This window comes from Balaenoptera ricei, chromosome 19 (genome assembly GCF_028023285.1).
Source record: "Balaenoptera ricei isolate mBalRic1 chromosome 19, mBalRic1.hap2, whole genome shotgun sequence".
In the NCBI taxonomy this organism is placed as follows: Eukaryota; Metazoa; Chordata; class Mammalia; order Artiodactyla; family Balaenopteridae; genus Balaenoptera; species Balaenoptera ricei.
In genome coordinates this window covers 3,512,757-3,650,269 of record NC_082657.1, presented here as the reverse complement: position 1 = coordinate 3,650,269, position 137,513 = coordinate 3,512,757, and the positions used below count along the sequence as shown (strand labels likewise).

General features: G+C 44.5%; 5 protein-coding genes across 6 annotated transcripts; 4 read left to right on the top strand and 1 right to left on the bottom strand.

Moving 5' to 3' along the window:
- The first annotated feature begins 48,581 nt into the window (after positions 1 to 48,581).
- LAIR1 (leukocyte associated immunoglobulin like receptor 1) lies at positions 48,582 to 56,080 on the top strand. Its single transcript, XM_059905779.1, has 8 exons — positions 48,582 to 48,663; positions 49,101 to 49,136; positions 51,063 to 51,359; positions 54,194 to 54,313; positions 54,409 to 54,451; positions 54,535 to 54,572; positions 54,776 to 54,828; positions 55,376 to 56,080. Exons 1-8 carry the CDS (start codon positions 48,630 to 48,632, stop codon positions 55,520 to 55,522), a joined length of 768 nt encoding a protein of 255 aa, XP_059761762.1. The 5' UTR covers positions 48,582 to 48,629; the 3' UTR covers positions 55,523 to 56,080.
- Positions 56,081 to 66,858: 10,778 nt separating this feature from the next.
- LOC132354097 (leukocyte immunoglobulin-like receptor subfamily A member 6) lies at positions 66,859 to 69,984 on the top strand. 2 transcript variants are annotated; one of them, XM_059905732.1, is made up of 8 exons: positions 66,859 to 66,915; positions 67,074 to 67,109; positions 67,294 to 67,578; positions 67,726 to 68,028; positions 68,256 to 68,552; positions 68,812 to 69,114; positions 69,656 to 69,706; positions 69,848 to 69,984. In XM_059905732.1, exons 1-8 carry the CDS (start codon positions 66,882 to 66,884, stop codon positions 69,982 to 69,984), a joined length of 1,446 nt encoding a protein of 481 aa, XP_059761715.1. In that variant the 5' UTR covers positions 66,859 to 66,881. The 2 variants fall into 2 exon arrangements, with proteins under 2 accessions (XP_059761715.1, XP_059761716.1); XM_059905733.1 differs by lacking the exon at positions 69,656 to 69,706.
- A 9,111-nt stretch (positions 69,985 to 79,095) lies between these two features.
- Positions 79,096 to 92,338, top strand: LOC132353905 (immunoglobulin alpha Fc receptor-like). Its single transcript, XM_059905397.1, is given in 9 exon segments — positions 79,096 to 79,108; positions 79,217 to 79,285; positions 79,288 to 79,456; positions 79,458 to 79,498; positions 81,822 to 81,890; positions 82,492 to 82,527; positions 86,624 to 86,908; positions 89,101 to 89,388; positions 92,109 to 92,338. Coding segments are annotated over 9 exon segments (1,200 nt in total).
- Positions 92,339 to 95,300: 2,962 nt separating this feature from the next.
- On the bottom strand, positions 95,301 to 137,309 carry NLRP7 (NLR family pyrin domain containing 7). Its single transcript, XM_059905680.1, has 7 exons — positions 135,865 to 137,309; positions 134,468 to 134,638; positions 127,370 to 127,540; positions 124,150 to 124,320; positions 123,673 to 123,843; positions 121,917 to 122,084; positions 95,301 to 95,397 (listed from the first exon to the last, which is right to left on the bottom strand). The coding sequence occupies exons 1-7, from the start codon at positions 137,307 to 137,309 to the stop codon at positions 95,301 to 95,303; spliced, it is 2,394 nt and encodes a 797-aa protein (XP_059761663.1).
- Positions 98,679 to 103,945, top strand: LOC132354110 (natural cytotoxicity triggering receptor 1-like). Its single transcript, XM_059905774.1, is given in 8 exon segments — positions 98,679 to 98,712; positions 98,795 to 98,881; positions 99,007 to 99,291; positions 101,387 to 101,665; positions 101,931 to 101,978; positions 103,496 to 103,543; positions 103,671 to 103,843; positions 103,846 to 103,945. Coding segments are annotated over 8 exon segments (996 nt in total). The 3' UTR covers positions 103,888 to 103,945.
- Positions 137,310 to 137,513: the final 204 nt, after the last annotated feature.

The window sequence follows — 137,513 nt, the reverse complement described above, 5'->3', positions numbered from 1 at the left end:
ATATGTATATGTGTGTGTGTGTATATATATATATATATATATATAGTTATATCTATATATCTATATGTATACACACACAACATACATATATACCTTTCCATGTACCTGTTTGCCATCTGAATATCTTCTTCGGAAACTTGTCTGTTCAGGTCCTTTGACCATTTTATAATTAGATTATTTGTTTTTTTTCACTGTAACATTCTTTCAACTTTTTTGTCTGTTTGAAATTTTTCATACTAAAATGTTGAGAAAAAAAAGAGACAGGCCTATAATTAGAGCAACACGATAAAGTAGTATTGGATTATAACCCAAATAAGAAATAAATGGGTGGGAATGTAAATTGATACAGCCACTATGGAGAACAGTACGGAAGTTCCTTAAAAAACTAAAAATAGAACTACCATATGACCCAGCAGTTGTACTGCTGGGCATATACCCTGAGAAAACCATAATTCAAAAAGAGACCTGTACCACAATGTTCATTGCAGCACTATTTACAATAGCCAGGACATGGAAGCAACCTAAGTGTCCATTGACAGATGAATGGATAAAGAGATGTGGCACATATATACAATGGAATATTACTCAGCCATAAAAAGGAATGAAATTGAGTTATTTGTTGTGAGGTGGATGGACATAGAGTCTGTCATACAGAGTGAAGTAAGTCAGAAAGAGAAAAACAAATACCATATGCTAACACATATATATGGAATCTAAAAAAAAAAAATGGTTCTGAAGAACCTAGGGACAGGACAGGAATAAAGATGCAGATGTAGAGAATGGACTTGAGGACACGGGGAGGGGGAAGGGTAAGCTGGGACGAAGTGAGAGAGTGGCATTGACATATATACACTACCAAATGTAAAATAGATAGGTAGTGGGAAGCAGCCGCATAGCACAGGGAGATGGGCTAGGTGCTTTGTGACCACCTAGAGGGGTGGGATAGGGAGGGTGGGAGGGAGACGCAAGAGGGAGGGGATATGGTGGTATATGTATACGTATAGCTGATTCACTTTGTTATACAGCAGAAACTAATACAACATTGTAAAGCAATTATACTCCAATAAAGATGTTAAAAAAAAAAGAAATGACCATGAGTCCAGAATGATATGAATAATTGAGTGAATAAAGTAAGAGATGGAAGAGAAGAGACAAATTTCCCATGCAGAAGGATTCCAGATAATTTATGTAGCTACTCTACCCTCAAGGGTAGAGCATAACTCCCTACTCCCTAAGTGTGGGCTGAGCACAATGACATCCTTCTAAAGGGAACAGCACAAAAACGAGGGAAAAAGAGTAACTTTGTAGTCAAGAAACCCGACAAGCCCTGCCTCAGCCAGGAGTTCAAGGTCAGCATCAAAGTCATGTTGCTAGTCTGTACCCTTGATGTGATGTGAGGAAAATGATATTTTACTTCTGTGGTTTGCTTCCCCTAAACCCAGGACCTCAGTCTAATCATGAGAAAAATATCAGTCAAACCCCAAGGTAGGCACATTCTACAAAATACCTGACCAGTCCTCTTCAACACTGCCAGGTTCATCCAAAACAAGGAAAGGCTGAGAAACCATCAGAGCCAAGGCTAGCCTCAGGAGCTTAAATGTCCTGTGGTCTCCCGGATGGGGTCCTGGAACAGAAGAAGGACACAGGTAAAAACCAAGGAGCTCCAAATAAAATATGGGCTGTAGTTAACAACAGGGCATCAATCTAGGTTCATTAGTTGTGACGAAGGCACCAGAGCAATCTAAGATGTTAGCAGCAGGGGAAATGGGGCCAAGGGTGTATAGGAACTCTCTGTACCATCCTTGCAACTTTTCTGTAAATGTGAAACTATTCTAAAATAAAAATTTTATTTAGAAAAAAGCAATCCATTTTTTTTAAATGATAAAGAGTAAAAAAAAAAAAAAATCTAGGCTCACGGGTGCGAACAGGAGACAGCTTCATTCTTTCTCACCCTGCCTTCACACTCCATCTGTCTGAGCCCCCTTTCCCTCCTCCGTGGCTATATCAGGAGCAGATCTTCTAGATTTTCTTGCCATCTGGGGGTTTTCCAACTGTCCCAATTTCAGGGGGTCAACAGTCCAGCCTAACTTAATATCAAAACATCCATCTGACATCCAGCGCAGTCACTCCCCGTTTCCAGGCGGAGGCTTGACCTAAGACCCCACAGACCAAGGGAGGGGGTGACCCATGGTTGGCTTGCCCGCTCACCTTGCTCTCTTTGGCCAGTCTCTGAGATAGACACTCCTTTCTTTCTTCTCCTTCCCAAGCTGTGCCAGTCTGATGGCTCTTTGTCTCATGGGAATCCTTGGGAAGCCGCCCCCCCTTCCTCCTTCCCTCAAGTCCACCAAGAATTCCTGCTTCCCTTCTTCAGCAGCAAATTACTGTGATACCCAAGACCGCCAGGAACATACCTGCAGTTGAACAAGCTGGGTTTAGTACTCATCACAGTGGGAGAGAACACACATCCTGGGGTGAGAGGTAACACAGACCAAGCAACGGGGTGCTACGGGCTGCACTTGGGTCCCCCTAAATTCATATGTTGAAATTCCTACCCCCCGTGGCTCAGATGTGACTATGTTTGGAGATGGGGCCTTTGACAAGGTTATTAAGTTAACATGAGGTTATTAGGAAGAGTCCCAATCAAATATGACTGCTGCCCTCATAAGAAAAGGAGATCAGACATGACAGAAGGACAACCACGTGAGGACACAGCAAGAAAGCAACCATCTACAGGCCAAGGAGAGAAGTTTCAGAAGAAACCAAACCTGCCGACACCTTGATCTCGGACTTCCAGCCTCCAGGACTGCAAGAAAATAAATTTCTGTTGTTGACACCCCCCAGTCTGTGGTGCTTTGTCATGGCAGCCTGAGAAAGTGACACAGAGGGTGTTAGAAAGATGCTATAATTGGCTTTAGATTCATTGGGTCATTTTGAGCAGGGTCAAAGGAAGAGAGCTTGCTCTGGATTTGGGTGCTGTCAGGGAGCAGGGGCAACTCTGTGGTTGGGTGTCTCAAGAAGTCTTACCTACAAACAGCTCATACAACTCAATATATTAAAAAAAAAAACAATCAAAAAATGGGCAAAAGAACTAAATAGACATTCCTCCAAAGAAGACATACGGATGGCCAACAGGTGCATGAAAAGATGCTCAACATCGCTAATTATTAGAGAATGCAAATCAAAACCACAACGAGGTTTCACCTCACACCAGTTAGAATGGCCATCATCAAAAAGTCTACAAATAATAAATGCTGGAGAGGGTGTGGAGAAAAGAGAACCCTCCTACACTCTTAGTGGGAATGTAAATTGGTGCAGCCACTATGGAAAACAGTATGGAAGTTCCTCAAAAAACTAAAACTAGAGTTGCCGTATGATCCGGCAATCCCACTCCTGGGCATATATCCAGAAAAGATGAAAACTCTAATTCAAAAATATACCTGCACTCCAGTGTTCATAGCAGCACTATTTACAATAGCCAAGATGTGGAAATAACCCAAGTGCCCATCAACAGAGGATTGGTTTAAGAAGATGTGGTATATACATATAACAGAATATTACTCAGTCATAAACAAATAATGAAATAATGCCATTTGCAGCAACATGGATGGACCTAGAGATTATCATACTAAGTGAAGTAGTCGGACAGAGAAATATTACATGATATCACTTATATGTGGAATCTAAAAAATAATACAAATGAATCTATATACAAGACAGAGACAGACTCACAGTCATAGAAAACAACCTTATGGTGACCAAAGTAGAAAGAGAGGGGCAGGGAGGGCTAAGTTAGGACTATGGGATTAACAGATACAAACTACTATACATAAAATAGATAAGCAACAAGGATTTACTGTATAGCGCAGGGAACTATAGTCATTATCTTATAATAACCTATAATGGAAAATAATCTCAATAAATATATATAACTTAATCACTTTGCTGTACACCTGAAACTAACACAATATTGTAAATCAACTATACTTCAATTTTTAAAAATTGACATTAAGAAAAAAAGAAGGGCTTCCCTGGTGGCGCAGTGGTTGAGAATCTGCCTGCCAATGCAGGGGACACGGGTTCGAGCCCTGGTCTGGGAAGATCTCACATGCCGCGGAGCAACTAGGCCCGTGAGCCACAATTACTGAGCCTGCGCGTCTGGAGCCTGTGCTCCGCAACAGGAGAGGCCGCGATAGTGAGAGGCCCGCGCACCGCGATGAAGAGTGGCCCCCACTTGCCACAACTGGAGAAAGCCCTCGCACAGAAACGAAGACCCAACACAGCCATAAATAAATAAATAAATAAAATTTAAAAAATAATAATAATAATAATTTTTAAAAAAAAGAATGCAAATCTTCTCCACAGATTAAAAAAAAACAACAACAACAAGAAATCTTTTCTACAGGAGGGCGCATGAAAGCGAGGATAAAGGGGTACCAGGCAAAGAAACAAGTCATCATCTATGGCAAGAGTGGGTGTTTTGCGGTTGCGCAGTGATATTGACAGAAGCGGATGTTACGTAAGATTGTTTGCATCCTGCGGCGGACCGTCCTGACGTGGGGTGAGCATTACATCCATTCCGCGTGTCCTTTCCCACCAGGTACTGGCATTTATCTCCCTGGTGGGCATGATTGCTTCTGGCCGTTGCAGTATTTACAGAGATGACGGGCATCCCTTATTTCCAGGCGTGGCCTGTCTCTCCCACCGCCCCCCGACCCACCCCGCAGCAGGGTCCTGCGTAGGATGGAGGGTCCGCCCGTCCAGGAACGCCTGCAGCAGATCTTAACATGAGGGGAAAGTAGCTTGGATCACGCCAGACTCTGCAGTGGGAGTTTACCTATCATGGTACCACCCGAAGTCATCCCCCGCTCTGTGCTGCACTCGCTCAGCCCTTGTCCTACCGTGACCCTCCTGGCCCCTGCTCTTCTTCACGATACACGCGCCCCACCCCCCGGGGCCTTCCCCCCCTCCGGCAGTCCTCTGGGGTGGTCTCAGTGCCAGGCAAACCTGCTTCTGCTGTGTGTGCTGGGTGTGCCAGCGGCGGAGGTTCCCCCCAGCTGCTCAGCTTCACCTCCCCACACCCCAGCCCCATAGCCCCAAATTCAGGGGATCCTGTCCCGTTCCACCATGCTCCAGCTCTGTCCCATGGAGGTTCTGAGATGTCTTAAAATAATAGACTTCATTATTATTCAAGCACGGTGAGGCCAAAGGATCGGGAGGCTACTGTCTCAGCAAGATGGTTTGCCATACTCACAGGTTCCAAGGGCAGGGGGCACTGTCTCTTCCTGGCTTGCAGTTGACCGCCCTTCTAGCTATGTCCTCACATGGGAGACAGCGAGGGAGACAGAGAGTCAGAGACACAGACACAGGGTGGGGGGCACTCTGGTGTGCTTTCCTCTTCCTGCCAGGTCACTAATCCCCACCATGATGGCCCCACCCTCATGACTTAATCACCTCCCAAAGTCCCCACCTCCTAATACAATGGTATATTGGGAGTTGGGGCTTCAACATGTGATTTTGGGGTTGGGGAGTGGGAGCATATTCAGTCCACAGCACCCTACAAGAAGGGAATGCCCACTCTATTCTGCAAAGTACGTCTGCAAGGACCCCACCTTCTTATGAGTCCCTTACCTAAAGATGGGTGATGGGGTAATTGTGCCACTCTGGACCTCTGCATGTCTGAAGCTTCTCTTTAGAACAGGCAGACATTTATCACCTATGCACTTTCCCACTGGGACCTCAATCAAAGGGCAGAGATGGGGGAAATTCCCTTTAAAAAAAACAACCCAGCTTTATTGAGGTATAAGTGATATACACAGAACTGCACATATTTAATGTATACTATTTGATGACTTTGGACAAATACAAACACTGTGATACCATCACCACAATCAAGGAAACTGATGTTTTCAACACCTCCCAGGCTTTTCTTATTCCCGCTTTTAACATCCTTTTATGCTCTCCTTTGAGAAGGTTCTTTTTTTTTTTTTTTAGAAATTCACGTTCTTTTATTTATTTATTTATTTATTTATGACTGTGTTGAGTCTTCGTTTCTGTGCGAGGGCCCTCTCCAGTTGCGGCAAGTGGGGACCACTCTTCATCGCGGTGCGCGGGCCTCTCACCATCGCGGCCTCTCTTGTTGCGGAGCACAGGCTCCAGACGCGCAGGCTCAGTAATTGTGGCTCACGGGCCCAGTTGCTCCGCGGCATGCGGGATCCTCCCAGACCAGGGCCCGAACCCGTGTCCCCTGCATTGGCAGGCAGACTCTCAACCACTGCGCCACCAGGGAAGCCCCCCTTTTTTTTTTTTTAATTTTAAAAATTATTTATTTATTTTTGGCCAAACCGCGAGGCATGCGGGATCTTAGTTCCCTGACCAGGGATCGAACCCAGGCCCCCTGCAGTGGAAGCACAGAGTCTTAACCACTGGACCGCCAGGGAAGTCCCAAGAAGGTTTGTGCACCTTCACAAAAAACAACTCTCCAGCTCTCCGTAACTTTACAAGTAGATTGGGTTTTTGCTTGTTTTTAAAAACATTTTTAGTTAAAAAATGTAAAATTACGGTAAAAGACGCAACATACGACTTACCATCTCAGCTCTCATTAAATGTACAGTTCAGTGGTGTTAAGTACATTTGCAGTGTTGTGCAACCATCACCACCATCCATCTCCAGAACTATTTCATCTTCTAGAACTGAAACTCTATGCCCATTAAATGATAACTCAATAACTCCCCATTCCCAAACCCCAGCCCCTGGTAAGCACCATTCTACTCCCTGTGTCTGTGAATTTGGTTACTCTAGATAACTGAATACAAGTGAAATCATACGGTATTCGTCTTTTTGTGTCTGGGTCATTTCACTAAGTATAGTGTCTTCAAAGCTTCATCCATGTTGTAGCGTGTGTCAATTTCCTTCCTTTTTCAGGCTGAGTAGTATTCCATTGTATGTATATACCTCATTTTGCTTATCTATTCATCCTTTGATGGGCATTTATGTTGCTTACACCTCTCGGCTATTGTGAATAATGCTGCTATAAACATGCGTAGACAAATTCTGTTTGAGACTCTGCCTTCAATTCTTTTGGGCTGTTGAAAAACAAAGTTCAGCTGAGTAAAATTTAAAGATCTTATTGGCTTATGCAACAATTCATGAGTCGGGCAGCAGCCAGTGTAAGCAGAGAGAAAGGAGCTCTGAGAAGCTGTACAAAATGCGAGTCATTTATAGGCAGAAGGGAGCAGCAGTGAGGAAGTTACACTGGGCAAAAAAGTGGGTTGGTTACCACCAGGTTGCTTTCCTTTAGGGGATGGCAGGGTCTATCAGGCAGGTTACCTAATCAGGGCTGATAAGGTGATTCCTGATTGACTGGTTTAAGATTCCATTTCTGGGAGAGCAGAAACTGTAATGAAGTCTTTTTTTTTTTTTAATAAATGTATTTATTTATTTATTTTTGGCTGCATTGGGTCTTCGTTGCGGTGCACGGGCTTCTCATTGCGGTGGCTTCTCCTGTTGCAGAGCACAGGGTCTAGGTGCGCGGGCTTCAGCAGTTGTGGCGCACAGGCTTACTTTGCTCCGTGGTATGTGGGATCTTCCCCAACCAGGGATCGAACCCGTGTCCCCTGCATTGGCAGGCGGATTCTTAACCACTGCGCCACCAGGGAAGTCCCTGTAATGAAGTCTTATTGGGTGACACGGGGCTTAGCCTAAGTGACTTCATTTTGAGCCTGTTTTGTTTTTAACAGAGTATATACTCAGAAGTAGAGTTGCTGATGCTTGTCTGTTTTTGTTTCTACTTTCTACTTTTTAATTTTACACTGCGGGGTTTTTTTTTTCTTTTTTTGGCTGCAATGAGCAGCTTGCAGGATCTTAGCTCCCCCACCAGGGATTGAACCCGCACCCTCGGCAGTGAAAGTGCGGAGTCCTAACCACTGGACCGCCAGAGGACTCCCTACACTGTTATTTTGAAATAACTTTAGATTTACAGAAGAGTTGTAAAGATGGTACAAAGATGGTACCTATACCCTTCACTTAAGTTCCCTGATGTTAACATCTTATATAAGCAGGGTACATTGGTCAAAACTAAGAGATCCACATTCACACGTTAGAATTAAATAAACTACTGACTGTATTCTAATTTCCCGTTTTTCCACTAATGTTTCTCCAATCCAGGATCCCACATGACATTGAGTCTCCTCCTGTCTGTGACAGTTCTTCCCTCTTTCCTGGATTTTTATGACCTTGACAGTTTTGAGGAGCCCTGGTCAGGGATTTTGTCCAACCTCCCCAAGTCTGATTTTGTCTGATTTCTTTTTCGGGATGGGACTGAGATTGTGGATTTGGGGGGAGGAATACCAGAGAGGTGAGGTGCCCTTCTTGTCAAGCAGGCTGTTTTCCTTGGATGCACTTTTAGTTTCTGGTGGTGACTCTGGGGACCCCAATGTATAGTACAATCTATATGATGACAAATTGTGAACAGAGATGTGACAGAAAAGGCCTAGCAGCTATGAGTGGGTACAACAAGAGACCTACTTTATTTGGTATGATGGGGAGGTATTCTGGAGGTAGTGATAGAAGATGGTACGTGAAGGATGAGAAGAAGCTGCGGGGAGAGAGTTTCAGGCGGAAGTAACAGCCTGTGCAAAGGCCCTAAGGCAGGGACAAGCTTAGCATTGGAGGAACAGAGAGAAAACCAATTCGTGTGTGTGTGTGTGTTGGGGGGGCTGGTGTGAGCAAGGGAGGGGGTGTTCTAGAGGATGAGGCCAGGGAGGTGGGCAGGGCCAGCTTGTGCAGGGTCTGAAGTCTAAGAGGGATTTTAGAGCTTATTTTCAGGCAGCGGAAGCCACTGGTGGGGGCAAGGGGGTGCTGGTTTAAGCAAACCTGGGCATGGCACTGTGGCTGTGAATGGAGTTTGGCAGGAAATGGTACGTGGGCCCAGATGCTGGAGGTGCGTTTAGCTCTAGCAGGTGTGACAAAAATTAAACCATTTTATTTATAGCCATGACAGCCACACAGCGATTGGCCACCAGCTAAGAAAAAGGCAGCGTAAGCTACAGGCTCCTGGAATCCCCTCTGAGCCACGCTGGCAGGAAAAGGAGCGTTCAGGGATTTTCGAACTTCTTTTTTCTCTCTTTCCTCTTTTTTCTTTCTTTTGCTCTCACTATTTCACTCACAGTCTCTTGGGGGGATAGGGGGGCAGGGAGTGCAACTCAATTCATGCTTAACAGGAAACCGTGCTCAGAAGCCGAAGCAGAGAGAAATGAAAGCAGAGCTGACTTGGTGGAGGAAGGGATAGGAACCTCGATCCCCACAACATGGTCCTTCTCTTTGCCCCGAAGGATGATTTTTAAAAGGAAGTGCTCTGGTGCCAGATGGACATATCACAGATCTGCCGTTTGCCGGCTTTGTGACCCCGTGGCTTGGAATATCCCTCTCCAAAAAAAATGGAGCAAGACATCCTTACCCCATATGGTGCTGCCAATTCATAAATTAATACCTGTCCAAGGGCTTACGTGGTGTGTGGCGCACAGCAAATGCTCAATGGCTGTTATTTCTTTATCGAGAGGAAATTCACATCAAATTAACCATTTAAAAATGCTGGAGAGGGTGTGGAGAAAAGGGAACCCTCCTACACTGTTGGTGGGAATGTAAGTTGGTGCAGCCACTATGGAGAACAGTATGGAGAATTCCTTAAAAAGCTAAAAATAGAATTACCATATGATCCAGCAATCCCACTCTTGGGCATATATCCAGAAAAGATGAAAACTCGAATTTGAAAAGATACATGCACCCCAGTGTTCATAGCAGCACTATTTATAATAGCCAAGACATGGAAGCAACCTAGGCATCCTTTGACAGATGAATGGATAAAGAAGACGTGGTACGTACACGCACACGCACGCGTGCAATGGAATACTCCTCGGCCATAGAAAAGAACGAAATAATGCCATTGGCAGCAACATGGATGGACCTAGAGATTATCATACTAAGTGAAGTAAGCCAGAGAAAGACAAATATTTTATCACTTATATGTGGAATCTAAGAAATAGTACAAATGAACTCATTTACAAAACAGAAACAGACTCACAGACATAGAAAACAAACTTCTGGTTACCAAAGGGGAAAGGGGAGGGGGAGGGATAAATTAGGAGTTTGAGGTGAACAGAAATACACTACTATATATCAAATAGATCAACAAGGACCTACTGTATAGCACAGGAAACTATATTTTATATCCCGTAATAAACCATAATGGAAAATAATCTGAAAAAGTATATATATGGATGTATATATAATGTCACTTTGCTGTACACCTGAAACTAATAAAACATTGTAAGTCAACTAAACGTCAATAAAAAGTTTTGAAAAAAATAAATTAAAAAGTAATTTAAAAATTAATGATTTTAAAGCATGCAATTCAATGACATTTAGCACATTCACAAAGCAGTGCAAGCATCACTCTATCTAGTTCCAGAACATCTGCTTTCTGTCTCTTTGGATTTGCCTGTTCTGGACATTTCCTAGAAATGGAATCATACGGTGGGTGACCTTCTATGTGTGGCTCTTTCACTCAGAGTCACATTTCGAGGTTCATCCACAGCGTGGAATGTATCGGCTCTTCTTCGCTTTACGGCTGAGTAAGAATCTGGTGAGTGGATGGAACTCATTTTGTTTATCATTTTTCCTTTTACTATTACAACCGCCACTACTTCTGCTATTTTTATTACAACTGCTGGGAATGTTTGCACAAGAGGATGGAAAACTGCCTGGAGAAGGAAAATGGATGAACTCAGAGGGACACACATGTGGGTTCAAATCCCAAATCCCTCACTGTGTAGGTCTGCAGTCCCATGGAACTCACACCCCTGATCTGGCCTCAGTTTTCTTAGCTGCAAAATGAAGTTAATGATCCCCACTTAAGGTTGTTTTTATTCAATTTTAATTTTTCATTTTAAAAATGTGGTAAAATGTACATAACATTAAATTTTCATTTTAGCCATTTTTAAGTGTGCGGTTAAGTGTCACCAAACACATTCACAGTGTTGTACAACCATCGCCACCTTCCACAGAACTTTTTCAACTTCTAAAACTGAGACTCTGTTCCTACTAAACACCAATTCCCCATCCCCCCCAGCCCCCAGCCCCTGCACCCACCATTTTTCAGGAACAATGACTGTATTTTACATCTTGATAGTGGTTTGGGTATCTAACTGTCAAAACACAGCTCCTAGTACATTTAAATGTGTCCATTTCATTTCACTGAATGCACATTTTAACACACAACAAAAAAGAAGGAACATGAAGTTTGAACTCTAGGTAATGATGCACTTGCTGAAATATTCAGGGGGAAGCATACTGAAGTCTGCAACTGACTTTATTTATTTTACTTGTTTTATTTATTTTATTTTATTTTTTGGCTGTGTTGGGTCTTCGTTGCTGCGCGTGGGCTTTCTCTAGTTGCCGCGAGCGGGGGCTCCTCTTCGTTGTGGTGCACGGGCTTCTCATTGCGGTGGCTTCTCTTGTTGCAGAGCACTGGCTCTAGAGTGCAGGCTCAGTAGTTGTGGCTCGCGGGCTCTAGAGCGCAGGCTCAGTAGTTGTGGCGCATGGGCTTAGCTGCTCCGTGGCATGTGGGATCCTCCTAGACCAGGGCTCGAACCCGTGTCCCCTGCATTGGCAGACAGATTCTTAACCACGGTGCCACCAGGGAAGTCCCTGCAACTTACTTTTAAAGGCACCCCAGGGGCTTCCCTGGTGGCGCTGTGTTTGAGAATCCGCCTGCCAATGCAGGGGACACGGGTTTGATCCCTGGTACGGGAGGATCCCACATGCCACGGAGCAGCTAAGCCCGTGCGCCACAACTACTAAGCCTCCGCTCTAGAGCCCACGTGCCACAACTACTGAGCCCGTGTGTCACAACTACTGAAGCCCACGCGCCACAACTACTGAAGCCCGCGCGCCTAGAGCCCGTGCTCCGCAACAAAAGAAGCCACCGCAATGAGAACCCCGCGCCCGGCAACGAAGAGTAGCCCCCGCTCGCCGCAACTAGAGAAAGCCCGCGCTTAGCAATGAAGACCCAATGCAGCCGAAAATTTAAAAAATAAAATAATTAAAAAAAATAATAAAGGCACCCACCCCAAACATCCCAAGTGGGTTGATGGATAGCTACGTGATAAAACAGAGTAGAATGTCAATGGCTGAACCCAGGTAGTGTGTATGTGGGCAGTCACTGTGACATTCTGTCAACTTCTCTGTGTGTCTGAAACATTTTCATAATAAACTGTTGGAGGAAAAACTCAGCCTGTAACAATCATCTCACCCTCAGTCTTGTTAGTCTCTTCAGTTAATAAAAAAACCCTCCGGGCACGTGGCAAAACGTGCGTGGGAAGAGAGGTTTTATTTAAGGAGTCACCAGGATCGGTAGCCACAGCGCTGCAGAGCGCGTGTGTCACTGTCGGATCTCTGAGCTGGGACCCTTCTCTTCTTTGGAAAGAAGCTCCCAGCGGTCCCAGCCTTAGTGGGAAGTCTATTCGGCCTTCCTCTGTGGCAGCTGTCTCCACCGTTTGAGGTAGTATGTTTCTGACACCCATTCCCACATGTGTTTCTTCCCATACCACCAAGCAATTCTCCGGACACCAGCTGGGTGCCTTACCGTTCACTCAATGGAAAAGATGCAAAGTATTTACATGGGAAGGGGCTCAGAGCTTTCATACTCTCTTCTCTGAGTGGCACCACCCTCCCCAAATCTCTACGTGTTCACCAGCCTGGAAGCTCTCCGTTTAAACCCCTTCCGTTTGGGGTTTTATGGAGGCTTCAATACATAGGCAAGATTGATTAAATCACGGCCATTGGTGATTGATTCAACCTCCAGCCCCTCTCCCCTCCCTGGAGGTCGGGGTTGGGGGGAGGGTGGTAAGACTGAAAGTTCCAACCCTCTAATCACATGGTTGGTTCCCCTGGCAACCAGCCCCACCCTCAGGTGCTTCCAAAAGTCGCTTCATTAACAAATTCAGGGGAGATTGAAAGGGATTTGTTAGGAATATCAAGACACCTTTATCACTCCTATCACTTAGGAAATTCCAAGGGTTTTAGGAGTTCTGTGACAGAAACAGGGAAAAAGACCAAATTACATTTCTTACTATAAACCACAATATCACAGGTAGACAGTGAGCAGGGGTCCTGGGCTCAATCTATCATATGGTCCCACGGGTGGGACTTTTCCTCTTGAGTTAAGGCAAAGATGCTTTGCCTCCTTTGTTTCCTGCCCATGCTCACAGCTTGATTTCTCTAGTCTTCCCTTCCATTCCAAAAGCTACCCAGTATCTTGGTAATAAATTCCTTCTTGGCCAAAACTAACCAGTTATTTTCTGTTGCTTGCAAACTGAGACTCTGGATTGATACACTACGAATAAGAGTACAATCACTGCTACTTTTACTAACTAACCTTACTCAAGGGTTCAGTATGTATAAAATGTTTTCAGGCATTGATCAACATCTTACTCTGCTCTGGCTGCTGTAACAAAGAAGAGGCCAGGTGGCTTATGAGCAACATTTATTTCTCACAGTTCTGGAGGCTGTCCAAGACCAAGGTGCTGCTAGAATTCCATGTCTGGTGAGGGACCATTTTCTCTCTCCACCATGTGAGGAAACCAGGACCCTCATCAGAATTCAACCACGCTGTCACCCAGATCTCAGACTTCCCAGCCTCCAAAACTGTGAGCAATAAATGTTTGTTATTGCACTCTCTATATAGCATTCTGTTAGAGCCGCCTGAACAGACTAAAACAGGACAGATGGCTCTTTGCTGTGGGGCTGTCCTGCACTGTCCTGCACATTGCAGGACACCTGGAAGCAACCCTGGCCTCCATTCACTAGATGCCATGGCGTCACTCTCCAGTTGTGACAATCAAAAACATCTCCAGCATTTCCTGATGTCTTTACTTGGGACCCTTCTCTTATTACTGTAGATTCCATGAGTCTGTGGTAATTATCCAGCAGATTCCAGGGACTCTAATTACCCAGCTGGTTCTAGGAGCTCCTGGTGCAATTACCCAGCTGGTGGTTCCTAAGACTATACCATGATCCCCTAGGTGCTTCTAGCTACTCTACATACTTCAGTGACTGTACATAATTATGGGCCAATTCCTAGAACCCTGCTATAATTAGCTGGCCTAATCCAATCATAATTACCCAGACAATTTATTTTATTTACTAAGTAGAGTGCCATTGAAGCTTCTAGTATTTAAGCCCCTCTTCTGGGTACCAGGGACATAGATGGAACTCTGAATCTATACTGTGTATTGTCTGTCTCCCTCTGCAAGAATACAATATCCTCAAGGGCAGGGATTTTTGTTTTGTTTACTGATGGACCTCAAGAACCTCAAACAGTGTCTGGCACACAGTAGAGGAACAGCAAATGCTTACTGAATGAAGAAATGAATTTGTAGGATAAAAAAACATTTTTCCGGGACTTTCCTGGTGGCACAGTGGTTAAGGATCCGCCTGCCAATTCAGGGGACAGGGGTTTGATCCTTGGTCCGAGAAGATCCCACATGTCGTGGAGCAACTAAGCCCGAGCGCCACAACTACTGAGCCTGCGCTCTAGAGCCCGTGACCTACAACTACTGAGCCCACGTGCCACAACTACTGAAGCCCGTGCACCTAGAGCCCGTGCTCCGCAACAAGAGAAGCCACGGCAAGGAGAAGCCCCCACACCGCAACGAAGAGTAGCCCCCACTCACTGCAACTAGAGAAAGCCCCCGCGCAGCAACGAAGACCCAACGCAGCCTAAATAAACATTTTTCCTTCAACCTGGAAGGGGATTTCTCCACTGCGGCCACAAGAGGGAGCCCAAGATACAAGTTAATTCTTTGCAGCCCCGGGTGGGCGGTCTCTGCCCCTCAGCCTCCAGGACCAGGGCCAGGTGACCGCCCTCCCCGCCCCCCAGCTCTCCCCAACCCCTCCCCACATCCTTTCTCCTTGGGGAGCCTCCACCTCCCCATGTGTACTGGGAGATGAAAATGCCTGGAATGAGCTGGCATTTTGAAGAGCAGAACGGACAGAAAATGCATGAACTTGAAGGAGCTTTAAAACCATTACTACCTGGGTCGAAACTCATCAAATAATATACATTAAACATGTGCAGGTTTCTAAAAATATATATCAATTACACCTCAATAAATCGGTTAATAAAGAAATAAAATTTAAAATTACACCGAACTATGTCGGGGAAGGGGAAATTTTCCCTGTACCCCTGTTGACTTATTGTATCTGGACTAATAATAAAGTAGACACAAGGCAGATTAACAGGAGAAAAACAAATTTTAATTAGTCCGCACAGAGGACTCATAGAAATAGGACCTAAGAAAGTGGCTAAAGCCGGCAGCTTCTACACTTTTTAGACAAAGAATAAATTGGTGAGGAATTGACAGTACAAAGAAACTTAGGCTTTGGATGTTCAGTTGGTGAAGAATCTAAAGAGTTGGGGCTTGGCTAGTAAATTAGTAAAGCAGCAAGGTTTGTTTCTACAGGCTTTTTGGCTCCAAATTCCCTGTCTCTGAGGATAAGGGTGTCCTTCTACCTCCAGATGCAGGAAGCGTACCTCTCGTATAAGAGACGCTTTCAGGGAGACACAGGTCAGAGTGTCCTTCTCACATCAGCTGCTCCTCAAGCAACTTCAACACAAAATAAACAACATGTCTATGGTGGCATATTTTGGGGTGGCCCGCCCTAGCCTCAACAGCAACAATGCAAATCCAACAGCAGTGCAAATCGATGAGGCTAGCACAAGAAACGTGAACATCCCAATACAATCAACAAAATACGAATAATCAAAGGAACCGACAATAATGCCATCTCCCAAGGCAGTAACGTGCTTTAGAAAAAACTCACCGGGCTTCCCTGGTGCCGCAGTGGTTAACAATCCGCCTGCCAACGCAGGGGACACGGGTTCGAGTCCTGGTCCGGGAAGATCCCACATGCCGCGGAGCAACTAAGCCCGCGCGCCACAACTACTGAGCCTGCGCTCTAGCGCCCGTGAGCCACAGCTACTGAGCCCGCATGCTGCAACTATTGAAGCCTGAGCACCTATAGCCCGTGCTCTGCAACAAGAGAAGCCACCGCAATGAGAAGCCCATGCACCGCAACGAAGAGTAGCCCCCACTCGCCACAACTAGAGAAAGCCCGCACGCAGCAACAAAGACCCAACGCAGCCAAAAATAAAAAATAAATAAATTTATTAAAAAAACACAACTTACCGACCATATACTTCCTTGTTCGTAGAGAAGAAAACATGCTCATAAAGGTTATCATGCAGCAGCGTCATTGTGTCCGAATATCAGTGAATATGAAAGCAGGATGAGTTCCACTAAAAATCAAAGCAGAAATAGGAGATGACTACAGTTAACTAACGTCATAAGGATGGGGCCCTGATCCAACAGGACTTGTATCCTTACAAGAGGAGGAAGAGACACCAGATACCTATCTTTCTCCGTGTGCGGGCACAGAGGGAAGACCACATGAAGACACAGGTAGAAGACAGCTGGCTGTCTGCAAGCCAAGGAGAGAAGCCTCGGGAGAAAGCAATCTTGCCCACACCTTGATTTCAGGCTCCAGGACTATACGACAATAGATTTCTTTTGTTTAAGCCACCCAATCTGCAGCGGTCCTAGCAGACTAATATAGGACGTAAAGATCAAAGATCAGTGCAAATGCCAGCTCTGCTTTCAGCTCTCAGGGTTGTAGTAATTTCCTATGGTTGTTGTAACAAATGACCACAGCCTTTGTGGCTCAGAAAAACACAAATGTATTAACTTACAGCTCTTGAGGCAAGAAGTCTAACATGGGTCTCACTGGGCAGGCCTTCACTCCTTCTGGAGGCTCCTGCGGAGAATCTGTTCCCGTGCCTTTTCCAGCCTCTAGAGACGCCTGTATTCCTTGGCTCGTGGCCCCGTCCTTCACCTTCAAGTCTCCCCCTGACTCTCCTGCCTCCTTCTTTTAATAAGTATCCTCGTGATTACCTGGAACCCACCTTGGTTAATCTAGGCTCACCTCCCCACCTCAGGATCAGCTGAGTAGCAACCTTGATTCTACCTGCAACTTTAATAGCCTCTTGCACGTAATGGAACATATTTACAAGCTCTGGGACTTTGGAAGTGGACATCTTTTGTGGGGGGAGCATTTTTCCGTGTACCACAATCTGTAAGAGGTCCCATCACCTGCAACAGCTGCTGTGTGACCTTGTGAAGGTGACATCTCCCATCTGGGCTCTCATTTCTTCCTCCGACCTGGACAATAATCCTTTCCGTTGTGTCAGGCGATTCTGAGCAATTGATGGGAGTAAAACATGTCACGGACCTAGTGCAGACCTGGAAATCGCTTAACAAATGCTAACTATCCTCGTTATCATTCATGCTAAATATATAAATCGGACACTTGATTACGTTTCCATCACCCTACTTGCAAACGCCCCCACTCCTGCCCAGCATCCGCCAGCCCAAAGCCTCGAGGCCCAGCTTCCTTCACTCCTCAACCATGTGAGCAGTGAAAGACCCAGCTGGCCTGAGTCTGCATGGAATTCCACTCCCCCCTCTCCCACTTGAACTGAACTGAAATGGGATCTCGGAGAAAGGTCTGAGCGGCATGAAATAATGATGTTCACGAAAGGAACCTGGTCCATCTCCTGGATTCTAGCAACTCTCTGAAACACGGGAGACACAAACTCCCAATGTGCCCACCTCCCTGTGCCTGGTGGGGATCCCGCTACAGGAGTAACCTGGAAGAGAGGCAGAGCCCAACCCCTAGCCCACCCCCCAACCATCCCACCACTTGGAGCCCATCTAAAGGCTGCAGGATGAGTTCAGGAGGGGAGGACTCTTACCCAGGATTTTGATATTTTAAAACAGCCTTTAATGCTGGATAAAAACCACCTCACACTCATTAGGATGGCTACTATAAAAGAAAACCAGAAAATAACGAGTGTTGGATGATTCCACTTAGGTGAGGTTCTTAGAATAGTCAGATTCATAGAAATAGAAGGTAGAACGGTGATCGACAGGGGATGGAGAGAGGGGGTTGGGGGTTGGTTGTTTAATGTACAGAGTTTCAGTTTTGCAGGATGAAAATAGTTCTAGAGATGGATGGTGGTGATGGTTGTACAACAATGTAAATGTCCTTAATTCTACTGAACTGGACACTTATAAACGGTTATGATGGTACCTTTTATGTTATGTGTATTTTACCACAATAAGAAAATTGAAAAAAAAAGTGGATAAAAGGAGGCAAAGTCCAGTGGTTCTCTCTGGTGTATAACTGACGGGTAATGCTTGTTCTGTGTGCTGTTCTGTATTTTTTGAATATTCCACAACAGTCATGAGTTTTTCTGGAAATTTTTTTTTGGCCAAATAGAAAACCACAAATGCTGGCTGATTTATTCACTTAAGACACTTAGCAATCACTTTCCTGGGCCTATGTTGCGTTCTGGGGACAGAGAAGAAGCAGCCCTGGAGCTGCTTGTGAATTAGGGTAGGGGACAGATGTGGGAAATGTCCATCATTATCTAGGCATTCTGCGATGTGGGATCTGACAGGAGGCAGCAGAGGGCGCTGTGGAGGAACAAAAAGGAAACTCCTACTTGAGTGAAAGGTTTGGGGTTGTGTTTGGGAAGGTGATGGGAATGGACACCAGTCTTAGAAGGGATCTTGGTACCTTATCTGTTCTCATTAAGCCTGTGCCCTCAGCGCCTTACAGGTGGCAATTACTTATGTGTTTATTTTTGATTATCAGAGCATCACATACCAGTGGAGAAAAGAAGCACTTTCATGAATGAAATTAAGACCATTAACTGTCCCAATATCCTGGGATAAACCACAATGGAAAAGAATATGAAAAAGAATGTATATACATGTATAACTGAATCACTTTGTTGTACAGAAGAAATTAACACAACATTATAAATCAACTCTACTTCAATAAAATAAATTTAAAAATAATAAAAGTACCTGATTGTACAATTTTCAAAATAAATCACAAGGAGAAACCTAGCTATTCCTTCAACAAATGTCTGACATCGAGCAGGTTCTCAATAAAGATCTATTGATTAGATGCAAAAAAAAAAGGTAGCATTAATTGTCCATTTGGAAAAATAAAACAATTAGATTCCTAATTTACACCATATGCAAAAATTAACTCCAGCTGGATTGAGAAACTAAATGTGGAAAAGAATCTAGGAAACTCCTCCTCGGTCCTGGATGTTATAAAGTTATTCTTCTATAGTATGTTCTACTTATTTAAACAACACAAAACACTTTTTAAAAAAAATTTATTTATTTATTCATTTTTGGATGCGTTGTGTCTTCGTTGCTGCGTGCGGGGACTTTTTCTAGTTGCAGCGGTGCACGGGCTTCTTATTGTGGTGGCTTCTCTTGTTGAGGAGCCTGGGCTCTAGGCACGTGGGCTTCAGTAGTTGCAGTGCATGGGCTCAGCAGTTGTGGCTCATGGGCTCTAGAGCGCAGGCTCAGTAGTTGTGGCGCACGGGCTTAGTTGCTCTGCGGCATGTGGGATCTTCCTGGACCAGGGCTCGAACCCGTGTCTCCTGCATTGGCAGGCAGATTCTTAACCACTGCGGCACCAGGGAAGTCCCATAAATACTGTCTTGACCTTGATTTGATACCTGACAATACACTCTGGGATCTCTCCTTACTGGTACGTAGGTTATTTTCAAATACATTTCTCCATCATCTTCTAATTTCCACAGTGGTCGATGAGAAGTCTGATGTGATTCTGAGCTAGGAACAATTACTTTAAAAAATTTACAGAGGAAGAAGCAGAAGCACAAAGAGATTGATTAACTTGCTCAAAGTACAGAACTTATAACTAGCAGAGCCCAGAGTCATATATAGAAATCTAGTCTCTGGAACTGTATTCGATGATAACGCACTATATGCTTCCTTATACTTCCCATATTCTGTATGTATCTATTCATCCATCAGCATTCAAAAACATTTACTGAATATCTACTACGTGCCGGTTACTGTTCTAGATGCAAGGACACAGTGGGAAACACTACCAAAAAAAAAAAACCTCTAGAGATTAGAATAGCAATACATTCTAGAGGGAGACAGACAGTAAAGAATATTAGTAAGAAAATACATAACAAGGCTAGTGATACATGCTGAAGGAAAAAAAAACCCAGCAAAAGATAAATATACAATCTGGAGGTGGTGTAGCAGTTTTAGAAAGGATGGTGGTCTGAGAAGGTCTAAATGAGAAGGAAACATTGGAGCAGGACTAGAGAACAGGATGGGGTGAGGAGCCACGTGCATCTCTGGCAGAAGGACATTCCAGGCAGAGAAAATGGCATGTGCAAAGGTCCTGAGGCAGAAGCATGCTTGGTGTGTTCTAGGCATAGCAAAGATACCCATGTGGCTGAAGCAGAGCCGGTGAGGAGATACAATGACAGAAGATGCAGAGCCCTGTAAATCTGACTGAGATGGCAAGCCCTGGAATGATTCTGAGCAGAGTGATACAACGTGCCTAGTTTTGGTTGCATTTTATTGCCAAATTGTATTTTATTATCTGCATGCTTTATTCCATGGAATCTGGCTTGTATTTTGGAGAAAGATCCCATTGTTTTTTTTTAATTTTTATTATTATTTATTTATTTATTTATTTTCTTTTTGGCCGTGCCACGCAGCATGTGGGATCCTAGTTCCCCCACCAGGGATCAAACCCGTGCCCCTACGGTGGAAGCACAGAGTCTTAACTACTGGACAGCCAGGGAAGTTCCCCCCCACCTTTTTTTTAATTGAGATATAACTGCCATATAATATTGTGTAAGTATGAGGTGAACCACATACTGATTTGATACGTTTATATGGAAGTATGATTGCCATTGTAGCATTAGCTAACACCTCTGTTGTGTCACATAATTATAATTTCTTCTTGCGGTGGGAACATTCAAGATCTAGTGTCTTAGCAGGTTTAATGTTCAGAATACAGTTTTATTGTCCATAATCACTATACTATGCATTAGATCTCCAGGACTTATCTACTAGTTGCAAGTTTGTATCCTTAAACAACATCTCCCTGTTTCCTCCACCCCTGGTCACCACCATTCCACTCTCTGTTACTATTTCACTTTTTTTAGATTCCACATATAAGTGATATCATACAGTATTTGTCTTTCTCAGTCTTACTCATCTCACCTAATATAATGCCCTCAAGATCCAAGCATCGTGTTATGGCAAATAGTAGGACTTCATTTTTTCTGGTAGCTGAGTAGTATTCATATATACACCACATCTTTTTTTTTTAATAAGTGATTTTATTTAATTTTAGTCGAACCACATGGCTTGCAGGATCTTAGTTCCCCGACTAGGGATTGAACCCGGGCCCTCAGCAGTGAAAGTGCAGAGTCCTAACCACTGGACCGCCAGGGAAGTCCCACACCACATCTTCTTTACCCATTCATCCATTGATGGACACTTAGGTTGTTTCCATATCTTGTGCATATTGTGAATAATGCTGCAATGAACACAGGAGTGCAGATAACTCTTCGACATCAGGTTTTCGTTTCCTTTGGATAAATACCCAGAGGTGGGATTGCTGGATCACATGGTAGTTCTATTTTTAGTTTTTGGAGGAACAAGAGATTTGGTTTTCATGAATACATATTGGTGTATTATAGATATGGAAACAGTGCCAACCATTTCAGGAGAGCTGCCTTCGGTCCTCTCGTGGACATCCCGGTGTGGACACCCAGACATCATTCTTGCACCTCCATCCTGAGGGCTGGTAATTGGGAACTGGTGACGTACACCTCAGACCTTCCCTCTCAAAGGAGACAGACCAGGGTCTTACTTGACAGCCTCCTCCCGGCTCTGGAGACTGGGGGTGGACAGGAGAATCTCTTCCTGTGCAGACCTCCACTGTTGCTGTTCTCAGCAAGGCCTCCGCCCAAAGCCAAAGTCCTATTTTATCCCATAATTTCCCAGGAATAATACAACGTTCCATAGGAATCAGCTTTTGGCTAGCTTTTCTCGGCTGCCTCGTCATCGTTTTTGTTAAGATCCACCTTCTTCCTTCAACAGATTTTTACTCTCAAGGAAATGACTTCCTAGAATGACAGCCATAATGTTGGCTAGTCATTTTCTCTCATCTAGATCTGCCCAAACTCCAGAACCAAGCTTGGCTGGCATCCCTAGTGCTTCGGCAGCCATGGCTGTGTCCACCCTCCCCTATCTGCCAGGCTTGGCCCCAATTCTGGGAGGGAATTGTTATGTTTAACAGGGTGACACTGCTGCTTGGTTGAGATTAGACCAAAGGGGGGAGGTTAAAAATGAGCAGGGGGAGAAAGACAAATACCATATGATATCACTTATATGTGGAATCTAAAATATGCCACAAATGCACCTATCTAAGAAACAGAAACAGACTCACACACATAGAGAACAGACTTGTGGTTGCCAAGGGGGAGGGGGTGTGGGGGAGACATGGATTGAGAGTTTGGGATTAGCAGATGCAAACTATTGCATATAGAATGGATAAACAAGGTCCTACTGTATAGCCCAGGGAACTATATTCAATATTTTGGGATAAACCATAATGGAAAAGAATATAAAAAAGAATGTTAAAAACCCAAACCAAACCAAACAATAACGAGTCAGCAGGGGCGGTTAGGGGGCTCTTGCAATAATCCAGGTGACAGCTGACGTGGTTCAGACCAGGGTTGTGTTAGCAGAAGTGGTGAGATGAGATTGCAATTCTGCAATTCTCTCTCTCTCTCTTCCTTCTCTCCATCCCTCCCTCTGTCTCTCTCTTCCCCTTAATGGGACTCCAGTTACACGTATGTTGGACCTTTTTAGCATGTCCCATACTTGTCTCATGCCCTTTATTTTATTAATTGAGGTAACTCATGCCCTCTTTTGAATATTTATTCTTCAGTCTCTCTGTACCTCTGTCTGGATATGTCTCTTGACCTATGTCTCAGGTCACTCTTTCTCTCGTCAGCTGAGTCCAATTTGCTGTTAACCCCATAGTTGAGTTCACAGTTTCAGTAACTACATTTTTCAATTCTAGAGTTTGTATTTATCTGTTTTCATATTTTCTAGTTCTTTGTTGAAATTCCCCATCTTGCCATTTATTTGTACATAGTGGTTACAGTAATTTGAAGTCCAATGTGGTCTATTTCTATTACATACTTTTTTCCCCCCCCTCTGGGTTCTTTGGGCTAATCTTAACCACATGATGCCTTACTGCTTTTGATTATGCGCAAATAATTGCATGTGATGTTTTCGGGGACACTTTGCCACTCTGCATGGTTGTTCTCCTCCAGAGAGGATATATTTTTGCTTCTGGAAGGCAGGTGGACTAGGGACCAGTCCTTTTCACTTTTTAAAACCGGGTTTCTCCCCTTCTGAGGTCTTGCTAATGCCCAGATCACCTTCATCCCAGGATGTGGCCCTTCAGGGATGTTTATGGGGTACTTCCCCCTGATGGACCCTTCTGCCTGATGCCCCCAATTTGAAAATATTGTTTAATGAGACGGCCAAAAGTTCCATCCAGCTTTTCAGTCTCTTCTCTGCTGCTTTTACTTTTAGTATCAGCAAACTGTCAATGGAAAACTATCCCCAAGTGATAAATTCCCCTCTCTTGGTTTCCTTCCCCTTTTGCAACTTGGAACCATAAATTCTGTCTGCCTTGGAAGCTCTCCAAGGCTGACAAACAGATGTTCTTTATGCTTTTTCCCTGTTTTTGTTTGTTTTGTTTTATTTTTTGCAGTGGGAAGTGTAATCTAAAACAACGTAGTCAGACATTTCTGGGAACCAAACTTCCATCAGCATTTCTTTTCAGCCTAGTTTCCATTCTTGAAACCATGCGTTTTTAAAAAATCCTGACAGATATCATCCTACCCCAAGCAACTCAACTCTTCCCCGGAGGGCAAGAGCTCCTTAACTGGTCTATACACACAGTTTTTGTTTTCTTTAATAAATATAAAATGTACATTTATATTATATATTATTGCTAAATATAGTATCACAATAATAGGTGAGAACATAGGGTCTTCCCAGGTTGAAATCCAGCTCCAACACTTATTTGATGCACAGCACTAATCAAATTAGTTGCCCCTCTGAGCCTCATTGTCATCTATAAAACAGATCTACTTCTTTACTGAGGAGTAGATCAGTAAATTCCTCTACTGAGTCTTGTGAGAATTAAGCAAACTATCCATATGAAGGACTCAAAACAGTGACCGGCATATAACAGGTGCTCAGAAAATGTGAGCTCTTATTTTTATTGCCTCCTCCGATTCTGTCTCCATGAAGTGGCCGCACAGACCTATCTTAGACAAAAATCTGACGATGCCAGGCTTACGTTTAAAACCTTTCCCGCTATCCTAAAGATCAAATCCCAGATCTTTACATAGCCTTTTACAAAGCCCTGCACGTTCAATCCCTATTGAAGCATCTCCTCAATGTCTTCCGATTTCCAGTGCTTTGGGAACTGTGTCAACTTCCTAGAACTCGCAAAATTATTTCCTGACTCAGGGCGAGAGTCAGGATCCTGCCTAGATTCTCCTCAACTCTCAGCGCTGTTGACAGTTCATCCGTCCTCACACTCCTACTTAAGCTCAGCATCATCGGGGGGGGGGGGCTCCCCCGAGGTCTGCACTCAAGGTCAAGTCCCCTTTTTACGCAGAGTCATAGCCACTTTTTCCCTTGGAGCGCCTATGGCGTGAGCAGCTATGGCTTACTGTGCACCAAACTTTCATGGCTTCTCATATATTGTGTTATCACTGCCCCACAAGACACTGTATTACCAGACTTTCTTACACCCAGCTGTGGACTCGTGATGAATTCTCATCCATGGAATGAGAGCAGAGGTGATACCTGCCACTTCAGGATTTTTTTAAAAAAGAAATGGATGTGAGACTTCCCTGGTGGCGCAGCGGTTAAGAATCCGCCTGCCAATGCAGGGGACATGGGTTCGAGCCCTGGTCTGGGAGGATCCCACATGCCGCGGAGCAACTAAGCCCGCGCGCCACAACTACTGAGCCCGCATGCCACAACTACTGAAGCCCACGTACCTAGAGCCCGTGCTTCACAACAAGAGAAGCCACCGCAATGAGAAGCCCGCGCACCACAAGAGTAGCCCCCACTGGCCACAGCTAGAGAAGGCCCGCGCACAGCAACGAAGACCCAACGCAGCCAAAAACAAATTAATTAATTTAAAAAAAAAAGAAAGAAAGAAAGAAAGAAATGGATGCATCATTTTCACTCTCTCATTCTCCTTCCCCTCTCTGGTAGCAGAGTACTCCAAGATCTTAGCGGGTGCTGGGGCCAAAAGTTGGAAGAATCCTGGGAACATGGGTCACCCCATGGAGGAACTCCAACTGCCGACCTGGGGGCACCCGTACTGAAGAGTTACATGAGCGAGAAATAGACATTCCACTGAGACAAACTGCTGAGCTTTTGAGGTTGATGTGTGGGGAAAAAGAAATCTAGTGTTACTAGAGGTTACATATCACCCCTGCAATCACATGATTTTTGGAGAACTTTGACGTGTGTCTTCCTCATTAGACTGGGAGCTCCATTAATTTGCATATTTCAAATGTTTGGCACAGACTCAGGTCCCTAAGAGACACCCAATAAATATGTATTTGTTGAAACAACAAAGAAGGAAAGCCACCGAGTCGCACCTCCCTAGGAAGGTGACTTGCTTAAGGCCCCATGTTCTACGTGAGACAGAGCTGGCATTACAGCACCATTTATGTCTAACCCCTGTCGGTGCTCAGAATCTCTCTCCACACCCTAGGGCCAGCCTTGCCCATCTGGATTTGGTGTTTGGATGGGAGATTCAAGTAGGATATGAGTGTGGTTGGAACAGTCCTCCTCTCCCAGACCCCCAGTCAAGGGAAGGAGGAACTAGGTCATGTGGATGAACTTTCTGTTAAAACACTTAGTAAGAAAACTGCGAGATGGTTGGGACTGAGTCTCTGAGCACCACAGCCCGTACATCTGTCCGTTGGCAAGGCTGAGTCTTGGGCAGGCAGCATCGTGCCTGCCATGTTTACTTTTTGGTTTTCCATTGGTGAGTTCTGACACGGCAGGAGGGGACCTCTGGGCTGGGGGACCAGAATGCTGAAACTCCAGGGCCTTCCCTAGACCACAGTCCCGCCTGGATCGATGCTATGGGACCTCAGTGATTCAAGGGGGAGCAGAGACTATGGAAAGACGGTACTGTCTACCCAAGCATCAGGCTTCCCTGCCCCGGCCTTGAACCAGGAGCTTAGGGGCTTAATCAAGTACGGATTCTGAGTGAAAAATGGAGCATTTTAAACCTGGATTTCTCTACTAGGGCTGGGTCTGGGCCACAAGATTTGGATACGAGAGAGTAAGTCTCTGTCCTAAAGTGCTAAGGTCTATCCTGGATCAATGCAGTCGACTCTCACCAGCAGAGCCGGAACTGGATAAGAAAAGGCTGGGATGGTGAGCTTATTTGGGGAGTGCTTTTGGAGTCTAAACTCTTAAGTGCTTGGACTCCGTGAGACTCTAGGTTTTTTTTTTTTGGCTGCACCACACGGCATGTGGGATCCTAGTTCCCTGACCAGGGCTCGAACCCGCGCCCCCTGCATTGGAAGCGTGCAGTCTTAACCACTGGGCCACCAGGGGAGTCCCGTGAGGCTCTAGATTTGATCCCCTTCTAGAAAGCTACTCTAGAGTCATCGTCCTGGATAAGCCAGACTCGCTGTTGGACCAGAAGAATTTCGTGACTCTCTGGGGCTGGGAGCTATCCAGGTCTGATGGGTTCTGTCTGCATAGAGATGGAAATCTTGAGCTCCGGGATAAAGATTTCACCAGAGTTCAGGAACATGTCCAAATTACCCAACTACCCGTGGTACATGGTAGCAGACAATTCAGGCCTTCGCCACCGTCACTATGGCAGCCAAAGCCACGGCTGGCGATTTCAGGTTGGACGCCTATCCAGAGGTTGCCCAGTCTCAGGTCCCGCCCGTCGTGTTCGGATCAAGGGGGAAATGAATGGGCCACGTGGAGCCCTTCACAGAGACAAGAACAGAGGGTGAGGGAGGTGAGGAACCAACCCCCCTTCCCACGGCCACCTCCCTTTCTTCTGGTTGCTCCTGACAACTACCTTCAGCTTAGCTAGCACTTGGTGGGTTTCTGGAGAGAACGTGGAAATGCATGCCTTTAATGTTCCTCAGAACTCCAGTTTAGCTGGTGCCTTCTAGTACGGAGGCATCCATCAGCTCAGATGGTGCGTCAGTTGGAGGGGTCATAATGACATGCTCCTTTGCTATCCATACTCTTGGGAGGTGGCTTTCCACAAGGGAGTCTGGTCTCCCTTGCATCTGCTTGTGACTGTAGTAAGTAATTATCGCCAAGAAAGTTGGGCAGAAATAATGTGTATTGGGCTTCCCTGGTGGTGCAGTGCTTAAGAGTCCGCCTGCCAATGCAGGGGACACGGGTTCGAGCCCTGGTCCGGGAGGATCCCACATGCCACGGAGCAACTAGGCCCGTGTGCCACAACTGCTGAGCCTGTGCTCTGGAGCCCGCAAGCCACAACTACTGAAGCCCCCGTACCACAACTACTGAAGCCTGCGTGCCCGGAGCCTGTGCTCCACAACAGGAGAGGCCACCGCGATGGGAAGCCCGTGTACCGCAATGAAGAGTAGCCCCAGCTCGACGCAACTAAAGAAAGCCCACGCTCAGCAATGAAGATCCAACGCAGCCAAAAATAAATAAATAAATTTATAAAAAAAAATAATAATAATGTGTATCACTTCCAGGCCAGCGACTTACAGGGGGACCTACCCTTTCTGCTTTCTCTTTCTCTTTCTCTTTCCTTTGGTTGGAAGCAGAGGACACTGCTGCCCACAAGGATGGTGGGGCCACAGATGGAAGAGGCTGATGTTCCTGAGACCTCCTAAGACAGGAAATTCAAACGCTTCCCAGGAAGACCCACATCGGTTGTGAGTAAGAAACAAACTCCCTTTGTGTTAACACACTGGTATTTTAGGGTTGATCTGTTACAGTGGTGAGTGTTACCCCTTTTTCATATCACAGTGGTAGTTAAATAATTGATGAGTAGCTAAGTAACTGATTCTAACCCCTCATTGGATGGAAGCTCTGCTTAGCGCAGGGACCGTATCTGTTTTGTTCACTCCTGTACCCCAGACACCAAGCGCATGACAGGCAATGACTAAGTATTGGTCAACTGGCTTCTGAAGAAAGGGAACTCACAAAACTCACATTTATGAAAGTTTATGGGGAAAGGGACTTGTCCAAGGTTATTGTAGGAGACAGGATCAGAGGAAGATCTCATTCCGTCTGACTTCTCAGCCCACGCTCCGCACTTCTTTCAATATCTTAACAACCAAGTTTCCACCACACACCTACTCAGAGTGGCCAAAATCCAAAACACTGACACCAAAGGCTGGGAGGATGTGGAGCTACAGAAACTCTCATTCACTGCTGGTGGGAAATGCAAAATGGTACATTTTGACCATTTGGCAGTTTCTTTTTTTTTTTTAAAAGCATTATTCATTTTAATTAATTAATTTATTTATTTTTGGCTGTGTTGGGTCTTCGTTTCTGTGCGAGGGCTTTCTCTAGTTATGGCAAGCGGGGGCCACTCTTCATCGCGGTGCGCGGGCCTCTCAGTATCGCGGCCTCTCCTGTTGCGGAGCACAGGCTCCAGACGCGCAGGCTCAGTAGTTGTGGCTCACGGGCCCAGCTGCTCCGCGGCATGCGGGATCCTCCCAGAACCAGGGCTCGAACCCGTGTCCCCTGCATTGGCAGGCAGATTCTCTCAACCACTGCGCCACCAGGGAAGCCCCCATTTGGCAGTTTCTTACAAAACTAAACCTGCTCACTACCATATGATCCAGCAACTGTGCTCCCTGGTATTTACCTAAATGAATTGAAAAGTTACGTCCACACAAAGCCCTGCACACAGATGTTTACAGCAGCTGCTTTTTCATAACTGCCAAAACTTGGAAGCAACCAAGATGCTGTTCAGCGGGTGAACAGGTAAATAAACCGTGGTCCATCCACAATGGAATATTATTCAGTGCTAAAAAGATATGAGCTATCAAGCCATGAAAAAACATGGAGGGACTTTAAATGCTTATTACCCAGTGGAAGAAGTCAATCTGAAAAGGCTACATGCCCTATGATTCCAACACTATGACATTCTGGAAAAGGAAGAACTATGGATACAGTAAAAAGATCAGTTGTTGCCAGGGGTTAGGAAGGAGGGAAGGATAAACAGGTGGAGCAGAGAGGAATTTTAGGGCGGGGAAACTACTCTGTATGATACTGCAGTGGTGGACGCGTGGCATCATACATTTGCCCGAACACATAAACTGTACAACGGCAAGAGTGAGCCCTCTTACACTAATATGTATAAAATAGATAACTAATAAGAACCTGCTGTATTAAAAAAAAAACAATTCAGAAAAAAAGAAAAAGAGTGAGCCCTCATGTAAACTATGGGCTTTGGGTGGTTATGATGAGTCAATGTGAGTTCATCAGTTGTCACACGTGTACCACTCTGGTGCCAGCGTGTTCATAATGCGGGAGGCTGTGCATGTCTGGGGGCAGGGGGTGTATGGGAAACCTTGGTATCTTCTGCTCAATTTTTTTTTTCTTTTTTGGCCGCACTGCACAGCTTGTGGGATCTTAGTTCCCTGACCAGGGATTGAACCTGGGCCCTCGGCAGTGAGAGCACAGAGTTCTAACCACTGGACCGTCAGGGAATTTCTCTTCTGCTCAATATTTATTTAGTTACCTATCTATCTATCTATCTATTTATTGCGGCACTGGGTCTTCGTTGATGCGCGCGGGCTTTCTCTAGTTGTGGCGAGCGGGGGCTACTCTTTGTTGCGGCGTGCATGCTTCTCATTGCGGTGGCTTCTCTTGTTGTGGAGCACGGGCTCTAGGTGTGCAGGCTTCAGTAGTTGTGGCTCACAGCCTCAGTAGTTGCGGCTCACGGGCTTAGTTGCTCCGCGGCATGTGGGATCTTCCCGGACCAGGGCTCGAACCCGTGTCCCCTGCATTGGCAGGCGGATTCTTAACCACTGTGCCACCAGGGAAGGCCCCCCTTCTGCCCAATTTTGCTGTGAACCTAAAACTAGTCTAAGAAATAAAATTCTTTTGCGAAAAGAACCAAATTACCCATCTGAACTTGATGGTGGGCCGTGGATGGTGTTCCAGATAAGCGAGCAGCGGTTTGCTTGCAAAGCTGGTGAAACATCAGTTATGCTATGAAGCACCCCTCACTGCTGACGCGGGTGGTGGTGAAAGAACAAAGCTCAAGGAAAGCAGTTACTTCCCTTTTTGTGAGAAAATCAACAGGAAAACCGAAACATACTTGGGGTTAAGCTTCTGCACCTCATACCCCGCACGTCTGTCTGTCGAGTTGGGTTGTTTCAGTTCCTCTGTTTGCACATGCTGGCCATGGATGGGACAGCACCTGCCTGCCTTGCCCTCTCCCCTGATCCTCCTTGGAGAGCTTCCCATGGTGATGAGCTTCCCTGGGCTGTTTTCTCCCCAGGCTCTGTGATTCTGCCCTTGCAAGGACGTTCAGATGCTACTGAAGGATGGTGAACATCAAACCTCTTATGAATGATGGGCTCCCACTGATACCCCGAGGCTTGTGATCACCTGTGAGCATGCCCAGCTAGCCCCAGTCCTCTATGGGGCTCAGACGGGCTGTTTTAAGCTTTTTACCCAGGTAGTGACATGTATGGGAGGTCCACCTTAGGTTCTTGGGGACAGAGAAAGGTTCTTGGTGACACAGAGAGGCCCTCCAGACTCAATGGGACGGAAGGACACTGACAGAGACAGAGAGAGAGAGAAAAAAAAAGGAGAGACAGAGAATTTGCATAAAGTCAGACTAAGCGAGACAGAAGAGAGGAAGAGCCAGAGACAGAGACAGATGTACTGACTGAAGGAGACCTCTGCTTACTTCAGGTACCAAGGGTGTGTTTAGAGATGCTCCATCAAGCGTGGTGGCCGCTACCCACAGGTGTCTGTTGATCAATCTACACAAAGCCAGTCTCAGCCGGGATGTGCTTCAATTATAAAACACACCCTGGACCTGGAAGACATAGTAAAAAGAAAGAGTGTGAGCTATGTCGTTGGTCATTTTTTACACTGAAAAGATAACATTTTAAAACAGATTGGGTTAAATGAAACATAATTACTTATGTATAATTACTTTCCACCAGTTTCTTTTTGCTTTTTTAGTGTGGACATTTAAAAACGCACACGTGGCTAGTATTTGCGGTTGATACTGTATTTTCATTGGACAGCGCTGGTTCACGGAGCTGGCTCGCCACCTGAACACCCCACACTCTTTGCAAAGGAGACTCAAAGGAAAATGGGCATCTTCCCTGAAGGAGATGCTCAGACAGTCTCCGGAGAGCATATGACCAAGAGGCATTACTCAGAGACCTGGGATGACTTATTCTTTCTGTCCTAAGAGAGATGAGCTAACATTCCAGGTCTTGCTTATTAGCAGACCATGGCTTTTCTGGCTTCCCTTGAATTTTGTGACTTCAGTCACTGAAGACATCTCCAGTCACAATGGCTTTTCTGACAACGACCTCTCGTGTCATTGGATCCTAATGATTTTTGGACCCTGACTTCATGGTCATGGGGGGCCGGAACAGTGCAGAAGACAAAAACAATAAACTGGACATAAGGTAAATCTATCCAGATTGAAGTACTCAGAAAAGAAAATGGAAACCCAAAGGAAAATTCTAAGAGACTTGTGGAGCACAGGAAAAAGTTTCTACGTATGATTAATTGGAGCCCTAGGAGCGAAGAAGAGAGAGAATGAAGAAAAAGCAATATTTGAGGAGATAATGACCTAGAAATTATCCAGTTTTATCTAATTTTAATTTTATCCAACTTTTAATTATCCAAAGTGATCCATTTTGGGAACCTTCCTGGTGGTCCAGTGGTTAAGACTCAGTGCTCCCAATGCAGGGGGCACGGGTTCAATCCCTGGTCAGGGAACCCAATCCTGCATGCTGCATGGCACGGCCAAAAAACAAACAAACAAAAACCAAAACAAAACAAAACAAAACAAAAAACCAAAGTGATCCATTTTTGTTTCCCAAATTGGATCAGCCATCAAGCCACTGCTTCCAGAACCTCAGAGAAACCCAAGTACATATAAAACACTGTTTAGTACTTCAAAGTGAATTCATCCAAACTTTAAAGGAAAAATAACACCAATCTTATAAAAAACATTTCAGTGAGAAAAAAGAGAGAATATACCTTATATCCCATGAATTTATTTGTCTGTTTATTTATATTGAGACATAATTACATATAACATTGTTTAAGTTTAAGGTGTACAGTATATTGATTTGATACATTTAAATATTGCAACTTGATTACCACTGTAGCATTAGCTAACACATCCATCCCATCACATAGTTGCCATTTCTCTTTTTCTTTGTGCTGAGAACAAGATCTAGTCTCTTAGCAACTTTGAAGTCTAGAGTACAGTATTGTTGTCTATACCATGCTATATATTAGATCCCCAGAACTTCGTCTTACAACTGCAAGCTGGTACCCTTTGGCCAGCATCTCCCCATTTTCCCCACCCCAGCCCTTAAAAAACAATCATTCTACCCTTTATTTCTATGAGTTTGGCTTTTTTAGATGCCCTATAGAAGTGAGATCATACAGCATTTGTCTTTCTCTGTCTGATTTATTTCATTCAGCATGATGCCCTCAGGGTCCATCTTTACTTTTGCAAATGGTAGGATTTCCTTCTTTCTCATGGCTGAATAATATTCCACTTATAAATATACCACATCTTCTTTAACCATTCATCTGTTGATTGACACTTAGGTTGCTTCCATATCTTGGCTATTATGAATAACGCTGCAATGAACATGGGAATTCAGAAATCTCTTAGAGATTCTGTTTTCATTTCCTTTAGATATATACTCAGAAGTGGGATTGCTGGGTCATATGGTAGTTCTATTTTTAATTTTTTGAGGAAGATCTATACTGTTTTCTATATCCCATTTTGGAATTCAAGCAAAGCCTTGATTTCAAAACCCAACTAAGGATATTACGTGATAAAATATTACAAGCTAATCTTGTTCAAGAATCCTTAATAAAAATGAGCAAATAATATAGTTATATAATAACAATACTATTTTATAACCAAGTGGGATTTATATCTTGTATGCAGAATGACTTAACATTTAAAAATACATCAGTAGGGGCTTCCCTGATGGGCAGTGATTAAGAATCCGCCTGCCAATGCAGGGAACACGGGTTCAAGCCCTGGTCCAGGAAGATCCCACATGCCGCGGAGCATCTAAGCCTGTGCGCCACAACTACTGAGCCTGCGCTCTAGAGCCTGCGAACCACAACTACCGAACCCGTGAGCCACAACTACTGAAGCCTGCGCACCTAGAGCCCGTGCTCCACAACAAGAGAAGCCACCGCAAGAAGCAGCCTGCACACTGCAACAGAGTAGGCCCCGCTCACCGCAACTAGAGAAAGCCCACGTGCAGCGATGAAGACCCAACGCAGCCAAAAAAAACCAAAAAACAAAAAAAAACACATCACTATAACTTTCCTCATTAACAGAGGAAAAAAGAGACAAATTATATGCAGAACATATGACAGATGCAGAACACATTTAAGAAAATTAAATGGCCATTCACGGTAAAGGAAACAAAACAGAACAAAAAAATACACACTACAGTAAAATAGGAAATTTCTTAATCTGGTAAAGAAGATGGAAGTAGCCCTACAAAAAGCATCATATTAAACGGTGAAATCTTGATGTCATCATTTATATTCATTAGCGATTCTAGCCAGTACAAAAAAGCAAGAAAAAGGGATGAAAGCCATAAGCATTGGAAACAAAGTAATACAAACTGTCACTGAAAATAGAATATACTGTTGTGTACATAAAAAATCCAAGAGACTATACAAACTACCAAAATTAATAAATGAATTTTGCAAGGCCATTACATAGAAGGTCCACAAAAACCCAACCATGTTTCTTCATAACAGCAAAAAAAAAAAAAGGGGGGGGGTAGAAATAAAATTTTTAAAAACCAATGACATACACAATAATCTAAAAACATATAATAAAAGCAATAAATCTAAGAAAGGATCTGTAAGACCACCACATTGAACTACAAAACATATTGAGAGAAACTCTGAAGTCTTAAATTTTAAATAGAGAGTAGAAAGACTCAATATTGTAAAGATGTTGATAGTCCCAAAAGGAATCTGTGGATTTGATGAAATTTCAATCAAAACCCAGGGAAAAACTAACATAGAGTTACCATATGATCCATCAATCCCACTCCTGGGCATATATCTGGAAAAGATGAAAACTCTAATTCGAAAAGATACATGCACCCCTGTGTTCATTGCAGCACTATTCACAACAGCCAAGACATGGAAGCAACCTAAATGTCCATCGACAGATGAACGGATAAAGAAGATGTGGTACATATATACAATGGAATATTACTCAGCCATAAAAAAGAATGAAATAATGCCATCTGCAGCAACATGGATGGACCTAGAGATTGTCATACTAAATGAAGTTAAGTCAGACATAGAAAGACAAATATCATATGATACCACTTACATGTAGAATCTAAAAAATGATACAAACGAACTTATTTACAAAACAGAAACAGACTCACACACAAAAACAAACTTCTGGTTACCAAAGGGGAAAGGGTGGGGAGAGGGACAAATTAGGAGTTTGATATTAGCAGATACGAACTGCTATATATATATAAAACCCAGGGAGTTTTTTTTTTTCTTAGACATACTGAGGGCCAAACTTATTCAATGATATCTTGAAAAAGAAAAACAAAGCTGGAAGACTCACACTCGTAGGTGTCATGAAGCTAGAGTGTCTGGATCCATGTGATATGGGCGCACAGACACACAAACTAAACATTAGAACAGATGGAAAGGCTGGTAACAGATGGGTTCAGTCTCCTGCGATATGACACAGGATACCCAGGAGCTCAATGAGGACAGGGTGGTCCTTCCAATAAACTGTGCTGTATCAATCGGATCTCCACATGCAAAATGTATGTGGACTCTTAGCACGCAACACGCACACACACACCATTATTTCCCAAGAACTGACGACATAAATCTAAAAAGTACATATATAGTTCTGGGAGGAATACACAGGAAGCTTCTTCACATTTTGCAGCAGCACTAAATATAAAATAAAAATTAGATAAATGGGACTATAATAAGATTCAGAAATTCTATTCTTCAAAATGCCCCAATAAGAAAGTGAACCCCAGCTAGACTAGGAATAGATAATCACAATGAACATGTCTGATAAAGGACTCACATGCATAACAAGAAAAAGAGAAAGCTTCCTATTGTTTAGTAAAAAAAGTTAGTCAACCCAATTTTCTGAAATGAGAAAATGACTCAAACAGACATTTCACAAAAATAAAATGAATACTCAAATGACCAAAAACCATAGGAAAATGTTCCCAAGTGCATCAGTCATTAGAGAAATGCAAAGTAAAACCACAAAGGTACCACCACCCATCACAGCGTGGCTAAAATAAAAAGATGCAAAATTGGAGGGCTTGGTGAGGATGTGGAATAACCAGAACACTCAGATTAATTAATTAATCCGTATTAATTAATACAGTCACTTTGAAAAATGTTCAGAAGTACCTACTAAAGTTGAATAAATGTGTGTTTAGCACAACACACAGCAGTTACACTCGTAGGTTTATTCCAACAAAAATGCACATATATGTTCATCACTTCACATGTGTTAAGAAATTCAAAGCAGCACTATCCATCACTAACCTAAACTAGAAGCTAAGCAAATGCCTATTTACACTAGGATGGATATACTCATTGTGGTGATTCACGCAATAGAATTCTCCAGAGCAACCAGAGCTGAAGGTCTACAGCTTCCTGCATTATTATGGACAAATCTTACAAACATTTGGATGAACAGAAGCCACACACACACACAAAGAGAGTGAAGAGAATTTTCATGTTGACCTAAAGAACCAAAACAAGCACATTTAACCCATGCTGTTAGAAGTTAGTGTAGGCATTACCTTTGGAGAGAAGTTACTGGAACACATAAGCGTGCTCAATTTGTGAAAATTCATCAAGCTGTGCATTTGATACGTGCACTTTTTTTTTTTTTTTTTTTTGGGTCACGCCGCACGGCATGTGGGATCTTAATTCCCCCACCGGGGATCTGCATTCGGGATCTTAGTTCCCCAGCCAGGGATCAAACCCACGCCCCCTGCAGTGGAAGTGCAGTGTCTTAACCACTAGACCACCAGGACATCCCTGATATGTGCACTTTTAATCTAGTACACGTCAACACACACCCTGAGATACATCAGAGGAAAACTGCTGAACCCCAAGGACAAAATCTTAAAAGCACTGAAAGAAAAAGGATACATTACTTTCAAAGGAGCATCAAGAAGAGTTGCAGTTCATTTGCAACAAAAATGATTAATGCCATATTTAAGTGCTAAAAAAAAAAACCTGCCAACCTAGAACTCTACAACAAGAGAAAACTTCAATATTGGCAGTGAAATAAAGACATTTCGGCAATGAAAAATCGTATTCTTCACCAACAGATGGGCACCAAAAGAATGAAAGTTTCAGGCAAAAGGAGAATAATCCCAGTAGAAACAGATATGCAGGAGGGAAGGAAGAAAAATGGAAAGGGTAAATAGTTGAGTAAAGATAGGAATTTCGAATGATGATTCCATCGTTAATGAATTAATAGAACATTAGCACACATTTACTCTGTATTTGATTTCAAAAATCATTTTGAAAACTATATTTTGTTATAAAGTTAAAAATGACAATGAACATATGTACCTATATGAACACTGATATATATGTGTGTGGTCACATTATATTTACAAAAATGCAAGGGAAGTTTGAACACATGATTTCAGAAGTTGGTTACTTTAGGTGAGGAAGGAATGGAGTAGGTGGGGGGATACCACGGACATAGACAGGATTTTATCAGTTTTCTGGTTTTCCTGTAGGATGTTGATTTCACAGAGTTTTTCTTTCCATGCTCTGTTTAATTTTCTTTAAAGTGGCCTTTGGAAATTGCCCAGCAGTGTGATTGCAAATGCTTAACAGCTCTCTGAAAGAAAATAACTGATTTGTAGTATCTGTCAATTTCTGGGGTGTAAATACTCACAGCGTGGCTGAATTCAAGCTCTAAAACTGACATCACTGAACCCGCAACCGGGGAGGGATGTTCACAGCCAGGTGTCAGGAACTGGCTTGAGCTGGTTGCTCCACATGCCACTGAGGGCAGCAGTCAGTGAAGTGAAATTGAATTAATCCAAGGGTGTAGGCTATAGGGCTGCCTTTCAGAAAATAAAGTTTAGAAAGGGGGAGGAGGAAGAGTGAGCAAACAAGAGGGCAGGGGGGAGAGAGGGAGAGACAGACAGAGATAGAGGGAGATAGAGAGACACAGGGAGACACAGAGAGACAGAGAGATGGAGATAGAGACACAGAGAGGGAGAGAGATGGAGAGACAGAGAGGGAAAGAGAAAGACAAAGAGACAGGGAGACGGAGACAGAGACAGAGACAGAGGGAGAGGGAGGAATTTTATTTGGTCAACAAATAAGAGGAGAGACCTTCAAGATGGCGGAGGAGTAAATTCCTCCCCACAGATACATCAGAAATACATCTACATGTGGAACAACTCCTACAGGACACCTACTGAACGCTGGCAGAAGACCTCAGACCTCCCAAAAGGCAGGAAACTCCCCCCGTACTTGGGTAGGGCAAAAGAAGAAAGAAATAACAGAGACAAAAGAATAGGGACGGCACCTGCACCAGTGGGAGGGAGCCGTGAAGGAGGAAAGGTGTCCACACACTAGGAGCCCCTTCGCGGGCGGAGACTGCGGGGGGCGGAGGGGGGAGCTTCGGAGCCACGGAGGAGAGCGCAGCCACAGGGGTGCGGAGGGCAAAGCGGAGAGATTCCCGCACGGAGGCTCGGCGCCGAGCAGCACTCACCAGCCCGAGAGGCTTGTCTGCTCCCCCGCCGGGGCGGGCGGGGCTGGGAGCTGAGGCTCGGGCTGCGGTCGGATCGCAGGGAGAGGACTGGGGTTGGCAGCGTGAACACAGCCTGAAGGGGCTAGTGCGCCACGGCGAGCCGGGAGGGAGACCGGGGAAAAGTCTGCAGCTGCCGAAGAGGCAAGAGACTTTTTCTTGCCTCTTTGTTTCACGGTGCGCGAGGAGAGGGGATTCAGAGCGCCGCCTAAACGAGCTCCAGAGACGGGCGCGAGCCGCGGCCATCAGCGCGGACCCCAGAGACGGGCCTGAGACGCTAAGGCTGCTGCTGCCGCCACCAAGAAGCCTGTGTGCGAGCCCAGGTCACTCTCCACACCGCCCCTCCCGGGAGTGTGTGCAGCCCGCCACTGCCAGGGTCCCGTGATCCAGGGACAACTTCCCCGGGAGAACGCACGGTGCGCCTCGGGCTGGTGCAACGTCACGACGCCTCTGCCACCGCAGGCTCGCCCCGCCTCCTCCGTACAGCGCCCTCCCCCGGCCTGAGTGAGCCAGCGCCCCCGAAGCAGCTGCTCCTTTAACCCCGTCCTGTCTGAGCGAAGAAGAGACGCCCTCAGGCGACCTACACGCAGAGGCGGGTCCAAATCCAAAGCTGAACCCCCGCAGCTGTGTGAACAAAGAAGAGAAAGGGAAATTTCTCCCAGCAGCCTCAGAAGCAGCGGATTAAATCTCCACAAACAACTTGATGTACCTGCATCTGTGGAATACCTGACTAGATAACGAATCATCCCAAAATTGAGGGAGTGGACTTTGGGAGCAATTGTAGACTTGAGGTTTGCTTTCTGCGTTTAATTTGTTTCTGGTTTTATGTTTATCTTAGTTTAGTATTTAGAGTTTATTATCATTGGTAGATTTGTTTATTGATTTGGTTGCTCTCTTCCTTTTTTTAAATATATAGATTTTTTTTTCCTTTTTCTTTTTGTGAGTGTGTACGTGTATGCTTCTTTGTGATTTTGTCTGTATAGCTTTGCTTTTACCATTTGTCCTAGGGTTCTGTTTGTCTTTTTTTTTTTTTTAAGTATAGTTTTTAGCACTTGTTATCACTGGTGGATTTGTTTTTTGGTTTGGTTGCTCTCTTCTTTCTTACTTTTTTTTTCTTTTTTTTATTACTTCTTAATTTTTAAAATGTTTAATATTTAAAAAATTTTTTATTTAAATAACTTTATTTTATTTCCTTCTTTCTTTCTCTCTCTCTCTCTTGCTCCCCCTTTCTTTCTCCCTCCCTCCCTCCATCTCTCTCTCTCTCTCTCTTTCTCTCTTTCTTTCTCCCTTTTCTTCTGAGCTGTGTGGCTGACAGGGTCTTGGTGCTCCAGCCGGGTGTCAGGCCTGTGCCTCTCAGGTGGGAGAGCCGAGTTCAGGACACTGGTCCACCAGAGACCTCCCAGCTCCATATAATATCAAACAGCGAAAGCTCTCCCAGAGATCTCCATCTCAATGATAAGACCCAGCTCCACTCAACGACCAGCAAGCTACACCGCTGGACACCCCATGCCAAACAACTAGCAAGACAGGAACACAACCCCACGCATTAGCAGAGAGGCTGCCTAAAATCATAATAAGGTCACAGACACCCCAAAACACACCACCGGACACGGTCCTGCCCACCAGAAAGACAAGATCCAGCCTCATCCACCAGAACACAGGCACTAGTCCCCTCCACCAGGAAGCCTACACAACCCACTGAACCAACCTTAGCCACTGGGGTCAGACACCAAAAACAATGGGAACTATGAACCTGCAGCCTGCGAAAAGGAGACCCCAAACACAGTAAGTTAAGCAAAATGAGAAGACAGAGAAACACACAGCAGATGAAGGAGCAACGTAAAAACCCACCAGACCAAACAAATGAAGAGGAAATAGGCAGTCTACCTGAAAAAGAATTCAGAGTAATGATAGTAAAGATGATCCAAAATCTTGGAAACAGAATGGAGAAAATACAAGAAACGTTTAACAAGGACCTAGAAGAAGTAAAGAGCAAACAAACAATAATGAAAAACACAATAAATGAAATTAAAAATTCTCTAGAAGGAATCAATAGCAGAATATCTGAGGCAGAAGAACGGATAAGTGAGCTGGAAGATAAAACAGTGGAAATAACTACTGCAGAGCAGAATAAAGAAAAAAGAACAAAAAGAATTCATGACAGTCTCAGAGACCTCTGGGACAACATTAAATGCACCAACATTCGAATTATAGGGGTCCCAGAAGAAGAAGAGAAAAAGAAAGGGACTGAGAAAATATTTGAAGAGATTATAGTCGAAAACTTCCCTAATATGGGAAAGGAAATAGTCAATCAAATCCAGGAAGCGCAGAGAGTCCCATACAGGATAAATCCAAGGAGAAACACGCCAAGACACATATTATTCAAACTACCAAAAATTAAATACAAAGAAAAAATATTAAAAGCAGCGAGGGAAAAACACCAAATAACATACAAGGGAACTCCCATAAGGTTAACAGCTGATCTTTCAGCAGAAACTCTGCAAGCCAGAAGGGAGTGGCAGGACATATTTAAAGTGATGAAAGGGAAAAACTTACAACCAAGATTACTCTATCCAGCAAGGATCTCACTCAGATTCGACGGAGAAATTAAAACCTTTACAGACAAGCAAAAGCTAAGAGAATTCAGTATCAGCAAACCAGCTTTACAACAAATGCTAAAGGAACTTCTCTAGGCAGGAAACACAAGAGAAGGAAAAGACCTATAATAACAAACCCAAAACAATTAAGAAAATGGTCATAGGAACATACATATCGATAAGTACCTTAAACGTAAATGGATTAAATGCTCCGACCAAAAGACGTAGACTGGCTGAATGGATACAAAAACAAGACCCATGTATATGTTGTCTACAAGAGACCCACTTCAGACCTAGGGACACATACAGATGAAAGTGAGGGGATGGAAAAAGATATTCCATGCAAATGGAAATCAGAAGAAAGCTGGAGTAGCAATTCTCATATCAGACAAAATAGACTTTAAAATAAAGACTATTACAAGAGACAAAGAAGGACACTACATAATGATCAAGGGATCAATCCAAGAAGAAGATACAACAATTGTAAATATTTATGCACCCAACATAGGAGCACCTCAATACATAAGGCAAATGCTAACAGCCATAAAAGGGGAAATTGACAGTAACACAATCATAGTAGGGGACTTTAACACCCCACTTTCACCAAAGGACAGATCATCCAAAATGAAAATAAATAAGGAAACACAAGCTTTAAATAATACATTAAACAAGATGGACTTAATTGATATTTATAGGACATTCCATCCAAAAACAACAGAATACACTTTCTTCTCAAGTGCTCATGGAACATTCTCCAGGATAGATCGTATCTTGGGTCACAAATCAAGCCTTGGTCAATTTAAGAAAATTGAAATCGTATCAAGTATCTTTTCTGACCACAACGCTATGAGACTAGATATCAATAACAGGAAAAAAATCTGTAAAAAATACAAACACATGGAGGCTAAACAATACACTACTAAATAACCAAGAGATCACTGAAGAAATCAAAGAGGAAATAAAAAAATACCTAGAAAAAAATGACAATGAAAACATGACGACCCAAAACCTATGGGATGCAGCAAAAGCAGTTCTAAGAGGAAAGTTTATAGCAATACAATCCTACCTCAAGAAACAAGAAACATCTCAAATAAACAACCTAACCTTACACCTAAAGCAATTAGAGAAAGAAGAACAAAATAACCCCAAAGTTAGCAGAAGGAAAGAAATCATAAAGATCATATCAGAAATAAATGAAAAAGAAATGAAGGAAACAATAGCAAAGATCAATAAAACTAAAAGCTGGTTCTTTGAGAAGATAAACAAAATTGATAAACCATTAGCCAGACTCATCAAGAAAAAGAGGAAGAAGACTCAAATCAGTAGAATTAGAAATGAAAAAGAAGTAGCAACTGACACTGCAGAAATACAAAGGATCATGAGAGATTACTAGAAGCAACTATATGCCAATAAAATGGACAACCTGGAAGAAATGGACAAATTCTTAGAAAAGCACAACCTTCCGAGACTGAACCAGGAAGAAATAGAAAATGTAAGCAGACCAATCACAAGCACTGAAACTGAAACCGTGATTAAAAATCTTCTAACAAACAACAGCCCAGGACCAGATGGCTTCACAGGCAAATTCTATCAAACATTTAGAGAAGAGTTAACACCCATCCTTCTCAAACTCTTCAAAATATAGCAGAGGGAGGAACACTCCCAAACTCATTCTATGAGGCCACCATCACCCTGATACCAAAACCAGACAAAGATGTTACAAAAAAAGAAAACTACAGGCCAAAATCACTGATGAACATAGATGCAAAAATCTTCAACAAAATACTAGCAAACAGAATCCAACAGCACATTAAAAGGATCATACACCATGATCAAGTGGGGTTTATCCCAGGAATGCAAGGATTCTTCAATATATGCAAATCAATCAATGTGATAAACCATATTAACAAATTGAAGGAGAAAAACCACATGATCATCTCAGTAGATGCAGAAAAAGCTTTTGACAAAATTCAACACCTATTTATGATAAAAACCCTCCAGAAAGTAGGCATAGAGGGAACTTACTTCAACATAGTAAATGCCATATAAGACAAACCCACAGCCAACATCATTCTCAATGGTGAAAAACTGAAACCATTTCCTCTAAGATCAGGAAGAAGACAAGGTTGTTGACTCTCACCACTATTATTCAACATAGTTTTGGAACTTTTAGCCACAGGAATCAGAGAAGAAAAAGAAATAAAAGGAATCCAAATCAGAAAAGAAGAAGTAAAACTGTCACTGTTTGCAGATGACATGATACTATACATAGAGAATCCTAAAGATGCTACCAGAAAACTACTAGAGCTAATCAATGAATTTGGTAAAGTAGCAGGATACAAAATTAATGCACAGAAATCTCTTGCATTCCTATACACTAATGATGAAAAATCTGAAAGAGAAATTAAGGAAACACTCCCATTTACCACTGCAACAAAAAGAATAAAATGCCTAGGAATAAACCCACCTAAGGAGACAAAAGACCTGCATGCAGAAAACTGTAAGACACTGATGAAAGAAATTAAAGATGATACAAACAGATGGAGAGATATACCATGTTCTTGGATTAGAAGAATCAACATTGTGAAAATGACTATACTACCCAAAGCAATCTACAGATTCAATGCAATCCCTGTCAAACTACCACTGGCATTCTTCAAAGAACTAGAACAAAAAATTTCACAATTTGTATGGAAACACAAAATACCCCAAATAGCCAAAGCAGTCTTGAGAAAGAAAAACGGAGCTGGAGGAATCAGGCCCCCTGACTTCAGACTATACTACAAAGCTACAGTAATCAAGACAGTATGGTGCTGGCACAAAAACAGAAATACAGATGAATGGAACAGGATAGAAAGCCCAGAGATAAACCCATGGACATATGGTCACCTTATCTTTGATAAAGGAGGCAAGAATATACAATGGAGAAAAGACAGTCTCTTCAATAAGTGGTGCTGGGAAAACTGGACAGCTACATGTAAAAGTACGAAATTAGAACACTCCCTAACACCATACACAAAAATAAACTCAAAATGGATTAAAGACCTAAATGTAAGGCCAGACACTATAAAACTCTTAGAGGAAAACATAGGCAGAAGACTCTATAACATAAATTACAGCAAGATCCTTTTTGACCCACTCCTAGAGAAACGGAAATAAAAACAAAAATAAACAAATGGGACCTAATGAAACTTAAAAGCTTTTGCACAGCAAAGGAAACCATAAACAAGACGAAAAGACAACCCTCAGAATGGGAGAAAATATTTGCAAATGAAGCAACTGACAAAGGACTAATCTCCAAAATTTACAAGCAGCTCATGCAGCTGAATATCAAAAAAACAAACAACCCAACCCAAAAATGGGCAGAAGACCTAAATAGACATTTCTCCAAAGAAGATATACAGGTTGCCAACAAACACATGAAAGGATGCTCAACATCACTAATCAGTAGAGAAATGCAAATCAAAACTACAATGACATATCACCTCACACCGGTCAGAATGGCCATCATCGAAAAAAATCTACAAACAATAAATGCTGGAGAGGGTATGGAGAAAAGGGAAACCTCTTGCACTGTTGGTGGGAATGTAAATTGATACAGCCACTATGGAGGACAGTATGGAGGTTCTTTATAAAACTAAAAATAGAACTACCATACGACCCAGCAATCCTACCACTGGGCATATACCCTGAGAAAACCATAATTCAAAAAGTCATGTACCACAATGTTCATCGCAGCTCTATTTACAATAGCCAGGACATGGAAGCAACCTAAGTGTCCATCGATAGATGAATGGATAAAGAAGATGTGGCACATATATACAATGGAATATTACTCAGCCATAAAAAGAAACGAAATTGAGTTATTTGTAGTGAGGTGGACGGACCTAGAGTCTGTCATACAGAGTGAAGTCAGTCAGAAAGAGAAAAACAAATACCCTATGCTAACACACATATATGGAATCTAAAAAAAAAGGTTCTAACGAACCTAGGGGCAGGACAGGAATAAAGACATAGACGTAGAGAATGGACTTGAGGACACGGGGAGGGGGAAGGGTAAGCTGGGACGAAGTGAGAGAGTGGCATGGACATAATATACACTACCAAATGTGAAATAGATAGCTAGTGGGAAGCAGCTGCATAGCACAGGGAAATCAGCTCGGTGCTTTGTGACCACCTAGAGGGGTGGGATAGGGAGGGTGGGAGGGAGACACAAGAGGGAGGAGATATGGGGATATACGTATACATATAGCTGATTCACTTTGTTATACAGCAGAAACTAACACAATATTGTAATGTAATTATACTCCAGTAAAGATGTTAAAAAAAAAAGAAAGAAAGAAAGAAAAAAAAGAATAGCTATCATCAAAAAATCTATGAATAATAAATGCTGGAGAGAGTGTGAAGAAAAGGGAACCCTCCTACACTGTTGGTGGGAATGTGAATTGGTGCAGTCACTATGGAGAACAGTATGGAGGTTACTTAAAAAACTAAAATAGAGTTACCATATGATCCAGCAATCCCACCCCTGGGCATATATCTAGAAGAGATGAAAACTCTAATTTGAAAAGATACATGCACCTCAATGTTCATTGCAGCACTATTCCCAATAGCCAAGATAGGGAAGTAACCTAAGAGTCCATGACAGATGAATAGATAAAGAAGATGTGGTACATATATGCAATGGAATATTACCCAGTCATAAAAAAGAATGAAATAATGCCATTTGCAGCAACTTAGATGGATCTAGAGATTATCATACTTAATGAAGTCAGACAGAAAAAGACAAATATTATATGATGTCACTTACATGTGGAATCTAAAAAATAGTACAAATGAACTTATTTACAAAACAGAAACAGATTCACAGACATAGAAAACAAACTTATGATTACCAAAGGCGAAAGGAGGGGAGGGATAAATTAGAAGTATGGGATTAACAGATACACACTACCATATATTAAATAGATAAACAGGGATTTGCTGTATAGCACAGGGAAGTCTAGTAATAACCTATAGTGGAAAAGAATTGAAAAAAAGAATACGTAAGTTACACACACGTATTCTTTTTTCATATATATATATATATATATAACCAAATTACTTTGCTGTATGCCTGAAACTAACACAATATTGTAAATCAACTATACGTCAATAAAAAAATAACTTAGCAGATACATATTTTCTAAAAAGAAAAGATCAATGGTGTTGACTGAAATAAAAATGCACAAAATGCACAGTGAGAGTTGTGAGTTTCAGTTTTATTTGGGGACATACTGAGGACTGTGGCCCACGAGACAGCCTCTCAGAGAGCTCTGAGGAACTGCTCCGATATCAGCATCTATGTGATTTTGGAGAAGGGGTACATGCCGTCAAGCACACATCTCTGTAGAAAGTTGCTGCTACTCACGAGGAATAGATACCTTAGTTAATGACTTTAGTGCTTTTCTAAGTACGAGAAGATGCAAGAAATTGGGTTCATAAAATCTTCTCCTGAAAATATGTAACTCTCTGAAGGCCTGTTCTGCCAGTTTTCCCAGAGCACAGAGTGCCTCCTTCCTGATCCCTGCCTGGAACACCCTTCAGGGTGTGTCGAAGGTGAGGAACTCCAGTGGCTAATGACTCAGTCCTTGTAGAGCCAGATAGAAAGTGACATTCTTTGGTTGGCAGTGATCACCTGGGACCAAAGAGTATCAACCTTAAAAATAAAATAGCCAGTTACCTTAGCAGCAAAATGGTTTATTCGGGAATAGCAGAAAATTGCTATTTGGGACAGGCCAGCTATGGTGGATCACAGGCAAGTCTAAAGAGATAAAGGGGAGGTCACCTCTTATCGGGTTTTAGGAGGAAATGGGGAAGGATTATTTTGAACAGAAATTCACTGAAGAACAAGAGTTAGAGGTTTGACATTTTCTCATTGGCTGGAAGCAGTGGTTAGAGCATTGTTGCTGGGGCACGGAAGGATCTTCCTTCTTTTTCTTAAAGCAGGGGATGAAATTCCCATGTAATTAATGTCCTCCCTTGTCTAAATAATTCTCGTCTTCCTTCTCCCTACTGGGAATGGAGGCTGCACCAAGTGCCACATGCCTGAGAGTTCCCCTTTCAGGGCTTCCCGACCCCATTTGAAATGAGGTTACTTTGCTTATTTTCACAAAGGGAACATGGAATCTTGGTGGTGATGGAAATCTTGACTATGATGGTGGTTTCACAACTACCAGAGCTCATTGAATTGCACATATTTCATGGATGCAGTTGGTTGTCTGCAAATTATCCCTCAATAAACCTGATAAAAGCCACTAATGAAGATGAGAGAGAGAGACAGAGAGAGAGAGACCAGAAAGACACAGATACGTGGGGCTGGTGGTGTTAGTCAACGAGGGTGACCCCTGGACTTTATCCTTTAGCCTCTACCATCTGCAAGGCCATGAAAATAAAACTTAATGCATCACTGTCAAGGTGAGAGCCATGTTCAGCATTCAACTTGACTCTGGGGAATCCTGTCTTCCTTTAATTTTTGACTACATAGCCTCCACTTAGTGTTCATTTCTTTGAGGCATTTAAAAAGACCTTTAAAATAGTCTATTAAGCAATTTTAGTTTTTAAAATAATTATTATTTTAAAATGGAGTGTGGTCCACAGATTTAGTCTGAAATTTTGACAGAAAATCTAGTACATTTATTGTTTACTTATTAACAATTCCAGGGATAGGCAGTCCCAGGGCTGGTTCAGCACTTGGGGACCTTCTATAAACCCTGGATCTTGTATTCTTTCCCCTCAGTTTGTTCAGTATTTCTGCTATTGTAGTCAAGCTTGTTGCCTCATGGTTGCAAGATGGCTGTTGCAGCTCCAGATATCACATCATCATGATATAGCTCCCCATGGACAGGAGAAAAGGAGGTAAAAGTCTTATGAGACCCTCTGTTATTAAGAGAGAAATATAATTCCCAGAAACCCTGATATATCCTGCTTTAAGTATCATTGGCCATACATGGTCATGTGCCCCCTCTGGACCAATCACTGCAAATGGGATTGCTGGATTGCCTTAATCCAAATTTTATCCTCTGCACTCCCCCTATCCCCCAGCCCCAGGGTTGGAACATGGCCACTCAAACAGAACTAGGTTTCTGTTAATAAGGAAAAAGTGAGCATCGGCTGCTGTGTAGACCACCATCAATGTCTGGCGCAGCTACCCCTGGGGGAAGCAGCTCTTCCCTGGCCTCAGGGGCGGTGGACATGAGATTCCGTGATGGGGCTCCTGTCCTGCTGGGCTCCGTGTGCACAAACGCCCTCCCCATCCCTGGCCCTGCTCCCAAGGTCTGTCTCCTGATTATCCCATCCCTTTAGGATTTTGCATGTGCTGACGGACCAGCCTCCCCTTCCCTGGTTCCCATGCCACTTCGGGAAGATAGGCAGAGAACCCATGTTAGTGAGAGATTTTTAATGAGCTCAGTACCTTGCTGGGAATGTAACATATATTGTAATATTAAATACTTGGAGGGGGATCTGGGGCTTCCCATTTTAAACACGAGGAAACGTTGGCATAAAGTGGTGTAATTCTTTGTCCAAGAACAGATGGTTGTCGTGTGGAGCTGGGACCAACAGTCAAGTCAGTTTGCCGCACAAATCCGTGTACTGCTTGCCCCACAGATTGAGAATGAAGCTCCCCCCTCAGGCGGCGCCTCCGGAGATGAGTTCAGCCTCATCGGTGCACAGCGGGAACAAACATCTTTTGGAAGCCAGGCCCCGCCTCTGTCTCGTTAGTGGGAAGCGTGGATGGGAGGGGAGAGAGAGCTCTTCCCCTTTGTGTGAGGCCGTTGTTGTCGAAACCCCAGAAAGGGCCCCTAGCCACCACATCCTCTTCTCTCGTGTCGCCTACAGGCTCTGTCCTTCACTCACAAACTCCAGGACGGTGCCGGGGGCCGGGGCTGGGCCATGTTGCCCCGTCCCACCACCCTCCTGGGCCTGGGTGAGTCTTGGAATGGAGGGGTAGGAATCCAGGGGCAGAGGGGCTCTGCTTCCCAGCTCCGTCCCGACTCCAGCCCAGAAGACGCTGGGGCCCTAGGGGGGCAAAGTGGTCCCCCTCAGCTCTGGCCAAGACCTAAGTCTTACCACGGAAGGTTCAGTGCTGGAAATGGTGCCTGGGTATGGGGTCGAGTGCAGACTGAGAAGGGCTGGGGGGCCGGGGAGGAACACCTGCTTGGAAGACGGGTTGGGGGTTTGTCTTGAGACTATTTCAGAGCAAGGAGAGGGCGCGTACTCAGATGCAATGTTGACGGGGGTGTCGGGAAACTACGGGACGATGACCACCCCCTACCCCGCTGGCCCCTCAAGGCCCCCCCTTGACTGCAGCCCCATGAGGAAACCGTATAGCGGGCGTCTCTCTCACTAGAACTTCTCTTCCAGTGCTCTGTCTGGGCCACACGATCCACACGCAGGCGGGTGAGTCTTCTCCCCAATCCCCTCTGCACCCCGCAGGCAGATGTAGGTGAGAGTGGAGCCGATCCTGGGGGCCCTGACGTACACCTCGAATTGCAAACAACCCCAAACGTATAACCCTCGCCCAGGTCTCTCCCGCGTTCTCCACCTCTGCTCTTGATGGCCCACAGGGACGATTCAGGTCATAAGGACCAGGCTGAGCCCACGAGCTCTCCCCACACGAGCCCAGATCTCCCTCAGCAGCCCCTGGGCAGAGAACGGGACCTCGCCAAGGGCAGACGCTGAGAATCACCCTCAGTCCCACCGTCTCCATCCTCCCGTACAGACTATATCACACAGTGATGTGGTTTTAAATGATGATTTTAAAGTTTTACTTAAAAACTTTAAATATATATATAGTATATAATTTATCTTCAGGAAAACCTTAATCTTCCTTAGAGTCCTCTCACAGTTTACCTTCAGACAGACTGAGACCCACACACCTCTCTTTGGTCTGGATCTGGCTGTCCCCACGCTGTCTGGCTCACTTATCTCAGTTACCTTGGTTTTCTTTCCCTTTCTAAATGCCATCTTCCCACTCAGCTCCGGACCTCCTCACCACCCTGAATGCCCGGTGTCCCCCTGGTCCCTCGGCCTGGGTAATTCATCCCTGACCTCAGATCTCAGCTCAGATACCTCTTCCCTTGGACCTCCCAGAGGACGGCAGCTCTGCCTCCCGTCTGCCCCCCGAGATTCCCCCACTCACCCCGAGGGCACGTGTCACCGTTTGTACCTGGGGATTTGCACAATTATTGGTCAACGTCTATCCTCTCTCTAGACTTTCAGCCCCAAGAGGGCAGGCATCCTGGGTGTTTCTCATATTTGTGGAACCAGTGGTACATGGAGGCATCAGTAAACAGATAGATGGGAACTAAGATGTGGTCAGAAGAAAGAAAGAGTGAATGAGCGACCTCTGCCAGCCCTCTGCCTCTATGGGATTTTGCTGAATGTGAGGCCAACTTCCTGTTTCAGGGCTACAAACCCGCTCTGCCCCCTGCTCGCAGGCTAGTTGAGACAGATGGGGTTTCCAGAGCCTCAGTAACAGGGAAATGGAAATAAGCTGAGACGAAGGTAAAAATACAGAGAAAACCCAGGGATGAAAGCACAGAAGACTCGCATTGGACACAGAGACACTCGCCTGCTGAGGAATGTGGGATCAGATCTGTGCTCCAGCTCCTGCACACACACACACACACACACACACACACACACACACTTCCGCTGCCGCTCTGCAGACTGCGCCCCTCACCCCACCCAATCCCACCTGGCACTGGCAGCTGCCCTTCAGACCCAGCCCAGATCATTCCTACCGACTGAGACCCCTGCTTTCCTTGTCCCAGGAATGACCCGGTCATTCCCATCCTGTGCCACCCTCCCAGCCCTCTCTGTCCCCCTAGAGTGGCCATGGTCAGGGAGGGAGCCGCCCCCTGCAGCAGACATGCCCGGGGGCCCCCAGTCTGTTCTGACACCTCCCATGTCATGCTGAGCAAGATGTGACCAAGTCTCAGGGTCCTTAAGTCAAGTGGGGAAAATAAGTCCGCAGTAATGAGAATTTAGAGGCTCACAGAATGGGCATGGGGGGGTCTTTTGGCAGAGGATGATGGAAATGTTCTAAAATTGGATTGCGGGACTTCCCTGGTGGTCCAGTGGTTAAGACTGCATGCTTCCAATGCAGGGGGTGCGGGTCTGATCCCTGGTTGGGGAACTAAGATCCCACATGCAGTGCAGCCAAAAAAAAAAAAAAAAATTGTATTGTGGTGATGGTTGCACAACTTTGCAAGTTTCAAAAAAAAAAAAAAAGTACTGAACTGAGCAACAAAAATGGGTGAATTATGTGATGTGATGATTTTCACGTAACGGATGCTGAGATTCTGCTCTTACCCATCCTAGGGACCCTGCCCAGACGCTCCACCAGGGCTGAGCCAGACTCTGTGAGCCCCCAGGGGTGGCCTGTGACCATTGTGTGCAGGGGCCCTGCTGGGGCTGAGGAATTCCGTCTGGAGAGGAAGGAAAATAGGAGTGACTTCAAGGATGAGAATACTGTGTCTCAACTTGGTCCACACCAGACGGAGGCCAGATTCAGCATCACCGCTGTGCGTGGCGACACTGCCCAGCTTTATCAGTGCCTCTACCGGACAGGTAGTCACTGGTCTGAGCCCAGGGATGCCCTGGAGCTGGTGGTGACAGGTGAGGAGCTCTCTGCCCTGCCCTCAGGTTTGCCCCAGGTCCCTGGACCCTGTCCCCAGCTGTGTCCTCCGTGCACAGGCTCGCCTGCCCCCTCCTGACCCCCAAGCCCTCTGGCTCCCTCTTCCCTCTGCACACACGTCTGCCTTCACACCTGGCTCAGGTCTTTAGAGCCTGGTCTCACCTGAACACCACAGTGGCCTGGACGCTCAGCCCCAGCATCAGGGTGGGCACAGAGCTGGCCCTGCTGGGCTGGCGGGGAGTGGGCTTCCAGAGATGGGGTGGGGACAGACCCCTTCAAGGGAACCTGTGTCTTTTCCCTCAGGATGGTGTTGACTGTCTTTTCCACTGGGTGAGAATCTGTGGGGCCCCTAGGCTATGTGTCCCACCCTCCATCGGGCACGTCACATGGTCCTGGACCCCTGACCAGGGCTGGATGGTGCTTTGGGGGACCTCTGGGATGAGGCCATCCCTGTCCCTGTGGGTGGTCAGCCCCGAGATGTCCTGGAGTCAGCGTCCACTGGGGACACTTTGACCCCCTCCACACCCTCCTGGGGCACCGACCCCGCCGTGCTGCTTTGGGGACACAGGAGTTCACTTACACAGGACACCCGCTTAAATGTGCTGCCAAATGGGACAACCTGGAGAAGTGCTAATCTTATTAATACCGAGGAAATATTTTCTTCTCACCTCGTGTGCACCGGACACCCTCCTGCCGTGGGACTGATGCACATGGTGAATGAGGAGAAAGGGTCCCTGGCCTCCCAAACTTTAGCGGGAGAATTCATTAGAATGAATAATAGAGACGTATGTAAGTATATACGGGCATATATAAATATAAACATATAACTTACAATGTAAAATTTCAGATCTATAATTTAAGTATATTAGAATATAGTTACACTATTAAATATAAGTAATACAATATAATATACATTACTATATTGTTACATGAGTAATGTGTGTTATATATTATGTTATCATGTATTATGTATTACTATAATTTGTATATGTAAATATTAAAATGTGTACCATAATATATATTAAATATGTATAATTGATATAATTTTTATGTATAGCATAATTATGTATAATTTAAATTATTCATATAAATTAAATTATACATATGTAAGTTAAAAACACATAATTTAAAATATATTTATATTTATTATTTAAGCATTAAGCATATTTATATAACATGTAATATACATTATAGATGTAAATATATTGCTATATATTTGTACGTGTATAACATATATGCTATTTTATTTTATTTTATTTTTTTAGAGAATGGCAGAACAAATCTTCATTTATTATTTACAATGTGTCAGATATAGAGATACACAGACCTTGCCTGTGGGTAGTTTAGCTTTTAATTTATTAATAATATTTTTGATTGTTTTATGTATTTGTTCCCCCATCTCCATTAATTTCACTGACTTAATTATCTTCTGAAGATAATTATCTTATCTTTAGAAGATAATTATCTTAATTATCTTTTTTTTTTTAATCAGTCATCAATTTTATACACATCAGTGTATACATGTCATTCCCAATCGCCCAATTCAGCACACCACCATCCCCACCCTATATGCTATTTTAAATCGTAGTAAACGTCATCAGGGGAAGCTCAGGCAGCAACGGCGTTAAAACGCAGGATGGGGTCGTGGAGCCTGGACCAAGGACACAGTGTTGAGGAAACGATGCTCCAAGAAATGAAATTTTCTATTTTAAAGGATGTTGAGGACTCCACCTCTGGAGCAGTGGGAGGGAGGGGGCGCTGACCACAAGAGGGGATGAAGGGCTCCGACCTTGCGGGTGTACCAGCCCCCAAGACCTCAGCTGGACCACGTGTAAAAGGAGCAAGGCCGAGCACAGCACTTAGGGGATGTAAAGGAGGTGAGGGACCGAAGGCGCACGCGTGGAGTCCAGCTCATGGCTGGCGCACCGTCCTCTCACCTGCTAAAGGCTGGGCTTCAGGCAGCTCGAGGACATCGGGTCCTGGCTTCTCCACTCACAGAAGAGCAGTTCCGCCCCATCAGGGATTGCTGTGAAAAGCAGAAAGAGATCAGAGATGGGGGTTCTTGTGCTTGGGGTGGGAACCCAGAAGGAGGTGAGCAGGCCGAGGTGCCCGCTCCCGATTCCTACTGGGTTTCCGTCTCCGTAAAGGTGCACAAAGCGTGGAGAGCACCGCTGTCCCCCACAGTCTCCTGCAGGAAGGAGATGCTGTGTATCTGCGTCATCCCGGAGGGTGTCATTGGCCAGGGGTAGCGCAGTGGCTAGTGCAGCTGGCGATCTGACTTTTAACTTTAGTTAACCTAAATTTCAATGAAAATTGTCCCGCGTGACTACCGTGGTGGTAACCATCCTCACAGAAAGGTCCATGGGGCTGTTCTAGAGGGAGCAGGTCGGGGTCCGGGGAGGAGACCCCTTGGAGGTGGGGATAGGGGACTCAGGGGCCTCTCTGTCCAGATCAGGCCTCTGACCCAGACCCTCCTCACTCCTCGGAGACACAGACGCACCCGCAGGACGGTAACCGTCCTGATGGGCGAGGGCGACGCAGAAGCAGGAACCCGGTGCGCGCTCTTTGGGGAAAGGGGGAAAGAAGGGGCTTTGGTGCTGGTCATATTCCAGCTCGACCAACGCCGTGTGGACAGAGGACTTGAGCGCTCAGACTCGGTTCTGTAAAGTGGGGATAATGAGTCCCATGTCACAGGACTACTGGGCATGAGAGATCGATATGTAAGTGGGAACACGACAAGCCCCCAGCGCGTGGTGGGTGTGCTGCAGGTGCGCGATAAATGCATGCTGCTGGTAATCGGATTCCATCCTCCCAGCTCCCACAGGCCTGTCGACAGAGCATGTTTATATTCTCATCGGGGTCCCTGTGGCCTTTCTCCTTTGTCTCCTCCTCCTGGGCCTTTTCCTCCTCCATCGTCAGCATGAGAGAAAACGGGGTAGGTCTCAGGGACAGGGTGCGGTGACCCGGGCAGGCTGTTTGGGGTGTTGGGAGGAAGGCTTCTCTTCTTAATTCACACCTGACTGTCCTCAGGGCCCCCCAGAAGCCAAGGTGAGGAGCAGAGGCCCCAGGAGAGGTGAGGCTCCTGGGAATGACCCCCGGGCCCCCAATCCCCTGCCCCCAGGCAGCCCTGAGGGCTCACATGTTCTCTCTCCTCAGGCTCAGCCCAGCTGTTGACGTCCCAGATGGGACACCAGGTAAAGACAAGGATGGGGGACAGGTCTGGGAGGGGGGAAGTGGGGATTCAGTGCCATCAGGAAGCAATGTGGTAGGGGGCGTTTGGGAGCATCCTAGGATGTTCCAGATGGGGTGGGAGACAAAATATGAAGCTATGAGGTCGGGCATATTTGCCTCCTAAGGTCCACCCCAGAGAACTGACCCCTTGTCCTCTCCCTGCCAGATCTGGCCACTGTCTACAGATTTCCTGAGAAGAATGGAGAGGTGGATACCTCAGTAAGTGCTTGCATTAGTCACCTGCCGCTGGGTACCAAAGTCCCTGAAATTTAGCAGCTTAACAGAATCATCTCAGTTTCCTGGGCCAGGAATTAGGAATCGGATCGGCTGGGTGGTGGTGGCTCATGGTCTGTCCTGACGTTGCTGTCAAGATGTTAACCCGGGCTGCATTCATCTGAGGCTCAACTGAGGCTGGAAGATCCACTTCCACGACGGCTCAGTCCCCTGGCTGTGGACAGGAGCCCCGTTTCCCCACCACACGGGCTTCTCCATGGCGGCCAGCCTCCCCCAGAGGGAGGGACCCCGAAGAGGGAGGAACAGAAGGCACAGTGTCTTCTGTGGCCTCCCCATGGAGGTGGCCCTCACTCTGCCATATTCTATTGGTCACACAGACCAACCCTGCTTCTCTGTGGGAGGGGACCACACAATGGCGATTCAGGAGGTGGGATCTGCGGGGGCACCTGGAGTCTGGCGACCAAAGTCTTCCCCTCCCACAGCCCCTCCCTCACCACAGCCGCCCACACTCACCCTGAGTCTCCCTCCTCAGGCCCCTGCTGCAGGAGGCCCCCAGGAGGTGATATATGCCCAGCTGGACCACCCGGCCGTCGCACAGAGGGCGGCCAGAGCTGTGTCCCTGCTGTCCACGGAGCCCACGGCCAAGTCCAGCATGTACGCAGCCCTTGCCAGAAACTGACCCCAGGCCCACCTGGCCTCTGCACTAAAGACACAGGAGGGCACTCTTGCAAAAGCCTGCAGTGGACATTTGGAGGGTTTCCCTGTGGAATCGTCCATTCCTGAAGTCATCCAGTCAATTCTCCTGCAGGCAAGAGCTGGAGTCCTGAGACCCCCAATCAACTTCTAGGAGATTCATTCACCATGTGGCCCCTCCCACAATCAACTGGCTCCTTGGAGAGAACGTGTAGCACTTGTTTCCAGACACCCAGCTGTGGTCCCTTGGCTGTTTCCAGAGAACCAGCTATAGTGCTTGGCTGTTTCCAGAGACCCAGCTGCAGTCTCCTGGCTGTTTCTAGAGACCCAGCTATGGTCCTACAGTCGCCCAGCTGATTCCAGATATGTCCTGTGAATCTTCCAATGCCCCCAGAGATCCGTTTTCTCAGCTGACTGTACAAACCTTCCTAGAGTTCAGTTGTTGATCTTGAATCTGGGCTATACTTATGCAGCTTATTGCTGATACCCTGTTTTCTGGATCATGCTTCGCCTTGTTCATCAATAAATGTCCTCACGGGCCCAACTGCCTCAGCCCTGCATGTGGCGCTTGGGTACACAGGTTCTAGGTCCCAGTCTCTGCCTCCACAGTCACTCAAAACTTAGTGAGGGAAACGACAAAAAGTGCATCCGTGTTTTGTGATCCAAGTGTGTGTCTCAGGGATGAGAGAGGGAGATGTCTGAGGGGACTTCTGTCTGGGTGAAGGCACAGAGCTGCCCCACCTGATACAGCTCCCATCCCCCCCGCCATGTGCACACCCATGAATGCTCGCATACACACACAGACACACATGCACACACCCACACGCACAGACACGTGGGGAGTGGGCGAGGGAGTTGATGAGACCACGACTGCACACGGAGGGTCCCTCAGGCTTTAGGTCCACCCAGAGGAATATGCAGGTCCCCATTTCCCACCCCTACTCCAGTTCATCCCCACTGGACACCATGCATTCTCCAAACACAAGAGGACCCATCAGCTGTAGGACACTGTCCTTGATCTGACCTTCACCCCGTCACGTCACCTGGCTAATGCCCTTCAGGGTTGGGAATGGAGGCTGTTCATCCCAATAAGCTTGCAGTTGCTGCTGTAACGAACCACTCACATAGTGGCACCAAACAACACAACTTATTATCCTACAGTTCAGGAGGTCAGAAGGCTAACATCAGTTAAACTGGGCTAAAATCAGGGGTCAGCAGGGCTGCGGTCCTTCTGAAGGCTCCAGGGCAGAATCCACTCCTTTACCTTTAGCAGCGTCTGGGGGGCCGTCTGCATTCCTTGGCTCGGGGCTCCTTCCTCTGCCTTCAAGGAGAACTGTAGCCTCTTCAAATCCTCCCTCTGACTAGGACTCCTGCTTCTGTGGTCACACCTCCTTCCCTCTCTCTGACCTGCCTCCTCCCTCTTACAAGGACCCTGGTGATTACATTGGGTCGACCTGGAACATCCAAGCTCATTTCCAGCCCCCCCCCCCGCCCCCGCCTCAAGATCCTTAACTCAATCACACCTGCAAAGACCCTTTTTGCACCTAAGGTAACACAGCAGCTGGCTCCAGGGAGTCGGATGTGGACATCTTTGGGGCTGTTATTCTGTCTACCTGAGTGGGTGTTGGTCCTCAGCACCACCTCCGCTTGTGGGCTCCTCTGGGCTTGAATGCCTCACTCTGAATTCTAAGTATCTCCTTGCAGGAATGTTTCCTTCTTCCACTAGCTTGTGAAATGATCAATGTTTGAGAGTCTATTTCTTCTGTCCCTAGAACTTCTACGTAAGAGGAGGTCGGGTAGGAAGCAGTGGAGACTGGAAACGCGCCCCACAACCCGTTAGCCCCCCGCCCCACCCAGTGCTCAAAGTGATAGGTGGTCCCTGTGTGACAGGACTGCGGCTGCTCACCAGCACCGTGTCCTCCCTTCCTGGGCTCCCAGCGAGATGATCTCCCCAGCCTCCCTGCAGTTATGTGTGTCCTGGGATGAAGTTCACAGTGGCATGTGAGCTGGACGGACGGAGCTTCTTCCAGGCCTGGCCCGTGAACCTCCCACACAAGATCCTCACGGCTCTCCCCTTCTGCTGATGGCTATGGATGCCCCGGGTGACCCCGGAACCACACGCTCAGTGTGGTACCTGGTTCCCAGATAACCCTATAGAATAGAGCCTGCGGTACCCCTTGTACTAGTCATATTTCAGGTTTCTATAAAGTTGATGCTTTAACGTGTGTCATACATGCATATGCTAGTGTGAAAATCAATAAAGGGAAACCTAATTTAAAACGGAGTTGGGAAGCCCTCAAGGGGAGCTCTCTCACCCCTACCCTCTGCTGCAGCTTACTTTACATTCCTGGGCAGGACGAAGCTTGATTTTCAGAAGAAGGATGATTTTCTCCTCGCCCAGCAATAGCCCAGCCAATGAGAAACAGCAACAGCTCAGCTAATGAGAAACAGCAACAACTCAGCCAATGAGAAAACAGCCTCAGCCCAGCCAATGAGAAAGTCACAACCTAGCCAATGAGAAGCAGCCACAACCTAGCCAATGAGAAACAGCACCAGCCCAGCTAATGAGAAACAGCACCAGCCCAGCTAATGAGAAAACAGCCTCAGCCCAGCCAATGAGAAACAGCCTCAGCCCAGCCAATGAGAAACAGCCACAACCCAGCCAAGGAGAAACAGCACCAGCTCAGCTAATGAGAAACAGCAACAACTCAGCCAATGAGAAAACAGCCTCAGCCCAGCCAATGAGAAACAGTCACAACCTAGCCAATGAGAAACAGCCTCAGCCCAGCCAATGAGAAACAGTCACAACCTAGCCAATGAGAAACAGCCTCAGCCCAGCCAATGAGAAACAGCCTCAGCCCAGCCAATGAGAAACAGTCACAACCTACCCAAGGAGAAACAGCCTCAGCCCAGCCAATGAGAAGCAGCCACAACCTAGCCAAGGAGAAACAGCAACAGCCCAGCTAATGAGAAACCACCACCACCCTGACCTCTTGGTTTTCTCCAAGGGACTTTCAGTCAAAGCAGCCCCTTCCAGCTTCCTCCTTTTTCTCTATAAAGTAACATTCCTCTTCCTTGTTCTCTGGACTTGACTGTGGTTTGCCATAGTTTGAATGTCCTGAATCGCAATTCCTCTGCCATTCCTAAATAAACTCATTTGCCAGTAAAATAACGACATTTAATTTTAAGGTTGACACTGGACACACCTTTTCCTAGATGACCCGATAATATGCCTGAGTCACTTGCATTGTCCTCCCGCCTCCTCCCTCACTGCCCCCCACCCTGCCCCAGCTCCTGAGCAAGAATCCTCTTCTTGGGGTGCACTTATCAAATACAAACCAGTCAATCCAGAGTCCACACCCGCACCCCCTCCTTTATGGGGGTCCACAGTCTGGGCCACGATCCACCTGCCCTTGTCACGCTAGGGCCAAGCACATGACAACTAGGGACGCCCCCTCCACCCCAGAACCCGCTGAAATCATTAATCCAGCCAATCCCATGCCTGCTTACCCTTTCCTGCCCATTCTTGCTTGTGGAAACCACAGTAAAGGCTCCCATTTTCCCCTCACTCCATCTCCTTTCTGTCTCCGGTGCTTCCCTACGTGGCCCTGGCGGGTGGCATGCATGCCCCCTCCTCCTGGGAACTGTGATGAAATATCTTTTCAATGGCAGGCGTCTCCTGATCTGCTCCCTCACATTTTAAAATTAATACACAGTATTTTAAAGCACCTCCCTGCTGAGCTGGAATCAACTTCACCTGTTTCCTGGAAGAGGCACTAATTCCTATCACGTGAGTCGTTACACTTTTGGGTCTATTGGCCGTAATAGTTACACAGCTGAAACGCACAGTGAGACGGCCTCCGCCCGGGTAAGGGCTTACCCTGCCTTCGCTGCGCAGAAAGCAGAGCCCCACACCTGCCTAAGTCTGCTCTTCATCTTCTGTTCCAGGTGCACAATGTCAGTCCGCCCAGCGTCCTCTGAATTCCACACCTGGGAGACCTCATACCTCTCTCCCTGACCCCGCCCTGCTCCATCACTGACACGTGGGCGGGCCTCATGGACGTGTTATATGAACAGATATAACCAAATATATTCTTTCCTAATGTCAGTTCACACAGATTTAGGTCCGTCCACAATTGCCCACTTGAGCCTTGTTGCTGAAGCTACAGGGCTTCTAAACAAGGCCACTCCGTGCTGTCTCAACACGGAAACACTTGGGATCTGCACGACCACGTCTCCGGAGCGGGACCAGCTGCGCCGCCAAGGACGTGGGGTCACCGGGAGCCCCTCGCCCGGAGAGCCCCGATCCCGCTGTGAGTGGGACATGTAGGTGCTCACCGCCCTACTTATGGGCTCAGACCTGCGGTTCCCACTCGGATTAAAACGAAACGTTACCCTGAAGACCCGCTAGGGGCCGCCAGCATCCAGTTCTCAATTTTTGCGTCTTGTATATTTTTTTGATAGAAACAGAAGAAACCTGCTTGCCTGTTACAGGCCTGGTATTTGAAATGTTCTTATATATCTTAAGAATATTTTAAAACTTCAGCCAGCTCTTACAATGGTGAAATGGCTATTTTAGTTCTATGCAAACATTAGCATACTTAAACTTTGTACAAACCCTCCACAGAATGCCCTATTCTTTTCTTTCTTTCTTTCTTTTTTTAAGAAACTAGGGACTAAAACATTAGTTAACCTGCCCAAGGTCGGCCAGCTCTGAGTGACGGGGGCTGCAGGCCCATGTGGGCACCTGACTCACTGCTCTGACCTCAGGACCAGCTGCATCTCACCAGCTGGGAGGTTTCTGTCCTGGCTCAGAGGGGGGCCCAGCCTTCCAACTCAGTTTTCATTAGTACTGATCTTTAATTTCCTATTTGTACTCAAGGTTAGTTTCCTCCAGAGATCTGCTTCCTAACTCAAGTCTTCATCATTGTTTCCTTGGTTCCATTCTGGGCTGAATTTCTCTGTTTCAGTCTCTCTCTCTCTCATTTTCCCACTATTACTGCATTATTCAGGGTTCTCCAGATACATGGAACTGAGAGGTTGTTACATAGGTTGTAAGGGTATCTGAAAGAGGAGATTTATCATGTGAACAAGCTCACGGGGTTAAGGAGGTGGAGAAGTCCCATGACCTGCCATCTGGAGCTGCAGACCCGGGAGAGCCGGTGATAGAATTCAGGGTGGGTGTGAAGGCCGAGACCTGGAGTGTGGCTGGTGTAATCCCAGCATCCGGAGGCCCGAGAACTAGGGGCTCTGAAGTCTGAGGGCAGATGCTGGACGTCCCAGCTCAAGAAGAGAAAGGGGATTCACCACCCTTGCCCTTCTTGTTCTATTGGGGCCCCCAGGAAATGGGATGGAGCTGCCCACATTGTGAGGGTGGATCTCTTCACTTGGCCACTAAACCGAAGCTAATCTCTTCTAGAATCTCCTTCACGGACACGCCCAGAAATAGTGTTTTACCAGCTCTTGGGGGTCCCTTAGCCCAGGCAGGTTGACGCATAATTTCACCATCACAGTTGGAATGGTGCATTTCCCCTAAAATCTGGCCTGACTCTGACCCCAGGTAGACCGGTGAACAGGTGGGCACGTGGCAAAAAGCAGTGTGGAGAGCTGGCGTTCCTGGAGAGGATTCCTCATTACTCTACCCCCTGGAGCACGGATGGCTGGCCAGGTCCAGCGTCTGCTTCACTGAAAAGGATCCCTATGAGTCCGGGCAGTGAGGCCACCGTGGGGAGCAGACAGGGTTTGGGGGCAAGTAAAACAAAAAGAAAAGAAAAACCTTTCCCATCTCGGGGTATCGGTGGGAAGAGGAGGAGGGCCCAGGGAGAGGACGGGAAACGGGACGCCAGGACTAGTTTCTTCTTCCTGACCCTCTGACCCAGCGGACACAGAGCACAAGCTCAGGGCCCTGGGGTGTAGGGAGTTGCCTGCATGGAAGGACATCCTCTCTGCTCTGAGGTCCCCAAGTGCCAGCTGGAGGACAGCCACGTGGTGGCGCTGCGTGGCCAGGGAGGGAGGGTCTACCTTGCGCTTGGACACCTCACCCCCCAGGTGTGTCCAGGGGGGCGACCACCGGGGGGTCACAGTGGGTCCTGTCGTGGTGGGAGGAGAGATCCCACCCGGACCAGATGGGGCAGAAGCAGATGCTCAGACACTGAACCCCTGGACACAGTGGACACTGGGACGACCTGAAGGGTCCCCAAGCCCTTAGGGAGCACAGCGAGGAGGGACCCCCTGCCCACTGGGCCCAGACGTCAGCAGGGCCTCCAGCCACCCAGCGAGCAGACCCCACAGACCCAGTCAGCTCCGCCCTGGGGCCTCAACAGTGCCATCGGACAACTGCTGCCTCTACCCTGGACACCATCCTGGGAGGAGTGTGGACAGGGGGACGCTGAGACGGAGTAAATGCCAGCGAGGCTGTTTATAATGATTGGGAGGGGCTAAGTATCAAACTCCAGTACTGTGTGTGTGTGTGGGTGTGTGTAGGTGTGTGTGTATGTGTGTGTTGCCATTAAGTGGGGGCAGCTCCTGAGACCAGATCACTGACAAAGACTTTTCATTTCTTCTGCTGAACTGCCTTGCATCATGATCTTCTACACACACACATGCACACACACGTACACACCCATGCACACAAATACATGCACACACAGGCACATGTGCTTGCACACATACACACAAATCTAATTCATACCAATGACAGTATGTTCATTTATATGCAGTACCATCTAACTTCTCCACATTTTAATTTCCTAAGGAATGACATACACCGTGTAGGGCTTTTAATGGCGCTTTGATAACACAAAGCAGAGTCCTGTCAATGAGAAATCAGTGATTCCAAGAAGGTGGTACGTTGTTTCATAATATAATTTAAAAAAGATTAAATGATCAAAACAAATGATTTTTCTGAATTATAGAAAGGATTCAACAACAATATAAAATGGTATAAAATCCCTATTTCAGATGATTGTGCATTTTGTTCTGATGGCATCAAGTACCATCAGCACTCAGTAACAGAACCTCTTCCCCAAACCTGGAGCTTCTTGATAAAAAGTTAGTGATTAGGGGAAGGAGGGATAAATTAGGAGTTTGGGGTTAACAGATACACACTGCTATATAAAAAACAGATAAACAACAAGGACCTACTGTATAGCGCAGGGAACTATATTCAATATCTTATAATAACCTATAATGGAAAAAATCTGAAAAAGAATATATGTGTATATATATATATATATATATATATAAAACACACACACATCTGAATCACTTTGCTGTACAACTGAAACTAACACAACATTGTAAATCAACTGTACTTCAATTAAAAAAATTTGTTAAAGAGTTAGTGATTAATGGTTCATTTAAATCAAATTATTCAAAATCTGAATAACTCAAATAAAAGATGCCCAGTTTGAATAATAAATGTGACACCATTGTTCTAACAGGGCTTGTTGAATAAGAGACCATGTTGTCTGAACTCTCTGAGGTCCTGGAGAAGAGAACCAATACTGAAGGTCCAGGGGCAGAACGTGAGTGAGAGTGAGGTTGGGTCGCTCTCTGAGTCTGAAACCGAACTGGACAACAGAGTGAGTAAAGAAAACGATATTCAGACAAAAAAGAAAAAGAAAAAGAGCTAGACAAATGAACACTTGTTATTATTTCTCCCAGTTTTTTTTTTTTTGAGTGTACATATCATTGTTTTCTTTCCCACCAAGAAAAATAACTGAGAGGCCACTTTTACTGCTTTTTCACTTAAAAATCCATCCACGGCGCCCTTGCCTGTGTGCTGCTTCCATGACAGCACTCGTAGGTTTGGGGCAGGTTCCATGGAGTACGGCCCTCTGTCAGTAACGTCCCCCTGCCCCTCTCCCACCAGCCTTCCTACCTGGGGTGACTTCGTATAAAAATGAGTGACGGGGCTTCCCTGGTGGCGCAGTGGTTGAGAATCCGCCTGCCAATGCAGGGGACACGGGTTCGAGCCCTGGTCTGGGAGGATCCCACATGCCGCGGAGCCACTAGGCCCGTGAGCCACAATTACTGAGCCTGCGCGTCTGGAGCCTGTGCTCCGCAACAAGAGAGGCCGCGATGGTGAGAGGCCCGCGCACCACGATGAAGAGTGGCCCTCGCTTGCCGCAACTGGAGAAAGCCCTCGCACAGAAACGAAGACCCAACACAGCCAAAAATAAATAAATAAATAAATAAATAAATAAATAAATAAATAAATAAATAAATAAATAAATAAATAAATAAATAAATGCCTGTAAAAAGTGTGTAAACAAAAAAAAATATATATATATATATAGCAGTGTGTACATGTCAATCCCAAACTCCCTGACTATCCCTTCCCCCCATCCTTCCCCCCGGTAACCCAAAGTTCATTCTGCAAGTCTGTGAGTCTGTTTCTGTTTTGTTAATAAGTTCATTTGTATCATTTCTTTTTAGATTCCGCATATAAGGGATATCATACGATATTTCACTTTCTCTGTCTGACTTACTTCACTCCGTATGCCAATCTGCAGGTCCATCCATGTTGCTCCAAATGGCATTATTTCATTCTTTTTAATGGCTGAGCAATATTCCACTGTATATATGTATTACGTCTTCTTTATCCATTCCTCTGTCGATGGACATTTAGGTTGCTTCCAGGTCTTGGCTATTGTAAACAGTGCTGCAATGAACACTGGGGTGCAAGTATCCTTTTGGACCATGTTTTTCTCAGGGTATACGCCCAGGAGTGGGATTGCTGGATCAGATGGCAGCTCTATTTTTAGCTTTCTAAGGAACCTCCATACTGTTCTCCATAGTGGCTGCACCAATTTACATTCCCACCAACAGTGCAAGGGGGTTCCCTTCTCTCCACACCCTCTCCAGCATTTATTGTTTGTGGATTTTTTGATGATGGCCATTCTGACTGGTGTGAGGTGATACCTCATTGTAGTTCTGATTTGCATTTCTCTAATAATTAGTGATGTTGAACATCCTTTCATGTGCTTCTTGGCCATCTGTATATCTTCTTCGGAGAAACGTCTATTTAGGTCTTCTGCCCATTTTTTGATTGGGTTGTTTGTTTTGATGACATTAAGCCTCATGAGCTGTTTGTAAATTTTGGAGACTAATCCCTTGTCAGTCACACCATCTGCAAATATTTTCTCCCAATCCGTGGGGTGTCTTTTTGTTTTGTTTATGGTTTCCTTTGCTGTGCAAAAGCTTTTGAGTTTAACAAGCTTTTCTTCTGGAACTAGACAAGCTGATACTAAGCTCCATATGGAAAAATAAAAACGTAAGAATACCTAGGAAAACACACAAAGAGAAGAGCTATGCGGGTAGCGGGGACAAGCTCAACCAGAAATTAAAACACACCATACAGCCTCTGAGTCATGAGGAAATAAGAAAGCCTAGATGCGTCTGCTTATTATGACAGAAGAAACACAAGAAGGATTGGCCGTATTTTACAGGCATTTAAAAGTAGTGGGATATTATAAACCATGTGATTTCCATGTGAATGGGTGCATTTGGGAGAAGAGAAGCTTTTGCTATGGCATAGGGTCAGTAGCTGCTAAACTTATACAGTGAAAATTTAATAAGGAGCATGATATGTACAAACTCTCAAAGTACCTCCCCACAAACCAGTGATTAATTACAAAGGGCAAATAACAGCTTTACTCTGGAGAAACCTGGGGCATGCCGAATTAACCAAGTTAGGAAAGCCCAAATCACCAAAAAGGAGAAACAAGGACAATATGGCTTGAGTGGTATTCCACCCCAAAATGTACAGCTTGCATCTAACCAGGAAGTGGTTTGGGCAAACCTCCTATTCTGTGTGTACCACGCTTCCTTTCTCTGCAGGGTCCCCCCTTCCTCAGGAGCCCTCAGTCACCTCTCTCATCAATCCCAGTATGACCAAGGCTGTGAAGGAAAGAACCCAACATCTCCATTCGTGCGCTTGTTTTAAATCTCATTAATCCAAACAGGACTCCGTGATCTAGGAGCATTTGGAGATGAACACGAACCACTGAAGTGTGGGGAGAGGAAACACCTTGGGCAGGAACCATTGATCTTCTGACCGTCCAGCTCGAAACCCAGCATCGGGCTCTCGGCACTTGACGGCATATCTGGACCGTGTCTGGAGCACACATCTGGGGTTTATGACGGGCAGAAATTGTTTTCTGAAAAAGGAGACGTCATGCATCTTATTTGGGATGGCAACAGAGACTGACGTGTAGGGAAATAGCTGTTCTGCTTCCTGTGAAACCTTTAGTGTTGAAACCCGCGCTGGGGGTGATGGGCACTTGCCCGGGGCGTCCTCTTAGTCGGCGTGGCCTCCCAGGCTCTGTCTTCTTGTCCCTCTACTCAGCCGGGGTGGGCAGGAAAGTCTTCGCGATTTCGAAACTCACCACCTGCTCTACCTTACTCCGCGAGGAAGGATACTGAGTCCTATTTGTAGTACTATCATTTTGTACTCTTAGGATGAGCCTTGAATTTCCCTTTAAGATCCCCCCAAGGCACCTTCTAAGTGGTGGGGATGGGGAGACGGTCCTGGATTACCCGGGGGGGGGGGCCCATGTTACCACCAAGGTCCTGATGAGTGAAAGAGCGAGGCAGAGGGGCCAGAGCCAAGGTCGATGGGACTCAGAAGCAGAAGTTGGAGAGACGTGCCTGCTGGCTTGGAAGATGGGAGGGTTTGAGTCAAGGGACATGGCAGCCTGCAGAAGCTTGAACACGTGAGGGAAGGAATTCCACCCCAGAGCTCTCAGGAGCAACACAGCCTGACAACAACTTGACTTTAACACAAGGGTTTCCATTTGGACTTCTGACCTCCAGAATGTAAAGGTAATAAATCTGTGTTGCTTTAACCCATGGACTTGTAGTGGTTGCCACGGCAGCAACAGGAAACAAATACACTGAATATTTCTGGGGTTGTTTGCTGGTGGTCGTTGTTCAGTTGTTCGTTTGTTTGCCAATCTGAGCTCTGCAAGCTCAGGGTTTGAATCTGTCATGTCCAAGGATGTACTTCTAAGCCAGGCACATTGCAAATACCCAATAAATATGTGTTGATGCTTGGGTCAAAAAGGACTTCAGGCCACGAAGGCAGCAGCTTATGGGTCAAGTGAGGCCTCAGACGTGGTCAGATATGTCTGCAGAAGCCCGCTGCCCACTCCAGCCTGAGCCCTGCGGAAACGAGGGCCAGGCTCCTGGGGAGGGGCAGTTCCCCTTCCTGTGGGGCTGCTGACGTGACAGCCCCGTGACGGGGAGGACCAGCCTCCCGGTGGACACACCCTCGGGTCTCCGTCCTGAGGGCACCGTGGTCTCCTCCATCTGCACCGCCTGGACCACAGGGACGAGACGCCATGACCCCCAGCCTCACGGCCCTGCTCTGCCTCGGTGAGATGGAGGAGGGGGAGGGGAAGCCCTAGGCACGGAGGGACCCCCCCCACAGCCAGGCTGCTCTGTCAGGAGCCCCCAGGACTCAGGAGGCTCACGGGGAGGAGAGGCGCTGCTCAGGGTTCAGGGCAAATCTCTCACAGGGGTCTCTCTTCCAGGGCTGCGTGTGGGCCTGAGGACCCACGTGCAGGCAGGTGAGTCTGTCCCCAGGTGTCCCAGCTCCCTCCTGCTCATGCGGACAAGGGGCCACCCCCAGGCAACGGGGATGGGGAACAGCGGTTCTGGGCTGAAGGAGGGGGAGTCTGGGAGGTTTGGGGCTGAGAGCTGGGGACCTGGGGGTGAGGATGCCTTGTGACCCAGCCTCTGACGTCCTTCCAGGAACCCTCCCCAAACCCACCATCTGGGCTGAGCCAGGCTCTGTGATCCCCTCGGGGAGCCCCGTGACCATCTGGTGTCAGGGGACCCTGGGGGCCCAGGAGTTCCGTCTGAATAAAGAGGGAAGCTCAGCTCCCTGGGACAGACAGCCCCCACTGGAGCCCAGGGACAAGGGCAAGTTCTCCATCCCACACATGACACCGCCCTACGCAGGGAGATATCACTGTTACTATCGCAACCCCACTGGCTGGTCAGAGCGCAGTGACCCCCTGGAGCTGGTGGTGACAGGTGAGAGGACACTCGGGGGTCCCGGCCTCAGGCTCCGCCCTCAGGAAGGGGGTCTGCTCTCAGGGGTGTGTCCCTCTCACAGCCCAGCCCTGGGGGAGGGAAGGGGGGTGTGAGCCCCATTTCACAAGCTCCCTCCTTCTCTCCTAGGGGTCCACAGCAAACCCACCCTCTCAGCCCTGCCGAGCCCTGTGGTGACCTCGGGAGGGAACGTGACCCTCCAGTGTAGCTCATGGCAGGGATTGGACGGGTTCATTCTGACTAAGGAAGGAGAACACAAGTCCTCCTGGACCCTAGATGCACAGCGACGCCCCTATGGACAGACCCAGGCCCTGCTCCCCGTGGGTCCCGTGACCCCCAGCCACAGGTGGACGTTCAGATGCCACGGCTTTAACAGGGACACCCCCCACGTGTGGTCAGCACCCAGTGACCCCCTGGAGCTCCTGGTCCCAGGTGAGGAAGTCCCACCCTGGCCTCACGCACTTTTTGAGGAACGAGACAGATTATTAGATGCTTTGCTCCCAGGATTGTCCCAGATGAGAGGGTGGGGTGAGGGGGGAATGGGGCGCACAGGACAGAGACACAGAGTGTGAGCGACAGTGAGGCCTGTGGACCAGGATGGGAGAAGGGGCTTCACGGGAGGAACCAGCCCCTACAGCCCAGGGTTGGTCTTCCCCCAGGTGTGTCTGGGAAGCCCTCCCTCCTGACCCCGCAGGGCCCTGTCGTGGCCTCTGGACAGAACCTGACCCTCCAGTGTCGCTCTGACGTCGGCTACGACAGATTCGCTCTGTCCCAGGAGGGGGGACAGGCCCTCCCCCAGCGCCCTGGCCGGCAGCCCCAGGCTGGGCTCTCGCAGGCCGACTTCCCCCTGGGCCCGGTGACCAGCAGCCACGGGGGCCGGTACAGATGCTACGGTGGGCACAACCTCTCCTCCGAGTGGTCGGCCCCCAGTGACCCCCTGGACGTCCTGGTGGCAGGTGAGGAGCCAGCGGGTCGGTCAGGGACCCAGACTCTGCACAGGCCCTGCCGGGGGAGCCCCAGGTGGTGATGCTGGGACCAGGCGTGCGGGGTCCCCAGGGAGGGAGAGAGACAGAGAGAGACGGGGGTGGGCAGGGAGAGGGAGAGACTCAGAGAAAACAGAGACAGACAGCAATGAGGGGCCTCAGGGAGGCCCTGCTGAGTCGCAGTTCAGAACCAGGGGGGCGGGCAGTCCCTCACCCCCCTTCCTCTCTCTAGGATGGTTGCCTGACACGCCCTCCCTCTCGGTGCAGCCGGGCCCCGTGGTGACCTCAGGAGAGAACGTGACCCTGCTGTGTCAGTCAGGGAGCACAAAGGAAACTTTCCTTCTGTCCAAGGAGGGGTCAGCCCGTCCCCCACTGCGTCTTAGATCAAAGTACCAAGGTCGGCATTTCCAGGCCGAATTCTCCATGAGTCCTGTGACCTCAGCCCACAGTGGGACCTACAGGTGCTACAGCTCACTCAGCAGTAACCGCTACCTGCTGTCACACGCCAGTGCCCCCCTGGAGCTCGCGGTCTCAGGTGAGGGGCCCTGACCCTGTCCCTTCAGACTCAGTCAGCTCAGGGATCTGTCCCCAGAAATGTCTGAGGTAGTAATGAATGAGGGGACACAGGGGGGCTCCAGAGAGGAGGACATTCAATGCCCCTGACTCCAAACTCTCATCACTGGATCCTGGGTCCTCAGCTGTTGAATCAGTGGGAACTCCCAGAAGTAGGAGAATAAGATTACAGGGTCTTCAATCTCAGACTGAACACAGGACACACAGCACTCAATTATTTCTGCATTAAGAGACCACTTCTCTCACTAATCCTGAGCACCGGGGGCACAGCCAACTCGGTTCCAGAGTGATTCAAAAGCAGGTTCTGAGTTCAAAGAACACAGGGAGGCTGAGAGAATGCAATGAGGAGGGCAGAGGGGACCTGGCACATTAGAGGAAGGGTTCATTAAGGAACTGCGTAGGAGCTGTAATATGAGAACTGGGGGCATTGAGCACACAGAACCTGGGAGAAGGGCTCGTGTCTCCCCAGTTCCTCACTCACACCCTCACTTTATGCTTCTCAGGAGCAGCTGACGCCATCCACCCATCACAAAACACGTCAGATCCCACGAGAGGCGAAATCACTCAGATATGGGGCTGGGCTCCGAGCGTCATGTCCTGTCAAGGGGAGGCGGGTTCCCTGGGTGGACACCCTGGATTCTGGGGTGATTCTGATCTGCTCTGACCTCTGTGACCTCTCTGTCCACAAATCCTAGCCTCACACCCCCAAGACTACACAGTGGAGAATCTCATCCGGATGGGCGTGGCTGGCTTGATCCTGCTGGGCCTCGGGATTCTGCTCTTTCAGGCTCCACACGGCCACAGAGGAACCCAAGATGCAGCCAGGAGCTGAACACAAGAGGGAACCATGCACCGTCCCGAGTGGCGGGGCCCTGGACATGACCTTACGTGCCCAGGACGTTCTGGAAGAGAATCTGCAGCACGTGTTGTGTGAACTGTCTGACCGGGGAGGGAGAGACACGGTGTGGGTGCAGGAGAAGGTGTGGGAGTCCCTGTGGAGGCCTGGGCCTCGGTTAACCGTGGTGCCTTCCCTCCCCACCAGTGGTGACTCTCGCTGACTGCCCCGTCCCCTCTCACCCCTGTGCCGTGAGGCGCATCCCACATGGCAGGTCTGGTCCTTACCTTTATACATATTCATGTTCTGTTTCACTTATCATGAAACACATGTTTCTTTATTTTTAATTTCCACATTCGCTAATGTGTGTCATTGACCCTTATTCGTTCATCCCAGAACACAGACTCTGTTTTAATAACTGAATAAATGGGTGAAAACAGTCTCCAGTTTGGAACAGGTAAATCCAAAACTATTCCCTAAAACTTTTCCTGGACCCATCAATCTATTCCCTCCTCATGAGACAACACCTAGTACAGTTTCTCCAGAAACACGAGGTGTCTGAATGAGCACAATGGTATTTGAAGTGACAGCCAGTGGGTGTGCTGCTAAAATGGCTCTAAAAATGTATCACTTTTTCAAAAGCCCTAACTGTGGCAATCGTCTGTTTCTTTGGTGCAAATACTCTCTTTTTGGTCAACTTCAAGGTGCCACTGGGAATGCAGTGTTTGCAGAGCTGGAAGGTGCAAGTGAGTATAAACCAGCTGCAGCACACTCACCGATGATCTCAGTGTACACATAGGTCGTCTTCTATTTTAAAATTTAGGGCTTCCCTGGTGGCGCAGTGGTTAAGAATCCGCCTGCCAATGCAGGGGACACGGGTTTGAGCCCTGGTCCGGGAAGATCCCACATGCCGCGGAGCAACTAAGTCCGTGCACCACAACTACTGAGCCTGCACTCTTGAGCCTGCAAGCTACAACTACTGAGCCCACGTGCCACAACTACTGAAGTCCGCACGCCTAGAGCCCGTGCTCCGCAACGAGAGAAGGCTCCGCAATGAGAAGCCCGCGCACCGCAACAAAGAGTAGCCCCCGCTCGCTGCAACTAGAGAAAGCCCAGGCGCAGCAACAAAGACCCAACACAGCCAAAACAAAACAAAAAAAATTAATTAATTTAAAAAAAGAAAGTTTAAAATTTATGGTAATTTCCACCTCAAGGTCATGCCACAGTGACAGTGAAAGCATGATGCCAAAATCCTATTACATCCACATTAAAGGTAAATAGAAAACAATGGCAATGTTAATTGTGGGAAAAAATATTGAGTGCCTAGAATCCCAATATGTAACTGGTGAGAGTTCAAAGTGTTAACAGTCAATGAGGAAGGTAGACAACAATTATCCATTAAAAGGAAGAGACACGCATCTCTAGCCCATTACTGTGTACCCTAGAGGAAAGTGTGTGCATATGCATATGATATGTTTGTAACAGAGAAGAACAAACCTGACTCCATATTGGACCTATTCCTTTAGCTCCAACCCTTGTGCTGTGTTGCCTGTGCTCAATCATGCACCTTTGCAAAAGAACGTTGCCTATAGCTTGAAATATACAGAATAGCCCATTCTCAAGGCTCTGACCTTTAAAGGTTTATCACTTCATACATACAGAGATAAAAAGTTGCAGAACAGAGAGCAACCTTTTCTTGTTGGAGGTTTAAAGGAACATTATGACCAGAGCTACATGGACAGCTGCAAGAACAAAGGATTCCAGCATCAAAAAGTGTTCAACAACCAGCCACACCTCCTCTGCTTTGTGTGTGTGTGTGTGTGTGTGAGAAAGTGTGAATGCACAGGTGGGTATTTAATCTGTATTATTCTCTGTTCTCCCTGGAATTTTCTTCCCCATGGGGCAAGGGCTACTTTACATTTAATAAACACTGTTTGATGCCCCCCCCCAAAAAAACCCATCTAACTCGGGTAAGAAGGTTCTTTGGGGCACTAGTCCGCCATCTTCTAGATCTGCTGGCTTTCTGAATAAAGTCACTATTCGTTGCCCCAGCACTTCATCTCTCTGTCCTATGGCAAGCAGTATGAGCTTGGACACAGAGCACATTCATGAGAATAGTGGCAGAGGTGTCATTCATTTTAGACAAAAACCATAGACATCAATGTCACAATTAATATTTGTGGTTTAACAGAAGACATACAGATGGCATATGAAAAGATAATCAACACTGCTAACTAGTAGAGAAATGCAAATCAAAACTACAATGAGGTACCACCTCACACCGGTCAGAACGGCCATCATTAAAAAGTCTACAAACAATAGATGCTGAAGAGGGTGTGGAGAAAAGGGAACCCTCTTACACTGTTGGTGGGAATGTAAATTGGTGCAGCCACTATGGGGAACAGTATGGAGGTTCCTCAAAAAACTAAAAATAGAGTTGCCATGTAATCCAGCAATCCCACTCCTGGGCATATATCCAGACAAAGCTGTAATTCAAAAAGATACATGTACACCTATATTCATAGCAGCACTATATACAATAGTTAAGACATGGAAACAACCTAAATGTCCACTGACAGATGAATGGATAAAGATGTCGTATGTGTGTGTATACATATACACACACACGCACACACACACATACACACAATGGAATACTACTCAGACATAAAAAACTGAAAAAGGGTGGGAAAGGGAGGATGGGAGGGAGGTTCAATAGGGAGGGGATATGGGGACGTGTGTATGCATATGGCTGATTCGTTTTGTTGTGCAACAGAAACTAACACAATAATTAGTGAAGCAATTATATTCCCATAAAGATCTATTTAAAAAACTGAAAGAAAAAAAATGAAATAATGCCACTTGCAGCAATGTGGATGGACCTAGAGATTATCATACTAAGTGAAGTAAGACAGAAAGAGAAAGACAAATACCATATGCTATCACTTACATGTGGAATCTAAAAAATGACACAAGGGACTTCCCTAGTGGTCCAGTGGCTAAGACTCCATGCACCCAATGCAGGGGGTCCAGGTCTGAACCCTGATCAGGAAACTAGATCCCACATGCTGCAACTCAGAGTTTGCATGCCGCAACTAAAGATCCTGCATGCCGCAAAGAAGATCCCGCATGCGGCAGTGAAGATCCCATGTGCCACAACTAAGGCCAGGCGCATCCAAATAAATAAATAAATACAACACAAATGAACAAATCTATGAAACAGTAACAGACTCACAGACATAGAGAACAGACTTGCGGTTGCCAATGGGGAGGGAGGTATTGGGAGTTTGGGATTAGCAGATACAAACTATTTATATATAAGATGGATAAATGACAAGGTCCTACTGTATAGCACAGGGAACTATATTCAATATCCTGTGATAAACCATAATGGAAAAGAATATATATAGGTACAACTGAATCATTTTGCTGTACAGCAGAAATTGACATATTGTAAATCAACTGTACTTCAATAAAATTTTTTGTTAATTTTTAAAAATTTGTGGTTTATATATATGCAATGGAATATTATATGGCAGTAAAAATTCACAAACTGAAACTACAGACAGAATACAGATCAATTTTGAAACATGGTATTAAATAAATAAAAGAAAATTTTAAGAAGCATGACTGTAATATTATTCCATTAAATACATAATGTTCAAGAGGAGACAAGATTTACTATTTAGGGAGGCATAACTAATCTTGACCCTATAGTAAAAGAAGGAAACGATTTCCATGTAATTCATTAGGGTGGTAATCTGTATGGTGATGCTGGAAGCTTTAGTTCAAGATGGAAGCCACAGGGTCTTCTGGAAAACTGGTAATTTCTCACTGAATTTCTTTCTTATTGCTTTATAATTAACATACAATATTATACTAGTTTCAGGTGTACAACATAGTGATTTGATATTTTCAAACATTATGAAATGATCACCACAATAAAACCAGTTACAATCTGTCACCACACAAAGTTGTTACAGTATTATTGACTATATTCCTTATGTGTACATTACATCCCCATGACTTATTTCTTTTACAGCTGGAAGTTTGTACTTCTTAATCCCCTTTACATATTTCATCCTTCCCCCCTCCCATCCTCCCCTATGTCAACCACCAGTTTGTTCTCTGTACCTATGAGTCTGTTTCTGTTTTGTTTTGTTTGTTCTTTCGTGTTGTTTATTTTTACTTTTGTTGCCCTTGCCTAAGGAGACATATCCAAAAAAATACTGCTTTCTTCAACGCCTTATAGATTTAAGAACACAGCTTTTTCACCTCCTCGGTTAAATTTATTCCTAGGTATTTTATTCTTTTTGAAGTAATTTTAAACAGGATTGCTTTCTTGATATTCTTTCTGATAGTTCATTTTTAAGGTATAGAAAAGCGGAAGATTTCTGTGTATTAATTTTGTACACTTTACTGCAACTTTACTGAATTCATTTATTAGTTTTAATAGGTTTTGGTGGAGTAATTAGAGTTTTCTATGTATAGTATCATGCCATCTGCAAATAGTTACTTCTTCATGTTCAGTTTAGATGCGTTTTATTTCTTTTCCTTGACTAATTGCTGTGGCTAGGACTTCTACTACTATGTTGAATAAAAATGGGGAAAGGGAGAATCTTCTCTTGTTCCTGATCTTAGAGGAAAAGATTTCAGCTCTTCACCATTCAGTATAATGTTACACTAAAGGACTTTACATCATGATCCAGTGAGATTCATTCCAAGGATGCAAGGATGGTTTAACATCCACAATCCAACCAATGTGATACAGCAGATTCACAAAATGAAGGACAAAAACTATACGATCATCTCAATAGATGTAGAAAAAAACATTTGACAAGATTCAACACCCATTTATGACAGAAACTCTCACTCAAGTGGGTATAGAAGGAACTTACTGCAACACAATATAGGCCATAATGACAAGCCCACAGGTAACGTCATACTCAATGGTGAAAAACTGAAAGCGAACTCTATAAAATCAGGAATAAGACAAGGATGCACACTCTCACCACTCTTCTTCAACATAGTATTGGAAGTCCTAGACAAAACAATTAGGCAAGACAATGAAATAAAAGCCATCCACATTTGACAGAAAGAAGTAAAACTGTCACTGTTTCTGGTTGACTTGATTTTATATATAGAAAACCCTAAAAACTCCAACAAAAAAACTATTAGAAATTATAAACAAATACAGTAAAGTTGCAGGATACAAAATCAATATACAAAAATCTGTTGCATTTTTATTCACTAAAAATGAGCTAGCAGAAAGAGAAATTAAGAAAACAATCCCATTTACAATTGCAATAAAAATAATAAAATACCTAGGAGTAAATTTAACTAAAGAGGTGAAAGACCTGCACATTGAAAATTATGAGACATTGTTGAAAGGAATTGAAGACACAAATAAATGGCAAGCTATTCTGTGCTTATGTGTTGAAGAATATAACATTGTCAAAATGTCCATATTACCTAAAGCAATCTACAGATTCAGTGTAATCCCTATCAAAATCCCAAGCACATTTTCCACAGAAATAGGACAAAAAAAATTCTAAAATTCCCATGGAACCAGAAAAGACCACAAAGAGCCAAAGCAAGCTTAAGAAAAAAGAACAAAGCTGGAGGTATCACATTCCCTGATTTCAAACTATATCACAAACCATAGAAATCTAAACTGTATCACAGTGGCAGAAAATCAGATACATAGATCAAAGAACAGAATTGAGAGCCCAGAAATAAACTCACACATATATGAACAATTAATTTACAACAAAGGAGCAAAGAACATACACTAGAGAAGGAATAGTCTCTTCAGTAGATGGTGTTGGGGGACTTCCCTGGCGGTCCGGTGGTTAGGACCCCATGCTTCCAATGCAGGAGGCGCGGGTTCAATCCCCGGTCGGGGAACTAAGATCACACATGCCGCGTGGCATGGCCAAAAATAATAAATAAACAAACAAACTAATAAATAAATAAATGGTGTTGGGAAAACTGGACAGCCACATGAAAAATAAAAATAAAAATAGACCACTATCTCATACCACACACAAAAATCAACTCAAAATCCATTAAAGACTTGAATGTAAGGCTAGAAACGTTAAACTCTTAGAACAAAACAGAGTACGCTCTTTGACACTGATGTTAACAATATCTTTCTAAATCTGTCTCCTCAGGCAAGGAAACAAAGGCAAAAATAAACAAATGGGATTACATCAATCTAAAATCTTTTGCACAGTGAAGGAAACAACTGACAAAATGAAAAGACAACCTATGGAATGCGAAGCGAGAGTTTCCAATCATGTATCTGATAAGGGGTTAATGACAAAAATATACTTAAAAAACTGATACAACTCAACAACAAAAATACAAACAACCTGATTTTAAAATGAGCAGAGGAAGGGAATAGACAATGTTTCAAAGAAGACATACAGAAGGCCAACGGGCATGTTGAAAACATGCTCAACGTCACTAATTATTAGGGAAATGCAAGTCCAAACCACTATGAGACCTCGCCTCTGTTGGAATGGCTATTATCAAAAAGGCAAGAAATAAAAAGTGTTGGTGAGGATGTGGGGAAAAGCTATTCTTCAAACACTGTTGGTGGGAATGGAAACTGGTGCCACCACTGTGGAAACCAGTATGGAGGCTCCTTGTAAAATTAAAAATAGAACTACCATATACTCTAGGTATTCCACTTCTGGGTATTTATCGATGGAATAGAAAAACACTAATTTGAAAAGATATATGCACCCCGGTGTTCATCACGGCATTATTTATGATAAACAAGACATGGAAGCAACCTAAGTGCCCATCAATAGATGAATGGATAAAGAAGATATGATCCATCAGGACTCCCCTGGTGGTGCAGTGGTTAAGAATCTGCCTGCCAATGCAGGAGACATCGGTCCGAGCCCTGGTCCAGGAGGGTCCCACATGCCGTGGAGCAACTAAGCCCGTGCGCCACAACTACTGAGCCTGCGCTCTAGAGCCTGCGAGCCACAACTACTGAGCCCGCACGCCCAGAGCCCGTGCTCCGCAACAAGAGAAGCCACCGCAATGAGAAGCCAGCGCACCACAACGAAGAGTAGCCCCCGCTCACCACAACTAGAGAAAGCCCACGTGCAGCAACGAAGACCCAACACAGCCAAAAATAAATAAATAATAAATAAATAAATTCATTATTGCGTTTTCATTTCCTGTAGGTTAAACTGTGATTTTTGCTGTTGAGACCCTTGATGGAACATCTTCCAGAGACCCATGGAACCCCTCCTTTCTTTCAACCTACAACCATCCCTCCTTCTCCCCTATATGCTCCTCAGTGCTGGGGAATCTCCTAACTTGCAGAAGAGGATGGTCTATAACAGAAGATGTAGGATGGGATCCATGGGTTTGTACAGGATCCAGAGACAGACAGTGTACGCCTGGGGTTGTATATGGGATGGTTTTTTGACTTAGTGGGGTAGACAGGCTGAGCAACCTCGGGCACACCACTACCTTTTTCTGGCTTTGGTGTCCCTGTCAAAGATGTGGGGATCTGGAAGAATCCCCCCAAAAGCCTTGACTCTCTTCCATTTGCAGATGTTGCCATTGTGGAACCAGAGCCCATGGAAGACCGAATGATGAACAGCGAGGTGAATCCTCCCAGCCCTAACCCTCACCATAACTTGAGCCCTTCCACGTATCCAATGCTCCTGCCTTCAGAGATCATGTCTCAGTACATCATTCTTACCCTTCTCCTCTCAGGACCCTACAGCAGAAGACACACAGGATGTGACATATGCCCACATGAACCGCTGCACCCTCTCAGAGAGAATATTCACTCCCATTTCCCTGAGCCCTACGTCCTCCTCTGCTGAGTCCAGTATCTAAATGGAACTCAATGTAAACCAAGACCATGCTGAGACCTGACCTGGCCCCAGGCTCTGAGCACACAGAGTGTTACAAAGCAAGGACCTGGACCTCTTTTTAAAGGGGTGTCTCCATGGACACTCTTCCTTCTCCTCAAACCCAGCCCGCCAGCTCTGAAGCTAACAGTGGAGTCTCAAGACTTGTAGGATGGTCTTCAAAATCCCACAACCACCTAGTAATCTCCCAGCTATTCTAGGACTCTATTGTAACTATCCAGCCATTTCCGGAGATTTTATTGTACTCACCCGCACATACTGGATAGCAAATCATTATCATCCTTTTTCTGAAATTCCACTGAAGCAAATCTAGAAAATCTGCCAGTTGATACTTCAAACTATTCAGTTAAAACAACGACAGCAACAACAACTATTCTGTAAAATTTTACAAAGATGAAGTATAAAACGAACTTATTTACAAAACAGAAACAGACTCACAGAATTAGAGAACAAACTTATGGTTACCAGGGGGGCAGCGTTGAGGGAGGGATAGATTGGGAGTTTGGGATTGACATGTACACACTGCTATATTTAAAATAAAATGCCTCAGACCCTTTTTTTTTTTTTTTTTTTTTAGATTCCATACATATGTGTTAGCATACAGGGGCAGGACAGGAATAAAGATGCAGACGTAGAGAATGGACTTGACATGGGGAAGGGGAAGATGGGACGAAGTGAGAGAGTGGCATGGACATAATATATACTACCAAATGTAAAACAGATAGCTAGTGGGAAGCAGCCACATAGCACAGGGAGATCAGCTCGGTGCTTTGTGACCACCTAGAGGGGTGGGATAGGAGGAGTGGGAGGGAGACGCAAGAGGGAGATGGGGGTATATGGGGATATGAGGACAAGGCAATAACTCAAGTTCTCCAGCAGTTCCATGAGGGTAGGCGTTGCAGAGTACTACTGCTGCTGTTCTGCTTTCAGAAGAGGGGGAGAACCGTATACCATGCCCCTGAGATTCCAGCATGTTCTGTTGTAGGCTCCATCGTGTCATGTGTTTCTCGTGTGAGCTGACATCATTTCACTCAACGCAGGTTATTCTTCTATTCATTGTCTACTCTGTCTTGTTTTACGCAACTAATTTTACATTATCAACATCTAGTAAGAGTCCGCTAGTCGGCACTTGCTCAAAGTTCTGAGCAGATGTTTTTCTTGTAGGAGATGCCATGTCTCTGTGGCGCAGGAATCTCCATGGGGCATGGGTTCCCCTGGTTTGGAAAGGAGCCTTAGAGATGTGGGAAGGAGGAGGAACCTCTGAGCACAGGGAGGGGAAGGGGCTCCCCATTTTCCTCTCTAAGCTGGGCCTCCTTCTCCCCCAGGTGGTCAGGACAAGCCCTCCCTGTCAGCCTGGCCAAACCCCGTGGTTCCTCAAGGACAGCATGTGACTCTTCAGTAGACTCCCATCTCGGGTTTGACAGGTTCAGCCTGTACCAGGATGATGGAGCCCATGTCCCTGGGCTCCCAGACATACTATTTCAGAACAGCTTCCTCGTGGGCCCTGTGACCTCAGCACATGCAGGGACCTACAGATGTCATGGTTATTACAGTCACTTCCCCTGTGTGGTCAGCACCCAGCGAGCCCCTGGAGATTGTGGTCACAGGTCAGAGAGCTCTTGTCTGGAATGGCTACCCATTGAGCCAATCTTCCTAATCCCAAAGTTTTCTGGTGGAAGTGTCAGTCAGGGTCCAGTCAGAACAACAGGAAATGCACCAAGTATTTTAGATAAAAGAGTATTTAATACAGGAAATTGGGTGCTATAGTGGGCAGAATAATTGTACCCCATGATGTCCACATCGTAATACTCCAAATCTATGAATGTGTCATGTTACATTCCAAGGGAAACAAAATTGGATATGGAACTAAGGTTGGTAAGCAGGTGACCTTGAGATGGGGAGAGTATCCTGGATTATCCAGGCGGGCTCAGTGTCATCACAAGGGTCCATATAAGAGAAGGAAGGAAGCAGGAGACTGAGCATCAGAGTAAGAGCGCGTAAGAAAGACTCCACCAACCAGCGCTGGCTTTGAAGACAGACGACAGGGTCATGAAGCAAGGAGTTCGAGCTGCCTCTCAAAGCTGGAAAAGGCACAGGAACTGATTCTCCCCTAGAGCTCCAGAAGGAACACAGCCCTGCTGACACCTCGATTTTAACCCAGTGAAACCTGTGTCAGACTTCTGACTCCAAAACTACAAAATAATAGATTTGTGTTCTTTTCAGCCGCCATGTTTGTGGCAATTTCTTACAGCAGCAATAGGTAACCAATACCGGTATCCAGGTGAAGGATAAGTTAGGAAACCAAACAGGGGAAGTGAGACTACCCAGCAATAGGTAAGGGCAGGATGCTGGTGCCACCACTAGGCTGGAGTGACATAAGGAGGGGGCGGTGTTCACAGTGCCAGTCTCAGGGGTGCCGCATGGAAGCAGGGACCACGGAAAAGGCACGGACATGGCAGGAGATGAGCCCCTGCCCTGCCCCCCATCCACAGGTACAGGCTGGATGGACACTGAGAGGTGCTGTAGTCCCTGCCTTACTGCTTAATTTTTACCTCCTACCAGGGGTTCTGATTTGTCAAAAAGAACATGAGCCTGGGGGCTTCCCTGGTGGTGCAGTGGTTAGGAATCCGCCTGCCAATGCAGGGGACGCGGGTTCGAGCCCTGGTCCAGGAAGATACCACATGCCGCGGAGCAACTACGCCCGTGCGCCGCAACTACTGAAGCCGTGCACCTAGAGCCCGTGCTCGGCAACAAGGGAAGCCACTGCAGTAAGAAGCCCGTGCACTGCAACGAAGAGTAGCCCCCGCTCACCGCAACTAGAGAAAGCCCGTGCACAGCAAGAGACCCAACACAGCCAAAAATCAATAAATAAAATAAATAAATTTATTTTAAAAAAAGATAAATAATTTCTAAGGCTCCAATGTATAGCATGGTGAGTATAATTAACGATACTGTATTCTATACTTAAAAGTTGCTGAGAGAGTAGATCTAACCACAAAAAAAAAAAAAAAAAAAGAAATGGCAATTATGTGAGGTGGTGGAGGCATTAGCTAATGCCACAGTGGACCTCATTTTGCGGCACCGAAGTGTATCAAATCAACATATTGTGCACCTAAACTTACACAATGTTATGTCAATTATATCTCCATAAAGTTGAAAAAAAGAGTGATGCCTTGCAATGAAAATGAGACAGCCAGTAGAAAGTTTGATGTGAAATATTTGACTTCTCATACTTGAAGAACTAGTGATAGCCAGGTATCTGTAACCAAATTTATCTGTCTGTATATCTCTGTCCACCTGTCTATCTACCTACCTACCTACCTATCTACCTATCTATCTAATCTATATTCTCTATCAATCCATCATCTATCTATAGATTACAGGTTTAAATATAGATACAGATATAGATATAGGAGGTTCTTTCTTTAGAGATGGTGAATACCTCCTGAAAAAAAATCCCTCTGCATGCCGGCATGGAGATAATCCCAAGCATAAGAGTACACTGCCTGCCTGATTGAGCCCAAACTTGGTCCATGAATTCCGGGGAGGACATGTGGGTCCATAACAGCCAAGGCCACTTGGCTTTTGACTGATGGATCAATGAAGAAATCTCTCTGTCTGTATGGCACCCATCTAATATCCTGTCCCAAGCTCTTCCATTTAGATGTGGGATCTTGTCCAAAGAAGGATTTGAGCCCCATTAGACATTGGTTAAGGAAAACACTCACTTCTCATCTGAAACATAAACAGGAAGATTGATCTCCTCTTAGACACCACCCAAGAGCTCCCCAGGATGAAGTTCTTTTGGAAGGAACCATTCCTGTGGAGAAATAGATGTAGAAATTCTCTGATGAGGAACTCTGCTCTCATACTTCCTGTGGCTCTTACTGTCTCATGAGAATCTGTCATCTGCTGATGTGCACCAACAAGAGGCTGACTGGGGTGAGGCTGGCTGTGTCAGGACCATGGCCCCCAGAGACATCACCCTCTTCTGCCTCGGTGAGTTCTCAAATGCAAGTGGGTTAGAGGGAAAGATGGGGGGGATCCCAAAATAGTCAAGGTCTCTCTTAACATGAGAACTCAGTGATTTTAGGAGCTGCCGAGAAGATTCTTATCTCCTTAGTGGAGAGATGCTCTTTGCCCAGGTTTCTGTAACTGCATCTGCCCAAGTCCCAACTCCATGCTAGCCTGTAAGGCTCCATGATCAAGTGGTCAAGTTGACCTTGTGGGGTTCATTCAACCCATGCCATGCTGTCTGGAGACCCATGATGGTTCCAGAGTTCCTACAGATGAGCGTCTCAGGGCTGGAATCTGGAGGATAAAACTAAAAGATGAGTCTTGTTTACTATTTCTGCTGTAGAAGAAAGAAATGTCACCTGTGGGACTTCCCTGGCAGTCCAGTGGTTAAGAATCCACGCTTCCACTGCAGGGGGTGTGGGTTCGATCCCTGGTCAGGGAAATGAGATCCCGCATGCCCCGTGGTGTGGCCAAAAAATAAAATCATTTTAAAAAAATGACAACTGTATGTCATTATGTTGGGTGATTTATAATAAAGACTGGAAATTCGCGGATTGAGTTTTCATGAATGTCTCTCTTCCAGTGCTCTGTCTTGGCCAGAAGATTCAGGCACAAGATGGTAAGTGTTCCCCTAAGTCTCCCCCAGTCCCCCTATATCCTCATGGCAGCTCCAGGATAGAAGAGCAGGAGAAATAGTCTAGAGCCCAGATGAATACCAATTTTATTCTTTGCTCCAGCTGTCTCCACTGTGCTTCCCTTGCATAACTTCTACCTCACTTTGGTATCTTGGGAATCCCTCAAACTCATCGCGTTCAGACCTGGATTTGGCCTTTGCCTCTGTTAGGCTGACTGTCCATCAGAGGTGTGCATCTTACTGAATGTTCACGACTGCACGGATGAGAAAGTCGGGAACCATCTTCCATTGTCCAACAGCCTCCCTATATCAAATGTACTTGCTTTCACAACCTAACTCTCCCCAGTTCTATCCACTTTGCTTCATTTAAAGGGACACTGCCTTAGAGAACTTTACGCAAGTAGCTTCAACTCTCAGAACCAATTTCTTTATCTATAGAAGAGAAATAAAAATAATAATGGAATCTATTTCATTGGATCATTGTGAGGCTTAATCGAGATAAACCACGTAAATAAAGTAAGTTATGTATTTGGTAAGTGTGTTACCTGTGATGATGAGGATGAAGGTGATCATGGGGGAAAAAAAGGTATTTGGACTCTATATGAAGGGCCCACCCAGTCTCCACTTTCCTTGATTCATTACTTTTTTTTTTTTTTGGTTGAGTTGGGTCTTTGTTGCTGCGCGCGGGCTTTCTCTAGTTGTGGTGAGCGGGGGCTACTCTTCATCGCGGTGCGCGGGCTTCTCATTGCCGTGGCTTCTCCTGTTGTGCAGCACGGGCTCTAGGCGTCTGGGCTTCAGTAGTTGTGGCACGTGAGCTCAGTAGTTGTGGCTCGCGAGCTCTAGAGCCCAGGCTCAGTAGTTGTGGCGCACGGGCTTTGTTGCTCCGCGGCATGTGGGATCCTCCCAGACCAGGGCTCAAACCCATGTCCCCTGCATTGACAGGCGGACTCCTAACCACTGCGCCACCAGGGAAGTCCTGATTCATTACTTTTTAACGCTAATTAATGATACAACATAAGGTTTTCTGAGAAGACGTACTTATTTTATTTACTCTCCTATCTTCCACAATGAGTAAGCCAAGTTCTATCTACAATGGATGCTTAAATTATAAATAAAAATGTGACTTTGGGCTACAAAATAAAAATAAAAAATAAAGGGACACTGCCTTAGTCCAACCCTCCTGCAGAATTTGCATATTCCTCTGTACTACTACAGTACCAAGCACTAAGCAGTACTAAATTGCTACTGTATATTCTGTCACCCCAACTACCTTGTCCTCCTAAGGGGTGTAACCCCTCGTCCATCCATGTCTTCTTTCTTCCAGTTCCTTCTAAAGACTGTAGCCTGGATTATTTGTGTCTTTAAAATACGAATATATTTACCTCCCTCTTACAGGTCCTCAGTAGTCAATCTTCAGATAAACCTACCCACTTGCCCAGGTCTCTCAAGCTCTGCCCACCTGGCTTGTGACCACCTGTCCAGCTCACCTTCCACTCTCCCTCTGACTCTCTCTGCTCCTCACCCGTGCTGACCTTAATCTAGCTTCTCCTTCACTCATTGCACCTTATTAACTCGGAGATGTCTCCCATTGTCCTTCTATCTATCTGCAATGCTCCAAAGCCTCCTATCCACGTTGCCTAGGCAATTCTTTTTTTTTTTTAATTTAGGCTGCACCGGGTCTTAGTTGCAGCATTCTGACTTCTTAGTTGTGGCATGTGGGCTTCTTAGTTGCAGCATGCATGCAGGATCTAGTTCCCCGACCAGGGATCGAACCTGGGCCCCCTGCATTGGGAGCGCAGAGTCTTACCTACTGCGCCACCAGGGAAGTCCCTGCCTGGGCAATTCTTACTCATCCTCACATAGCAGCTGAACCCTCAAGTCTGTTATCAGATCTCCAAGTTCTACACCTTAAGAACTGCAGACCATATATCATGACCTACAATTGCATCCTCGTGTATTTTTTAAATTAATATCTGACTTTTTTCTACACCATCATTCTTAAAGGTAGGGGTCTGTTTAGGTCAGCATTTCTCAACCTCAGTACTATTGACATTTGAGACTGGATAATCCTGTTTTAGGGGCAGTCCTGTGAAGTATAGGATATTAAGCACCATCCTTGGCCTCTACCCGCTACATGCCAGTAGTATCTTCCACCACAACTGTGACAGCCAAAGATGTCTCCAGATATTGACAGATTGTCCCCTGGAAGGGAAAACTGTCTGTCTCCTGTTGAGCACCACCGGTTTAAGCCATGATAGTAGATAAACAATGTGCTGAGTTAATGGAGGTATCTCTCTGTGTATCTCGGAATAACAAATACATGGAGGTATTGGTGAGTGAACGATACTGAACTAAGGAAGTCCTGCAGGGCTCGTCTTGCTTCACAACAATCCTGCTGAGGACGGCAAGCTCCCTTGTTTCCCCCTTCACAGAGCTGCAGTTTAGCACATCACTATCAGGTCTAAAATAGAGGATACACCTTGACAAAGGGAACCAGCAGATTCTGAGCGTCCCTCCCCCTGTTTGCTAGTTTCTGTGTAGGGGTTAAAGCCAAGGACAGAAGTCTTCAACATGCAAAATCACTCGCTTAAAGCCACTCCGTATGAATGCATTGGTGCCAAGAAGCTAACCAGCACCTTCGGGTCCCCCAAAACATTTCCAAATCCCGTTCCATCCTAAATGCCACTCCCGGAGCGGGAGTTTCCAAGTCCCAGCCTTCCCGCCCTCTCTCACAGAACTAATCATCATATCCGTCACACACTTGTTGGCTGTCCCCCACACTGCATTCTCTAACTGCTGCAGGAGAGAGAGCTCTCCCCCATCTGCAGAGGAAAGAGCAGAGAAGCTGGAGTGAGATAGTCCTAGTTTCCAAACTAGATTGCACCACTCTTCAGTTTGTGGTCTTGAGCAATGGGCACAGTTTCTCCAAGCTTCAGCACCCTTACGTTAGAGTGAAGCACAGAACTGCATGTTCATAAGGATTACCACGGCGACCAAACACCAAGCAAACTGCTGGCAGACTAGCGGTTGCTAGGGCTGCAGAGAGGGTAGGATTAATGTGTATGGGGTCTCCTTTGCGGGGCAATGAAAATGGAACTAGACAGAGGTGATGATTGCACGACGCTGTGAATGTACTAAACGCCACTGAATTGCATACGTTAGAAGTGGTTAATTTTACGTTATGTAAATTTCACCTGAATAAAAAATATATATAAAAAGGAAGGAATTCAGTTCCTCAAAAAATCCTTCAGTTCTTAAAAACTAAATATCCAATCCAGCAATTCCACTTGCATATATATAACAAAAGAAATTGAAAGCAGGGATTCTAGCAAGATATTTATACACCCATGTTCATAGCAACATTATTCACAACAGCCAGAAGGTGGAAACAACCCAAATAGCCATTGACATGAATGTATAAATAAAATGTGGTCTATACAAACAGTGGAATATTATTCAGCCATAAAAAGGAAAGATATTCTGACATGGGCTACAACATGGATGGATCTTGATGACACTACACGAAGTAAAATATGCCAGACACAGAAAGACAAATATTGTGTTATTCCACTGACACAAGGTATGTAGGATAGGGAAATTCATAGAGACAGAAAGTTAATTAGAAGTGACCAGGGCCTAAGGAAAGAGAGAGTGGAGAGTTGCTGCTTAATGGTTGTAGGGTTTTTGTTTGAAATCATGAAAAAGTCCTGAAAATAGATGGTCGTGATGGTTGCACGATATGGTGAGTGCAATTAATGCCACTGAGCTGTGCACTTAAAATTGGTTTACTGCTGCTTCCCACTAGCTATCTATTTTACATTTGGTGGTGTGTATGTGTCAATGCTACTCTCACTTCGCCCCAGCTTCCCCCTCCCTTGCCAAAAAAATGGTTTAAATAGTAAATTTTATGTTTATGTAACACATTTTATTTTACCACAATTAGAAAATACTAAGAAAATATTTTAAAGGCAGGAAATATAAGTCCATCACACCTTAATTTATTTGTTCCCCCCATAGTGAAAGAAAGAAGTACGGTTTCTCCATGGCAGGCCACCTGAGTCTGGGCTCTATTTTCTTCTAGGGAATCTTCCCAGTCCTACCATATCTGCCACGCCCGGTTCTCTGATTCCCTGGAATGAGTCTGTGAAGATCCTGTGTGGGGGAACTCCTGAGTCTTACCTGTACCAACTGGAGATCCTGGGAAACTCCACATACAAAGTGGTGGACAAGAAATTGGGATTTCAGAAGACGGCTGAGTTTGTCATTAAACACATGGATACAAATACTGCAGGACGTTATCAGTGCCGATACATGAAACAGTACCACTGGTCAGGGTACAGTGAAGCCCTGGAGCTGGTGGTGACAGGTGAGGCCACGTCCACGGTCTCTGACCCTCAGGTCTTTTTCCTTTCTTATTTTTTCAGAGATGCTATTTTTAGAACAGTTTCAGATTTCCAGGGAAATGGAGGAGATACAACAGAGCGTTCCCATATACCCAGCACCCAGTTGCGAATATTTTCCTTTAGTATGATACACCCCTTACCATTAATGAACCAATATTGATACATTATAATGAGCCGAAGTTCGTTGAGATTTCCTTAGTGTCTACCCAACATCCTTCATCTATTCTGGGATCCCATCCCACATTGCATTTAGTTGTCATGTCTCTTTAGTTTCTTCTTGGCTGTGGAAGTTTCTCGGACTTTCCTTGTTTTCGATGACCTCGACAGTTTTGAGGGGTGCTGCTCTGGTATTTTGCAGGATGCCCCACTATCGGAAGTTGTCTGATGTTTTACTCATGATAAGACAGGGGCTATGGATCACGGTGAAGACCACCAAGGCCCAGTGCCATTTTTAATCATATCACAGTAAGCGTACGTACTATACCAATGAATATGGCTGTTGATGTTGAGCTCGCGTGCCTGGCTGAGACAGTGTTTGTCAGGTTTCTCCACTGTAACATGACTCTTCCTCCCACCCTCCCTTTCCATCTGGAAGGAAATCACTACACGCAGCTCATACCTAAGGAGTGGGGAGTTACGCTCCTGCTGCATGCATCCAGCCCTCAGTTTGAAGCTCTGTCCTCAGGGTGGCCTAACCCTGTGTTTCTAGAAGGTTGCACCCTGAATTTCCAGGTTCTTCTACCTATTCTTTTTTATTTTTTTAAATGAGGAAACTTTTTTTTAATTAATTTATTTATGGCTGTGTTGGGTCTTCGTTTCTGTGCGAGGGCTCTCTCTGGTTGTGGCAAGCGGGGGCCACTCTTCATCGCGGTGTGCGGGCCTCTCGCTGTCGCGGCCTCTCCTGTTGCGGAGCATGGGCTCCAGACGCGCAGGCTCAGTAGTTGTGGCTCACGGGCCTAGTTGCTCCGCGGCATGTGGGATCTTCCCAGACCAGGGCTCGAACCCGTGTCCCCTGCATTGGCAGGCAGATTCTCAACCACTGCGCCACCAGGGAAGCCCCCTACCTATTCTTTTTATACAAAGAATAAAAAGAATATCCTTCAGCCCCTGCCATAGCTCCTCAAAGTCTCTGGATACCATTCCCTCTCTTCCCCAACATATGGCTTGTGATATTGTGACTTATAATAAGAAACATATATTTGGTCTTCATCCTCGTTCCTGACACAGAGCTCCCCAAACCCTTGGGATTCCCTAAGCGATGAGCAATAAAGGTGTCTTCATTTTCATAAGAAATCCCTTTCAACCACACCTGAGTTTATGTTAATGAGGTGACTTTTGGAAAGCACCTAAGGATGGGGGCTGGTTGCCAGGGGAACTAACCAAGTCATGGGAGAGTTGCAACTTTCAGCCCCACCCACCTCTCACCTGACCTCCAGGGAGGGCAGAGAGGCTGGAGGTTGAATCAATCACCAATGGCCAATGACTTAATCAGTCTTGCCTGTGTAATGAAGCCCTATGCATCTCTTCCATCTGGCTGTTCCTGACACATGCTTTCATAATAAACCAGAAATCTAGTAAGTAAACTGCTTTCCTGAGTTCTGTAAGCCACCCTAGCAAATAAATTGAACCCAAGAACTGGGTCCTGGGAACTTCTGATTTATAGCCATTGAGTCAGAAGCACAGGTGACAACCTAGATTTCTGATTGGCATCTGAAGTGGGGGCGGTCTTGTAGGACTGAGCTCTTAACCTGGAGCCCTAAACCTGGGAGATCTGCCGTTATTGCCAGGGAGAGAGGGTCAGAATTGAGTTGACTTGTGGGATGCCCAGCTGGGGTCTCAGAATTGCTCGGCGGTGTGGGGAGAAACCCACACATTGCAATTGGGAACAGAATCGTGTGGCACTTCTGGCTTTAGAGACTAGCTTGCTATCTCTCGAAGATGGCATCTCATCTGATTGTTTGCTCAGCTCTATCTACAGTAACTGGGGACAGAGTATAGATCCTGTAGTAGTGAAATGGGATGTTACCACCTCCCATTCCATTGCAGCAGGAAATGTCAGCTTCTTCGCTTCTCTTAGCATGGATCCAACATGAGTGGCGGGGATACAGGGGAATGACACAAAATCTTGCTAACAGCTCACTCTCTGCTCTTTTAGGCTTGTATGACAAACCCGCCCTCTCCACTGACGGGTGCCTTGTGGTGATGCCAGGAGAGAGTGTTTCCCTCCGGTGCAGCTCAGCACACATCTCGTTCAATGGATTTTCACTGAGCAAGGAGGGAAGGGCCGTTCTGTCACAGCACCAAAATGGGGGACGCTGGGGTGACTTCATTCTGGGTCCTGTGAACCTCAGCTTCTCAGGGATCTACACATGCTACAGTTGGTACAGTGGCAGCCCTTATGTCTGGTCAGCCCCCAGTGACGCCCTGGAGCTTGTGGTCACAGGTAAGTGCACCCCCGCCCAGACGTATGTCCTCCTCCTCAGGGCTCTGGCTGGCTATCCAGGGCCTTGGCATCAGGCAGGAATACAAAGAGATGCACTGAGAAAGAACACTGGGGCAGCAGACAGTCACTACTCAGAGGACCACAAAGAGAGAAGAAGCACTTCTCTATCCATTCTTCTGTGGATGGACATTTAGGTCGCTTCCATGTCTTGGCTATTGTAAAAGCACTGCAATGAACACCGGGGTGGGTGCATGTATCCTTTCGGACCATGTCTTTCTCCAGATATATGTCCAGGAGTGGGATTGAAGGATCATATGGTAGCTCTATTTTTAGTTTTTTAAGGAACTTCCATACTGTTCTCCATAGTGGCTGCACCAATTTACATTCCCACCAACAGCGTAGGAGGGTTCCCTTCTCTCCACACCCTCTCCAGCAGAAGATGTGGTATATATATACAATGGAATATTACTCAGCCATAAAAAAGAATGAAATAATGCTATTTGCAGCAACACGGATGGACCTAGAGATTGTCATACTGAGTGAAGTAAGTCAGACAGAGAAAGAGAAATATCGTATGATATCGCTTATATGCGGAATCTTTTTCTTAAAAAAATGACACAAATGAACTTATTTACGAAACAGAAACAGACTCACAGACTTAGAGAACGAACTTATGGTTACCATGGGGGAAGGGTGGGGGGGGATAGTTAGGGAGTTTGGGATTGACAGGTACATACTGCTATATTTAAAATGAATAACCAACAAGGACCTACTGTACAGCACAGAGAACTCTGCTCAATACTATGTAACAACCTAAATGGGAAAAGAATTTGAAAAGAATAGATACATGTATATGTATAACTGAATCACTTTGCTGTACATCTGAAACTAACACATTATTAATCGACTGTACTCCAATATAAAATAAATATTTTAAAAAATGAGAGAGAGAGAAGAAGCACTTCTCACCCACATCACATTTGACTTTCACATCCTCTCCTTGAGTTCTCCAGTGTCCTTTGAAAACACGTGGCCTGTTGAGAAAGGAGAGGCCAACGTTTGGAGTCACATTAAGGGGTGTTGTTGAGATGGGAGATGCCAGACACAACCTTTGACGAATCCACTTCCTTTTTCACATGCTTAGTTGCAGCTGAGAATCCTGAAACTAACCTATAATACTAGAATCCACTCAGAGTGGGTGACTGAGGAGGACTCTAAAAAAAGTCTATCAAAGGACTTCCCTGGTGGTCCAGTGGTTAAGACTCGGTGCTTCCACTGCAGAGGGCACGGGTTCCATCCCTAGTCGGGAAACCAGATCCCACAAGCCGTGCTGTGCAGCCAAAAAAAAAAAAAAAAAAAAAAAAGCCTCTATCAAGAGCTTCATTTTTGGGAATTCACTAGTGGTCCAGTGGTTAAGACTCGGGGCTTTCACTGCCATGGGTCCAGGTTCAATCCCTGGCTGGGTAACTAAGATCCCGCAAGCCACGCGGCATGGTCAAAAAAAAAAAAAAAGAAAAAAGAATTTCATTTTTATATTGTTTGCACGCATCACTCTGCCCAGGGGGAGAAAACAAAGAGTTATAGCAGAGGAAAGCAACTGCTGATTGCTGAGTGGGATGACCACATTTGTCTCTCTTATGTACCTTGTCCAGTCATTCCACAAGCTAAGCAAATATGATAGTCATGGCACTGTAAGATCATACAGACAGAATGGTCTTTTCAATGAATGTTGCAGGGACAATTGGGCAACAGTGGAGGAGGGGTGAATTTATTAGCCTTTTCCTTTAGAGTAGATAATCAATGTATCTTGTTTTAGAAATCACCTCCTATCCGACATCAAGGTGGTCCTCTTCTGTATTATCTTCCCACACTTGAAACATTTTGCACTTTGCAATTAGGAATTCCAAATCCACTTAGAATTGATTTCTGTATTTTAACAGGAGAGAGTTACTAGGATTTCTGAGCATCGTAATTTCACAGTATTTTATTACATCCTTGAGAGGAATAGAGGCCCATGAAGTCCATAAAACAAATGGAGAAATCTTTTTAAAGGTTCAGTGAAAAGAAACGTCTAGTGAAAGGTCACACAATAGTGGAGATAAATTTTCCCTAAGTTGTTGCGTTCTGTTTTTTTGTTTTGTTTTGTTTTTGTTTTTTTGTTTCTTCGGTGGCATGGCATGTGGGATCCTGGTTCCCTGAGCAGGGATCAAACCCGTGTCCCCTACAGTGGAAGCACAGAGTCTTACCCCCTGGATGGCCAGGGAAGTCCCAAATTTTCCCTAAGCTTATCTGAAATGTTTCTCCTACTTGCTTCCCAGATACCAGCCATCCTGTACCCTTTGTCATGTATGAGAAAGGAATATACATTGTTATGTGGGGTGAAGATGACATGGAGGAGGGACTTTCAGGCTCTGGATCCATGAAGATGTTGCAGGGATATGATTAGACAGTCAGTGACACCGCCACGTGAGGAGGGAGTGAAAAGCAAACACAGCATGCCCATACTCACCTCCTCCCCCTTTTACAAGACTCCCCAGGGAACCACACCCTTGGACCTACGTTTAATATGAAGTACGGTGCTCATGAATGCATGCACGTGTGGAGGAGGGGGTCCCGGTGAGACCACAAATAGGGAAATGCGCTCCCTTTCCAGGGCTCTTGGGATGGGACGGAAGGCAACATGACCAGTGATCATTCATCTCTTCTAATTATGTCTCTAGATACCACAAACCAAGATTACACGACGGAGAACTTGATTCGAATGGGCATGGCAGGGCTGCCCCTGCTGGCTCTCTTGGCCATTCTGGCTGAAAATTGGCTTGGCCATCAGGTGCCACACGAGGAAGACCAGCAAGATTTGCCTGAACTGAGCTGCAGTAGACAGAAAACTCAGACAGAATGGACCTTTGGACTAACTCCAAAGGGTCACCAGGTAGACACCAGGCACTGAATACAAGAGGCAGCACTTGTGAAATCCTGGAAAGCTACGTGGAGAACACAAGGGAGAACGAGGTACTAACAAGCTTGGATCCCTTTGCAAACCAATCAAATGGTATTTTCTTATATGAATCTGACATATTTACAGCCCACCCTGCTAGACTTTGGTGATAAAATTCTCAGTATAGGGACTTCCCTGGTGGGGTAGTGGATAAGACTCCACGCTCCCAATGCAGGGGGCCCGGGTTCAATCCCTGGTCGGGGAACTAGATCCCACATGCATCCCGCAACTAAGAGTTTGCATGCCACAACTAAGAAGCCCGCCTGCCGCAACTGAGGACCCCACGTGGTGCAACTAAGGAGCCAGCAAGCTGCAAGTAAGGAGCGCACCTGCTGCAACTAAGACTCGGTGCAACCAAATAAATAAATAAATATTTTTTTAAAATTATCAGTATAATCTTTGCTTAACACTTCCTGTGATAAAAAAAATAATGCAAAGCATTCTCAATTCTCCTTGCTGACTGTTTTTCACCCCTCCTCCACAGAAGTTCTGGCTCATACATTCATTTTGTCTTGACCTTATCAGCAAAACCAAATACCGTTACATCCTCCTGATAGAAGACCTTAACACCTAGAATTCCATTAATTACGAATGCTAATAATTAATTATGAATACTGTCCACTCAACATAGCATATATTCCACGACATAACTGTGCTTCTAGCTTTCCCTACAGTAACATTTGTGCGTTAACACATGCTTTTCCGACTCTTAAGAAGACTCTCCTGTTCTTATGAAACTATCCCACTTCAAAATGTCTCATGCCTCCAACGCAAAGTAAACAGACTTGTGAAAGCAGCCGAACAAGCATGTCCTTTGGATCATCTCCGCACTTTAAGCTACTTAGTCTATCGATTCATCTTTCTGTAGTATGCATCATGAGGTCTAGAAAATATGAAGTATTGGATATATTTATTGAGATCATGAATAAATAAGTTAGTGACTGAGCCAGATAAACAAGGAAATGTTAGTGACTGAGCCAAATAAACAACAGGGAAGTGCCACAGTTGCAGAGGAGGACTAATGAGAGTCTTTATATCAGATCCAAATCGACCAGAGAAATGCAATGCAGTTTGTTTCCAAGAGAGGGAAAAGATTAGCTTCACATACGTGGTTTTGTCTATGGTAGGGCCTCGTTTGGAAAAGAGGTTCTGAGAATAAAAGGGTCCTGCACTCCTAGGAAAATGATTGACTTTTCTGTAGCCACGATGACAAGTAGCCACTAGAATGGGTTTATAACCCATCGTCAATGGCCACTCACGTTGACCATTCCACCAATCAGACAGCTCCCTGCTTCTAAATGTCAGCCAATCAGAAACAGGTTCACTCCAGTAACCACACCGGTGAGAGACAGCCAATCAAAATAGACTCCCTCGAACAAACATGCTTTTACGGATAACGTTCAAACCAGAAGAGCCCCTGAAAATCCACATTTCCCAAAAACCCTGTATAGGGTCAGCGGTAGGCTCTGCTCAGAGATACTGTGTCTGGCCAGCATAACTCTCCCTTACTATAGTAATAATAAATTCGGCTTCGCCTTTTTATTTCAGACATTGAGTGGTGAGTGCATTAGCCTTTGACAGTTTATGTATTAGATTGATTTAAGTTAAGTATAAGCCCCTTGCTTAAGGGCAAGGTGTATGGCGGCTTATAATCCATGACTTTAAGGTTTTTTTAAAAAATTTTTATCGGAGTATAGTTGATTTACAATGTTGTGCTAGTTTCTGCTGTACAGCAAAGTGAATCAGTTATACATATACAGATATCCACTCTTTTTTAGATTATTTTCCCAGATACATGACTTTCAGTTCTACGTTAGGCATTATGCTGGTCGTTTCATTTACATGAGCGAGCATACTGTAACGCTGTGAATTTTAATTGAATCAATTTTAATTCAATCAATCATGTGACAGTCATGTCACATGAGCAAACAGAGGCTCAGAAATGGTATGATTTGGATAATGATATGATTATGTGGATACAGAGTTTCAGTTTGGGAAGATGAAAAAATTCTAGAGATGGGTGGTGGTGATGATTGCATGATGATGTACATGTCCTAGTTGCCACTGAGCTGTACACTTAAAAATGGTAAAGGCGGTAAGTTTCATGTATGTGGAGGTTTTTTACCATAATAAAAAAAACTTTGAAAAATGGTTAAAATGGTAAATTTTGTGTTACGTATGTTTTGCCACAATTTTTTAAAAGTTCTTTGTGGTCTAGAAACTGAAAGTAGATTAGTGGTTGCCCAAAGCTGGGAGAGTGAGGGGGTATTGGGCAGTGAGTGCTAGTGGGTATTGGAGGGGTTTATTTTTTTTGGGGGGGGTGATTAAAAAGTTCTGAAATTAGATTATGATGATGGTTGAGCAACTCTGTGAATATAATAAAAACCACTGAATTCTACACTTTAAATGGTAAATTGTATAGTATGTAAATTATATCTCAATCAAGTTGAGTTTCTTCAAGTATCAAAAATGATTAAATTATTAGTAACACCCTCAGTGGTTGAGTCATGACTTGAAATCCATCATCTCCAACAGGGCTTATAGTGTGCATATGGGGATAGTCCTAGGAGCACAGGTGTGAGCTTAAGGTGAAAACTGGGGCTGGACTAAATAGATACAGAGAAGTACCTGAGAAACCAGAGACAAACTTAGGGAGAATGGATGGCATGATTGCCCTTAGTATGTGGTGTCCAGGGAAGACACTCCAGGTTCAGAACATATTCCCCTAAGATGATCACCCAACCCCTCTAATGAGCTGGATAAAACATGGCATTTATTTAACTTATTTGTGCTTCAGTTCCTTATCTGGAAACGAGTGGAGTAAATGCTATCAACTTCATCAGGTTATCATGAGAATTCAATGAATGAATGATGCCAGCCACTCAAAACAGTGCCTACACATAGGAAATGTTTTTCAAGTCTGGTTACCAGAAACCTTGCCTCTCAAGATGATTTTATCTTCAGATCTTTGCACACTGCTGGAATAAACTGTTCCACTCTGAGTTGGTGAGCTCCGTAGCAGAAAATAGAGAAGGAAAGTATCATTACTATTATGTGATGCGAGGGTAGCACTTGCCCCCATTTCCATACCAACTTCAAGAATTACTATAAATAACCAAGAGAGTGTGTTGTTGACCAAAAAAATAGACAAATAGATCAATAGAATGGAATAGATAGCTCAGAAATAGACCTATATAAATACAGTCAACTGATTTTTCACAAAGAAACAAGAGCAATACAGTGGAGCAAAGATACTCTCTTCAACAAATGGGGCTGGAATAACCGGACATCCACATGCAAAAAAATGAATCTAGACACAGACCTTACACCCTTCACAAAAGTGAACTCAAAATGGATCACAAACATATTGTATATGTATAACTGATTCACTTTGTTATAAAGCAGAAGCTAACACACCATTGTAAGGCAATTATACTTCAATAAAGATGTTTAAAAAACAAAAAAAAAAAACAAAAAAAAAAAAAAAAAAAAAAAAAAAAAAAAAAAAAAAAAAAAAAATGGATCACAGACCTAAATGTAAAACGAAAACTACAAAACTCTTAGAAAAAAACATAGATGCTCTTGGGTTTTGTGATGCCTTTTTAGACACAACACCAAAGACATGATCCATGAGAGGAAAAATCGATAAGCTGGGATTGATTAAAATTTAAAAATTCTACTCTGTGATAGACAGTATCAAGAGAAATGAAAAGCCACAGACTGGAAGAAAACATCTGTGAAAGAATGAAATTCGACCCTTTTTTACACCACACATAAAAGTTAACTTAAAATGGGTTAAAGACTTAAACATAGGGACTTCCCTGGTGGCGCAGTGGTTAAGAATCCGCCTGCCAATGCAGGGTACACAGGTTCAAGCCCTGGTCAGGGAAGATCCCACATGCCACGGAGCAACTAAGCCCGTGGGCCACAACTACTGAGCCTGCGTGCCACAACTACTGAAGCCCATGCATCTAGAGCCCATGCTCCTCAACAAGAGAAGCCACTGCAATGGGAAGCCTGCGCCCCCGCTCGCCGCAACTAGAGAAAGCCCGCATGCAGTAACGAAGACCGAATGCAGCCAAAAAATATATATATATAAATAAATAAATTTATTTTTTTAAAAAAAGACTTAAACATAAAACCCAAAACACTAACACTCCCAGTAGAAAACATAAGAAAAAATGTACCTCAACATTGATCTTGTCAATAATTTTTTTGGATATGACACCAAAAGCACAGGTAACAAAAGCAAAAATAAACAAGTGGGACTACATAAAACTAAAAAGATTCTGCACAGCAAAGGAAACCATCCACAGTGGGACACCACCAGCCCCAGGATCCCTGGGGTCCCACAAGAAGCCACCCTGGGACCTGGGCCCGCCCACCAGTGGGTAAGCAACCACCACACGAGGCAGGGCCTGGCAGTCAAACAGGCGAGGGTCCACACCACCTACCGGTGCACCATAGATACAGGGCAGACGACACACAGATGGCCAACAGGCACATGAAAAGATGCTCAACATCTCTAATTATCAGAGAGATGCAAATCAAAACAACACTGAGATATCCCCTCACACCTGTCAGAATGGCCACCATCCAAAAGTCTACAAATAATAAATGCTGGAGAGGGTGGGGAGAAAAGGGAACCCTCCTACACTGTTGGTGGGAATGTAAATTGGTGTAGGCACTATGGAAAACAGCATGGAGGATCCTCAAAAAATTAAAAATAAAACTACCATATGATCCAGCAACTCCACACCTGGGTATACATCCGGAACAAATGAAAGCACTAATTCAAAAAGATACATACATCCTAATGTTCATAGCAACACTATTTACAATAGTCAGGACACAGAAGCAACCCAAGTGTCCATCAACAGACGACTGGATTAAGAAGATGTGATATATGTGATAGATACAAACGCACACACACACAGACAGTGGAATATTACTCAGCCATAAAACAGAATGAAATTCTACCATTGGCAGCAACATAGATGAACCTAGAGAATATTATGCTTAGTGAAATAAGTCAGACAGAGAAAGACAAATGTGATATGATATCACTTATATGTAGACTCTAAAAAATAATACAAATGAATGTATATGCAAAACAGAAACAGACTCACAGATATAGAAAATAAACTTGTGGTTACCAAACGGGATAGGGAAGGGGGTCCGGACAAATAAAGGGTATGGGATTAAGAGATACAAACTAATATGTATAAAATAGATAAGCAACAAGAATATACTATATAGCACAGGGAATTATAGCCATTATCTTGTAATAATTTATAATGAAGGATAATCTGCAAAAATAGTGAATCACCGTGCTGTTCACCTGGAACAAATACAATACTGTTGGTCAACTATACTTCAATTAAGTAATTAATTAATTTAAAATTATTTAGACCCTTAAAAAAAGAACAATGGACACATTTTGCATTTAAAATATTTTAAGTACTTAATATATTAATATTATACTACTTAATATTTTAATATTAATACTTAATATTTTAATATTTAAGTACTTAATATTTTAAAGTACCTAATATTTTAATATCTAATTTCTGCTTTATAACAGACAATATTTTAATATTAAGTACTTAATATTTTAATATTTAATTTCTGCTTTATAACAGACAATATTTTAATATTAAGTACTTAATATTTTAATATTTAATTTCTGCTTTATAACAGACAATATTTTAATATTAAGTACTTAATATTTTAATATTTAATTTCTGCTTTATAACAGACTAAAGGAATGTCATTATGTAACAAATAAAATATATTTTTGCTTAAAAATATTATTTACTGAAACATCATAACAACTCTTTGAAGAAGGCAGTATTATCAGTCCATTCTGATGAAACCAGTTGACATCCAAGCATATGAATGTACACAGGGAAGCCAAAGTTAAACACCTATTTTTTTAATGATTCTAAGGCTTTTGCTCTGCACACTACCCTATGCCTTCCCTGGGCATAATGTCCATATTTCAAAATGTAGAAGTTGACCCAGAAATGAGTTTCAGTTCGGGCAGACAACTCTCAGAGGTTCTGGTTAGAAACCACAGATACCATCAGATGTGTCCTGGGGACCGTTTCCTTTCCTTATACCCGATGGCCAGAGGTGGGGGGAGACCTTTGAATCTTCTCATAAAGAAGTCAGTGTGAAAGTCCCGTGGTGATTGGTGCTGGGCTTTACTCACCACATCCTGTGCATCTCCCTGGCCTGCTGGACTCAGTCTCCCCCCAGCTCTCCATATTAGCCAGGCAGAACCTGAGCTATGCCTTCTACACTTGCTGCCCTTCTCTTTCTTGGTGAGTTCTTGCATGGAAGAGAGATGGAATTCAGGGCTCTAGTGTGGATGGGGCAATATATCTCATTATTCCTGTTTTCCAGGGCTGTCTCTGAGCCAGAGGACCAGCACCCAGAAGCGTGAGTCCTTCCTTCAAAGCCCCAGAGTCTGGGTTGAGACTAAGTATCCACCTGAGAACAACTGGAAGAGAGGGCAGGGGCTCTGGCTTGCCAGGAGGGCTTGAGACCAGCAGCTGGGTGGAAAGTAGGGTGGGCAGGGGCTTTATCTGGAACTCCAGCCTCTGATTCCTTTCCAGAGACTCTCTCGAAACCTGTCATCTGGGCCGAACCCAGTTTCATGATTCCAAAAGGAACACTGGTGATCATCTGGTGTCAAGGAACTCACGAGGCCGTTGAGTACCAACTGCACTTTGAGGGAGGCCTTTCTGCCTTCAAGAGATCGGAGTCACCTGGAATGGTGAACAGAGTAAAGTTCCCCATCCCGTCCATGACCTCACAGACCGCAGGGCAGTACAGGTGCTTCTATCGAAGTGGGGAGCTCTGGTCAGAGCCCAGTGACCCTCTGGATCTGGTGGTAACAGGTAACTGTCCCCCTGCATAGCTGTAGAGTCAGTTCCTCAGCCTGACTCCTGGGCAGGGTCATCACTTAGTCATCTCCTTTACTCTCTTCCAAGCCTCACTCAGATACTAGTATTTGTCTTGAGGGTAACGTAGAGGGTTGATTATTTCCTACAGGGATTACCTTTAGAGAATTGTCTCTATGTCATAGAAGCAGATTTGTCTTAGGTTCTTCAGAAAAGAGGCTCTGAGATGGATATTTGTGCACAGAGGGGATTCCTGTGGAGGGTCCTCAAACACCACACCTGTGATGAGTGAGGGGGGCAGGCCGGGCAGAAGGGGAAATTGGTCTGTGGTGCAGCTTCAACTGAGACCTCGGCCGAGCAAATGTGGGACTCTGGACCTGGGTGGCCTTTCAGAATAGTCTTGACATGAGGCTAGAAGCTCTGTACCCCCCACTGTATCAAACAGCAGTTGGCTGAGAACCACTCTTAGGGAGACTGCAGACAAATACCCTTGCTTTTGTGGTTCTTGTATTCTAGCAGAAGAGAGACCATGAGTCAAAGTCAGGAAATTCAAATCAATTATATTGCATGTGAGGGCGAAATGGTGGTATGGAAAAAAGACAAAGTAAATGGGGTTAAGGTGACTGGCAGTCCGGGTAATCTTGGGTCAGATGGTTCCCTTCAGTGGAGGCATATGGTTCTCAAACTTAAGTAGATATCAGAAATCACCTGTAGGGCTTGTAGAAGCACAGACGACTTCAGTAAGCCCATGTTCATGGAAGCGTTATTCATAATAGCCAAAAGGTAGAAACATCCTTTGCCTATCAGTGAATGAATGGATGAAGAAAATGTGGTCCATCCATACAACTGAATATTATTCAGCCTTAAAAAGGAAGGAAATTCTAACACACGATACAACATGGATGAACTTGAGGACATTATATTGAGTGAAATAAACCAGTCATCAAAGGATCAATAAGTGTACGTTTCCATCTACATGGGGTACTTAAAATACTCAAATTCAGAGGCAGAAAGTAGAATGGTGGTTGCCAGGGGCTGGGGAAAGGGGGAATGAAGAGTTAGTGTTTTATGTGTACAGAGTTTCAGTTATGCAAGATGAAAAGCGTTCCGGAGACTAATGGTGATAATGGTTGTACAACGATGTGGATGTACTTAATACCACAGAAATGTACAATTAAAAATACTTACAATGGTAGATTTATGCATATTTTACTATGACTAAAAGTGATAATAATGTTTTAAAAACACAGACGGCTGCTCTTCTCCTAAGTTTCTGACGCAGTAGGTCTGGGGTAGAGCCTGGCAATTTGCATTTCTAACAAGGTTCCCGACAATGCTGATGTTGTTTTGGTCCCAAGGACCAAACGCTGAGGACCAGTGATGTAGGGCAATTCCCAGAAAGAGATTCATCTTTTTTAAAATTAATTTTTCTTGTAGTATAGTTGTTTTATAATGTTGTGTTAGTTTCTGCTGTACAGCAAAGTGAACCAGCTATACGTATACATATATCCCCTCTTTTTTGGATTTCCTTCCCATTTGGGTCACCACAGAGCACTGAGTAGAGTTCCCTGTGCTCTACAGTAGGTTCTCATTAGTTATCTGTTTCATACGTAGTATCAACAGTGTATATATGTCAATCCCAATCTCCCAATTCATCCCAGCCACCCTTGGTATCCATACATTTTTTCTCTACATCTGTGCCTCTATTTCTGCTTTGCGAATAAGTTCATCTGTATCATGAGAAAGAGATTCATCTTAACACTCCTGGAAGCTAGGCAAGCAACTGTCTCAGTCGTGAAGGGAGAGATCAGGGAGGGTATGTCCATGACCGAGACACATCTAGGAAACAGAAGAGACCAAGATTCTGGGGAGCGATATCCCGGTCCTAAGGAGAAGAGGGATGGGGGATATAGGAAGCAGAATAAAGATGCTCTCTACTGGGACTTCCCTGGCGGTCCAGTGGTTAAGACTCCGCACTTCCAACGCAGGGGGCGTGGGTTCAATCCCTGGTCGGGGAACTAAGATCCCACGTGCCGCCTGGCCAAAAAAAAAGAACTTATGTTCTTTACCTACCAGCCACCTTCTCTCGCAGGACTGTACGACACACCCACCCTCTCAGTTCAACCCAGACCTGAGGTGACCTCAGGAGAGAACGTGACCTTCCGTTGCCGCCTAGAAACAGCAACAAGCACCTTCTTTCTGCTCAAGGAGGGAAGATCCAGCCGCCCACAGCGCAGATATGGGAATATCCAGGCGGAGTTCCCCATGGGCCCTGTGAGCACAGCTCACAGAGGCACATACAGATGTTTTGGCTCCTATAACAAACATACCTGGTCTTTCCCCAGTGAGCCTGTGAAGCTCCTGGTCGAAGGTGAGGACACCCCCCAATTTTACCCCATGTCCTTTCTGGATCCCTAACTGACCCCCAAATAATGATGAGACAGGCAGCAAAGAGGCAGGTGGGAAGATGCACAGAGGGTACTTTTCACCAGTGCCCTCATCCACGTCGATTTCCCAGAGGCCCAGTTGATAGCTCATGAGGAATATCGCCAGAGAGATGGCGGGCGGGGGGCGGAGTGTAGAGAACAAGTGGGAAGACCAGATCCCTTGATTTTTCTCCTTGTCTCCATTGCCAGGAGATGCCGGGGACACCACCTTTGCACCCACAGAACACACCTCTTCCGGTGAGTAACACGTACTTCTAAACTTGGGGAAGGACTCAAAGCCTCCCAGTGACACTAAAAACCTGGGATTCGTTCAAAACATCCCTTGAGTGCATAGCGTATGCCATGAACTACAGTTGTATCAGTCAACCAAAGATCCTTGCTTGTGTGGCACTCGTATTCTAGCAGGAGAAGGCAGACCATGCGTCAAAGTCAGGATACATAAATCAATGACAGAGCACACAAGGAGGAAACGATGGTGTGGAAAAAGACAATGTAGAACGAATGGCATTAAGGTGATGGGGAAGAGGGCAGGTAGCAGCATTTAACAGAGTTGCCCATACTGGCCTCACAGAGAAGGAGGCTTCAAGCAAAGAGCTGAGGGACTTCCCTGGTGGTCCAGTGGTTAAGACTTCACCTTCCAATGCAGGGATGCGGGTTCGATCCCTGGCCGGGGAGCTAGGATCCCACCTGCCTCGTGGCCAAAAAACCAAAACATAAAACAGAAGCAATACTGTAACAAATTCAATAATGACTTAAAAAAAAAAGAAAGAAAGAAAAGAGCTGAAAGAGTTGAGGGCGTTAGTCCTTAGGCCTATGCCCTAAGGCAGAAAAATGGGCAGGGTGATTAAAAAACAGCCAGGAGGCCAGTGGACAGGAAATGATGTCACAGGGGGGATGGTAGGGGTGTGGCGGGCTGGGGCGGCTCATTTAGGACCTTGAAGAAGTCTGGTTAAGACTGAATGACATGGGCTTCCCTGGTGGCACAGTGGTTGAGAATCTGCATGCCAACGCAGGGGACATGGGTTCGAGCCCTGGTCTGGGAAGATCTCACATGCCGCGGAGCAACTAGGCCCGTGAGCCACAATTACTGAGCCTGCACGTCTGGAGCCTGTGCTCCGCAACAAGAGAGGCCGCGATAGTGAGAGGCTCATGCACCGCGATGAAGAGTGGCCCCCGCTCGCCGCAACTAGAGAAAGCCCTCACGCAGAAACGAAGACCCAACACAGCCAAAAATAAATTAATTAATTAAAAAAAAAAAGACTGAATGACGTGACTAGTGGGACAAAGAAGAAAGGATGGTGATTGACTTAATGAGGAAACGGAGGCTCACACAGAAGATATGCCTGGAGACACACGCTTATTAGTCCTAGAGCTGAATTCTTCCTCTGGTTTGTCTTTTGTTTTCTTTTCTTTTGTTTTGTTTTGTTTTTAATTAATTTTTATCAGAGCATAGTTGCCTTACAATGTTGCGTTAGCTTCTACTGCACAGCAAAATGAATCAGCCATTCATATACATGTATCCCCTCCACTGAGGACACTACAGTGCATTAAGTAGAGCTCCCTGTGCTATACAGTATGTCTTTTCCCTCTTCCACTCCACCTGCCAGATGAAGCCACTGGGCCCTGGAGTGCGAGGGGTGGACCTAGAAAAGCTATAGAATGTCACGGAGTATATCCAAGGGTAGGAGAGCCTGGGATGGAAGAGGCCACATCATCTCGTTTCCTCACGTCTCCTCTTTCCTTATCCTCTGCAGGCCACTGGGACTCCTACATGTTAACCACAGAGACCCAGTTCCAGGAAGGTAAGCCAGCAGCGGGGGCTGTAGGCGCTAAAGGAGATAAGATCGGGAAAGGAGAGAGGAAGAGAGATGGGGTGAGGTGGTCTTGGTAGGTTCCTGTGAGCGATCACTCTTGTTCTTCTGACCCCAGATCCTGTCCTCTGGGATCACAATGCCCAGAATCTCCTTCGGATTGGCCTAGTTTTCCTGGTCCTGGTGGCCCTTGTGTGGCTCCTGGTTGAAGACTGGCTTCAGAGGAAGAAGCCTCAAGACAGAGCCAGCAGGGCTTCAAGTCAGGAATGCAGGAGAAGGTTCAGAACACAAAGAGCCCTAGAGGAATGGCCGAGAGATGCAGTGGCCATAGGTAAAGCTGCAAGCTGACCCTGACCTTGGGCTGTGGGAGCTCCGAGTTGAACCCGTGGAGGAGAGAGTCATCGCAGAAAACTAAGGGAGAACTGCATGGAGTTTGGCAGAGGGTTGGGGATGAAAGCGCTAAATTTCTTCTGTAGGCAAAACCCGCTGTCTCTTCTAGGTTCTAAGTACTGTTGCACTTGCTTCCTGCGAACCAAATTTTTAACCACTCTGGTCTTTCCTGAAAACATCTTTAACGGCGTGGCCGTGAGAATATCTCCTCCCTACTTTTGTCTTTATCACTATTTCTTCTTTGCTGTCTCTTGCACACGTCATTCAAAATATTTAGCCACCAGTACAGAACAGGTGCATTTATCAAATGGAACAAGAGCCAGAGAGGCAACAACCAGTGAATGCAGGTGCAGGCTTATAAACAAACAGCACATCTACACCAATGTGCCCTGGCCGGATGGCAGCTATGCCCCGATTCCCTCTATCCTATGCCCTTGCAGGATTTCTTCTTCTCCACTTCTTTATCCATACCTTGCCTTGTTCTTTGGGTCTCCTAGTAGATATCATCTCCTCCAAGATGATTTCCCAAATCCTCCAGCTTGACTTAAGATACTACTTTCATAGTCCCAAAGCACCTGTAACTCTCTACAACAGCATTTGAACCCTAATACTGCCTACGTATCCATTTTCCTGTATCGACTGTGAACTCATGTGAATTAAATTTATGTCAGGTGTAATGGCTGTGTTCATAGTTCCCACTACTCAGAGAGTTCTCAGGAAATATATGTTGAACAAATGGATATATAAATGGGGTCAGAGTGCCCCTTGGAACTTGAGACTCCTGAGAATGGTCCTTGAAATGTTGTCTGGGCATCACAAACGCTCTCCTTTTTGAGAGTTTCTACTTGGTCAACCCATTCATATACCCATTATGTGGGTCCCCGCCGCCTCTCAATATTGTGACACCTCACACAGGTCAAATTCATTCTTAAATCTGCATTTTCTGTTAAATATCAGCGAATATTAATTCCAACCTCAAAGGGATAACATGAAGATCTGGAGATCAAGAATATCCAGAAACCAGCATACACTCTGACATGTATAAGTTACTCAATGCATGGTAACCATTATTATTCCTGATACTAAGGGCAATTAAAAATCATACCAATTATTACCTCATTACTAGTGGCCCCAATACTGAATTTTCTTCTTTCTGGTCTTCATCTACCAGGTGTTCTAAGGTCCAAGACTTTCTAGTTAATACCCACTTATAGTCTTCTTCATCTCAAGATGAGATGGACTTGTTTGGGGTGGGTTCAGGACATTCCAAACTTTCCATATTCTAGTTTATGGCAAGAAACCTAGAGTCTCAAGGAAAAAATGGGTCAGGTAGAAATATTTTAGGGGTCAAGATATAAAGGCAGGGCTTGACCTGGGCAAAGGAGCCTCCTCAAGGGGATGGAGGGGTCTTTACCACCGTGGCCCTACTGTTGTCCTTAGCAGTCCAAGTTAAAATCTTCCAAAACTGGTCAATGGGTCAATGCCAGATGTTAAGTATTGCAATGCTCTTTCTGAAATATTGAACATGGCTTGTATTTCAGACTGCAAAATGAAGTATGGGGAGAAAGAAAGGAAGGAGAGAGGAAGGGAGGGGAGGAGGGTGGGGGTAAAGTACTGGCCAATTGTTTGTGATGACGATTTACTGGAAACACTCCAAAAACACTTTCATTTATTTCCCCATGATCAGAACTTAACAGCTTTCTGCACCTAGATGCAAGGGAGGTTGAGGATGTAGCCTTTATTCCAAATAGCTCTGTGGCAAGCTGAATATTGGCACTTCCATCACCAATGAAGTGAAAGGTAATACAGTAGAGCTGTAATAAGCAATTCCAGCCCTTGTTATAAGAGCCTACTATGTGTCAGGCACTGGTGAGAGTACAACACACCAAGGCAAACATTATCCCCACCATAACAGGATTTATTGTCCAGGAGTAGAGATCTTAAAGAAGTGAGAAAATAAATGTCTTGTGAGAGAGGAACTAGAGGATGCCCTTGGGCCCTCTTCCTGTGAAAGATTCCATTATATAGAGACATTGAGGGGGACGCAGGGGTGAGGAAAGGGGAAGATGGCAGCTGTCCGTACCAATGTATCCAAAGGCTCAGATGTAAGACAGAGGGTGAAAACATTCAGTATAACTAGAGCTCTGATTGTGACAGAAAAGAGTAGCTGTGGATGACGCTGGGCAAATGCAGGAGACAGATCAAGCATGGCCATGGAAGCCACATAAATAAATGCACATTTTATCCTTAAGGCAAAGGGAGCTCACTAGGCATTTTGATCATGGATGCAGTATGATGATTTCTACACTGTATGAAGACCCTTCCGGTTGCAGTGAGAAGGACATATGCAAAGAAAACAAAAGCATGGTGGGTGGGGGGAGACAGAAGAGTTGAGAATGGCTCACCTATTTCTAGTGCTGACAACCAGGACAATATAGGCTCCATAACTAATACTGGTAACCCAGATGGAGGTCCAGCTGTGAGTGATAGGTACACGTAGGTCTTGAGACTTGGTAACATATTCTCTAGCTCTGTCCTTTTTTTTTCAAGATTGCCTTGATTATTCTGCATGCTTTGGATTTCAATACTAACCTTAGGGTATCAGTTTTCACAAAACACCCACCTGGATTTCGTATGAGATCGTATCCAAGCTACAGATCAATTTACGGAGAATCATCATCTCTTCAATCTTTCCATCCTTGGAAGTTTCAAACCTTAAATGTGGTACATTTCACCATTTAACTTCATGTTCAGTAACTTCTCTAAATAATATCTTGTAGTATTCTATGTAGAGAATGTGCATATCTTTTGTTAGATACCCACCAGAAATATCCACTAGTTACATCACCTCCAGAGAGATCCCTACTTACACGACTTTTATTTTGTAAGTGGTATCATTCTTTAAATAATTTTATTGCTTCTGTTGCTTGCTGGTAGTATAAAAATAAAATTGATTTTTTAATATGGAATGTGTCTTGCAAAGCTCACTTCTTAATATTAACAGTTTTAGACTATTTAAGATTATTTTTAGATTAAAACATTTTTAGGATTTTTTTCCAAAATTAATTTCTTTTTTCTTTTACTGTCTTATTACCTGGCTAGAACCTCCAGTACATTAATCAATAGGAGTGGCGATAGCACGTGCCCTTTCCTTAGTACCAATATTATGGGGAATATTTTTAATATCTTACCATTGAGTAAGCTAATTGCTATAATTTTTTTGTAGATACTCATTGTCCAAGTTAGAAAATTCCTTTGTATTCTTCTTTTGTTAAGTTTGTTTCCATTCAAAAATAAGAAGGAGGGCTTCCCTGGTGGCGCAGTGGTTGAGAATCTGCCTGCCAATGCAGGGGACACGGGTTCGAGCCCTGGTCTGGGAAGATCCCACATGCCGCGGAGCGACTGGGCCCGTGAGCCACAGCTACTGAGCCTGCGTGTCTGGAGCCTGTGCTCCGCAACAAGAGAGGCCGCGATAGTGAGAGGCCCGCGCACCGCGATGAAGAGTGGCTCCCGCTTGCCACAACTAGAGAAAGCCCTCACACAGAAACGAAGACCCAACACAGCCATAAATAAATTAAAAAAAAAAAAAATAAGAAGGAACATATCCAGTGAGATCAGTTAGGAGGCTCCTACATTATTCTAGGTGAAAGTTAATAAGCACTCTGAGAAGGTAGACACCTTTGACATATTTCAGGCACAGAAGCCATACTTCATGTTATTGTTTAGAAATGATGGGCGGGCAGGTGGCAGGGTCAACAAGAACTCTGAGTTTGTTATGGTTACCAGAAGGTAAGGGAGAGAGGGATGAATTGGGAGCCTGGGATTGACACATACACACTACTGTACATAAAATAGATAACTAATAATAACTAATAAGGACCTACTTTATAACACAGGGAAATCTACTCAATGCTCTGTAATGACCTATACGGGAAAGGAATCTAAAAAGAGTGGATAAATGTATAACAGATTCACTTTGCTGTACACCTGAAACTAACACAACATTGTAAATCAACTGTACTCCAAATTAAAAAAAAAACTCGGAAGTTTGTAAATTGGGCACCTGGGTGGACGAAGGGGACCTTTTTTGCCCTCATTCCCACCCACTGGCGTTGATATTGTGGATGAACCATGATAGGTGTGATAAGAAGAGGATACATTTGGAGCAACATCAAGAGACATCAGAGAGCCTCTGTTGTCCCAAACTGAAAAGTGTTTTTCTTTTAATTGAAGTATAATTGATACAGAACATTGTGTAGGTTTAAGGTATACAATGTGTTGCTTTGAGACATTTATCTATTGTAAAAGTATTGCCATTGTAGCATTAGCTAACACCTCTATCACATCACATAATTGCCACTTCCTTTTGTGGTTGGAATAATTAAGACCTGCTCTCTTACCAAGTTCGATGATGACCGTTGTCTGTAATCACTATACTGTGCATTAGGTCTCCAGGACTTATTTGTCTACTAGTTGCAAGTTTGTACCCTTAAACATTAGCTCCCCATTTTCTCCACCCCCCCCAGCCTTTACACACCACCATTCTGCTCTCTGTTTCTACGAGTTTGTTTTTTTAGATTCCACATTTAAGTGATATCATACAGTATTTGTCTTTCTCTGACTTATTTCACTTAGCATAATGCCCTCAAGGTCCATCCTTGTTGTCATAAATGGCAAAATTTCCTTCCTTCTTTCTCATGGCTGAATCATATATATCTATATCTATACCTCTATATATCTATCTATCTATCTATCTATCTATATATATATATATATTTTTTTTTTTTTTTTTTTTTAAGCAGGCACACTCATCACTCCATCACAGCACTGGTCTAACCTCTCTCTCTTTCTCAAGGTGCCCACACGTCTGGTGATCTGTTCCCGCAGGTTGATGCTACAGTATCCTGGTCTCATGGGTATTAGGAAAGGTGAGGTTTGAAGGCTGAGATGGCATCTCCTCTCCCTACCCCAGCCCTGCCTCTCTTCCTTCTGTGTTTACCCCCCAGTTCTTCCATCTTGCCCATTACAACACTAAGACTGAACCTCCAGTCTGCCTTCCCTGCCTGCTTCCGTCATCCCGTTTCATACAACAGGTGGACGGCACAATCAGGAGGTGGGGGAAAGGACCAAATTCGACCTCCATTAACACCTGTGTTCCTGAGGCAAGATATGTCCTTTCTATTTTCACCTTGCATTTGCTGAAAGGCGGGAACAATAGCTTCTTCTTAGTAATATATGAGTTCATGACATCATCCTAGGGGTTTATTTTTTTAAGATTTTTTTTTTTTTTTTGATGTGGACTATTTTTAAAGTCTTTGTTGAATTTGTTACACTATTGCTTCTGTTTTGTGGTTTGGTTTTTCGGCCGCGAGGCATGTGGGATCTTAGCTCCCAGACCAGGGATCGAACCCGCACCCCCTGCATTGGAAGGCGAAGTCTTAACCACTGGACCACCAGGGAAGTCCCCCATCCTAGGGATTTGTCAGTGCTCCACAGTTGTTAACACCACCACCACCACTGGCACCAAAGTTTCCTAACTCTGAGTTAGGAACAGGAACTAAAGCTTCAGAACATGGATACGATTATTCGGAGAATGTCCATCCCCTTCTACTCTTCCTGGTCCATGGACGAGGCGACCAGTTGCCCTGACATATTCCCCACATGGGCGGTCTTTGCTTTGCCCCTTCACACTTGTTCCTCAACCACTAGAAACTGGTTTCTCACCCCACACTTCCTCAGAAGCTGCTTTTGTCACAAACACTAATGAGTTTCCTGGCACTCCCAGTGGACGCTCCTCAGACCTCACCTTATTTTGTTCTTCTGGTACTTGTATACGACCACTTCCTCCTTGAAATAGTCACTTCGATGGCTTTTTCTGACACCTCTCCCTACTCACTTCTGACTGTCCCTCCACCACCGAGTTTTCGGGCTCTCCAATGCCAGAGCTTTAAGGTTCTATGGTGGACCCACGTTTCTCTGAACGCAAGCCTGGTTGATTTCATTTAATGCCATGGTTTCAATTTCTCTATGATAGATGTCCAAATGTTTCTCTTTTTTTTTAACATTTTAAAATTTTTTATTTATTTTATTTATTTGTTTTTGGCTGCGCTGGGTTTTTGTTGCTGTGCGCCAGCTTTCTCTAGTTGCGGTGAGTGGGGGCTACTCTTCATTGCGATGCACGGGCTTCTCACTGCGGTGGCTTCTCTTGTTGCGGAGCACGGGCTCTAGGCGCCCGGGCTTCAAGAGTTGTGGCTCGTGGGCTCTAGAGCGCAGGCTCAGTAGTTGTGGCACACGAGCTTAGTTGCTCCGCGGCAATGTGGGATCTTCCCAGACCAGGGCTTGAACCCGTGTCCCCTGCATTGGCAGACAGATTCTTAACCACTGCGCCACCAGGGAAGCCCTGTTTCTCTTCTAAATACAGTCACATTGGTGGGTTAGGGCTTCACCATGTGCATTTGGACACAATTCAGTGCACGGCAGGGGCTGTCCTAAGCATTGCTTGGTGTCAGCGGCATCCCTGGCCTCTGCCCACTAGATGCCAGGACCACCCACCCACCCAATGTGTGACAACCAAAAGTCTCTCTGGACATTGCCAAATGTCTCCATGAGGACGAAATTAAGAGTGACCCAGATAAGAACCCCTGGCTTGTAAGGACATAAATAGGGTGATGGAAAAAGGTGGGTGTGATGGGGGACGGACCTCCATGAGATCTGGCGGTCAGCTGGGTGAGGACGTATTGACTGTGCTGAGAAGGGCGGCCACATCAAATACTGAAATGCCTCAAAAACGCTCACCCAGCAGACAGAGAGAACAGCAGGTGGAGGGCCCGAGGCAGGGACAAGACACCCAGCACGACTGCAACAGAGCGAGCAAGGGGAAAACCCACCTGAAAGGTGAGCAAAGAGGTCAGCAGGGCCAAATAAAGGACTTTTTGGTTAATCTTTTTCTTTGTAAAATATCTCGGTCTATTTATCTTCTCCAGCTTTGCTTCCTCTCTTCTCACTGACATGGAACCTATTGCCAGTCCTCTAAAAATAGGGGTGTCTTACCCCACGTGGAGTTTGGAGAATTGCCCCAGACTTGGAACCCTGCCTTCTTCCCCAGATTGAGTGGTCAGAGATGGTGGTTATCTTGGGGGCAAGAATCCTGTAAACCAGGGTTTCTCAACCCTGGCACTGCTGACTTTCGGGGCTAGATGATTCTTCGTTGTACGGGGTGGGGGAGGGGCCGCAGTGTGCATTTCAGGACATTTAGCATCTCTGGACTCTACCCACCAGGAGCACCGCCTCCCCGAGTTGTAACAGCCCCAAGTGTCTCTTGACGTGGGGGTGAGGAGAGAGAAGAATCACCCCCATTTGAGAACTACTGGGCTGGAGAGAGATCCCGGAGTCTAGCCTGGGTCCCAGAACAGGAGCTGGGCGTGGTCTGAGTGAGAGTCTGAACGCGACCCAAATGGATTGAGATTTAGGATGGGATGGGATGTGGGGCAGTGGATCTGCTGGAGACAACAGATCCCAGCCCAGCCCTGACCTAAATGTCCGTATGAGTTTCGCTCACCCGTCATCGACTGTTCCGTTGGGTCACTGAGCTCTGATCAGGGCCCTCTGCCTCCATAGAAAGAATGGTATTTCCCCGCTCTATCTGGATCCATCTCTTAGATGTGCGTTGGGTCTGTGCTCTGGACACTGGAGGTTTCTCTCTACCTTAAGTGTGAAGGTTTCCGCACCCCTCGCCCCCGGACCATGATGGAATGTTCCACTTCTGGAGGACCCAGACACTTGGTGATCACAGACCTCTTGTTCGGAATCCAGGAATCGGAATTGCTGAAAGAGAAGGTCTGGCAAGTAATCCTGGAAAGAAGTATCAAGCCCTGAGTCTCCTTGGATTCAGCTCTCCGTGCCATCCTTCCGACTGAGCCTTTTATAGAAGTGACTTTATAACCCCAAATCTGTCTTTCACAACCGTCTTGTGCAAAACAAGAGCGTTACTTGTTTAGCGTTTAGCGTCACCTAAACTCCAGAAGAAGCTGAGGTTCCCATTAGCCAGTCATCAGGCAGCTGTGACTGCCTCTGGTTTACCGGTTTCTGACTTAACCTTGGTTGCCCCTCCCTTAACACTGATGCTGCACCAAGGGCAAAAAAGCCAAGGGAATCCCAGCCCCTGGAAAGCTAATCAACTCTTTCCCAGTGAGAAGTAACATGGCGGTTTTGACCTCTACTTTAGCAGCTAATCCCGAGTGGACCTTGCGTACTTCCGAGGTGCCTCAGAACACAGTTCTAAAGCAACAGGTAATGGAAATGGCCCAAAGTCCATCAGCAGGAGAATGAGTTTTGCTTGTCTCTACAGCAGAATGTGAAAGAATAAACAAAGAGAGAGTGTGGGACGTCTCTGGCGGTCCAATGGTTAAGACTTCGCCTTCCAGTGCAGGGGGTGCGGGTTCGATCCCTGGTAGGGGAGCTGAGATCCCACATGCCTCGCAGCCAAAAAACCAAAACATAAACAAAAGCAATATTATACCAAATTCAATAAAGACTTTAAAAATGGCCCACACCAAAAAAAAAAAAAAAATCTTTAAAAAAAAAAAGAGTAAACAGAGTGAACTCAGCAATAAAAAAGAATGAACTACTGAAATACAGGCATACCTTGTTTGATTATGCTTTGCAGGGATTTTTTTTTTTTTTTTTTTTTTTTTTACAGATTAAAGGTTTGTGGCAACTCTGTCAAGCAGGTCTACCAGTGCTGTTTTTACAACAGTGTTTGCTCACTTTCTCTCTGTGTCACATTTTGGTCACATTTGCCTTATTTCAAACTTTTTTTATTATTATTATGCTTTATTATTCTTATTATTATTATCCGTGATCAGTGATCCTTGATGTTACTATTGTAATGGTTTTGGGGTACCAAAAACTACACCTATGTAAGAGAGAAAGCGATAAATGTTGTGTGCGTTCTGACTGCTAAAAAACCCCACAAGAGGTTAGATAAGTATCCCCTTGGGGGAAGGACCCGCCCTCCCATGCCTGGGTCTCCTGGCTCATACGCATGGCCTGGAAGAGAGCCCTGGTGAGACCAACCCCAAAGCCAAGAGTTCGCCTCCACTTCTACTGATAGGTGTCCCCCACCCTCTCTCTGGGACTCACCAAGGCTCAGCAGGATGGTGAGAGCATAAGCCATGATTCTGCAACCATTCAAGCCCTCTGGCCCCAGCAGAGCTGAGCCATGAAGGGACCGAGGCCAGGATGTTGAGGGAGGCCCTCCTGACACCACAAGGCTGAGGTTTTTAACACCTACTCTCTCGAGGGAAGAGACACTACCCCTCCTAGGTCTTTACTTGACCCAGCTGGGGACCCGTGGGAGGGTGCAATATCCTGAAGACATCACATGCTGTCCATCTGCACTGGGGTTTTCAACCTCAGGGTGATGAGTGTTGTGTGTGCATTGTAGGATGTTTAGCAGCACCCTTGGCCTCTGCCCACTAGAAGCTAGTAGCACAGCCGGTTATGACCCAGAAAAATCCAGAAGAGTCAAATCCGTAGAGACAAAGTAGATTAATGGGTACGGGGTTTCCTTTTGGGGTGATGAAAAAGTCCTGGAACTAGATGGTGGTGATGGTGGCACGATGTTGTGAATATACTGAATGCTGCTGAATTGTGTACTTGAAGACGATGAAAATGGTAACACTGATGTGATGTGTATCATGCCATGATTTTTTAAAAGTCTCCAGACATTGCCAGATTGGGGGCAAAATCATGCTCAGTGGAAGACCACTGTCTTATTCTATAGCAAGGAATGGCCAGACTGTAGACTTTCTCAATTTCAGCACTATTGAAACTTTGGGTGGGGTCATTTTTTTGTTGTGGCAGGGGCTGTCCTGTGCATTGCAGGATGTTTAGCAACAGCCCTGGTCGCTACCCATTGAATGCCGGGAGCGCCCCCTAGTGGTAACAATAAAAATATCTGCAAACATTGTCCCTTGGGTGGCAAAAAAAATCCCTCCTACTGAGAACCACTGATCTACAGTGTCCTAAACTCTATGCTGCTTTACCCCCAAACTCCATAAGACTTTTAAAAAATTTCCAAAAATGGGCAGAAGACCTAAATAGACATTTCTCCAAAGAAGATATACAGATTGCCAACAAACACATGAAAGAATGCTCAACATCATTAACCATTAGAGAAATGCAAATCAAAACTACAATGAGATATCATCTCACACCGGTCAGAATGGCCATCATCAAAAAATCTACAAACAATAAATGCTGGAGAGGGTGTGGAGAAAAGGAAACACTCTTGCACTGTTGGTGGGAATGTAAATTGATACAGCCACTATGGAGAACAGCATGGAGGTTCCTTAAAAAACTAAAAGTAGAACTACCTTATGACCCAGCAATCCCACTACTGGGCATATACCCTGAGAAAACCATAATTCAAAAAGAGTCATGTACCAAAATGTTCATTGCAGCTCTATTTACAATATCCAGGACATGGAAACAACCTAAGTGTCCATCATCGGATGAATGGATAAAGAAGATGTGGTACATATATACAATGGAATATTACTCAGCCATAAAAAGAAATGAAATTGAGATATTTGTAGTGAGGCGGATCGACCTAGAGTCTGTCATACAGAGTGAAGTAGGTCAGAAAGAGAAAAACAAATACAGTATGCTAACACATATATATGGAATCTAAGGGAAAAAAAAAAAGGTCATGAAGAACCTAGTGGCAAGACGGGAATAAAGACACAGACCTACTAGAGAATGGACTTGAGGATATGGGGAGGGGGAAGGGTAAGCTGTGACAAAGTGAGAGAGTGGCATGGACATATATACACTACCAAACGTAAAATAGCTAGCTAGTGGGAAGCAGCCTCATAGCACAGGGAGATCAGCTCGGTGGTTTGTGACCACCTAGAGGGGTGGGATAGGGAGGGTGGGAGGGAGGGAGACGCAAGAGGGAAGAGATATGGGAACATATGTATAACTGATTCACTTTGTTATAAAGCAGAAACTAACACACCATTGTAAAGCAATTATACTCCAATAAAGATGTTAAAAAAAAATTTTCTGCACAAAGTGAGCTATAAGACAAGCCACAGGCTTTACAATCTGAAGAGTTTTGTTTTCAAGTCTTAATCTGCTTCTTAGACGCCATGTCCTATAGGGGTAGGGGGTCCTCTCCCTGTTTCCTTCTTTATAAATAGATAAAATAACATGATCTTTGGGGGGCAGGGGGAAATGAACTGCTGCAGAGTGTCAATCAGAATGTATTTAAAATTCTGGGAGGGTCTGGCCCAGACACTGTCAATCACAACCTCTCTCGACTATGTTTGTATCTTTTTTAAAATATTCATTTATTTATTTATTTATTTTGGTTGTGCTGGGTCTTCGTTGCAGCAGGCGGGCTCCTTAGTTGCGGCATGCGGACTTCTTAGTTGCGGGATCTAGTTCCCTGACCAGGGATTGAACCCGGACCCCCTGCATTGGGAGCACAGAGTCTTAACCACTATGCCACCAGGGAAGTCCCTGTATCTTTTTTAAAAAACAGAAATCCTACCCAAGAGCTTTGTACTCAAGGAGAAGGCTGAATTTTGACTCACTCAGCCTCACCTCTAATAACGTGACCACTCCTGATCCAGGATACTCAGTTCCTCCATCGTCTTTTCCCCTTGAAATCCTTGCCTAACCATGTGCCACTAAACACTGGTATCCAAAAGCCCGATTTAAGTCAGTATCAGCTGAGTGTCACCCCAAATACCACAGCAGCCTTGAGCGTTTGAGCAGATTTATCTCAATAAGGGCCTGCTAAGGATGGCAATGCAAAACAGAGAAATTGGGTCCTTCCTGGTATCAACGAGCAACTAAGGTAAGCCATAGTACCTCCATACTTGAGTTCATAGATCTATGTTAACTTGTGGTCTTTATCTTCTAGTTGATGGATGGAAAGAACTAATGTGATGTTTAACCCACAAAAAACATGGCACAGAAGGAATAATGTGAAAGGGATATGAAAGGTAAAATGAGACACAGAAAATGGGAGACAACATATAAAGAGATAAAAGCCAAATTTTTTCCCAGAGCTCTGAATCCCTAGCATAAAAGAAAATAAAAAATAGGAAATAAAAAGAATATCCGTACTTAAACATGGCAGTACTCAAAGACAAATCGAAGAGAACATCTCAACAGCCAGAAAAAAGGGGTGATTGACTACAGAGAAATGCTACAAAGAAATGCCAATTTGACCAAGAGGAGATATTCCAACAGCAACAACGAAGGCTAAAACCTATGCAATAATATCTTCAAAATGTTGAGGGATAACGCCTGTTAGCTTTCAAGTGTATACCACCTAAATTATTCAAGGTTTTGTTTTGGTTTATTTTTTTCCCCCGGCTGCATTTGGTCTTCGTTGCTGCGCACAGGCTTTCTCTAGTTGCGGCGAGCAGGGGCTACTCTTTGTTGCAGTGTGTGGGCTTCTCATTGCGGTGGCTTCTCTTGTTGCGGAGCACGGGCTCTAGGCACATGGGCTTCAGTGGTTGTGGTGCTCCGGCTCCGTAGTTGTGGCTCACCAGCTGTAGAGCGAAGCCTCAGTAGTTGTGGCACACGGCTTAGCTGCTCTGCGGCATCAGGGCTTGAACCCGTGTCCCCTGCATTGGCAGGCGGTCTTAACCACTGCGCCACCAGGGAAGTCCCAAGAATAAGGTTTTAAAAATACATTTCATCTCACCTAAAAATGTGAAATTTGGGGTTTTTGTAGGTATCAGGTGAAAACTGTCAGGGAGAAAAGTTCTCTGAAAACGTTATCCTAAATGCAAAACAAACTGTGTCGTTTAAGCTTTCAACTTAAATCACTAACTATAGGCCATTGTTTCTGTAACTGGGACTTTACGATAATGTCCCCTATCGATACAGACTCCCGTGTCAGTATAGGACTACTTAAGGTAGTCTTATCACCTACCTCTTAAGTTTGGTGGAAAAATTAAGGAAGGAGAGATTACCCACTTTTGTCAGTGCCTAGAAATTAGCACCAAATGGTGACTTTATTTTTTAAAGTTCGAACTGGCCTTCCAGCCTTTTCTACGAGTTACCAGCAATAGGTATGGATTACATACACACAGAATCACTGAACATTTAAAGAGAAGAGTGATGTGGTCAGATGTGTGCTTCTCAATACCGGGATAGTTCAGGACAGGAATTGGCAAACCATAACACATGGGCCAAATCTAGCCTGTTGCCTGTTTTCATAAAGTTTCACTGGAATGCAGCCCCGCCCACTCACTTATGTGTTGCCTTTGGCTGTTTCACACTACAATGGCAGAGTTGAGTAGTTATGACAGACCACAGAGCCTGCAAAACCCAAAATATTGGGTTAGCCCAAAAAGTTTGTTTGGGTTTTTCCATAACATCTTATGGAAAGACCCACATGAACTTTCTGGCCAACCCAGTACTAGCTAGCTGGCCCTTTACAGAGAAAGCTTACCAACTCCTGGATTAGCATATCATAAAACTGATTAACAAAACCACAAGCCACACTGATCATGTAGGCTTATTGGGCAACTATTACATTAGGCCAAGAAATACTTGCACGAGGGCAGAAAAATAGAAGAAACCCACATAATCCTCTATGAACGTTGTAATATTTTTTCCTAGACTAAGTAAGCCAAGTATAAAGTTCACCCTAAGTGAGCTGTTGGGCATATTAATAAGTACAGCAACAAACAAAGTGCTTTGCTTTTTATTATCCTTGTGAGAGAAAATATTTTAACATCAAGTGGGTCTGTGACTTGTGCGGAATTTACCAGAAACCAGAGAGTGAAAAACCAGTGCTCAATTCTACATTTTGATCCAGTAATTAACATTTGACGTTCTGATCTTCATTCATGAGATGTCTTAGAGATATCAGATGGCCCCCTCTGGGGACATGCGAGAGAGCTTTCTTCCATCAGGAAAGGAAGTTACAACACGAGGACCTCGTTGTTCTGGCATTATTGCATTCAATCGTCAAGTTTGGATTGCTTTCTTTCACATCCTTCAACAGCTTCTGGATTTCCATGGTAGATTTGTCTATCTTCAACCTGAGTGTCTTTAAGGGGCCATTCTTCTGTTTTAAAGCCTCAAGGAGCACCATTATTCCACTCTGCCCCAAGATGTTCTGGCCCAGGTCCAGAGTCTCCAGGCTCTGGTTGCTAATAAGCGCAGAGGCGAGATCCTGGCAACCGAAAGGGGTGATGGAACAGCCCCAGAGCCTGTTGAGAAAGTACAGAAACCCACTCATTTAAGCGAGTTCTTACGGAGAATCTACCATGTTGCCGGGAATACTCTTACTTGCTGAGGACCTAGCAGCAAAGAACTGAAAATTATTTTCTTCATGGAGCTTATTTTAGTGACATCAGGACACGTTATACTGAAGATGGGATAAAAGTATCAGAACAAAATAAACAGGATTAGGATTACTAGGACAGAGAAGGATTAAGTAGATTTGTGATGGTCAGTGAATTGCACATTGCAAAGATGATATGAGGGGAAAAAAGTAAAATACAGAGTGAACCATTATGATATTTGGGGGAAGGAAGCCAGTGTAGCTGAAATGCCAAGCTAGCAGGAAAGTAGAAAGAGTGGCTCATATCTATAGGATCCCGGAGAATCTTGTAGGCTATTATAAAACCTTCAGATTTTATCCACAGTGATACGAGGAGCTTTTGAGTTTTCTGAAAGACAAGTGCTGTGGCCTGGCTTGCGAGTTGAAAGACACCTCGGGGGTGATGGGTTGAGAACCAACGCTGGGAAATCAAGAACCGAAACGTGCAGACTACATTCACAGATAATGCAATAAATCCAGATGACATACTGAGTGAAGTCAGTCAGACAGACAGAGACAAATATCTTTATATGATATCGCTTATATGTGGACTCCAAAGCAACGGTACAAATGAACCTATTTACAAAACAGAAATTGAGTCACAGATGTAGAAAGTAAACTTGTGGTTACCAGAGGGGAAAGGGGTCGGGGAGGGATAAATTGGGAGATCGAGATTGACACATACACCCCACTATATATAAAACAGATAACTAATAAGAACCTACTGAATAGCACAGGGAACTCTATTCAATACTCTGTAATGACCTATATGGGAAGAGAATCTAGAAGAGAGTGGATATATGTATATGTGTAACTGACTCACTTTGCTGTACGCCTGAAACTAACACAACGTTGTAAATCAACTATACTCCAATAAAAAATTTAAAAATCCCTATGACAGCTGGTCACCCAGATGAAGCATTAGTGGTATGGGTGGTGGGGTGGTAGATGGTCGTCTTGTAGGTACCTGGAAAGAGGTGCCTCAAGACAGTTTGAAGGTGAGGTGTGAAACGATGAAAGGAACAAAAAAGCAGAAGCCTGAGAGTCAGTGAACAGAATAGGATTGTTTTCTCTCAGACGTTACAGCAAGTTGAGTTATTTAAGCTAGTAATGCATTATGTTACCACAGCCTCCATTCCTGATCTCCTTTTCCCAGAGCTCTCATATCCACTGGGGATACAGAAAATTGATTCAATTTCTCTCTAAATAAAATTAACAAGTAGGGCTTCCCTGGTGGCGCAGTGGTTGAGAATCTGCCTGCCAATGCAGGGGACACGGGTTCGAGCCCTGGTCTGGGAAGATCCCACATGCCACGGAGCAACTGGGCCCGTGAGCCACAATTACTGAGCCTGCGCGTCTGGAGCCTGTGCTCCGCAACAAGAGAGGCCGCGATGGTGAGAGGCCTGCGCACCGCGATGAAGAGTGGTCCCCACTTGCCACAACTAGAGAAAGCCCTTGCACAGAAACGAAGACCCAACACAGTCATAAATAAATAAATAAATAAATAACTCTAGGCTAAAAGATTCCTTAAAAAATTGAGATAACCATTGTTTGGGGGCTAATTACATTTAAAAAAAAAAATTAACAAGTAAACGGATGAACAAAACATGGTATATCCATACAACGGGATATTATTTAGCCATATAAGGAATGACATGCTTACACCTGCTACAATGTGGATAAACCTTGAAAATGTTATGCTAGCTGAAAGAAGCCCGACACAAAAAGCCACATATGAAATATACAGAATAAGTCAATCTTTAGAACAGAAAACACATTTGTGGTTGCCAGGAGTGGAAGGGAATGGAGAGTGACTGCTTCGTGGGAATAGAGTTCTCCACTGGGGATGATGAGAAAGTTCTAGAACTGGACAGTAGCAGTGGTTACACAAGTATTTTCAGTGCCACTGAGTTGTTTACTGAGTGTACAGTGGTTCATTTACGTCGTGTGAATTTCCCCCTCCATAAAAATAAGTGTTTAAAAAATGTGTAGTTCTTCTGGTGATTGGGCAGGACAATACTAGAGTCAATTTATTATTTGTTATAGAGAACAGATCATGCTGCAATAGGATAGTCAGAAGACCTCTGAACTATCAAAACTAGTTTGTTCTCCCCCAAAATAACTAAGGTGAGGAGTATTGGCAGACAGCCCTGCAAACTCCAGGGTCTGTATGCTCTAGTCAAAAAAAAAAAAAAAGAAAGAAAAACCCACGAAATACAAATGAACTTATTTACAAAACAGAAACAGACTCAGACATAGAAAACAAATTTATGGTTACCAAAGTGGAAAGGTGGGGGGGAGGGATAAATTACGAGTTGGGGATTAAAATATACACGGTACTATATATAATATAGATAACCCACAAGGATCTACTGTATAGCAAAGGGAAGTATACTCAGTATCTTATAATAACCTACAATGGAAAAGAATCCAAAAAAGAAGATATATATAAAACTGAATCACTTTGCTGTACACCTGAAACACAAGATTGTAAATCAACTATATTCAATAAAAATTTTTTAAAAACACTAAGGACAAAGACCTTGCAGTGGGAGAAAGAATTGGGTGGGTTCTGGGAACTGAGAGGCTAGTTGAGTGATGTACACCAAGGTGGGGAGAAAAGCCTGAGACGAAGTTCGACAGACAGGAAGGGGGTCCGTCATAGACAATGGTCTGAGACTTGGTAGCAAATATGGATTCACATGCTTGTTATATAAAAATGTGTACAATGAGGCTGATGAGTTTACAAAGTAATTCACCAAATGCATTAATTGTGCTGTTATCAGGATGGGTCATAGAGAAGACTTGCCCATTCTGTAAGGGAACAGTTAAATGTCCTAAGTCACAGTTAATTAATATCAGATGGGATCTGAACCAACTTCTGAGCCCCTGTTCAATGCCTTCGCTATGGTGCTGGGCTCGTGTTCAGTGATCCTGAGAGATGAATTCCCATCTGTGGGTACCATGGACTTTCCTCTCCAACTTCTACTTCAGAGGAGCTCAGACTTGACTGAGTATTAGAATCAACCAGAATATCCTTAAAAATTCTGATACCTGGCTCCACTTCCTCCAAGACTAAGTTCATCTGGGGGAAGCATGACCATCAAGAATTTTAGGGCTTCCCTGGTGGCGCAGTGGTTGAGAATCTGCCTGCCAATGCAGGGGACACGGGTTCGAGCCCTAGTCTGGGAAGATCCCACATGCCGTGGAGCAGCTGGGCCCGTGAGCCACAATTACTGAGCCTGCGCGTCTGGAGCCTGTGCTCCGCAACAAGAGAGGCCATGATAGTGAGAGGCCCGCGCATCGCGATGAAGAATGGTCCCCGCTTGCCACAACTAGAGAAAGCCCTCGCGCAGAAACGAAGACCCAACACAGCCATAAATAAATAAAATAAATAATAAGAAAAAGAAAAGAAGAATTTCTTAAAAAAAAAAAAAAAACCCCACTCCCTCTGGTCTTCTGATCAACTTCATAAACACCCAGTTACCTGTATTCAATTTCTGCCGGGGTTTGCTCCTAAAACTGGACAAAGAGTGATACTATTGCAGTTTGTATTCCAAAATCTCTGAAAGATTAAATTATTTCCAAAACATCTTTAAAATGAAGAAAGCAACTTACCCTAGACATTTCAGGTTACAATTTGGTTTCTTCAAAGCTTCAGAGAGAAAGCACAATCCAGTGGCTATGGGGTTGAAACCCAGGTCCAAGTGTGTTAGGCTGGAGTCTCCTTGGAGAAGCTTTGAGATGTATTTGCAGCCATGTCTGTTTATGTTGCAATGACACAACCTACAAGTAGAGTCATATGAAGAGAAGTCTATTATCCCTCTGTGACACACATCCTGTGAAATGGCTGTTACTTCCAGCATCACTTATATGCTACCTTGAGCCATATGCTTTCAGGTAGGCTACATAAAAACATAAAACACATGGAATGATGATTACATTATGTCTACCCTGCCTAGATGGTAGAGTGTTAAACTGGCCTCTGTCTGCCACCTTTTATTATGGAGAAACAGACACGCATCTCCTACGATACAGGTTTTCCTAGCATGATAGCATATCACATAGGTGAAGGGCTCTGGATTCAGACAGACCTGAGACTGAATCTGAGGCCTCACTTATTTTCTGCACGGTTAGGTCATTGGGATTCCATTCTCCCTGTCTGATGTTTTATTTCAAGTCCTGTATTAAATTGTCCCAGCATAACTGTGGTACATCAAAAGCACAACATTCCTGATATGAGTGGCTATGTCTCTAATTTAAAACACTGCCGACTCCTCCAAGCTTAGACTCCTACAAACCCTCCTGACCACAGAGAAGGATGTTCCCATGGTACAGTTAGGCAGGTGGACCTGCAATCGTCCCTAAAAAGCCTTGTGCCCCAAGTACGGCATAATAGCGACAGAGGCTGTAGAGCCTGAAGTGACATGACAAAGCGCAGCTGGTTGACAACTGGACCAAAAGATGCCATGCTTTGTATGACGTGAGACCTTACAACCATACTTGAATCTAGGGCGCCTGGGGAGAGGAGCTAAAACAAAATCTAAAATTAAGTTTTGACAGCCTACAAACTGGAGGTTTGGTCAAACATTGCCTTTATGTATTTAAGGTAATGATCATTGATATCTCAGTTTATAGAGGGGGCTTCATACCCACTACACAGATGTGACCATAGGCAAACTAAGTGGCTAAACTTTGGTTTTCTAATTAGCTAATTGGCAAAACTGAAACAAAGGTAACTACTGCTTGTGGTTGTAAGGATTAAAAAGTCTCGTAAAATTTAGTAGAGTACCTGATACACAGTAAGTGCTTATACGCATCAGATGTCTGTTGTTGTTTAGATGCCTAAATCAACTCTGTAAAACAGCACAGTCTACGTAGTGACATCATATAGGAAATTTTATATTCTTCTAATGAATACCGTTGAAGCAGAAATACGACCTTCTCCTTTTCTCTCTCTGCCACTATAAATTGAATACCTGGTTTCCTTTCCAGTCTTGAACCCTAATATATAACTCAATCCACTCCCACTTGCTGGAAGATGTCATGTGAATTTTCAGAATATACACAGAACATCGGACCTGCGAGCCAGCTGCTTATCTCAAATTCTCAGAATAGGAAGAGGCTGGAAGGTCAACCTTACTCTTAAAAGACATGCAAACATTAACATCTGTTTCTAACTGTTCTTTCCCTAATTTCCACCAGGATCTTGCTGGTTTCATTCAAGTGGAATTATTAAGTACTCTTGTTTCTGTCCTACTTGAATCCAGGTGTGTGAATGTACATATAATACACACACATGTACACACAATACACACACATGCGCGCACACACACACACACACACACACACACACAAACCAGCAGGGACTTACACCAAGGTCTGTAGTTGACATTCGGGGTAACTCAAGCCCTCACACAAAATTTTCACCCCGCTAACACCAAGGTTGTTTTTGCCCAAGCACAGGTGGGTCAGCCTCTGGTTGACAATCAAAGCAGAAGACAGCTCCTTACAACAGGCTTCTGTAAGGTGACAGTTTTCCAACCTGCAAAAGCACCACGTAAGTGGTAAGACATTTCCAAAGTCCAAACTTCCCAGCTGACAGCCCTTAATGCAAGTCCCCACCCTCTCTATCCTGTGCTAGTGATCAAAGCCTGAAGGACCAGAAATGAGAGAAGGGCAAGCAAAAATGCATGCATCACCCACCTGGGACCGAAATGGGTACCAGGTGTCTCCATCAGTAAGAGGTCCCATAGGGTTTGCCCTGTAAGTCTGGTCTTACCATCGCTCTTCTCTATGTGGCCCCAGACCTAAAATGAAGATGTTCCACGGGAAGAGAGGAGAGACTTACGACAATTTCTGCAGGAAACACATTGGGTGTCTCAGAGTCGAACACAGCAACTTGACACCCTCATCCGGAAACTCACTGGCTGTGAGATCCAGGCATGTCAGGGACTGGTTGATTTTGAGGGCCGAGGAGAAATCAGCCCACCGCTGAGGGGTGTCAGAACAAGAACCCAACCTGCGGGATAAATGGGGGAAAGTCATTCTTCTGTGAGGACAAAGAGACCCTGTCAGCTAATTATGCTTGGAGACTGCATCCTTGATTCTCATGTCATTCTACTCCAACATGCGTCAAACCCTGGCCTGAACTATTAGAAAACTGATCTCCTTTGCTTCTTCAAGTATCTCCGTGGCCATCTGATCATCACCCAGCCTCATCTCTATGAGGAAAAAAAAAAATCAGTAGTGCAATTCTGTGTGAAGTTTCACCAACATGGCCGGCTATTTCTCAAACCCCACTTTTCATATCACTTTCCCTGACCTGAATCTATCCTAATCCCACTTAAATTTAAATGTGATTCTATTGAAAAAAAAAATTTGATGCCTGGGGACTTCCCTGGTGGTCCACTGGTTAAGACCTTGCCTTCCAATGCAGATGGTGCGGGTTCGATTCCTGGTCGGGGAGCTAAGATCCCACATGCCTCAGGGCCAAGAAACCAAAACATAAAACAGAAGCAATATTGTAACAAATTCAATGAAGACTTTTAAAATGGTCCACATCGACTTGAGGATATGGGGAGGAGGAAGGGTAAGAGGTGACAAAGTGACAGAGTGGCATGGACATATATACACTACCAAACGTAAAATAGATAGCTAGTGGGAAGCAGCCGCATAGCACAGGGAGATCAGCTCTGTGCTTTGTGACCACCTAGAGGGGTGGGATAGGGAGGGTGGAAGGGAGGGAGATGCAAGAGGGAAGAGATATGGGAACATATGTATATGTATAACTGATTCACTTTGTTATAAAGCAGAAACTAACACACCATTGTAAAGCAATTATACTCCAATAAAGATGTTTAAAAAAAATAAAATAAAATGGTCCACATCAAAAAAAATCTTTTAAAAAAAATTGATGCCTGAAACTCAAAAAGTTCAATTTCATAAGTTATTAGGGAATATGCTAATTAAAACAAGGAGATACAATTTGACACTTAGGCAGCCAGGTGCAAAGTTTGAGTTTGTGTTGCAAGAACAAGAATAACTGCAAACTCCTTCTGTTGATGGAAATATGAATGCGGTGCAGTTATTTTAGAGAACATTGAGGCAATCCATTATACTGGGACGGAAACTCAGCTGCTCTTGTAGACACAAATCAGAGTACAGGACTCCAGGACAAGCTCGTTTGAATAATGGCTCTGCCCCTAATGTTCAAAATATTCACAAGTTAGTTAAACTTTTTAATATTCTTTTTTTCCCTTCATCTGTTCTTTGGGAAGAGATGATACTTTGCCATGCAAATAAAGGATATAATAAATAAAGGATATAATCAATCCATCTGCCTATTAGAATATATGTCATAAGCAAAACTGGAGTTCTTAAAAATCAGTACCTTTCTTCCCTCAAAGCTTAACCTATAATAAGGACATTGTAAGTTTACGTAATTTGAATACAAGGTGGAATGTAAAGTGTCTCAAATCAATGAGCAAAAAGCAGATTCTGAAGCATTTTCAGAACTCTAATGAAAAACTGATGAACTCATAAAAGTGATAACAAAAGATCAAGATGAAAAAAAATTAATTACATGGGACTGAGTGAACTGATGAGGATGAGTATAATTTTTGTGACTTTTTGTTTGAATTAAAAAAAAAATCCCACAAGGACTCAGAGGCAAAGAATATACAAATCAATTTTCACTGCAAAGTAAAGGAGCTGTTACAGTGGAGGATTACTGGACTGAATGTCAATATTATGACATAGTATGAGTGTGTTTTGTGTTTGGTAATTGCAATCATTGTTGCTTTTGTTGTGGTCATCCATTTACAATGTTTGGTGTCAGTCTATTTATCTCTTGTAAAAATAAAATACAGTGTGTGTGTGTGGGGGGGGGGGGGAAAGACTTAAAGTTCCAACTCATCATGCCTTACGTTCAGGATAGCAATAAAGAGTGACATCTTGAAAAAACAAAAACAAAAACAACCAGATTCTTCTGCACCAGCCATTTGTCATTCTGCAGCCTCAGTATATCCACGTAGAAATGCCATTTACCACAACTTCAGAGTAAACATTTACTTTTATACTATGTCAGCTAGTAAACACCTTCGCCATAAACTATGAAGTATAATTTCCTCAAAAAATTATAAAATTACATTCATTCAAAATGAATGTTTTCTATATATTTGAGATTTTATAAAACACACAAACACTAAATCTAAGTCTGTAATCTGATTTTTTTAATATCATGCTTAAGACATGTACTTTCAATTGTTATTTCACTACCCACATTTCTCAAGACTCTTTTGCGTCAACTCTACTTGTCTGAATAAAAATCTAAAGAAACAAACAAACAAGAACACACTTCAGAGTAATAGATGTTTTTTCTAATTTAATGAAAGACAGCACCATCAGAAATCATCCATAATGGTAAGAGCTGCCAATTGTGCCCGGTGCCTATGCAAAGCAGTTCACATCCCATGTTTCATTCAATCCTCAAAACCCCATCTCATGGATGAGGGAACAGCTCAAAATCATACAGGTCATAAATGTCAAAGCAAGGTTCCCAAATCCAAAAACCTGTGTCACTAGCCAGTACCTCACGTTGCTACTCAACTAAGTAGAGGGGGGGGGTGGAATGGTACCCTAACGATGGGTGATGATAATCAGAGCACTCATTACGAGATCTCATTGAGGATAAGGGAATCCGTCAAACCAGTGAGCTACCAGGAACCAGAACACTCGATGTTTCTACGGCATCACTTAGTGACCAGTTAAGGCTGATGGCTACTCTGAATCACAACAGGTAGGTAACATGCAACCTGAGATGCCATGTCCCTAAGCTAGAAGATGACACAAAACTCTGAGTGTTTCCTAGCATTCAGGGCTCATTATTCAATGCAGAAGGCTAGCTGGCTGGGGAAAGACTATAGGCTGACATGCCATCCATATTCTATGTGACAATGGGTTCCCCTGTTTAGCATGGTACCCAGTCAGAGTGGCCACCCTCTTCTTTCCTGTTCACAGAGCTCACAGCATCCTTTCCATGCTGAGAACAGCAATGACAGGAGACCTACCTCAGATACTGCAGATTACATCTTGGATGTTTCAGGATCTCACACAACAGCAGCAACAGCATCTCGTCACTGTGGACACTGCCTTCCAGGACCAGGTGTGTCAGCGTCTTCTTACCAATGAAAGCCAGGCAGAAGTCCCGGTAAGCATCGGCAGGGGAGACATTCTTAATTCTAGGGAAAATAAAAAGAAGGGATTCATTCCATCTTGAGTGCTGTAGATGGTCGGTGCTGAGAACACATAGTGGGATGAGAAGTCACAAGTCAAGACAGGGACGGGGGGCTTCCCTGGTGGCGCAGTGGTTAAGAATTCGCCTGCCAATGCAGGGGACACGGGTTCAAGCCCTGGTCCGGGAGGATCCCACATGCCGCGGAGCAACTAAGCCCATGCGCCACAACTACTGAGCCTGTGCTCTAGAGCCCGTGAACCACAACTACTGGGCCCACGTGCCACAACTACTGAAGCCCACACACCTAGAGCCCACGCTCCACAACAAGAGAAGCCACCGCAATGAGAAGCCCGCGCACCATAAGGAAGAGTAGCCCCCGCTCGCCACAACTAGACAAAGCCCGCACGCAGCAACAAAGACCCAACGCAGCCAAAAATAAATTAATTTTTTAAAAAAAGATAACTATCCTTTAAAAAAAAAAAAAACACAGAGTGGCAGATTGGATAAAAACAAGAGCCTACAATATGCTGCCTATAAGAGACCCACTTAAGGGCAAAGGACATACACAGATTCAAAGTGAGGGGATGGAAAAAGATATTTCATGCAAACAGAAATGATAAGAAAGCAAGGGTAGCAATACTCAGACAAAACAGACTTTAAAACAAAGGCTACAAAGAAAGATAAAGGACACTATATAATGATAAAAGGATCATTATAAGAAAAAGATATTATACTCGTCAACATATATGTACCCAATATAGGAGTGCCCAAATACATAAAACAAATAGTAACAGACATAAAGGGAGAAATTAATGGGAATACAATAACAGTAGGAGACTTTAACACCACAATGACATCAATGGACAGATTTTCTAGACAGAGAATCAATAAAGCAACAGAGATCCTAAATGATACAATAGAAGAGTTAGACTTAATTGATATTTTCAGGACATTACATCCCCCTCCCCAATAAAACAGAATACACATTCTTTTCAAGTGCACATGGAACAGGCTCTAGGATTGACCACATACTAGGGCACAAAAGAAGCCAACACATTTAAGAGTATAGAAATTATTTCAAGCATCTTTTATGACCACAACGGCATGAAAGTAGAAACCAACAACAGAAAAAGAAACAAGAAAAAACAATTACATGAAGAATAAACAAGTTGCTACTAAAAAAACCAATTGGTCAATGATCAAATCAAAGAAGAAATTTTAAAATACCTGAGACAAATGACAATGAAAACAACCCTGCAAAATCTATGGGATGCAGCAAAAGCAGTTCTTAGAGGGAAGTTCATAGTGATACAGGCCTTCAAGAAACAAGATAAATCTAAAATAAACAACCTAACCCACCACCTAAAAGAATTAGAAAAAAGAACAAAACCTAACCTAAAATAAGCAGAAGGAAGGAAATAAAGATCAGAGAGGAAACAAATAAAATAGAGATTAAAAAATAGAAAAAAAAATCAATAAAACCAAGAGCTGGTTCTCTGAAGGAGTAAACAACACTGACAAACCTCTGGCCAGGCTTACCAAGAAGAAAAGAGAACACCAAAATAAAAGAAATGAAAGATGAGAAATCACAACTGATACTGCAGAAATACAAAAAACCGTAAGAGAATGCTATGAACAATTATATGTCAACAAATTTGATAACCTAGAAGAAATGGACAAGTTTCTAGAAACATACAGCCCACCAAAACTGAATCAAAAAGAAATAGATAATTTGAACAAACTGATCACTAGAAGTGAAATAGAATCTGTAATTTTAAAAACTCCCTACAAACACAAGTCCATGACCAGATGACTCCACAGGTGAATTCTACCAAACTAACGAAGAACTTATACCAATCCTTCTCAAACTCTTCCAAAAGAATGAAGAGGAAGGAACACTCCCAAAGACATCCTATGAAGCCACAATCACCCTGATACCAAAACCAGACAAAGACACCACCAAAAAAAAAAGAAAATTACAGGCCAATATCTTTGATGAATATGGATGCAAACATTCTCAAAATATTAGCAAACCAAATCCAACAACACATAAAAAAGGTCATACACCACAACCAAGTTAAATTCATCCCAGGGTCACAAGGATCATTCAACATATGCAAAATCAATGTGATACTCCACATCAGCAAAAGAAAAGACAAAAAACACACGATCATCTCAATAGATGCAGAAAAAGCATTTGATAAAATTCAATACCCATTCATGATAAAAACTTACAAAAGTGGGTATAGAGGGAACATTCAACATAATAAAAGCTATTTATGACAAACCCACAGTCAATATAATACTCCATGGTGAAAAGCTGAAAGCCTTTCCACTAAAATCTGAAACAAGAAAAGGATGCCCACTCTCACTTCTATTCAACATAGTATTGGGAGTCCTAGCCACAGAAATCAGACAAGAAAAAGAAATAAAAGGAATCCAAATTGGAAGGGAAGAGGTAAAATTGTCACTACATGAGGATGACATACTATATATATAAAAAAACCCTAAAGACTCCACACAAAATCTACTAGAACTGATCAACAAAATTCAGCAAGGTAGCATGATACAAGATTAACATACAGAAATAGGTTGCATTTTTTTACACTAACAATGAAATGTAAACAAATGTAAACAAACAATCCCTTTTTAAATCACATTTACAAAGTAAAATACTTAGAAATAAACCTCACCAAGGAGGTGAAAGACGTATATGCTGAGATCTACAAAACATTAATAAAGGAAATTGAAGACGATTCAAAGAAATGGAAAGATACCCCATGCTCTTGGATTTGAAGAATTAATATAGCTAAATTGGCCATACTACCCAAAGCAATCTACAGATTCAATGCAATCACTATCAAATTATCCATGACATTTTTCACAGAATTAGAACAAATAATCCTAAAATTTATGCAGAACCACAAAAACCCAGAATTGCCAGAGCAATCCTGAGGAAAAAGAAAAATCAGGAGGCATAACCCTCCCAGACTTCAGACAATACTACAAAGCTACAGTAATCAAAACAACATGGTACGGGCAAAAAAATAGACATATAGATCATTGGAACAGAATAGAGAGCCCAGAAATAAACCCATATACCTATGGTCAATCTTCAACAAAGGAGGCAAGAATATACAATGGGAAAAAGTCTCTTCAACAAATGGTGTTGGAAAAATTCAACAGCTGCATGCAAACCAATGAAGTTAGAACACACCCACACACCATACACAAAAAAAACTCAAAATGGTTTAAAGACATGAACATAAGACATGACACCATAAAACTCCTAGAAGAGAACATAGGCAAAACATACTGACATAAATCATACCAACGTTTTCTTAGGTCAGTCTCCCAAGGCAATAGAAATAAAAGCAAAAATAAGCAAATGAGACCTAATCAAACTTACAAGCTTTTGCACAGCAAAGGAAACCATAAACAAAATGAAAAGACAACCTACAGAATGGGAGAAAATATTTGCAAACAATGCGACCAACAAGGGCTTAATTTCCAAAGTACACAAACAACTCATACAACTCAATAAAGAACAACAAAAACAACCCAATTGAAAAATGGACAGAAGACCTAAATAGACATTTGTGCAAAGAAGACATACAGATGGCCAATAGGCACATAAAAAGATGCTCATCATCGCTAATTATTAGAGAAATGCAAATCAAAGCTATAATGAGGTACCACTTCACACCAGTCAGAATGGCCATCATTAAAAAGTCTACAAATAACAAATGGTGGAGGAGGTGTGGAGAAAAGGGAACCCTCCTACACTGTTGGTGGGAATGTAAATTGGTGCAGCCACTATGGAGAACAGTATGGAAGGTCCTTAAAAAACTAAAAATAGAGTTACCATATGACGCAGCAATCCCACTCCTGGGCATATATCCAGACAAAACTATAGTTCAAAAAGATACACGCACCCCTATGTTCATAGCAGCACTATTTACTACAATAGCCAAGACATGGAAACAACCTAAATATCCATCGACAGATGAATGGGTAAAGAACTTGTGGTATATATACAATGGAATACTACTCAGCCATAAAAAAGAATGAAATAATGCCATTTGCAGCCACATGGATGGACCTAGAGATTATTATACTAAGCGAAGTAAGCCAAGCAGAGAAAGACAAATACCATACGATACCACTTATATGTGGAATCTAAAATTTGACACAAACAAACATATCTATGAAACAGAAACAGACTTAGAGACACAGAGAACAGACTGGTGGTTGCCAAGGAGGAGGGGCGGTGGGAGAGGGAAGAATTGGGAGTTTGGGATTAGCAGATGCAAACTATTTATATATAGGATAGATAAACAACAAGGTCCTACTGTATAGCACAGGGAACCATATTCAATATCCTGTAATAAACATAATGGAAAAGAATATGAAAAAGAATATATATGTATAACTGAATCACTCTGTTGTACAGAAGAAATTAACTCAACACTGTAAATCAACTATACAATAAAAATTTTTTTTTAAAAAGCATCGTTTTTTATTTTCCTGTCATCTAGCATGACTGTAGGATTTTAAATGGGATTTGAATAAATCTTAAGTGGAATATAATTTTCTCTAATCAAACTCTGGGCTTCAAGAAACATTTCAGTGTTTAAAAAAGATTTTCCCAGCACCTAACTGTGCCACCTTCTTGAGAATAAGATTCTATCAACCTCATGTTATACAATAATGAAGCTAGCTCATAAGTTTTCCTGTGTAGATAGTAGGAAGTAACCGGGGAAAGGACTTTTGTCAGGGCCCCTTTTTAAATCATGCTTAATCCACCCTAATTTGAGGGGGAAAAAAAAAAATCAACACCTGGATTACTGCCTCTTCCGCTACAATCTTATTTCATATCTTCATTTTCATTTTTGTTTTTACAGCTTCTTAACCTGGTTTTTCTTTTTTAATATAAATTTATTTATTATTTATTTATTTTTATTTATTTATTTATTATTTATTTATTTATTTATTTATGGCTGCGTTGGGTCTTCATTGCTGTGCGTAGGCTTTCTCTAGTTGCGGCGAGCGGGGGCTACTCTTCATTGAGGTGCGCGGGCTTCTCACTGCGGTGGCTTCTCTTGCTGTAGAGCATGGGCTCTAGGCCCGCAGGCTCAGTAGTTGTGGCACACGGGCTTAGTTGCTCTGTGGCATGTGGGATCTTCCCGGACCAGGGATTGAACCCATGTCCCCTGCCTTGGCAGGAAGATTCTTAACCACTGCGGCACCAGGAAAGTCCTCTTAATCTGTTTTTATCTAGTATCTCCAAACCTGGCAATTCACCCCCCACACACACTATGAAATACTTTTCTCCATAAACAGGCATTTGGTCTTATAACCCTCAATGCTTCACTTTTAGATAATGAACATTCCCTGTGGCTCATTCAGAAGAAGTTCAAAATTAAATTTCAGCACAGAGAGAGCCAGAATAAGGGAGGTGCTACTGTTCAAAGCTCCTGCCTAAAGGGTCCTAAACTCTTAGTGGAACAAATTAAATGTACCTCCTAGTTTTTATTCTCTCATGTACACCTTATAAAACCAGAACAATGTAAACTTTTCAAAGTCATACAGAAGAAACTGCCACCTTTGCTGGCACCAACCTACGTTAGAGTTTTGTGGCCTTGTACACACAAGTCCTATGGCATTCTGAGATGAACCAGGTACATGTACCCTGACATCAGCAGGTACAGTCAGCTGACGTTTGGCATAGCTATTTGTCCAAGTAAATAACACAACCTTTTCAGTGGCTTAATTAAGGCTTCTAAGGTATGTTGGTTTGCGGGAAGTTTCAATGTATCTGCATAATTTTAAACATAACTTATAAAGTTTATCCCCTGAATATGTGCTGTGTTTTCCTTTTGGTTTTTTTTTCCTTTGGGGAGTGGGGGACTCGACAGCTACATGTAAAAGAATGAAACCAGACCACTTCCTCACACCATATACAAGAATAAACTCAAAATGGATTAAAGATTTAAACTTAAGATCTGAAACCATAAAACTCCAAGAAGAAAACATGCAGTACTCTTTGATGTTGCTCTTAGAAATATTTTTTTGGATCTGTATATTCATACAAGGAAACCAAAACAAAAAACAAATGGGACGACAAACTGAAAAGCTTTTGCAAAGTGAAGGAAAACCAACAAAACAAAAAGGCAATCTACTGAATAGGAGAAGATATTTGCAAAACAATATATTCAGTAAGGGGTTAATATCCCAAATAGAGAACTCGTACAGATTAATATCAAAAAATAAACAATCCAATTAAAAATGGGTGGAGGATCTAAATAGGCATTGTTGGGAAGGAAACATACAGATAGCCAACAAATAATCACACGAAAATTATGCTCAGCATCGCTAACTGGGGAAATGCCCATCAAAACCACAATGAGATATCGCTTCACCTGACAGAATGGCTATCATCAAAAAGAACATGTGTTGGTTTAGAAGGATGTGCTAATAATCACCTGCCCAGGTGACCCACATCTTGAGTTGCTTCTGCCACAACCTACTCTACTCAGAATTTCTCAATCCCATCCCACACATTAGTCATAAGTGCACCATTGCTTCATCAACACATTCTTACTCACATATTTGAAACTTTCCTCTCTGGAATATTTCCCCAATTCCCACTCAGTTCTCCTTCTAACATGTATGTGGCTATATTTTCTATAGGCTGAGTTTTGAATACGCCCCGCAGCAGATGTACGGGAACATCCAAACTCCCAGCCAAATTTCATAAAAATGACTCAACATAATACAATTCTCCAACTAGACACATTTAAGGATAGCAATCATTTCATTTCTTTGCATTCTGAGCACCTGGCTGGTCAGAGCCTGGTTGGGCATTCCAATACTGCTCCCACATTTAAAACACCTGGGGATCACCACTGCAAGATCAGCTGCTACTTACACGACTTGCTGGAGATGACAGGTGACATGGGTTATCTGCTCACAAAGAATCCTCACTGAGGAGTGACTCAGGAAGCTTTCCCTCACATCCAGAAAGTTCAGGTTCTTGTTTGAACTGAACACAGAGCAGAGATCTGCCCAGAGATGAAGAGAATGATGGTCGTGCTGTGACCTAGGAGGAAGGCATTGACAAGAGCAGCTATGAAAAGCACGTACAGGAAAAGCAACAAGAATTGGTAGGCTGCACAGCAAAGGAAAGCATCAACAAAATAAACATGAACCTACTAAGTGGGAGGAAATGCTTGCATACTGTATGTCTGATAAGGGGTTAGTATCTCAAATATATAAAGAACTCATACAACTCAACTCAACAGAAAAGAAAAACTATTGTAACACGTGGGCTGAGGACCTGAATAGACATTTTTCCAAAGATGACATACAAATGGACAACAGGGACATGAAAAATATTCAACATCACTAATCATCATGGAAACACAAATCAAAACCACAGTGAGATACCATCACACCTGTAAGAATGACTATCATCGAAGACAAGTAACGGACTTCCCTGGTGGCGCAGTGGTTAAGAATCCACCTGACAATGCAAGAGACATGGGTTCAAGCCCTGGTCCGGGAAGATCCCACATGCCGCGGAGCAACTAAGCCAGCACACCACAACAAGAGAAGCCACCACAATGAGAAGCCCGCACACTGCAACGAAGAGTAGCCCCCACTCTCCACAACTAGAGAAAGCCCGCACGCAGCAACGAAGACGCAATGCAGCCAAAAATAAATAAATAAATTTATGTATTTATTTATTTAAAAAAAAAGTGGTGAGCTGATCAAAAGGTACAAACACCCAGTTATAAAATAACTAAATCCTGGGGTGTAATGTACAGCATGGTGGCTATGTATTATAAAAAATTTTTTTGAAAGAATTGGCAGGGAGGGAAGTTATATGAAATGTCTAGAGTGTCCTGAGCCCATTTGCCACACGGAAACTATAATACTATAATACTACAGTATTATACTATAGTATTATAGTATACTATACTATAGTATTATACTATACTATACTATTATAGTATACTATACTATAGTATTATAATATACTACAGTATTATAGTATATATAATATATAGTAGTATACTATAAAACTATAATACTAAAACAAAGTAAGGTTCCAAAGCCCCCATTCCTGATCTGAACATCATGTTTCCCAACTTTAATGGCGAGTTGGCAGGAAGAAATTTCAGCCAGACATTCCAGAGAATTCTGACCCTAAGCCATAGTGAGTAGTAGGGACTCTGTCCTCTTCCTAAAAGAGTGTGGGCTGAGGCTGAAGATGGGAGAACTAGTAACATTAAAAAATATATATTTTTTAAAATGGGTTCTTACCTCTCAACCTGAGCATCTGATTTCCACGTGGTATCATTCTCCAGGAATATCCTCTTTCCTACCTGCAGTGAAATTTTCTGCAAGTTTTGACAGTGTTTAAGGCAGAAAGAAGACTGCATCATTTCAAATGTATTTGTCAAGTGGATAGAAATCTCCGTGACGGGGGCCATTGTATCCTCCACAAGCTCCTCCTCCTGAGATTCATAAAGACAATACAAAACCTCCTTCGTGTCCATGGTTGAGAAGGGTTTCTTCCCACGGGGCATTGATCTGCATTTCAGTAACTGCTGCTTGATCTCCATCGATACTAGACAGCCAAAAGTCGTCTCCAGCTCCATGGCCCTTTCTTCGTTGGAGAGGCCAAATACGAAGTAGCCCACCTGGGTCAGGCTGGGGTTCTTCAGTCTTCCTTCCTTGGACAGCAGCTTCTGCAAATCCCCAATGTGGCACCTGTGGCCACCCACGTCCTCCTCCTCCTCCTCAGTCTCCAAGACATAGAACACGGCGGCAAGAAACTGCTGGACGCTGAGGTGGATGAAACAGTAGCAGCCCTCGCAGTCTTTGCTCTTCTGGAGAATATTCTTGTCCAGGAAAGGACAGAGGGCAGACTCCTTTACCCCAAGTCTCCTGAGGTCTTCTCCATCAAACACAGATGTCTGTGTCCATACGCCCTCAGCGGCCAAGAGGCACACAGACTTCAGCGGAGCTTGGAGGCAATCACGGGGGCAGCTGCCGCGAGCTGCTGTGAATTGGCTGCAGAGGAAACGCAGGAACAGGGACGTGGTGGTCAGGCAGGTCGAGGCAGGGTCTTCCCCCTTCTCCATCTGCCGTTCCAGACACGTGCAGACCAGCCAGCACACAGCAGGCGCTGAGCCCATGCGGAACAGAGCCGCGTTCTTCTTCATCAAGTCAAAAGCTCGCAGGGCTTGAGTCTCCTCTTCAAAGTGCTTCAAGAAATATGCCTTTCTGTCCAGCTCCAAGAACCCCTCGATCTCTATGAAGAGTGGCTCTTCAACCAAGAGCCGGAGCTCCCTCAGGGCGCCCGGTCGGGTGGTGATCACTAAAGTGGACTTGGGTAACATTTTTCTCTTCAGCAAACTCCCCAGGAGGACGGGCACTGGCCTCTGCTTCCTCCAGTCGCCACATATGTCATGGATGAGCGCCCCCGAGGGGACTCTCAGCTCATCAAAGCCGTCGACGATGAACAGGATTTTCCGTGCTTGCGTGAGGATCCCCGGAATGGCATCCTGCAAATCCGGCCCGTTCGCAGATATCAGCTCTGCAAAAGTGCACGTCCCCTTGTGGTTGAGGTCCTTGCAGCTGAGATAGAAGGCGGAACTGGATGTCTTTGCCTGGTCGTCCTGTGTCCATTCCAGCAGCAGCTGTTTTGCCACCGTGGTTTTCCCGACGCCGGCAGGACCGTGCAGCACCACTGTAAGTGGCATTGACTGTATGGACGTCTGGGGCTTCAAGTACGATATCAACTTTGGGCTTCTCTGGGTAATGTTGCTGTGGAAACCACCATCATCTCCTGGCCAAAGTGTATTCTTCCAGGTAGAAAATTTCTCCATCGTGTTTCTCTCTCTCCTCTTCACCTATATTGATATGTAATGGGAGAGAATTGGGGTGGCAGTGATTACATTCAGCTG

Bases quoted from the DNA above. Each gene is read 5' to 3' on its own strand.
- LAIR1 (XM_059905779.1), top strand. From the start codon at position 48,630: ATGTTGCCCCGTCCCACCACCCTCCTGGGCCTGG. The intron at 48,664-49,100 runs GTGAGTCTTGGA...CTTCTCTTCCAG, and splicing joins CACCACCCTCCTGGGCCTGG to TGCTCTGTCTGGGCCACACG. The intron at 54,573-54,775 runs GTAAAGACAAGG...TCTCCCTGCCAG, and splicing joins CGTCCCAGATGGGACACCAG to ATCTGGCCACTGTCTACAGA.
- LOC132354097 (XM_059905732.1), top strand. From the start codon at position 66,882: ATGACCCCCAGCCTCACGGCCCTGCTCTGCCTCG. The intron at 67,110-67,293 runs GTGAGTCTGTCC...ACGTCCTTCCAG, and splicing joins GAGGACCCACGTGCAGGCAG to GAACCCTCCCCAAACCCACC. The intron at 69,115-69,655 runs GTGAGGGGCCCT...TATGCTTCTCAG, and splicing joins CCTGGAGCTCGCGGTCTCAG to GAGCAGCTGACGCCATCCAC.
- NLRP7 (XM_059905680.1), bottom strand. From the start codon at position 137,309: ATGCCACTTACAGTGGTGCTGCACGGTCCTGCCGGCGTCGGGAAAACC. The intron at 124,321-127,369 runs GTAGGTCTCCTG...TTTATCCCGCAG, and splicing joins TGTAATCTGCAGTATCTGAG to GTTGGGTTCTTGTTCTGACA. The intron at 122,085-123,672 runs GTAAGTCCCTGC...CTCTACTTGTAG, and splicing joins TGTCAACTACAGACCTTGGT to GTTGTGTCATTGCAACATAA.